The sequence below is a fragment of the Labrus mixtus genome, chromosome 20 (assembly GCF_963584025.1).
Source record: "Labrus mixtus chromosome 20, fLabMix1.1, whole genome shotgun sequence".
Classification (NCBI taxonomy): Eukaryota; Metazoa; Chordata; class Actinopteri; order Labriformes; family Labridae; genus Labrus; species Labrus mixtus.
This window is the reverse complement of record NC_083631.1, coordinates 3,015,384-3,139,598: the sequence shown is the minus strand read 5'-3', so window position 1 is coordinate 3,139,598 and position 124,215 is coordinate 3,015,384. Positions and strand designations below refer to the sequence as shown.

At 41.3% G+C, this 124,215-nt stretch overlaps 5 protein-coding genes across 13 annotated transcripts; 2 read left to right on the top strand and 3 right to left on the bottom strand.

Moving 5' to 3' along the window:
- Positions 1-26,141: 26,141 nt before the first annotated feature.
- Positions 26,142-41,215, bottom strand: hs3st3b1a (heparan sulfate (glucosamine) 3-O-sulfotransferase 3B1a). Its single transcript, XM_061026211.1, has 2 exons — positions 40,385-41,215; positions 26,142-28,038 (listed from the first exon to the last, which is right to left on the bottom strand). Exons 1-2 carry the CDS (start codon positions 40,876-40,878, stop codon positions 27,420-27,422), a joined length of 1,113 nt encoding a protein of 370 aa, XP_060882194.1. The 5' UTR covers positions 40,879-41,215; the 3' UTR covers positions 26,142-27,419.
- Positions 41,216-59,789: 18,574 nt separating this feature from the next.
- On the top strand, positions 59,790-91,670 carry arhgap44a (Rho GTPase activating protein 44a). 5 transcript variants are annotated; one of them, XM_061026284.1, is made up of 23 exons: positions 59,790-60,105; positions 72,407-72,446; positions 73,943-74,062; positions 74,186-74,262; positions 74,398-74,509; positions 74,678-74,754; positions 74,862-74,976; positions 75,161-75,229; positions 75,439-75,520; positions 76,001-76,128; positions 77,238-77,349; positions 77,812-77,893; positions 78,066-78,146; positions 78,830-78,943; positions 79,064-79,155; positions 80,522-80,705; positions 82,089-82,106; positions 82,212-82,400; positions 83,515-84,027; positions 85,939-86,084; positions 86,183-86,584; positions 87,221-87,272; positions 88,326-88,464. In XM_061026284.1, exons 1-22 carry the CDS (start codon positions 60,053-60,055, stop codon positions 87,226-87,228), a joined length of 2,814 nt encoding a protein of 937 aa, XP_060882267.1. In that variant the 5' UTR covers positions 59,790-60,052; the 3' UTR covers positions 87,229-87,272; positions 88,326-88,464. The 5 variants fall into 5 exon arrangements, with proteins under 5 accessions (XP_060882267.1, XP_060882268.1, XP_060882265.1 ...); XM_061026285.1 differs by lacking the exon at positions 87,221-87,272 and having other exon boundaries at positions 86,183-86,257; positions 88,326-91,670; XM_061026282.1 differs by lacking the exon at positions 87,221-87,272 and having other exon boundaries at positions 88,326-91,670.
- A 3,006-nt stretch (positions 91,671-94,676) lies between these two features.
- LOC132954572 (RING finger protein 222) lies at positions 94,677-95,777 on the bottom strand. Its single transcript, XM_061027164.1, has one exon. The coding sequence runs from the start codon at positions 95,609-95,611 to the stop codon at positions 94,985-94,987; it is 627 nt and encodes a 208-aa protein (XP_060883147.1). The 5' UTR covers positions 95,612-95,777; the 3' UTR covers positions 94,677-94,984.
- Positions 95,778-96,550: 773 nt separating this feature from the next.
- ndel1b (nudE neurodevelopment protein 1-like 1b) lies at positions 96,551-106,314 on the top strand. The gene is made up of 9 exons (XM_061027162.1): positions 96,551-96,709; positions 99,810-99,906; positions 102,179-102,332; positions 103,082-103,230; positions 103,419-103,555; positions 103,665-103,832; positions 103,939-104,030; positions 104,234-104,379; positions 104,496-106,314. The coding sequence occupies exons 2-9, from the start codon at positions 99,821-99,823 to the stop codon at positions 104,584-104,586; spliced, it is 1,023 nt and encodes a 340-aa protein (XP_060883145.1). The 5' UTR covers positions 96,551-96,709; positions 99,810-99,820; the 3' UTR covers positions 104,587-106,314.
- A 178-nt stretch (positions 106,315-106,492) lies between these two features.
- Positions 106,493-121,491, bottom strand: LOC132954569 (medium-chain acyl-CoA ligase ACSF2, mitochondrial-like). Of its 5 annotated transcripts, none has more exons than XM_061027158.1 (16): positions 121,239-121,479; positions 111,391-111,586; positions 111,118-111,246; positions 110,761-110,814; positions 110,491-110,609; positions 109,771-109,933; positions 109,581-109,676; positions 109,346-109,497; positions 109,163-109,254; positions 109,002-109,078; positions 108,784-108,891; positions 108,552-108,703; positions 107,240-107,381; positions 106,964-107,074; positions 106,805-106,873; positions 106,493-106,753 (listed from the first exon to the last, which is right to left on the bottom strand). In XM_061027158.1, the coding sequence occupies exons 1-16, from the start codon at positions 121,454-121,456 to the stop codon at positions 106,637-106,639; spliced, it is 1,995 nt and encodes a 664-aa protein (XP_060883141.1). In that variant the 5' UTR covers positions 121,457-121,479; the 3' UTR covers positions 106,493-106,636. The 5 variants fall into 5 exon arrangements, 4 of the variants coding, with proteins under 4 accessions (XP_060883141.1, XP_060883142.1, XP_060883144.1 ...); XM_061027159.1 differs by having other exon boundaries at positions 106,493-106,731; positions 121,239-121,478; XM_061027161.1 differs by lacking the exon at positions 121,239-121,479 and adding an exon at positions 114,393-114,627.
- Positions 121,492-124,215: the final 2,724 nt, after the last annotated feature.

Genomic DNA, 124,215 nt, shown 5'->3' with positions numbered 1-124,215 from the left:
TAGAAAAAAATGCAATTTATTTTAACAGTGAATCTAAGGGTTATCTTCCTTTGGGTATCTATTTTATTTATGTAAGATACTCTGAGTTGCCTTATAAATATTGTTTTATTTAAACTAGAAAATCATTGAGAGCATAGCCCTCATTTACAATGAGGTTGACTCCCCTGCCTTGTCTTGTATGTCAAGGATCTTGGTATCACGTGGTCATATTTTAAAGATAAATGCATTCAACAGTGAATAGAAGTCAAACAAAGCTTATGACAAGGTTAAATTATTGTGTTTTTCTACAGTATGTATTTCACTGTGTTAAAATGTGCACTTGTGACTTTTATTATAGTGATGACTATCAGAGACCTGTTAATGTTTCATGTTGACTCAGCACTTTTTTCTGTCTGTAATAGAAGCTGATCAGTGCTTCAGTCAGTGATCACTGTTGGTTCTCCAAAGCTGATATATTCATATATATATAATATATGCATATTCTTACATTTTCCCTCATTAGCTTTTTCCATGTATCAATGGATTTTTTATTTGGTCTTTTTCTGTCCTTTTTAATGCCTTGCTGCGAAACAAATCACCCTTCAGGGACAAATAAAGTTCAAGTTGGAAAAGGACTGCAGTATTTTGCACAGTGACTCTAACTTAAATTATTCCTCATTTAAACTTCTGATCTAACAGCCTTTTGTAATTTCTACAACTCATTCCCAAAATCCAGCCTGTAAATATACAAACTTTGAATATAGCAATAGCACCACCTGGCTGCATGTCGAGGACATGCATATAAATTGCTGGAAACTTGGCCCCATTGCATGGACAGTATTTGAGCAAAACAACATAAATCAAAGTAAACATTTGAAAGTGGTTCAGGAAAGAGAAATGTCTCATCAGCATCTCTGAAAGGAAAAATCAGAGATATTTGGATCACTGGTTTGTGCAAAGTAATCTGAAGCTTCATACAAAAGACTCTAATCTTTCTTTGACCGAACAGATTCTCCTGTCCATTTATCAAATGTGACACTTCACATTACACTGTTCACTATGTAGATTCAACACCAGCACATTTATGATTTCTGTGGATTGTTGCAAAAAAATTGGAGACTGAATGTACCGAAGTCAAAGAATCACCACAAGAAATCATTTAATTATATAATACATGCAACCATTTACTTCACTGATGGACGACATGTTCATACCTTTGATTTAAAAGTAGTAAAAATTCACTCTTTAAAGTCTGTCACACGTAAGCCCCGGATTTCTTCATCTTTTATTTACAAAATGTGAAAAGTTGAAAAGTTACCAAAGGTCGAAGTACTCATTATGTAATATGGACAGTTTCAGAGAAATATCTGTCATAGAACTGCAGTTGAATTTGTTCTGCGTTCATGTTTAAACACGACCACAGTTTCAACTAATCGAGGGGAACTACTAACAAATATTATTGTTAATGTTGCTCAGATTATAACAAAACATCACAGTTTATTAGAGGATTTTTATTCTGCATTATGAATCTGTATCTACCAAAAAATGAAGCATAACCAATTGACTTTTTCTTCATGAGATAACACAACATAGAAACAATGAGATAAAAACTCTACAGGCATACAAATAGTTCATTATTAAAGTAAAGGATGGTAGTCCCAGCTGCAAATGCCTCTCCTTTCCTGAGGCCAGCAGCAGGTTTTTAAGCTCTGAGGCCAGGTGCGCCTCGTTGTGCAATTAGCTTCACCTGTGCTGGAGACAACAGAAAGAGAGAAGGGACAAACAGCACAGGGAAACATACAGCCGTAATTACTTTCACACACTCGTACACATGGCCATACACACATACAGTACGTTCACATGCACACACACACACACACACACACACACACACACACACACAAAATGACATCTATGTTGTAGGTATCATATTTTAGGGTAGGCTACATGTTAGAAGAAAATAAGTCAAATGTAATGTAAATGTAATAATCATAAGCTAACTCAGGCATATACATGATTATATAGCTAAGGTATAGCCAGAGTAACGACTTACTCAAGCTTTCAAAGTATAATATTTACCTCCATAATGTAGTGGAATGTTACATAAAATACATCAGGGATTGAGGTGATGTCTTCAGTTATGTGTCACTGCTGGATTTATTCTACAGGTTGAAGTGACAAGCAGTTTGTCTGACTTTTTATCTCAACCCTTTAACTATGTTTTAACCCACAGAGAGCAGCTGAGCATCATCCAGTGAGTGATGATGAGAGGATGAATACCACTGAGGAGACCATTGCTTATAAATCCACTAGGTGGGGACTAAATCACATGTTTGTCATCATTCATTTTCTCTATAACCCTTTAGTTTGCTGTTTTAATCACATTATATAACATATATTTCTGTTCCTCACATATGGAAGAGGGTGCATGTTCCCCACTCTGTGTACGTTGCGAGAAGCTCACAATGGTTGGGGTAACTTGACACTAATCTTCTCTCGTGTTTCCTCTCAGAAGTTGGCACCACAGTGGATTATTGAAATAGGATTCTGCCTTTGATCAAAAGACGTTTATAGATGTCTTATACTTCACCATCAGAAACAAAGTTTGTAGCTGCCAGCTCTTAAATCTACAGAAACACAGTGTGAGCACATGATGTTTAACTCCGTAACAATGGCTGAATTTTCTGACGACTTTTTCCACACTAATTAAATATGCTCAATCCATCCCTTTGAACAAACACACTTTGCCAAATTCACTCATTTTGGCCTTTTTAGTCCATGAAAACATAATCTGCCTATCCTCTGTGGTAATTAGATCTCAAACCACTTAAATATTCCAACGTTTTTCATTTTATTCTGAATTTAAAGCATGAAATATTTCTGTATCTAACTTGGTTTTCTACCTTGCTTGGACACATGGGGTTGATTGTTTCACTGTAAAATCCTACAAGTGCATAACAATTTCATGCTAAGTAGGCTGCACGTTTAGTCGACACAACATGAGAGCATCTTCAGACTCCCGACATTTTCACAGATTACACCAGCAGCCATGACAAAACAAACAGCAACTCTTTTTTTAGCTGCCTACCAGACGCCAAGGTGCAACCACCATTAGCTCACATGCTACCATCTGTGCCCACACTCACATGTGCATGTGTTTGCCTGCTGAGAGTTATGCAGGAAGAAACAGAATGCCCATGCGTCACAGCAGACAAAACCTGGGTGTATATTTTTTTTTTCTAACACAATATTTCCTCAAGGCTGCTGAGCATGCAGGCCAGATTAGCTCCTTCTAACTTCATCAGTGCTGACACAAAAGAGAGGCCAGATGATGCTGCTCTGGTTGAAGTCCCTGGGCACACAGATAACATATTGGGGATGTCAGGAGAACTCCGGAGGCCTATAATGGCCTCACAGCTCCATTTCAAACGTGGTTAACCTTAAGGGTTATTTATCACTGGGAGGGTCATCGGGGGGCACTTAGTATTTACTGCAGGACATGCAGGAATGGGGTGGGGGGAGAGAGAGAGAAGAGAGAGAGGAAGCCACCCTCATCAACATCCACTGGGTGCTTTAGAGGCTGTATACATGCATCCAAAGTATTTAACTTCCTGATGAAGATATTCACTGACATGTCTGGCTCTCTTAAGCGTTAATCTGTTGCAGAACAAGAGACGAATATGTATACATGTCCGCAGCTGAGTGCTTTCTCTGTATCCCAGTAACACATCAGAAACATTTCCATAAGACTAAGGTTGGGAATGTCTCTGGTGAGGCAGTAATGGTCGTGAAGGAGCACATACAATGGGCCGCAGCCAGCTGATGGCTCCCTGAATGGGACATGTGAGGACTTCAGAGGAAGCTGCAGCCCTCCTCTCTTCTTTCTCCTTTAGATTTGTTGCCTTTTTATCCAGGGTGTCTGTCTCCCAGAACAAACCCCGGAGCCTTCAGATGTAGCTAAACGATAGAGAAAATGGCCAAGCCCAGTTCATTCAAAGCTGATTTCATCACGCCCATAAATCTCAGAGAAATCAAAGCCCATCTTACCCCCTCCCCCCCTCCTCCCCTTTTGTCTTGCTAATACACATTAGAGTGCGGCTGGCTGCCCACTTTGACGGCAGCCCGGACAGGATCTGGGCAAAGTTGCAAATCTGGAACCCAGGGGGCACCTTTGACCTATGACCCCCGGCGTTAAATCTTGCCACTAGTGTCCGCCTTAGACCCCCGCCATGCAGAGGAATCCCCCTGCTCCATTTCCTGCCTGAAACTGCCTAAGACTCAGAGGGAGACATGAAGACATAGGATGCAGATGACAGGGAGATTAGAGACGAGAGCCGTTTTCACATGTGAACTGAAAATGTCTAGAAAATTTCAGGCAGCCTGCCTGTACTCCTTCTATGTTTGCTTGTTCACACATGCACCTCCCACCAGGAGACTATCCCTTTCAGATTGTTGGAGGGGGGGTTGCAGAGATCCAAGACATGACATAAAAAGAATGTCATAGAAGTTTCCGATGCAACTAAGTCTGAAACTGACAACTGAAAAACTTACTAAAGCCGTTTTCACATGCACTCCGGATAATATCTCGATATTTACAGGAGGACTTCTCCAGAGATTCTCCCGAACTAGCCGTTCACATATGCTCCTCACAGCGGGGGACTTTCTCTGTCAGAGGGGAGGGGCCGCGGGGGATTTCCCGACGTAAGATGTGACGTAAATAAACAACGCAGAAGTAGCGGCGGAAGCAACAGAGTCCGCTACACAATGTTATAATGAGAATATTTGCCTTTATATCAATGCTATGTGTAATCCAATGGAATGACAACATCCACAAAAGAGTGGAGAACAACATACTGACGAACAGAAAACATAATGCAGACGTTTAATTACGTGCACAGAGATCGTAGTGGTCGCGTGCAGACACTTTAGGCAGTCACTGTCTATAAACGTCATTCTCTTTTCATTGGCTCAAATTGAAAATCTCCGGAGTGTATGCTGCCGCGTTCAGACATCAGCTCACTCGAATATTCTGCGGATAAAATACTAGGGGTCTGGCCGGAGAAACTCCGGGTAAAGTCCGAGCGAAAAACGTATAGCACACACATAGCCTAAAGAACCTCCTGGTAGCCAAATCTCTGGAGTTTTTCAGGAGATTTCCGTATGTGTGAAAAGGGTTTAAGGGTCCGACAGGATTATTCCAGGGTGAAGTCGGAGTAAAAAAATCAGGTGTTTGCTTTCACACATGCAGCTCATCCTGACGAGTTTCAGGAAGTTTTTACAGGAGTTTTGTAAAAGTGTGAAAGCACCATAGAATATGTGTTCTTCCTCCTGACAGCTCCTGTGAGGAACTTGTGGTTTATGTTGATTTTTGGCACCTGTGTGGATAAAACAGTTCCTCTTTTTGCTTTGCTGATTTTATCCTGTACATGTGTACAAGTATTGTTTTTCCCCAAAAAAATGTTGTCCTGCTTTCTTTTAACAGTTAAATGTATCACTCATCCAGAATTTTGTTTAGGCAGTGTACTGTTATTCACTGCAGTTGACACCTAGTTTCTGGCATTAAAAATAACCAAATACAAATAGTCAATCTATAGTCAATTGTTCTCATTTGCTTTGTAGGTCATACAAAGATCATCAGTGTTTTATTTTAGCATCTTTTATAATCACCTTAAAAAAATACTCACGGGAGCTTTAAAGATACAATATGTAGATTCGGCCACCAGGGGGCTCACAATCAATACTACAATAACAAAATATGTTGCCAGGCTAGCAGGGAATCATGGGAGTTCTCTCTGCTAGACTCCCCCCCAAGGAAAGACCTGAGGAAGAGACCGCAGCACATACAGTACGGCAGCTTTCAGTAGCAATTCCAGCTTCCTTATGTAGCGGTCTTTGAGGTAACATCCGATGTTTCCACGGCAACTATAAACAACGGCGGCCTCGACAAGACACGTCCTGTTACAACTATAAAATTATGGATGTCTCTGGTTTTGATAACTGTTTGAAATTTTTGAGGCAATGTGAGTACTCAACATAAAAATATAACATATGTTTAGTCATTTTTTTTTATATTTAAATGTAAACACTGTCATAAAATTTTACATATTGTATGTTTAAATGCAACGGTTTCTGATTGTTACACATGCTCTAGCCTCAAATTTTAACACACAAAAGTAACACTAAAATTACAAGTGTGAAATAAAATCTCACAAACATCAAGTAGTTATTCCTTTATGCTCTTCATAGTGCTTCACACTAAAGAGAGGAGCAGATGTGAAACTTTGCCGTCAGATGTCAGGGACAGAGGAACAAGAAGTAAATGTAAAACTTCAACACCGCAAAAAAAAAGAAAAAGTTGTTTCTCTTCCTACTTCATGACCCTGAATAATATTTGATTGGAAACATTACTTCTGAAACTTGAGACTTAATTAAAACAGTTTGATGTTAATAATTTAGTGCCAGCAGCGACAGTCAATCGTCATAATCACTGAGTAAGAAGGAGGATGGTTGCATGAAAAAAAAAGTAGGGGGAAAATAAATTATTCACCGCTATTTTTACGCATATTAAATCAACTTCCATAAATATCAGGAAGGGGTTTGGGAAGCAGTGATAACATTTGGTGCTCCAATATGGTGTTTCCCTCCATACTTCGTTCTGCCCGTCCTGCTGTCACAAACACACACACACAAACACACACACAAACACACACACACACACATCTCATATTCATACTTGAGACACACTCTGTGTAGCTGTGTGGCTACCAGCCAGCAACGAGGACCTTCTAATCCAGCTCTGGTGGCTAACAAGGGTTACTATACTGGTGTGACGAGGCTACTGAGGCTAACATTTCTCCTTTAATTATCCAACAGTGAGTGTCTTGCAGCTCTCTGGTGTTTCAGGCCTGAACAGAGCTCCTCCAAATTAGAGAGCAGTGTGTGACAGTGCCGAGATGCATCACTGTGTGGGGAAACATGGAGCAGCGGTTACACGGCTGCCGATCCGTTTATGGGCTTCCCACATTTGAGTTTTGCGATGAAAATATGCAGATAATTTGAGAGAGCTTGCACACACAGGCACGTGAAGATAATTACACATGAAGTGGCATAAAAAAAATGATTTGAAAACATGATGCAGTCAAGCGCAAACACATTCTCTTCCTTTCACAAATACATGAAGGGGCAATCACCCTGAAATGAATTTTGTCATTTCAAATATGTTTTATAACAAAAGTGTTATGTCAAGTCATGAGACCGGATGCTGAGTCAGCCTGTAAGGAAATCACTCTTAACCATTTTCTTTCTTTATATGATAATGCTGCACAAATCAATTTGAACTAACTCAGAACACTATTTTGGAATAAATAAAGGGAGGAAGTAAGACAAGACAAGAAACACTGGGGACAAGAACTACAAACTAAACACTAAAAACACAGAGAACTCAAGAATCTTAAAGTAACAATAGACACAAGGACATAGAGAAACACAAGGATAAGAAATTACAAAATAAAACAGGAAACACTAAAGACTAAACTAGGAAACATTTAAACAAAGAAACACACCAGGGAAACAAGCAACACCAGGGAAAAAAAAAAAACTAAAACAAGAAAGGAACTCTAAACTCTGAAATAAACTAAATAGATAACTAAACAAGAAACTCATGAAATATATGTTAGTAATTAGGAAGTAATGAGGTTTTTCACCACCCCTTACTTGTTAGCTTGGCTCATTAAATATCCAATTAGCCAGTTTATAATAAATGGTGTACTTATATGGTGCTTTTTCTAGTCTTCAAAACACTGAAAGTTATTTTACACTATTCATGCATTCATACACTCATTCATACGCTAATGGAAGAGGTTTTTTTAATGAATAAGAATTGAGTATAACTGAGAAAACTTGTAAAACTTAGCTTAGTTAAATCACAGTCCTCACAAGATCCACCCTAATATCCAAATATAGTCACTTCCTGCTCTACAACCAAAATGGTGGATAAGATGCCAAAGTCAAGGCATCAGTGGTAGTCCACAATGAATGGGTATCACAATTACATTTTCATCATAACACTTTTTTTTTAAAACCAGTTAATGGTTTACATACACAGATCCATGAACAGCCACTCATCTGTCAGTGTGCTAAATAATCCCAAGAAGCGGATGTGATATCTCTTGGCAGATCAAATGAAGGATGGCGGTCGTGGCCTAATTGAGGGGTCAAACTGAAGTGGCTGTGTTTTTTCAACCTCACTGACCCCGGTCACTGGCCCCAGTCTCCCCGGTGGATTTCAGAGTGGATGGGGAGCAGAGACAGAGCTGAGCTGTATAGGTGTTTGGAGTGGGTGTCTTTGTTTGTCTTCCCAGCCATCAAACCCCTTCTCTGGTGACTGATGAATCAGAGTCCTGAAGTCTGGCACAAGGAAAGCTAGAATTACACCTTAAGCAAACACGCCATGCCCAAAGTTCAGAGAAAAAAGGGGCTTGAGATCTTAGCCTATATTTTATCTACAAGCTTGACATACCCAACAAGTTTCTAGGCCCTTTATGCTCTCATAGATAGCCAGAGTTCTACCAGGAAATATTTCTTATCCGACTCTGTGGCTATTGTGATGGGTCAGTTTATCAGCAGTAAAATCCCATTGAATCACCTGCATCCTGATTGGATGTAACAGCCTGTTTCCCCCGTTGATTAACACCAACACCAGTTTTGTCATCCAAAACTTGATAAAGACACAAAATATCTTATTATTTCAAGAGTCTATTTCTTCTGCAGCTGCACATGTTTGAGAGTCCACGTCCCCTTATGGCATCAGGACCACCCCATGAGCTCCAAACATTGTTACTGTGTGTTTAAATTGCTTTTGTGGGTTCTCCTAAAGTAGCTGATTCAGACATAACGCCTGACCCAGTGTAACACCTTAAAAGGCATTTTGACACATTTTAGATAACGAGATACTTATGTTATTCCCATTGAACCTAAATGTGCGTTTACTTTTACAACACTTAAAATAAAAAAGTGTGTCGTACATAGAGCAAACTCGAGTTCAAGAATGTATGAGTAACAATTCCCAATAATAGCTTTAAAAAGTGTTGATGTGATAGACACTGGACAATGTAAGCAGCATGAAGGCTAAGAAAAGCCTTTTTAAAAGCTGCTGGCATAAAGCTGTAAACACTAAGGAACCCCAGTTGTAAGCAGCCTGTTATCCCATAGTTAACTCTGTCAGTGAGAATCCTCAGACATCTAAACATTAAGGCAGAGCAGCAGGGACTCCTATAGGTTGCGATGGGGTTAATAGGTTCTCCTAAAAGTCTGCGTAGTGCAAATATTGACAGTGACTCCATCGTCTCATCTAATGACCTGTCCCATGTCTGATCTCTCCTCTTGACATGTTGCTTACAGACTGAAGAGCCCAACAGCTGCTTTGGAACGGCTCCATAAAAAAAAACGGACCAGGTCAGCAGCATCTAGACCTGCATCTCTTAAGATTACCCAGACTGCAACACCGGAAAATGTAGAAGATTCAGAGATTTGTAAAAGTAAAGCTGCATAAAAAGATGGATGCACATCGAATTAGTTCCTAAATGTTTCACTTGAGAACAATCTGACTTTAATGAGAAGTGTGTAACAATATCTTCCTATTAAGTCCCTGCGATAGATAATGATGCAATTATGTCTGGGGAGAGACTTTATTCAATTATCTCTATATTGTAATCTCCACTCAACCGTGATATTACAGGGTAACACGTCCAATTTTAAACATTCGAGCAAGTTAACATGAAATATAAGATTGCGGCGGTGTTTCTGTCACTGGAGCCGTGTGACATTCCACATTACAACGAGAATCTTCTGTTAAGTTGATTAAAAAAAGTTAAGTTAGTTTATGACTCACTTTTCTCCTGGTGAAAATGATTGGTTGGAAATGAACGCTCTGCCCTGGAGGAGTGTCATTCTGCTTCGATGAAAAGAAAAGAAAAAAAAAAAAAAAGAAATTCTATCACGCTGCCGCTCATGTCAAAAAAAGCATTTAGATGCAGTGCGACAGGTTAATTCAAACCTCTCCAAGAGCCTCTTAGTCAGCTTCTCATTCACGGTGTCAGGCAGAGAAACTGCCCCAGGCCCACACAAGGCTGTAAACTCTATAAATGTGTTTTGGAAAAGTCTGAACTGGTGAGTGAATTGTGGTTAGGCAAGAAAACACTTAAAATAAAAGGCCTCTTCCCAACAACAGGCGCACCCTCTGCACAGCTGGCGTGCACCTCATAGCTGCCTGATTGATCTTTTCTTACTGGAATGAGGCTTATACGACTATCTACATCTTTACATTTCCTTATTATTAAACGCATTAAGACATAGATTGAATGGACAATATAATTATATCCTGCAAGCAAACGTGTGCAAAGCCTGGTTGCCCACTCCTCAAAAAATGTGACTTCAGAAGGAATTTTGCATTCTTTGGATATCTTACGAAGCGTCAAGTGGCAAAGGCAAACAATGGTGATCATTAGCCGTATCATAAAGAGCATCGACTAATGAGCCAGTTAACCTTTCAACCTGCAGACGCAGGCCTCCCGATTGGCCGCTGAAGCCAAGCATGAAGCTTTGTGTCACCTCCATCAAAGAGGGAAAGCAGGGCTTTGTGGGAAATCATCCATCGTATTTTTTTGTAACAACGGAAAAAGCTAATTCTTTACGTCGCTGTTCCAAATGAAAACATTGAGTAGTGACAATTCTGAAACACTGAGCAGTACAACAAAAAGAATAGGTCGTTATTTTATTATGTGTTAGTTTGACTTTTTCTTTCTTTACGCTACAGGTCTCCATTCCCCGAACTTTCAAAACGCTTTCAACTTTAAAGCATTTCATTTCCAGACATAAACTGGAGAAACTTTGTAATTGTTTCCTCCTCAGCTAAGTGCTTAGACATTGATGGCTGTCAGAGCCTTGACCTTTGGGCAACCTACGTTTGAAAGAAGAATAACCAGCATACCTTCCATAGATTCATCCAAGTCAAATAAGTCTGCCTTTCTGGGTTTTTTCTTTTTTTTTTTTTGAGCTGCAGATTCTTTAAGATGCAAGGTCAATGGAAAAAGGCATTAACGTTTCCCATTAGCTATTGTTATTAAGAACTTTTGTACATTTATTTAAGGGCTGAATAAAAGAGCAGCACAAAGTACATTATGCCATTAGTAAAAGCTATAGTAGCTAAGCTTCTGTCTTTAACAGAAGTAACATGTTCTTTTTCCGCTCCACATCCAGTGTGCATAATGAACTACAGTATAATGAGACTCTTTTTTTCTCCATCTGCTGCTGTCAAGGTGTCAATAAACCTTTCAACAGCTCCAGATTTCCCTCCATGTATACTTTCTTCAAGTTCATCCCCCCTGTTCTGACACAAGACGAGCGGTGAAGCAGACCTCAACATCAAACTTCTGGGCCATAAAAAGCAGGATTCATGAGTGGAAGTTGTTGGTTAGCCAGAGGTAAGATGAGGGTTTGTGTGCTGTAAAGCCTGCAGCGGTCAAGTGCTGACTTGAACTGCGGCCTCAGAGCTGTTCATCATCCTGGTGAAGCTCAACAAGATGTTTATAAGTCATCATGGGTTCGGTTACACGCGGAGATCTTTTTAACAGATTTGTTAACAGTTAAAGTCATGATATTGGATCAATTGGAAAGGCAATTTGACATGATGAATAAAGCAATAACAGAGCAGCAATCAAAATGATGAGAGCAGACGTTTTCTTCTCCCACATCATTTGAGCCCCTTTCACACATGCACTACACACCCCTGACAATGTCTCGGCGCTTTATACAGAATGTTTTCTTGCCAGCTTACTGGTAAAAACTATGACGTTGGGTTTAGTCGATGTGTGATAATAGCAGGAAATAGTCTGGAACAATCACGGTGACTATGACGTTGTTCAAGACGAGTTTTCCCACCTGACTGCAACTTCCACTTCCGACTCTGCCGCGTGCCAGCAGCGCCGCTACCCTCTACTCCATATCAAATACCCTGCTAGTCCATTTTCAACAGAGCTCACTGCAAGAACACGTCAAACTGGACAGAATAGATCGAGCCGGACAGGAAGTGAGACAAGGAAACGCACAGAGCGTCCGGTCAATTCCAAAATAAAACAATACACAGACTAGCGATGACATTTTCCATCAGTTTATGAACGTTAAGTCAAAACAGGCACCGAATGAACACCAAATTGACCTCAGAAAGTGTTGCTCGCACGTTTTTTCTCTGTGTTCCCGCGTGATCTTGTAGTTCTCCTGTGATGTGTGTACAGCTGCTCATGGCTGCGGATTGCTGCACACGGACTATGTGGAAATTGGCAGTAAAACTATGAACTGCCTTCTGCAGTGGCCAGTGTCATTTTCTGTGTATTGTTTCCTTATATTGAAATTATAGTGTGGATAGGTCCTTAGATATGTTGTAGTGATATTAACCCAGAAACAGACTCAGTCTCTTAAGCCTCCTGGCTTTAGAGAGCTCCACCGATTCTAAAAGTGTGATAGAAGACAGGACTGTATGTCAAATGACTCACCTTTGCCCCCTATTTCCCACAGTCACAAGCAGCATCATAAATCTGATCAGACCATAAAACACAACATTTAAAGGTAAACACAGTCACTAACGCATTCAGCGCATAGACCAAACAGAGTGCATGTGTTCTTCTTGTCTCATAATCCTTCACGTCAACACAGATACATCATGCCAGATGCCTTTTTTAATGTCCAGTGTGTGTGGCTACTGCTCAGCCAGATGCGGGGACCACAGCAGCCTCATGCTAAGCCTCTGAAGGCTTCACAGGTCCCGTTGAACCGCTGCTAAAGAGGAGTGGTGAGAGGAGCTGACCAACCCTGACAGCTGTGGCTCACCAAGAGGCTGTTTGATGTTGCTGAAGTCTGCTGTGAGGCAGGATGTTGAAGGATGTCTGTTATGGGAAACATGGAGTTAATTGCAACGTTTTGCAACAAATAAATATCCAATGGGGACCTCCTTTGTAAGCACAACTGGAAAGAAGTGGATTCTTGTAAGGTTGTCCTTGTCAAGGATATGTGTTAATTCCTGCAGATTGATTTCAGTGACACCAAAAGTTGAGAAAATTTTAACTTACAGTAATCCTTACCTAATTCAATAACCATTTGCTTTTTTGGTGCAGAATTGTGTCATGTATGGTGCGCTGAATAGCTTAGCGGTTATGTTGTGTGCCCCATGTACAGAGGCTGTGGTCATCGTTGCGGCGGTCGTGGGTTCGAATCCGACCTTGGACCTTTGCTGCATTTCATCCCCCTATCACTCCTCTGATGTTTCCTTTGATTTTTCAGCTCTCCTATCTAAAAAAGCAAAAGGCCAAAAAAATATGTTAAGAAAAAAAAGTCATGCATAGTTTGACACAAAAAAGCAGTTTCATTTTTTGCATGGAGGTCGCACTTGTCGTGCGCCAGTTGAAGGTTGTTAACGTCTATCTCACCCCTCCCACTTGTTCGTAGGGAATGTTCATGTATGTTTTCCTTGGTCTGTTTGGGTTCACACCTTGAACTGTAAATATGAATGGATGAAGCCTGAGTGATCTGTTACTGCAGAGGGGCCTCTGAATGCTCATCTTTTCTGATTTCTGCTGTCAAAACGGCAATTTTAGAATGCGGTGTGTATGTGACTTTCCGGGGCTCTTCCACCCAGCCCACCCTGAAAATTTCAGTAAGTTTTCAAGAGTTTTGTGCACATGTGAAATCACCACAAGACATGCACTTATGAGTGTGGTGGAATTTCTGTACCTATTTATTAAGATGGAAGGATGTATAATGTATGTATGTATGTATAAACCTTCTTCAACTTAAGCCATCTGAGTCAACTGAATCATTGTGTGTGTGAAGTCAAGTTCTTAGTATTTTCCTCAACAATGAGAAGGACTTTGTAACGATACAAACAGTTGTTAGATTCACACTTCATCTTACACACAGGTGATGAGAAAACAGGAATCTTTTACGTGAAAATTATTATTCCAAAAGGAATGTTATCATTCAAAATTAGTTCAACATGTCGTTTTACAAGATTGAATCAAATTGTCAAAAAATATTTCCCAAATAAAAGTGGGCTATTGTACAGTTTTTTCAAATCAAGAAACTGATGCACAATATGTTGCATGAATTCCTTATTCAAGCGCCTTAAAGAAGCTCTCATGATATCCTTTGTGAACCCCAATCTGTTGCTGAAGTTTGACATGGAGTTTTGTTTGGGCACTTTAATATCCAGTGAGAAGCAAAGACGAGGATGAGGGCAGAGCAGCCGTGTCAGCTATTACGCTGCCTTCAATTTAAATTAAGAAATTGGTGGTGTGCGCTTGCTTCCTGTCTTAAGAAGCTTTTCCAAAAGATTAATTGCTCCGGACCTAGGCTCTTACAATGTAGGTCAGATATTGAGCTTTATTTCAGCCTGTTAATTATTTTGCAGAAAGAGGAGAAACAAGAAGAGAGAGAGAGAGAGCGACAGAGAGAGAGAAAGCCCTTTCAAAGGAACGAAGTGCCTCTGAACCTTCTGAGCTAAAGTCATTCTGTCTCCGGGTGGAAGCTGAGTTCTTGATGAGCTAAAAGCGATTTTTCAAAGTTCTTGTAGGGCATGAAGCCATCTTTTAAGCTGACAGGTCTTTGATCCTGTGGTTTGCCATGATTTGTTTCTGATTAATGTGGAATTTGGGCCTCTCATTCATGTGGATACGTTCCCTCCTTTAACACACACACACACACACACACACACACACACACACACACACACACACACACACACACACACACACAGACACACACACACCCCGTGTACTCATCCTTAGCCCTATAACTCTGCTTCTAAACAGTCACACAGCGCTGACAGACCAAATGTGAGAGACGCCAGCACACAGCTGACTCCAAAAAAAAAGAAAATCATCGCAGCTCTACGGGGATAACAGGCTGTTTTTCCTCTTGTTGGAGAGCAGGGAAAGAAAAATGTCACCCTGAAGGCAAAACGTTAGAGAATCAGAAAACATGGGGAAATAATTTGCAAGAATTTTACTACTGGAAAGCAGTGGGCAATGGGTAATAGTTCATTAAAGGTCCCAGTAAACCGAGGATGTTCCATAGAACATTACCTTCCATTGTCTTTTGCCTACAAAGCCAGTAGAAAATAAAAAATGTCAATACTGAGTGTAATCCTCGATGTCTCTCTAACCACAGCAGACAGTTTGGACTTCTTGACCTCTCTGTCTGGATTGTACGGAAACTTATTTTAACAGAGCATTCCTGATTCTTTGTCATCCATCATGGTATCTGTTTTCAAACTGCCTGACCTGGTCAGTGTTGTAGTGGGGGGAAAAAGAAGAAGCAAGCCAATAGGAACATGTTCTTCCACTTAGTTTTGGAGGATCCTGAAGTCCTTCCAGGCCATCTAAGACATCAAAGTTGAATTAATTTTTGACTGTGCACTTAAAGCGAATGTCAGTTAATGGACTTCATACTCTACTCCTAAACAAAATACACACATATTTAAATACATCCCTGTTACGACGTTAGACGTACATACTAAACCTTGGTAAAGATACACAGTTGTTGTGGTAATCCTTAGACGTGGTTTCCTGCTGCTCTGAACGAGACATAACGGGAGCTTTGTGAGATTTGGTCAGTACCTGACGTCAGATTCTGCCGACGTATTAGAGCAAAGCATGGAGTGAAGTTGTATGACATACCCACCCCGGCAGCTCTTCCAAGGACACGCTCACCTGGAATCTCACTCAAATTTACCTGCAACTGCAAACAGATCTGGCCAATCAGAGGAAAGTGAGCATGTGGGTAGGGGGGCCTTAAAGAGACAGCAGCTGAAATGAACCGTTTCAGGCAGAGGCTGAAATGAAGGATTTTACTGACAGCAGTATAAAATATTTAGGGAGCTTATTGAGCTATACATCTCGCAAAGCTACTCAATAGGTGTCCATACTGACTAAATTAATGGTTAAAGGGAGTAAAATATATCTCCTTTAAAAGCCTTAAGCATGGGTCACTCGTGGCCTTGTGGTTAGTTTATGCGACCTATGTAGGCAAAGGCTTAATGCATTTTAAAACCAGCCAAAATGTAAAAACACCTCGTCCTAGCAACTTTGTCCAATTATGGTAAACCCATCCAGAACTAGATCTCAAGACGCTGAAAACCTGCTCTCCCCTGGGATCCATAAGTCTTCGCTGCTGTGGTCCTCATGGTGACCACATTACACTGAACCACACCAATCAGAGGTCGTTGGCAGGTGTTCTCACTGGTGGTCTTATTTCCTTTTGTAGATTAGAGTCATCAGTATGGATTTAAGTCTAAGTTTAAGTAAGCATTCATGATAATTATGATTAATGACCACATGCAGCCTTTGCTTGAAATATAATACAGTCATTATAACAATGATATTGGTAACTGTATTATACTGCTGAAATAATTGAATTAGTCAGCCTTGTCTCCTCTAATAAAGAGCAGCTCGTCGTTCTCTGAGCCACGGGTCACTGGTTGGAGGAAAATGCTTTGCCAAGTGACCAGAGAGGAACACAAAGTGTTTAACTGTGTGGAGTTAATAAGTGGGTGTAGCAGGGATAATGTCCCTGTACTGTAGATGTGGGATGACATCCACTAGAAACCGTGCGTGTTTGTGTCTGCACAGTGTGTGTGTGTGTGTGTGTGTGTGTGTGTGTGTGTGTGTCTGTGTGTGTGTGTGTCTGTGTGTGTGTGTGTGTGTGTGTGTGTGTGTGTGTGTGTCTGTGTGTGTGTGTGTGTGTGTTTAAGCAATGAGGACATGAGTTAGAAAGCTGGACCACCGATCCACCCACATTATTATCCTCTCCAACTCGTTCCTTCATGTGTGCTATTAAAGGGTGCGGCAGTCAGCGGAGCCTGAGCCGGACAGGGAGCAGGATGGAGAGGGTTACTCTTTCATAATAAAGGTGATTCTGATTACCATCTTATCAATTCTTGACATCTGGTGGAAAACTTTAAAACCCCCAAAGCACCTGGTATGGTAAAAAAAAACAACATTTGATGCCACCTCTGTTCGGCCACTCATTCTATCCCGCTGCAGTTTGTCAATAAGGGTCACTGTATCAACTTTCTGAGAGCCTTAAGTTTGAAGAAAGAAAAAATGACAAAGGGAGTGCAAGGTCTTGGTTTTAGCGATTGTTTGTAAGTGTTTATTTTGCTGCTGATAACCAGCTGATAGTGTCAATTTCCTGAAATGTGCAGTATTGAGCCCTCAGCCAGTTTCTCTGTTTGATTTATTTATTTAGAAATATCAGAACTAAGATAAGAGACAGCTCATAAGTTGTAAATCTTGTATTTAACGTAACTGAGGATTCAGTCTTTGTTAACTTAAAAATGGCAGTGGATATAAAAAATGTTTTGCACCGAACATAATCAAAGGTTTTCAAGGAACTTTCAATAATTGCCATTCTCATCGGGCCATACGCTTTCAGCATCAGTACAAGTTGGAGGACAAGGACCTCTTGAATGGTTTATTGCTTCGCTTGATAGTAGTCAAAACATATCTGAAGTGGGGACCTCATTTATTTTCTTTTGTCCATCATTTTGTGGCCTTTTGTGACATTTTCCAGATATACTGTGTTGGTCTCTTAGATACTGAGGACTTGAACGAAAACTGAGTTAACAAAATTGAGGGATCAAAAATCATCCAGAAGAAGACTTTTGTCTCTTTTGTCTTCCCTGATGATGCAGCATTTATTTAAAATAATGCAAAATTTAGAGCAAATTCAAATGTCTAACTCAAAACTTTTTCCATTTATTGGGTTACTCTTCTTGTAACTGCTTCTGAGTCGCTATGCAGCCTCAGACAGGTAAGAAAATAATGTTTAGTGTGTGTTTAGAAGATCGCTGTTAAACTAGATTTGAGGTACTTGATGGAAACGAAGTTTGATGGGTCCGGAGCCTCACCTTTTCAAAGTAGCTCAGCTGCACTCGGCTGTTGACGTAAATATAACACTCACTCAATAAAAAGTGAAATGGAAGGTGACATGTGAAGAAGAAGAACAGAGCACAGACAGTTCCTGCCTTATAGATGGGATGGATGACCTAGATAAATACCTCTCATGTGGTAATGGCTGAAATTAATTCCAAGCTGCAACAAGCCTCTTGTCCCAGTCGTCAGGCGTTTGCTTGAATGTATAAGTAAAAAAAGATGGGAGCATATCGATTGGGCGACTCATCAATCAAAGAGTTAGCTGTGGCTCAGAGGCCACAGAGACTCGGTCACCCTCCAGTTAGAAGGACATCAATTCCATCTCCAGCTCCTCTGGTCTACCACTACATTGAGATTGCATTCCGGCATATTAACAAAGTTCAGCTGTCACTCTGTCATTGTACATTTACATTGAACCCCGCAAAGAAGTAATATTGGTGCCAAACTGTGGGATTTTACATTGCGTTATGGCAAGCGTGAATCACAGTGTGTGAACCAACAGTGGGACTTTAACATACACAAACACTCACACCGCTGTTCATTCCTGCTGGCTCTGACTATCACAGTGATGCTGTTGTGCCTCTGTTTCACCTCGGTTACGACCATAGACTGTTAAAAACATCAGGTGTTCCTTTCTTACTAAACAGTTTACTTTCTAGAGAGGAACTATCCACTAGGGAGTTACCTGAGAACTGCACACCATGGGGACTTTTCTATATCTGCATTCGCACCGCCATGGTGCTGGGAGACTCTGAAGCAGGAGCTAAAAAGTTTCCTCTAAACGAGGTTCTAGGAAACTAAAATAGCAATACAAAAGGAGGAGGGATCCAACAGTTCCTAAAAGTATGAAAAAGGTTCATGTGGTCCAAAAATGCCTATGGACATAGTCTCAGTGTCGTCCCCCATTGATTTCTGGAAAAAGCGTCGAACAATTCTGTTTGCCATTTTGTAAATGCTGACTCTGCTTAACATTCGGTCAATCTAGTAACAGGCAAAGAGGTGGAGTTGAGGCGTGCCTTTAGCCTCCTAAGCTACAAAGCACCCACCTATCAGGTAACCCAGCCTTTCCCATTATCAGGCACATTTTTGAAGATTTATTGGGCTAAAAAAAATCAAAACAGGTGAGTTATAAAATAAATTTAAAGTGTGAACCAAAAAGAAATGAGCTATTGGTAAAAAATTATTTTTTATCAGGCTATAAACATGTTTTTTTTCTGCTGATAAAGAAATAGATATTTCAGTACGGGACCTAAAAGAGATTCCTTGGCTTTTGCACTCAGCCTCTAGTGGACACTACAGGAACTGCAGCATTTTGCTCTTCAACATTGGCCTAATGTTTTCAGCACTGGAGGTTGCCGTTGGTAACTTCATCTGATGCACACTCCACATTCACTCATCGTTACTTATATATTGCTAGCGAATCCGTATCTAACAGGCAATGTAAAAAATACTTACATGTCCAAGGATCCTTGGAAAAAATATTGATTCCTTATGGCTCCCAAAGCCTGCATTGCATGAATGAGTGTGAGTGATTATTTTAACAATCGCCTTGCTTGGCACTAAATTAGCTCACGGATGTGCGTGTGAGGGGAAACACTACCATGTGGAGCACCGTGTTCAGAAGAAAGGCTGCAGTCCATTTACCATTTGTCATACAGAAAAAGCAGCTCTGCAGATACTGGGGAATTTAATGAGACTCGGGGAAGGCGCAGAGTATCTACATGTCATGTTTGGATACTAAAGCTACACCAGAGCAGCTCTATGTTGCTGCAGGGATGAAACACGAGATCAGAGGAGGTTCTGTAATAGTTCCTCTGCCTAACTTCCACCAGCTGGCATACACCCACAGAATGGAAAAAGTTGGCTTTGGGGTTCAGCCTGTTGTCTCACAATTTGACTTAATGAAAGTCATCAAAGAGGAAAAAGCAGGGGAGAGGAAGGTTTTGAATGAATTACAGGATAGTTGCTGAAGCTTTCAGCTTTCAAAGAGGAAGAAGAGTGGAAGGATTCTGGAGCAGAATATCTGGTAGTTTGGTGGATCCTTGTGTGTGCTTGACTAGAGATACATTCCTTGGCACATTCAATGTTTGGATAAATTAATGATTAGGGGTTCTTTGGTAGCCTGCAAATAAACCATCAGCATCTGTGTTCCTTCTCAATTCATCTGACATGTTTTGCTCTTCTGCCTGATTCGAGTTGGAGCAACAACTTCTCAGAGAAGAGGAAAATATAGTTGCGGAAAAAGAAATGAGAGCTTGTCATCTGGGTGACAATGAGTGACAGCACTCCCCTGATACCATGGCAACACAAGGAATTCTTCTCAATAGAGCCCATGACGAATCAGGACCTTGATGTTCACTGCTTTCCAATTGAGGACAGCGCAGGGAGGTAGATCAAGGACGGATATCATTCAGTTCAGGAGAGAGCTGCAGGCTAAGAAATAGGAATAGAGAGTAAAAGTGTTTTTTAGCCATTTGGGGAATAAATACGAGACTTATTTTTGTGAATCAGACCCACAGTTTAGAGGTGGATAGTGTGAAGAGTGTAAGAAAGGCAAAGACAAGTGGTTATTATATCATTTATCTTAATTCTGCAGCTTTTCTCATACTGTTTCAGTGTTTAAACTCCAAGAGAAGAGTGTTGGGGTTTGTGCTAAGAACAAAATATTTTGAAGCACTGCATTGCAAAGCAAATAAAATCCGGGAAGTGTTTTCAAGAATTTACATGAGGTAGTTTGAATAAATCAGGAAAATTGAAAATACAAAAGTAGATCAAGATTTCAGACTTGCATTTTTCACCCTACTTAACAGATGAATCAGGATCTTTTAAATGAGACTTATAATATCCGAACAGATATAGATACTGTTAAGCAGTTTAAAACCCTTTTCATGAAAGATTTTAAAACTCAAGACAGTGAAAAAAAGTAATTCTTCCTCTTAGTAATTAATATAAATGATAGATAAATCATTTTGCTACTTTGAGCCTCGAGGAATACGATTGTTGTCCTTTACACAGCAGCGACTGTCAGCTGCAGATAACACAGCCACTGTTGATTGATTGATTTGATCTCCTCTTGTGACAGTCACATCATGAGAAATATATTTGAAAAAAGTTTTTTTTTTTTCTGTACTCGATTTCTGCCTGTCCAAAACACGAGGCCTTATAGAAAACAAGCCCCAGAAATCCAAAATACTCGAGGAGAGATAAGTGATGTGTTTGTATGGATGGCAGATAAACAGACTGTGTTGAAGGGGCCGTCTTGGGAAATTTCCTGAGTCATTCCGGCATTGCTTTAATTTTGGTTTAATCCCAGGAGCAGAAGTTTAACGAACCAATTAATTGCAAAATCACATTAAATCCCTGAAAGCAATGATGTCAGGGTAAAGTGTTTCTCAGATACTCAAGGCACAGATGTAATTGTCCCTGGTTAATTTTCATTGTAAGATCTCTGTTAGAAGGCAACAAGTCCTTAAGTCATGCACTCTAGCTATCCACCCCTTTTTATCCTTGTCCACAGTCATAATAAAAGATGTTCCACTACATAACTATATTAGATATGATGTGAGCTTGTTTCTGCTATGTCCAGAAGAAAGTGTCCTATACTCAGAGGCTTGTATTTAAAAATATCCTTATCAATGACACACACATGTACAGATAAATGAAACTGTCTGGCCCTGAGGACAGCTCAGACGGTGCTCTGCCTTCCACTCCAGATTAGCACCAGCTAAAGGGCAAAGATCCTCCTGCTCGGCCCTTTTTGCTGTGTTGCAGACAGACGACAGACCACGCAGCAGACAGCCCAGTGTGTAATCCCACCGAGGGTCCTGCATATCCCACTCCCCCTTTAAAGCCCCAATCTTGGATTATGAAGGTGACATTGGGTGCATAGAGAGTATAGGGGGTTACGCACACCTCATTACAGAGAAAGCAGGATAAGACTGGAAAAAAAGCACTGCAATGTCTGAGCTGGGTGGGGTCACAGGTGGTCGAGCCTGAGTGACTAATGCTGATTACTGATTCAAATTTAGGGACATTTAATCAAAGCAAAGCAAGCTACGCGTGTATACAAGTGTTTTGACAATAGTGTTGTTCAGAGTTTGAGTTCTAAGACGAAATTTCCCCCCCAAAAAAATGGTTTGCATCAGGGACTCACTGAGTGGCTACACTGAGGTAAAGTGATAACGTCATGCCACTGGGATATGGAGGGGACTGGATGGGCCTAATGCAGGGTCTAAAGTGGTACCAGGCAGGCGGGCGGCTGCAACAAACAGTGCTGGGAGACCACAGAATGAACATTAACTACACTACTGCCTAGGTTGGTTAGAGGGCACTTCTTCCTTTATCCCTTTTCCCCTGGGAATCTCTGGTTACAACATGCGGATTTCACCGCCGGTGATGCAACTTCCAGTCTTTGCAATATCATGGTGACTGTTTGTCCTCTGGGTTCGAATGGAATGGCTTACGAAATCTGATTACATTGGGGGGAAAAATAAAGAAAACACTGATAAATCTGAGCATCTTCAAAGCTCAAATTGTCATGTTTGGTACCATATGTGAAGTCTAAAACAAAGACCCTCATCTCTAAGATGACTAGGGACCATTAAAACCAGCTTTTTGCATGAGGTGAATAGTTTTAAAATGGAAAAAAAAGGTTTCTTTCTCCTCCAAGCACTTAAAATCAAACAGAATCTTTAATAATTACAAAATAACAATCACCATCAAAAAGATCACGAGGAGACCAATTTTGAAGTTGTTTTATTATACCGACTGTGTGAAGGCTAATTAGAGTCAAAGCAATTACTTAATCAAAAAATGTGATTAAAAGGAGGTCTGATGTCTTGTTAGCCATCTGTTTCTGCCCATGTTGAGCTAAAAATAAGTCACAGATCAAGGAGACTGTGAACATGAGCAGAATGAAACCAGTTAGAGACACTGTCACATTCACAGATGTTATGTGAAAGTGTGTTAAAGGTCTTTTTTTTACTTTGAGTATCGCTTTTCTCTTATTATTTTGGTACAGAAGTGAAAAATTACAAGAAGCTAATATTTAGCTTTCAGCTTTTCTGATGAAGTGAACATGTCTTCAAAGTGAACTATAAATGGAGCACACGCATGCTAACCTCTGTGCATCGACACTGTCAACCCGCATGGTCACAGAGTGCAGCACTAAGTACTTACTGATGGCGTTATCACAGGGAGGATTACTCCTCCGTCCTACTGGTTCAAATTCTCAACTGTTGAATAAACACTTTAAGCTCTTATGACACATTATGAAAATTCTTCACTGTACAGAGTTGTTCTTTTAATACACCGAGCCAAGAAGCAATGATATCCATAAGAAAGGAACGACCATCCTCTTACGATGCCCTAAACAACGTTTGGATATGAAAAGCTCTGCTGCACTTGAACAGAATGCCTTGCCCTTATTATTACCAAGACAACATGTTGGGAAATGTTTAGTTACGCTATGTGTTTTGACAAGTTGTTTTCAGAGCATGTGTAGCTCTAAACCCTGCCAATGAAGTGCTGATGTACCGTGGAAGCACATCAGCACTTAAATCTGACCTGACAAGTCTAAAGTGTGGGTGTGTTTGTGTACAAATTAGTCATTTAGACAAACATCTGCCTGTTTTCAAATTGTTGTATTTGAAGTCATGTTAATCAAGTTGGTCCCACACGATGCGATGCAGCCCTTCTAGAAGAGGGATTAGATTGGGATTAGCTATGTCAGCACATATATGTCAACTCTAAGACTACTGTCTCAGATTAATGCTTGCCCTTCCTACCGGATTAGGATTAGGGTTTGGACAATGCAAAGGAAAAGATTAAGGGACAGAAAAGGAAGGCAATTGTCTTATTAACCTCTAAAACAAAGTGAACCTCATAATGATTATCTCCCTGTTGTTTTCCTCCATGACTCTGGCACTCTGAACTTTTCTAAAATGCAAGTTCCGTCCTGAAGATTTACTTTTACTTTGCGTGAAGATGGATCCATCATGTATTTCAAGAGGCTTCAGCAGCTTCAGGACATTTCCACTTGTCGATGACTCAGCAGAATTGTGCAATCCTTTAAAGCTCCTGTGAGGACATTTTGGCTTATAATGAAACAGATTGAAATGAATACTGATCTGTCTTTATGAGCTATAAGAGCAAAAGTGGCCATCAGAGAAAAGACTGATTCTTCTTTCTAAATGATTATTTTATACGTCTGTCATTCCTGAAATAAAGGCAGAAATATTCCAAAAACATGACTTAAAAAAAGGTTGCTGAGAGCAGATGTTTGATAGTATGAGAGTATAAGTGCCCTTGGTTTCCTGTTTGTTTCGCTATTTTCCGTACAGCCTGAGGCAAACACTATGTTACAAGATAGATTTGGTTTTGGCTTGGCTCTTCTCTTTCTCCAAGTTGTTGCATCTAATGTCACACAGAGACAAAACTTTTGACCCCACAAGCTGATTTTGGAGCACGACACTTGACAGGTGCGACTCAGCCCCACAATCAAATTGAAATTAAATGCAGTGAATGATTGGATGACTGAGAGTGAATGACAATCATTTCTGCAGGCACAGGCGAAACCTTTGCATGACTGACACCTTGGCAAAATATGACAGTTTTTCACATTGATATATAATGAGGCTGCAGTTTATCCTGCTTCCAGCACCCAAACTCCAGAGATGGTGGATGTGTTCCCGAAACCAAACAGTCGGCTGATGTATGATGTTTTGTTTTGTTTCACTTTTATGCAGCAGCTCTGATTTTATTCTCCTGAGGTAGCTGCCAAGTGGATGTGTGAAGTCGCTTGAAGTTTTGGGCTGCCAGGTGTCTATTTTCCCTGTCTTCTTAACCTTCAAACAACAGCAGCCGTCTTTACAACAGCCTGCAGGGATGTGTGCTAACAGCAATTCCCCAGTTGGGAGCCTAGCAATTACAGCACCCCTCCTCTATCCCTGTAATTGCAAAGGGAGCTGCTTCCTGAGTGCTCAGACTGCTAGCCTGCCACCAGGGAGACTGGCTTCATCACCTCTAGCAGCCCAGGTAAATGAGGGTGTTTGTCTGCAGAGTTAAATAAAGGTTGTTCGTTAATAGAGCTGGATGATTCATATATGGCTTGAACCATAACCTTCTTCCGTGGGGTTAGCTGAGCTGCATGATGGATGGGACAGGTTGCTTGAGGCAAGTGCATACACAACCTGTAGTGCCTCACTAAAATATGACAGGAAGATAGAGTGCTGCAAGGATGACATACGATGACATTTTTTGGCCACTCGGAAGTTAGCATCACCCTGGTTTCCTCAGGGAATTTTCCACCAGATTATAGATTTGTTAGCAATTAAACAATTATGTTATTTATTATATCTACATCTTTGTTCAACAACTGGGCTCTTTAGAAACAAACACCACTTTTTGAATTGTGAATGCAATTGCCAAAAGCAAAAAGCTAACATTAGCTTCACATTAGCAACTGACTTTCCAAGAAACGTACAAGCTTCAAAATTAGCAAGTGGTGTATTGACTTACATTTTCTTTTGCAGCACAAAATACCAAAATCTATCAAGTTCATGTTGATCACTGTCTTTTTCAGGAATTTTACCAAAAAACCCTTCCAATCCCCCTTTTCTTTTAGGATCAGAGAACCAGTTGCAAAAATACTGACTTGTGCTTGGGTGAAATAAGTCATGGCTTCACCACTCTATAGACAGATTGATGTAAACAAATGAGTAGGCTACGTTACAATATTGTATCATCAGCATAAAATATGACCTTATCTTCAATTCATGCCTCAAAAACACAAACATTAAGAGGTGCCTCGTGTTTACAACCACTTACACCCATTTAAAAAGAGGCTGTTGTGCCAGCGTTTTCATATGTAATTTCTCTCCAGATGGGGAACCTGAGACTATGTTATGTGTTTGTGGCAGTCATGGCAACAAAACTCTCTCGTAGGTCTCATGTGTGGCACCAAGGGGTGGGGAGGCTACGACAGCTAAAAGTAGTTAATTAGCCGGTTAGCACAATGAGGAGCAATATGGTTAATTAGGCACAGCAGTACACCTACTTACTTCTGCAGGGATCAAGAACTCAACACAGGTGAGGTGGGGGTGTAAAACACGTTACGTTATTGTATACATAGAAAATGCATTAAAAACATTTCTTGAACAGTCATAGATGAGAGACCATCAATGATTTTGGTAAAACATATTTATTTATTTTCTTCATAAAAACGACATGACTGCATTTTATTCAACTTCTCAGTCAAACCTGCTTCATTTTCATATTTGTAAAGCAATGCATACAGCAAAAATAGTGCCTCTACAACAGCGGGGTCGCACAACATCATTGTAGAATGACGTCTGTTAAAATGATGACGATAGGTGTTTGTTAAGGTTGAATAAAACTCAACCATTCATGAAACTAAAAGGAGGATTTTTTGGCCCAAGGTACGTTTATTTCTATTCCCTTCAGCTACTACTTAAAGTACGCTCCAAAGATATAGAGAATTGCTTTTCTCATCAGGTGATGTGTCCGGGTTGAGGGTAGGATTAAAACATTTACTACGACCTGTCAAAAAAAATCTGTAAAGTATTATCCATGAGAGCCAAATGTATGAACATCATTAAGCGAGAATGAGACATAAATTATTAGGTGCTCTGAAGCCAAAACAGCAGGTTTTTGGAAAATAAAACTGCCTAAAGTATCTTGACTTGACTCTCTCTCTCTCTGATTGGATCCTAAACAACATTCCTCTGTAGCAACGGTATAAATAGTGGTTAACTCTAAATATTGCAGTGGAAATTTGTATCATTATATTAACCTGAAGTTGGCTCAAGGGTTAACCATAAAGTTACTACCATTAATGCATCCATGTTTTATTGCAATTCTCGAGAGATCAAGGCAGTGCCATCACTCAGGTCTAATTGACATGATGAGGAGCTATTACTGTATTGATCCACCTGGCAAGTGGCACTGGATCAGCTGAGGCCTTTATCGACCTCCCTAAGTGGGTCCACAGACCTCTGAGGGTCAAGCAAATGTTAAGGGGATATTACCAGTTGCTTGTAAAGTTGGATCCCATTCAGATTTTAAGGTAGAGGCTTTTGGAAAAGCAAAAGGAGGAGACGTGGTTATCCAAAATGAAGACATAAAAATATTCCGCTGGGAAAAAAAAGAGATACTGACCCTGCTCAAAATACCCGTAAAAACATTGTGCTTTTAGAAAAATGTTCATATACCTGATGAGAATTAAATCTGGAGCAGAAAGTCTGGATCATGGGTAAACCTGGTTAGGCAGCTTAGTGAGTTAATATCATAACAATAAATTATCATAAAATAGACTTCTGAATTTTTACACATCCACCAAATACTGTACATACACTGTATAACAATATCTCCAGAGTGATAGAATTATAAAAAAAAACACGGACAAGGGAGCGGCATCAGTCCGTCATCATTGGTTTTCTCTTAATCCCAGCCAAAGTCATGACCCGTCATGTGGTAAAACTTGCTGTTAAAGGGTTTATAAAAGTCCCTTAGCTTCTGCACCACCTCTGGGTCAATATTAGGATGGGTCCTGCCTTTGGTTTTTCCTAGGCAGTGTGGCTTGCTGTTCCCCTCGGGTCTCTTAAGGCATGGGAAGCCTTTTGCTGGATTAAAGTGGAAATGCTTCTCCGTGACTACCCTCCTGAGCCCAAGAAAGTCCTGGACGCGTGCCATCTCACCTGCAGGGTCGCTTATCAGATGCTCTCCGCTAACAAACAGTAGTTGCTCCATGGGGAAGTACTGAAGCCAGCGCTCGAGGTGCTTTGCGTACATGCCGATTTGAACGGCGCTCCATGTGGTGTCGATCAAACCCGCTGAGATGTTCTTGAAGGTCAGGCTCTCGAAAGAAGGGATGTCCGGCTTCTTGGAGCGTGTTTGGGTGTAGTCAGAGATGGCCCGAGTGACGGGATCCCTGACGACTACAATCAGCTTTGTGTCTTTGGACATGGTGTAGATTCGAGCTGGGACCTCCTTGGTGACGTAGTAGCTGGGGGTTTTCTCCATGGTCAACTGGCCATCTGAAGACTTGGGCATCAGTTCCCTGCAAAAGATACAAACACACAATTAACATTTGTGTTTCTGCATGCAAAACAAAAAAACAATAAGTGCCATTGTATATTGTATTCATCCCTGCAATGCCAGACTATGGCTGCATCTCTGATTTGGAGTACTGTCAGGTACTACCAAGTCAATCATCATTAAGGAGACAATCATGGACAACATTTACAGAGTGCACCCAAAGAGACAGGAAATGGTAGGTAGCACAGGAGTCCATTTAATCATTTGCGATTGCATGCCTACACAATACACAGTTCATGACATGTTCTAAATGCAAACCAAAGGAAGACATTCATCTCCTGCTGCTGCATTTAATCTACCTTAAGACCTCAATCCTCTTTCAAACCCCACAGTCCTCGCGTTGAAATATTCCACACCTTCATTACATTATACAAATGCCGGTTTAACTGTGAATAGGTGGTATTGTGTCTCTTAGTGTCAGACCAAGGCAGATGACTATGACTTCACCTCTCATGTTTTTCAGTAATTTGGTGGAAAATGTGAAGAACTGGAGAGGCCTAGCATACCTCATACGAAAAATGAAAAGCTTTGGAGCTGTCAATTCCCATAACTGCATATTCTTTTTGACCCTGGATGGCTCTGGTTGATCATAATATAGCCTGTTAACTGCAGCCCTGCCTGGATAATGGCTAAAGTGAGCCAAGGGGGATTAGGACTAAGCCAAACACGCTAGAGCATTAGAGGCTGGTTGACTGCCTTGTTGGCTGGCTGGGTGGCTGGCTTGTCTCTGGAGAGAGACAGAATGGAGATATGTGGCCACGATGATCAGACTCAATGGTAAGTAGTTAATCCGTGAAGACATTCAAGTGATGTACGCAATACCACAAACTCCTGTGCAGTTCAATGCGTCTGAATATGCTCGCATGAGAGTGTATTTGAGGTTTTCTGCATTTATTTTTCATTCTGTTAGAAAATATTCAACATAAAGATAAGGTCACTGTTAGCAAGGGATGTGATCCATTGTGGTCCGTTGTTGATATCAATAATACATTTAATCATACAGGATGATAGACAGGTGCAAAAATGAATATTGCATCAACTTTTTTGTCTTCATCAAGGACAACCTTTCAGCACCAACCTATTCAAAAGCATCTCAGTGCACATGTTTGATCAGCTCCCTTGAGATGGATATCCACCAACTGTGCGTAGTTGTAATTGCCATTATTGTGCTTCTCTTATTCAAACAACAGCTTGCAAAAAAACATTTTTCCAGCAACACAAGGTCCTGCATGGACAGCATGCAAACAAAAACTCCAGCCAGGAAAATAAATTGTTTTCTTTTGAGATTTTCTTTTGAAGAGTTTATGACAAGGTTAAAGCTTCCCTTCTGCAATCAATTAAAATTGGTTCAATATCTTTAGGTCTTTGCTTACTGATATTTCTAGGTGTTAAGATGAGAGTGAATTACAAAAAAGATTATAATTGGAATATATGGCTCCAGGTAAATGTGCTTGAGTCAAAGTGGTGCTAACTAAACTCAGTGCTTAAATGTAATGTGAAGTAGTTTCAAGGTTAGGTAACAAAAAACTCAATTTAATAAAGAAAAAAATATATGTCATCCAATTCATCATAACCACAGACGGCCGACATATTATTCATATGAGGTGAAGCAACACTTCTCTTTCCATGCCACCAAAATGTACCACTTTTGGAGGTCACATTTGCAGCATGTTTTAAGGTGCCATTGTATCTGCATTGTTTTGTCTATTAACTTATTTAAAACAAAAAGCTGGCTGTATAGAATTTTGAACTCTCCACCAGCTATTAATTCCTCCACACTTTGAATAATATATGTGTATCTGGCAGTACAGTATGTGCACATGTCAAATCTCTTATGGAGGTGTAGTGGAGACAGGCTCAATATTTTCTTGGGAACACCACATCAATCCATGTTTCCTTGCCTCACTTGGTGGCAGGAAAGGAGATTCTCATTCTCTGCTTTTGCATTCAACAGATTTATTTATTAACTACATCAAATATGCATTGTGGTTAGTGCAGTCCCTCACAAGGGAAATATTTCTCATACTGGATCAACAAATATTAAGAATGCGAGGAGCGTGAGCATATATCTCTTTCTGCTGAACATAAGGAAGGAAATACATTCAAGTATTGATGTGTATCAATTCCCGATGTACCGTATGCTGTCAGTCAAAATGTAAATTGTACAATTATTACAGTGTTTGGATATATTCTTGAGTGGTTATTGAGTGCTGTTGATCTTAATCGAACGACAGGAAAGCAGAGGAGCCATGTCATTAAAGTGATTACAATAATCTCCAACCATCTGCCACAATACCCCACTCCAAAACCCAGCAGCTTTCATCTTGCAAATTTCCGTGGTGAAAACGAGCAGGAAAATGCTCTGCAAGATGTCGCTGTGCAGAGCACTGGGAAAAGGATTCCCTGATTATGAGAAACATAGGCATCACCCATACCTCATTAGCGCCATGCAAACACACAAGGGGTTCTATTTCTTATGCAGTTTCATCACCTGTCACCTGCTTCTATTTGCCTTTCAATCGAGGCCTTATAGGTCTTTCACATTTATTCCACTTTCCTCTCCCTTAGACACCCATTGTACATGTTGGAAAAACCTCCAACCTAATCAAGGTAATAGGTACGAGAGACACAAACAACTCTATCAGAACCCTTGCAATTATCCGCAGCATCTCTTGGCTACACACAAGCGCAGCACTGTAGGCCTCTCCTGGGGGCCCCAAGGGACACAAAAACTTACTACCAATCAAACTTTCCACTTAGTCCCCGAGCAAAACAATCTGTGTGAGAAGAACATGCATTATTCATTCTTAGCAGAGAGACAGAGCTGGGGAGAACATCTCAGACTGAGCGAGGAGTGAGAGAGTTGCCTAAGGGGGGCAGATGTAGCAAGCTTTCACAATTTGTTCTGCTTAATAAACAATGTCGCCTGGAACCAATAGGTTTCAGTGCATCCCCCTCTATCAATCAGCCATGCAAAGGCACCATCATTGAGCTACAAGACAATCAAAAGTAGTCCTCTGTCTATAAATGAGCCACAGCGGGCTGACTTTTGCCCCTTCATGAATATTGCATGTTTCATTTGAACTGAAAGCTAAAAACACGGCTTTACTCTAAAGGTGTAACATCTAAGTGGGCTGGTAATGCACTTTCAACATTGGAAAGCAAGCAGCCGAAGCTTGAAAGAGTTTTCTAACTTAATTGGTGAACTAAAAATAGTGTAGTGGTGGGTTGCGCTAACACATAAACATCCTCTGCCCTCTAACCTGTCCTTTTAAACTCACAGGAGAGCAGCAGGACTGAGGAGATAACGGAGAGGAAGACTGCTTGTGAACGAGATAAAGCAAGAGAGGCAGGAGAGGATTAGATGGAATCAGGTGCACTGCTGGAGGTTTGGGGGACAGCATGGGTCGACCCCACTGACACAGAAGCCTACGTTTTAAGTCACTGGCAACTTGTGCAATGCTGTGTTTGCAGTTTTTTTTTGTGCAGCAGTAGCACAAGATACATGACCACCACTACTACAACCTACAGACAGATATTAATCCAGGAGTGTTGTGTAATGCTCCCTGTGTGTTTTGTCTGCTGGTCAGTCAGGTGTGTCCATTAAACTGGCTGCCTGCGAGATAGCGTTTAAAATTTGGTGCCGTGTTTACATTCACTGTTATCAGGTAGCAGGTTCAAAGGTAGGAATTTACAACACTGCTGCATGCATGGCTTTTTGCTCGACTGCCTGATGATTCCCCCCAGTAACAAGTTCAGGAAAGACAGGAACAAGAATGCTGGAGAAAAGGTTTTTTTTTTTGTATTCCGCAGAATTATGCCTGACTGAATTTGTATCTATATTTCAGTTTTTCAGGCCACAGTGACAAAAGACGGTTGCAGAAGGAAAGTGTTGCATTATCTGATGTCAAGATGGGTTCTTATCTTACTCTGCAGCCCTAAGAGGGGTGAGCTACTGTGGGAATTGTTCAAGCTCTCACAGACGGGATGAGAGGTGGTGGTATGCAGCCACTTATAACAATCAGACAGATACACTGCGAGATGAGTTCCAGACAGAAATCAAAAAGGGAAAGTATCTTCAGCGAGGGCGCTCTTTGGTTGTTGCAGCTCTTCTTATCAAGATCAGAAAAGTCATCGTCATCCCTCTGTGCACTCAGGACCTTCCATTATGACATTGAACAGGATTCAGTATCTCAGCAGCATTCCTCAACAGCAATGATAGTGCAGAGAATGCCTCTGCCCCCCCTCCCCATCCTCTGTTATTACTGTCAGTATGCAGAACTCAAGGCCACCTGGCTGTCTGATGGAGACAGGCCCAGTTTGAAGAGAGAAGGAGGAGGAGAAGTAAGAGGAGGAAGAAGAAGAGGGGGAACAGTGTGTGAGCCATTCTGGCTTCCCCCTCACACAACTGTCAGCCTTGCATTAGCACATAACAAATCTGACACTCGGGTTGTTTATAGAACCAGTAAGCACTTTCTATCAGGAAGTTGCCACTTGAAAAATGTATATTGAAAGGCTTAACCAATGGCACAGGATTTGAGTGACTTAATCGTCATCAGAACAGGGGACGGTGATACTTGATGCCAATATTCTGATCCAACAAAATCAGATGAGTCTCAGTGCAATGTGTTTTACTGTGAACAGGTTGTTTTCTTTTCTGATTCTAATTCTTGATTTCAGCTCAAGGGGGCACAATCAACAGGTGGGACATGGAAAAGATATGAAAAACAGAAATCACTTTTTTTTTAGTCGAGCCAGAATATTTTACAATATCCAGGAGCTAACAAGGAAATACTGTATCAGCAAGTGGCAAGCATGCCAGCAGTGAACCAATAAGAGAACAGGAATAAGAGAAGGGTGGGTCCACAGATTTTGCACAGCATCAGTTGCAGGAGTGTATACACGCAGGTGTCCTGTGGTGGCTTAAGCCCCCCCTGTAAACTGAAGCCCATTTACAGATTACACTTCTGCAACAACACTGTAAGAAGTTCTGCCGTCATTATGCTCCACTACCTACACATTGCTGTCATATTCACATTGCATTATGCCGTGCAGAACTGCGAGAGGAGCGAGGCGTGGCATGTGAGCAAACAGCGGGAATTCTCCACACACATTCAGACATGCACACACAAAGCACTGTTACACATTGCCTGCTCCTTTTACCTATTACTCCTCTGTTACTACCACCAGTGGTGAATAAGGTTGGAACAACACCTATTTGCAAAAATGCAAAGTCTGCGGAAACGCGGCTTCTCCTACCTCCTCCTGTTAGCTGCAGGTTCTAGCCCCCCTCGATAAAAATGTGTCAGTGCAACATCTTGTCAGTGTGATATCACTGATCTAAGTCCATTGGCTCGTTGTGGCAAGCCCAGCAGCTCATTTTGAAATTTCCGAGACGCGTGCTGAGCAACTGACCAATAACGACAGAGCGGATCGGCGGACCAATCAGAGCAGACTTGGCCCGCGTGGGGTCTAACAGTGTGGGCTCAGCAGAGTGTAGCTGACGGACTCAGAGTGTAGAGGGAGCAAGGAGGAGCAGTACATGAAAACAGACACTTTTTTCAGACTTTAGCTATTGTGAACGTACAAAAGTAGATACATAGATTAAATATACGACCCCCAAAAAGGGCATAATATGGGCTCTTTAACACCTTCTGATTGACTGCACTGCCATTTAGAGGCGGGACTTATGATCAGGATGTGTTTCAGCAGGCTCTGAGGTGACATTTTAAAGTGGCACATTTTCTTTTCTTGATACTTAATAAAGTTTCTTCTGGTTAACCAGTTTCTCTTTTCAGCCCTTAAAGATTTGAGCATTGATTATTAATATGGTGCCACTCGGTAATAACTGTATGATACTAGTAGTTACAGTATAGAATTAGTGGTAATTATACATTATTCTGACTTGTTTGTGTGTGCACATATATACCACACCTGCAGAATGAAAGGTGCCAGTTGGGCCTAAAAATGTTTGGACACGACTCCGGTTAGCTGAGGTTGAAGACTAAAAAGCTTAAATAAGAAAATCAATCTGTTGGTGTGGAGTAGGAAAAAACGTCCCTGACCTTTGAATCATGCTGCTCCTCCGTGTTTGATGCTTGGGAGGTAGCACACACCTGAAATTTCTTACCCAACTGTCAGAATGGGAGGTTAATTTACGGGTTATTTGGGTGCAAAGTCAGACAAGGACTTGTCAAATTTGGGTCCATCTCCTGCTCTCCAGAAAAATAACCAAAAAAAGGGTACCCCAGTCACTTTTTAGTACTTTTGTTAAATGTTTACTTGAATAACATCTGCATCCTTTATCCTGTCATTACACACACTATTATGATGTCACATTTTATGTTTGAAGCAATATGAAACCCTATTCTTTGCATGCAATTCATGTCTCCAATGTATGTAGTGGTTGCTACAATACGATAATTCCTCGCAGACGCATGCTGGTCTAAGAGGATCTGCGAAAGCAAACAAGACTTCAAAGAAGGAAAAACAAAGATGGCTGGGCCAGATTGGTTGCTCTGACTTGCTGTCAGTAAGTCTCCGCTGAGGAGAGAAAGACAGCAGCATGAAACAACACATTCTCTCTGAAGATACAGCAAAAGACAGAGATGAGGAAGTCAACAACTCGAGGGGATATAATGGAGTGAACTTGTTTTGTTTCGGTGTTTCCAAAGTGCTGTAGTAAGTGCTGTGGTTTGACAAATTGCCTCAAGCTAAAGCCCAGGGGGTTGTTGCAGCAAATTAAATCTTCAATCTCCAGAGAAAAAGGGAGGAGGGGTGAGCACATTATCAGTATTGACAATCAAGTGGACTAATTCTTGGAAAGCTTGCATCATTTCAGTCAATCAGTGGAAGAAATTTGGCGAAGACTGGCTTTCTTTTTGCAGCACACAAACTTTTAAAGTGCAAGGTATTGTGGTTTCTGGGAAATATTTTAGGAATGTTTGAAGCAACAGGTAGCATGTGGGATTTTTTTCTCTCTTTGAAGCATCTCATTATGAACCCAGTTTTCCTTCCTTTTCCTGTCAGAGTGCTGACACATTAGTTTAAGCTGGGGCATACCTATATTGAGAGCTTCTCTCACTTTCACCAATCCCCCTGTGTCCTTGCAAAGCGCTAAAAAGCGTTGAGTAAGCGAAATGCCACCGGTGGACTCGACTGAACCTACCCCTGGGAAACACAACTTTCCACACAGAGATCTCTGAAAGTCAACTTTCAGGCTAAAAAGCTTAAGTGTAGTGTTTGAGTCCTTTCTTGGGCAGGTTCCAATGAATGCTCTTTCTGATGAACCCCCTGCTGGGCTTCGTCAAAGGGCACTTTCACCCTTCTGAGCACATTTGCATACAAAGTGAAGGCAGAGAAAACATGTTTCACACTAATTGTCTACTCCTTTATTGTCAGGGTTAATGCAGACCTCAGGGGTTCTCCAGCATCCCCTTTCATTGAGCTCTATAATTCTGTTGCGCTTTCTAAAGACTCACTTTAAATTTACTGCCCTCTATCTGCCACTGGCCTGCAGTAAGCCTCCCTGGGGCTCTGAGGAGGATTAGACCGTCTTCTCTGACACCCTCAGTGAGTTATAAGACAGCCGCTTATTGTTCTATATAAGGAACCTCAAGAGGAAAACAGCAATGAATTCACATCTACTGTATGGAACACAGAAGGCCTCAATTTGAAGCAGGAGATGAGGAGTTAACCTGCCAAAATAAGACATACGAGAGGAAGTTTGGATGCTCTTATTAAAAAAGGAGGGGCCTATTGCATATGTGTAAGCATGCACATCATCCGCCTCCTTCTCTTTTCCTGCCCTAAATGTGCTGTATTGTGGTCGGGGTCCTGCTGTGCAAGGGGGCCTCTCCTCAATGTGGGGCTCCAGCAGGATGGACACAGCAGACCTCCAGCAGTATGGACACACCAATCACAGCAGATAAATGCTGTGGGCACAACTCAATACCACCACAGGAGCAGATAAGCCCACCCACTGGACCGCTCCTCTCCACAAGCTCCCACAAACCATTATAGTCTGGGGGCAATGAAGTGAAACATATGGGGAAACAAATCAACACAAAACATTGTCTGACTTCTTTTTCTTAGCTTATCTTAAAGACTTCAGACAGGACAGCAGACTGTAGGATAAAAATGTTTTAACAGGAGACACAGTACAAAAAAATGCTAATTTTGTGAGTCCCTCCCAGCGCATTTTCATCTGCCTTGCAATTTTGACCTCACTGCAATTTCTTGCAAATTTACCAATGAACATATTTCCCCCACAGGTGTAGACATGCTTGTTAATTAACTAACTTCTTTACTACTGAATTATTACGTCTGCATTACCTCTTGTAAGCTGCATGCTACAGACCTACTTTATTTTCACTGAGTTACAGACATATTTGCTGTTTCTATTTTGAAAACTGTTCCACATTCTTTAAATCCCTTCCTAACGTCTTGTTTGAGTCAAATGACTGATACTAGGGTGTTTCACACATGCACAAAACTCAAGAAAAATGTTCCCAAAATTTGAGCTGCTAGCGTGAATACAAGTGGCCAAATTTTCCCTGTGGATTTTTTTCCTGACAGCCCTCTTAAAATTCCCAAATGAAGTTATGGTGAGCCATTGAGGAAACACAGCAGGAAATATTCAAGAAAATGCACTACGACTAAGCAGGCTGCTGATTGTTCAATTTCCGTGCACGTATGTGAGGCTGCATCATATCCCTAATATGAAGGTAACACATTTTTATTATAGTGTCGGACTCTGTTGCTTTGTCTGCTCGGGAAGATTTCAGGGGCAGGATGTTCTGAAATGTTGTCTGAATTTTGTGTGCATGTGTGAAAAAGGCTACAGACTGTGCTCTGAACTTGCTCTGAACAACCAGCTGTTCTGTTACAAATAAGAAAAAGTGTTGACCTCAAAAGCCGTTTTCACATATGCAATGCTGAAAATTTCCTGAGAATTTCAGGGGGACTGCATCTGAAGTCCTCCTGATCTGGTTGTTCACAGATGCACCTCACAGCAAGAGACTATTTTTGGTCTCCTGAGGCAAGATATGAGGTTTGAAAAAAAAAAATGCAGAAGTAGTCGACGAGTCTGCTATACAATGCTATAAAGAGAATATTTGCATTGTGTATCATTGCTTTGTGTAGTTCCACAGAATCACAATATCAACAAAGGAGTGGAGAAGAACATACTGGCAAACAGAAAACATAATAGAGCTGTTATATTTCATTCAAGGAGATGGTACCAGTAGCATACAATCTATGGTTGTGTACTGATCACAGGGAAAATTCTCCTGATAATGTCCTGCTGAGTTCTCACATAAGATCACTCAGACTTTCTGTGGAAAAAATACTTAGGGGGCTGGCTGGAGAAACTCTAAATAAAGTTAGAGTAAAAAATGTGGCTGTTTGTGTTCACACATGCAGGTCATCCCAGAAAGTGTTGTGCAAGTGTGAAAGCACTATGAGAGTATATGAAAGTATATGTAAACCCCCCTGTCTTGAAAGCGTAAATGTGGTAAATAAATGTAATGATAAATAAAGATTATCCTATATGAATAGGGATTTCATAGCATAGCCAATGCACAATGAGAAACTGTTTTTGCAATGGCAATGTACTTCTTTATATTCATTGCAGTTTTTGCACTTTTTTGGGAGGTGGGGTTGGGGATAGAGGGCATCAGCAGTCAAAAGTGATGTCAGTCAGTAGAATGCTTTGGAGCATTTGTCCCAGTGTTGATGTGTAATGTGTTACACAGATTTAAAAAAGCCTCGTAACATTGCAGCTTGCATTGACACCTTTAAAAAAAAAGCTGCAGCAAAGGCTGGCATTTGAGGCCTCAACCATTACAATCTTGAATGAACTGAAGTATTAAGTCGAAAAAGCACAGTGTTGTAAAAACAACAACACACAGGCTAGAGATTTTCTCCGAGCTCGTCTAAATGATCATTAAGCGCTGATTCCATGTCGTATTGGCTTGCTTGTATAAGTGGTCGACCTGTGGCGCGATGCTCTCACTGTGACAACTCAAGCCAAGATGTTTTAATTAACCAGTTCACCTATCTGGGAAAAAGCAGCATTCATTATAATGTCAGTTTCCCACGTCAGATATCTGTGTGTTTGCTTCTCTATCACCACTCGGAGCAGGCAGCTGAACGGCCTTATTTATATCCAGCTGCTGTAGTTCTGTAACATGCATTTGTATCCATCATTAATGAGAGCTTCTCCTTCTTTTTAGACAATACTCATTCGAACATGCATTGGTCAGTCATGCATCACCTGTGCATGGAATAAAAACAGGAGTAAATCTCTTTTAAAAGAGGTAAAGAATCTCCATATGTATATTATGATTTCAGTTTGCTCTTATTGCTCAGTGTGCAGAGATGGACAAAAGACCACTCACTTCACAGACTGATCATCCAAAAATGCCCCAAACCTGTCCGGAAATTCTTAAAGGAGCTTAAGCGAGAAGTCCTTTGAACAATGCTTGGCTTCCTCTATTGTATCTTCATGGAGCCAGCTTTGAAACAGTGTCTAGATCCTTTGACATTGCCCGTTAATCCCTGAGCTCAGTCAGATGGACACTTGAAACAGCAGCATCTCTTATTATCTTCCTATTAACAATGTGGTCGCTCTGATGTGAAGCACTCAACGACAAAGCGTTTCCGGTCATGTTTTGGGAACATTAGAGATCAATAATTACAATATAAGAATATAGTGGGTTTGTTGTGTATTTCCGCTGAAAGAAACAATTTGAGTAATATCGCAGCTGAGTCAATGATGAAGAGTTTGCATAGTGAGATGCAGTGCACGGTACAAGGACAACAGTTGCCATGGCAGAGAACACAATACAAATGTTACGTTGCAGTGTTAAAGGTGTAAGCAGCCTCAGAATAATGATCTCTGCCTTTGACATTGAAGTCGATTTGGAGTGAAGATCAAAACAAATTGCCCCCCTTGAATCAATACCCTGAAACTCATAATGTAGGATCACGATCCTGGCTGCTCAAGGATGACAGCGTGATGTAACTTGCTGACTCCAAAACCATAAACCAAAGGGCTTGTTTTTCTTTGAACTGAATCAAGAATTTACTTCACCTTTTTTTTTTCTATACCTGCTGCCCCCTCCCTGTCAGAAAAAACAAAAACCCACAGCGAGTCTGCATCCAAGGACAGGTGGAGAAAAAAATCCACAAACTCAGATTGAAGGTCGGGCAAACAAGGAGCAAATCAATCGTGCTTTTGTAAACGATCATGGAGAAGTTGTGCCTGTGAAGTCCAACTTTGAAATGTGGGAAAGTAGTGTCTTTGAGTTCTGTAAGCTGCAGTACACTGAGGGTTGCACCTGCTGTTGTTGTGAGGCGCACAATGTATTCTACATAATTTGATCAATAGCAATATACAGAACATAAATTGTACACTGCAAATTCTTTGTTATTCAGCAATCGATACAAAAAAATATAACAGATAATTCACTCGTGCTTTGTGGTTGCTGTGGCCTCAGGCCTTAAGCATAGATTAAACTTGTGAGGGGGAAAAAAAATCAATAATCAAGGTAATCAACATCAAGCTGCGGCCAAATTTGGTCTCTGGTTTAATAAAGAGCTGATATTAAGGGATTGAACGTAGAGCTTTAGTTTTCTTTCCAAGAATAATTGAAGAAAAAAAAATCTCTGCACAATTCAAACTTCACTTTAAAAAGGACTAATCTACTATTCAACAATAATCTACCAACATGGTCATATGATGCACTGCACAGGCTCTCTGTTATATTTTCCCACTTTCTATGTTTTACATTTTTCAGCTTAGACACATGATAACCTCCCAGGAAACTTGGTGAAATATCAGTTGATTATTATCACACATCCTGTATATCTGCTGGAGAAGATGTGATAGGACTAAACCACTTCTCACAGTATTTATGTCATGTCAGTTCATGGTGACAGGAGGGTCAACCTTTAAGGAGCAAAGTCTGTATCTGACATGTAAACAAAGTTGTTGGCTTAGCCAGTCACGACCAGATGTTTGATAGTGAATTGACTTTTATGACTCCTATTAAAGATAGATTAATATGGTTATAGCATTTGATAACAGGTGTTTATGGTTCTCAGAGCTACAAAGTAGGCCTAAGTGTTTTATTCTACCAGGAGGAGTTATGATGCCAAAGTGCGTAAATGACTGAGGAATCAGATGCTTTATTGGCAGCCCATGTTACATCAGTATAAAATGAGACATAGCAGAGCACAGCTGACTTTTTTCTTCTTCTTTTGAGTCGTGTTTTAATGATAGAAAGATGAGGAGGTTGATGTACCTGTACCACTCCAGCCCCTTGTCGTAGTTGCGGTCGAAGAAGTGCGGCTCCGCTCCCACCGCTCTGATGTCCGGATGCAGGCGCAGAAACTCCAGCAGCGCCCGGGTCCCTCCTTTCTTCACCCCGATGATAATCGCCTGGGGCAACTTCTTACTTTCCGACTCATTGAAGAAACCTGACATGGCATTATCATCCAACGCCTTCGCCTCGCCTTTAATTTCATCCCAGTCCTCTCCTCTGCTGTCCAAATCGTTCTCGTTATTCAGTAAGTCCCTGGACGCCCCGAGAGAGGACTCCTGATTGTCAACTTCTGCGTCGTTTTCGTGTCTGTTCAGCGAGCCCAGCGCCACGTTCGGCATCGTGGAGCAGTAGCCAACACAACAATAAATCATATACACCCAAAGGGTCAGCATTATGCAGAACACAAAGAGTTTGTTTTTCACGTGGGGTGATGGCACAACATGTAGACTGTGTAAAATCGGACTATATTCCATAGGAACGCCGTGAAAAAGTTATATTCCAGCTAACAGGCATTTTGGCAAATGCGCCTCACTCCTCTGCCATGACGGAAATCCTTGACAGATTATAGCCAATATTGACACTGATATTGAAGTGTACATCGGACGTTCACCTCCTTCTGCCAATCCAATTCTGCTCCAAACAAGATAGTAATAATTTTCTCTAAAGGTGAATCAAAAATCTGAAATAAAAATGAAAACCAGACAACAACAAAAAAAAATGTTATGAAAATATCGCCAGGTGAGCGACACGCGCTTCAGGGACGCAGTTTGTCTCCCATCACTTGCTCTCAGTGTGTGAGCGCTCCCACAGCTCCACCACCAATTTATCTATGCCCGGCAACAGCGTCAAGCCTGTCAGAAGACGGAGGAGAACACTTCCGGTAGAGCCCTTCAAAGTAAACAAAACAACTCTCATAATAAAATTGTTTTTTTGAATTCTGGCAAATTAATATTGATCATCCGCTTAACCCCACCCTTTTTTTTTTTTTACATTTACTGTTTGTCATATCCTAATCTTTTCCCCACACACAATTTGTTGCTTATTGTTGGCTAATATTATTTCCTTTTTTTTTGGTCAAGTGTATTTCAGTGTCAGGCACCAGCATGCAAACAAGTGACATGACATAAAAGTATTCTGTCATAGATCAGCTGTGTCTTTAACAGTATCACACTTTAACCGGCTGTTGATTTCCATCTATTGTATTGTATTGGTTTCCTTGCCATGTGTATTTTATTGACCTACTGTCTTTGTATTTTATTGTTTTTCTCTCAGTATGTTTATGGTTGTCAGCCAACATCTGAAAATGATTTGTACATGGAAAGTTACCTTAAAAAATAAACCTGATCCTGATTCTGTTTCTGAGGTGTATAGAGTGGATACCATAGCATGGCTACTGCAATGCCCCTCATTGATAGTAATGTAGTTTATTAATAATATGTTGCCAAATCCATCAGTTAATCAGGGCTACAATTGTGTACACCTGTTGTTAGCTTTGGTCTATTGATTGTATAAACCTAGTCTTTTGCAAAATATGCTTTAAAAATGTGCTTGTTTGTAATGAGTTTTATTTTGAAAGCTCTAAAGGTTCCGGTCTTGATTTGCCTGTTTCCACTTTGACGCAGATGTCAGGTGCTGTTCTCTGACACCTACCTCACGGCAGAGGTTTCAGGCTTTAAAACAATACAATAAATAAGTCATCAGTGTTCTTCCTGCTGCTATTGTTTACTTTTTTGGTCATAAAGAGGTATTTTTATTTTTTTTCTGTTTCATTACCGGTTAAAAAGTCCTCACAGGGGCCTTGATTACCCACGTTTTTATGAGTCAAGCAATCTTTGCTTCAACACATTATTGAATTATTTTAGTTGTTGTAAGATTAAGAATCATTCTGCAGAGATTTAACAGACATATAACAAATAAATTAGGGCTGTCAGCATGAACTAGTTAATTGTTATTAATTAAGATCTTAAATGAGTGCATTCCTTTTTTAATTGGGGTTAATCACATGCTATCTTGTCCCTTTAGGTGCACTGTGGATACGCCTCCGCTGTGTCTCCCTGTAGTCACAGTGATGTAAAAGAATGAAACTACTGCATCTTTAAATGTCTCATTTACTTAAAAAAAACTCTCCCACATCAAACATTTCACCTTTTTAAGGCAAAATAATGGAATTTCAACCATGCAATATAAATGTGATTAATTATGATTACAAATTTTAGTCCTAAATTAAATACATGAATAGATTCTTGAAAACAGAATGTAAAAGTCATGCTAGTCATGAATTGTACGTAGCAGAGTTTGCTTGATAACTTTGAAATACTTTGGCCTATCTGTTTGCATTTTTACAACCCAACACGTACACTTGTCATGTGATCTGTACTCAAAAGTCAGCTACCAGCAGGTAAACAGGTGACGTGACATACTTGTGTCACGGACCAGCTGTGTCTTTAATCAGCTACGTCACACTTTTCCCGGTACTGTGGGGAAAATGATCCAGTTAGTCGGGAGTTAATTGGCCTCATAATCTTTCCTAATTACTGCTGTAATCATTCCAAACAAGGTGAACACACTGTCCTACATAAACAAATGTTATCGGAGTAAGTTCAGGGATCCATAAACGTTAATCATTCACTGCGATGACGGGGAGTGGTGGTGAAGCCACTGGAAAGTTTCTGTCCTGATGAAGATATGTTACTGTGAATTCTCAAATGACTTTAAACATTTGGTGTGTGTGCATGTGTGTGCGGTGGCACCTTCTCTTGATGTGGGGTCAAAGGCCCCCCCAGTCTCACCGCACCCCTGAGCTAGCAGAGGATTAGCAGGATTACCCCAGAGCAGCCATGTCAGTCAGAGTTTCACCAGAGACAACCCTGCCCCCTCCATGTATAAGCCCCTTATCTCATCTCTCAGACACCTCTCTATATGATACACATACCTGTGTGTGTGTATGTGTGTGTGTTTTTTCTAATCCCAATGGTTGAATTTCCACACTTCATGAGCAGAAGATAACCTGTTTGGGAAACTGTGTGCGTCACAGGGTTTGGTCCAAGCGACACAGTCACATGGTTTGCCCTCTCTGTTCTGTGTACACTTCATGTTTGTCTTTGCACTGTGGACTTGTAACTCTCTTAGTGGGAGTTGAATGGCTGAGTTCAAGTATTGTTCAAGTATTCACTTTATATTTACTCTTTAAGTCCATAAAAACGTCTTGGAACTTGTGCAATTACATAGCAATTTACAAGAGGTCATACCTACTGATGGCTCGTCTTCCAAAAAACTTGATTCCACACGCAGAGATCCCAGAGTGAAGAAAACTATCAGTTAATAAAACTATCAGGAAACCATGTGTGTTTGGAAAGAGTTACAATGTGTTTGTCTAACCTGGCGTCTCTTCTGACAAAGTATTAGTCACAACCAGAGTTTTTCCTGCTAATTCAGTCAGTTCTTGCCAAATGTAAACACACTGGAACACTGTGACGGAGGGCAGCCAGATGAACAGAGTAATACATATAGAAGCTGTATGGTCTTCTTAAAGGAACACATAATATTGTTTCTGGAGATGTCGGACTCATGGAAGAACCTTAAATTCAAGTCTGACTTCAATGATTTGCATTAGGTTGCATTAGGTAGGACACTGAAGGCATACACCCCAGCCATAACCAGCTAACAGCCAGCTGATTGAATTGTTGCTTCTAATCTCACACACACACACACACACACACACACACACACACACACACACACACACACACACACACACACACACACACACACACACACACACACACACTCACACTCATTCTAACATCAAAGCTGTCCATTTAAACACAACCTCCGTCTCATTGCTACACCAAACTCAGTTTTGCGTCCCAGCCGCGTCCTTTCCACCTCAAGCCTTTGGATCACCATTGAAGGTGTTCAGCACTGTGCTCCCTCAAAAGCAATGGCATGCTGCTCAGCTAACCCAGGGAGCAACCTTACGAGCAGAGCCTTCAACGCCAAGCAAAACTGTATTTCCATTTTTGCGATAAAATGGTAAAATTTATGACGAGAGTGTTCCTGACTGAAATGTGTAATGTGAAATTTTTCCACACTAAAATGGCTTAAAACCTAAAGTATGTTATAAATTCTGTTCGGGGGTGGTGTACTTTATGTATACTTTATTATGGTATGGACATAAATATTACCTTCAATGTCTCCAGACCCACAGAAATATTTTATTCTTTTCATGTTAATGGAGGAAGAAAGTAGGCAAACTGTTTTGCCAGCTAATATACCTGCAGCTATTTCCATCAATCATTTAGTCCATTCATTATTTTATTTTTTTAGCACCATTTATTAAAGTATGTTCCCTTGGGACATCTAACATAAAGTGCAGGTCTAGATCATACTCTTTTTATATACAGATATCCACCATGAGCATAGTGCTAAGCAACATTTAGCAAGTAACAGTGGTAAGGAAAGACTTCCTTTTAACAGGCAGAAACCTCGAGCAGGACCAGACTCATGTTGAACAGCCGTCTGCAGAAACTGTGTTAAGCTTGGAAAGTGGGACAGAGGGAGATGCAGGGAGAAAGAGATTGGCAGAGACAAACAAACAGCAACAACAATAACACCCGCTAATACAAGCTTATTGCTACTAGCTGTATGTCAACCTGGTTGTAATCTACAGGTCTAAAACTAGCATTTACAATTATGTGGATGATAATAGGGGGACCGAGCAGCAGGGGCGATTCTAGAGTCTGTTGGGGCCCTAAGCAAAATTTGCTGGGGGGCCCCTCCAACTAGCATTCATCGCCATTATGTTCAAAAGTAATCTGACACCAATGGCAACTTTAAGTGACACTTTTAAGTTTTCACAGGAAAGCCGTGCAACAACAGTGAGTCCTGTCAGATGAGACCACCTTAGGGAGTTTTTCTACTGCAGATCCACGAGTGTCCACTTTAGGCTGGCTCAAGAAGTGCACATACACACCCGACATCAGAAATGACATAATAACAGCGTGGTACAAAAACACATTTGGTCTGAAAAGTTTACGTCTTTATCAGCACAAACAGATTTTGTATAACTTATCGGTTTTCTTTTTTTTTTTTTAAAGATAAGTATTATGCATAAATAGTGGTGTGACTGATGTGACAGCAAGCGGGCGAGTTGTAGGCTTAAAGAATAACTCAGGTATCCACATTTAGAAAAGAAAATTCAAGGACCATATCTTTCCCCTTGTCTGAGGTTTCAGGTTCATCTGCATGGAGGGGATTGACGGACTTCAAAGTAAAGCACGGTGAAGGTAGGACATAGGACAAAGAGTGAGAACAAAAAGACATCTGAGGGAGCATACAAACACAAACATACATTACACACACACAATCTCACAAGCACCTAGACACCATTTTTTCAGAGCTCCGTAAAATAGTATGTGCTGATTCGTTCCATCTGTGATGCTTCACGATGCACCTCACACACACATAGGCACACACACACTCTTACACACACACAACCGTCTGCCCTCTGTGTCATCTCACGAGGACTCTGGAGAAGTGCACCGGACACTCTAAAGGGAGTGTTTGACTTGTTTTTCACATCCTCAATACGATTACATTTACTGAACCATGTTAACACTCTTCTTCTGCAGCCTAAACAGATGACATAAACAGCACTCAGCTCATACATGAAAGCCAGACTGATGAAACCCTGCAAAAGGACACACACACACACTTGTGCTGTATTCGGACAGTATCAACAAATTCAACCTGATCTACCTAACCTTTGTATATTTGGGTTTTCATTCTGTCATTTTGGCTCCATTTTCTAATTTCATTTCACACCACATGGGACCATTGTTGCTTCGCTGCCAGGAGAAGAAAGCCTGAAACTGTGTCTTTCTAACCTAACAAGGACATGTGGCGTCCCACACATCTGCCCGCATAATATAGCCTCAATGGTGCTGCTAACAACCTGTGCTTGTATATTGCCATGTCCTTTCAGCATGCCTGCAAAATGTACCTTTCAGCACTCTCCCGCACATGTGTGAATAAAATGTGAATCAGGTGGAAATTAGAGCTCTTTGTTTGAATGTGTGTGTACTGTGCTCATGCTATGTGAAGAACTACAATATGTGTTAGTGTCTTTGTGTGCACAAATATAATAACAAAGACAAACAAACATCACATTGCACTAACGTCACAGTTGGAGCAACCTCCAGATGTCAGAGATCTGAGCCCATTAGTGCGTAAAGTGGACTGATGGATGATCTCATCTGCCCGCTACATCCCCAGAAAGAACAAACAAGAGCTAACAACAGTAGGTCTTACACACGCAAAGCCTTCAATCTAATGACAGGGTTACTAGGTGAGTTAAGGGGCAGATCAAGACGCTGCTGTTGCTCCTTCAGTCCTCCTTTCAAGGCCTCCAACTCTGGCTAAGGCCGTTTAAAACGTCTATAAATTCTCTGGAGCCGTACACGGAGACCTTCTTTATCTTCCGTTAAGGAAAAGCCATAGCCTGAGCGGATTTCCTCGCTTGATCCTGTAGAAAAAAGGCCTTATCCCCTCGCTGCTGTCCTCCTGGGCATGAAGGCAGGCCGTTTGGCAGGTTGGAGAGCTCAGGCAGGCTTAGATGTTCTGGTCCTGCCAAGTCCTGCACAAGCTGAGAAATCCTGTAATGCTGTTAGCTCTTTTGTTGTAGCCGCTTTGTTACATTGACACAAATACAGAGGCTTGGAGTTTCACAATAAAAGTGGCAATGTTTCAGGGAAATGATGCAGGGTCTATTTCTTTCTTCAAAGTATAGATTGCAATCCAGAGGTATAGAACATCAATTGACTTGAAAAGTTAGACATGTGAAATGACCTCAGTCTGACATTTGTTTGGCCTTCTTTTACCCTATAAGGACATGTATCATGCACAAACCATACTCTGTTAGAGGAATTATCTTATCCTCAATGAACCACAAAAAAAAAAAAAAAAGAACTCAAAATAAGCATTTACAATTAAGGTACTGTCAGTACTCATTTTTTTTAAGTAAAGTTATCTTAAAACTATCCAAACTGGTTGCATAGTTCTTTAATCATGTGAGCTGTCTTGCTCTTTTTTCTCCTCACCCAGATGGTTCACAAGTTGCAATGTTGCAGTGTCAGCTCAGGTATATCTTTATCACCTAATTATCAGGTCTATTTTCAGGTTAGTTCATTTAAAGTACATCCTCATTATGTACAGCAATCTGTCTGAAGGAAATGTTCATACTACTTTAGATAAACTGTTATTGAAAGAGTTCTCGGAGTTTAGAGTTAAAATAACTTTTACTCAAAGGGATGACATTCAGTCACATATGTTGTGTCCTGCCATTTACAACTATTCTGTGTCGTACAAACATTTGAGTTTGTTGTCACCATTTCATCAGTGCTCTACAGCCATGGTTCTCAACTGGTGGGTCGGGACCCAAAACAGGGTCACAATGTGGTTTTTAGTGGGTTGTGTGTGTGTGTCAGGGGAAAAAAAGTTGTGGCATAAAGACAATGCTACGCTTTAATTTAAAAAAACATGTGTTGTAAGGTGGTTTATTTATATTCATATTGACTGTAGGTGGTGGTAATACACCTTAACACTTCTCTGCCATTAAATGAGAAGAGAAGAAGAAGAGGAGGTATGAAGTCATGTTGCGTTCCATTTGATCTCGAAGGTCGAAAAATTCCGATTTGCCGGTCTGATGCGTCATCAGGAACAACCCCCTGAAGTCGGAATCCGACTCGGAAACTCTGAGAACATTCAGTAGCCCAATCTAAAATCCAACATGGCTGCTACGTGTATCAACCATAACATACAGTATAGGCGACAGAGGAGAAGAGTCGAGATCAAGACTTAGACTTAGGGCCTTGTTGTGAAGGTTGGCTCAGAACCCTTTCATTGGCAGAGTGTAGTGGGCGGGAGGGAGTTTAGCGCTTTATTCTCAAGTATAACAGGTATTCAACCCATAAACGTGTTTTATTCATTGTTGTTGTTGTTACTGTTACTCCTCTCTTTTAAGTCAAACACAGCTGCAGCAGGCGGCTGTTCAACATGAGTCTGGTCCTTCTCGAGGTTTCTGCCTGTTAAAAGCAAGTTTGCCCTTGCCACTGTTGCTTTGCTAAACGTTGCTTAGCGCTGTGCTCGTGGTTGATTAATGTTGTACCTTTGTAAATAACATAACATAGAGTACTGTAATGTTTTTTGAGATAAAATTTGTTATGAATTGGTGGACCTGGGCACGCACAACTGGGATGAGACCCCGGGGTAGACCAAGGAGCTGGAGGGATTATATATCGCGTCTGGCCTGGGAACGCCTTGGAATCCCCTAGGAGGAGCTTCAAAATGTTGCTCGGGAGAAGAAAGTCTGGGTTGACTGACTGCGCCGCGATCCGACCTCAGATATGCAGAAGAAGATGAATGGATGGATTGATGGATGGATGGGTGTATGGTGCTAAACTAATACAGATTGATTCATTGATCGAACGATGGATTAATTGATCAACTTTGCACTACTCTTTCCAGAAAAGGTGACATTTAAATGAACTTAAAAATTAATATCAGTAAAAAGACAGGTGAATTATCTGGTACTTTTAATATGCACATTAATATTCTTCTACTTTTGGTATCCCTTCTTCATCTTTTTTACTTATTTAGAAAATATCATTATCCATCAGAGTGTTAGTACACTTACTGCAAAATACTGCTTTATCATTAATACAGATAATAACTTCAAATGCAACTCAGCCTTTCCTTTAAACCACTTAAAACAACAAACAGATCCTACCAGTGAAAGAACACATGTACACTAGTGTTCAAAAGACTCCAGTGAACATTCACTGGCAACTAGATACCCTCGAGTTGAAGGCTGTGAGGCTGGGCGTCCCTCAGGGAGTATATCCTGGATGAAAATGTGGCCCATTATTCGAGCCGAGAACAGGTGCTTTCAACAAAGAAACATGCATTGTTATGGCCCTGTGGGAAATAAGGGGGAAATATCAAGGTCCAGGAATTTACGATGTGGCCTTTTTGAAAGCAAAGCAGATCATAAACTCCATGTTGTGAGTCAAACTAGTGATGCCATTAATAGAATAAAGACAGAAAAACAAGAAAACATTGGGATGGAGGAGAGTTTTTTTAACCAGGAAAAAGCAGGTAAATTACACAAATTCTGAGTTAGACAAAAACAGCTGTTCTAAGTCTGGTATGTATGATTGATGGCATTCATTAAAGTAAAACATTTTAAATTATTTTCAAAGTTTGCCATTTTGTTTAATCAAATAAATGAATTCAACCTTTGATACTAGTTTGTTTCTTTCCAAGCTTTCTTAAAACGATATTCAGTGTTTTTATTCTGCTTGGAATCCTAAAAAAAGCTATAGCTGAAACACTTTTTTTCTGTTTTTTGTCCGTCTTAATTACTTGATCTTTGCTCTCAGCCTGTATTTATTGTTCAGTGGAGAGACCGCGCATGTCAGCAGAACTCTGGGGTCACAAGAAAGCAACGCTAAGGCCAAAACAAATCTCTCACTGAAGCTCCGTCTGGGTGGAGGTCCTCCAAAGACGCATTACGCTCCATAATTTCCATCACTTTTCCTATCCCAGTGCTTTTGTTTTAACATTCTTGACATGCTTTTTCTCTAACTTCGCTTTCACTTCACTCATCTCTGAAGATTACAAGCGCTTATGGATAGCCTATATCAGATATCTCAAGCATCTCATGAGCAGAATTAAAGAAACCCTACAGAACATTGTTCCTAAAGCTTCCCCACCCATTGAAACCTGTACAGTACAGACATAATCTCCCTCTGCCACCCATCCATTCTCCCTCTATGCTCACTATAGCCTTCATCCAGGGCCTTGGCTCCTGTCAGACCCGAGCAGGGCCCCTTTGATCTGGACTGAGATGACAAGGCTGTGTGGTCCCAGCGCCCCAGGCCTCCTCTGTCACCACAGACACAGTATGACAAGGTAATACACAAATGATCTCCAGTCTACCTGTGTTAGTGGGTACAAGATGTGTTGGGGGTAACTGGATTTGCAAGGACTTTAAATGTGTTTGCATTTACATACTCTTTAAGGTCATTATAATTTTTACAGTAACCTATGAATATTTAAACCAGCAACAATATTTCATCTGGATACAAAAAAGGTTTATTCCTCATGATGCATGGGGCAAATTCTTCCTTATTTAAAAGCAACGATTGTCTGATAGAATGTGGTATGAACCAAAAGGATCATTTTCTTATGCGTTGATAAAAAAAAATGTTAAAGGTTAAACAAAAGTGAAAGATTTCTGTGGTGTGTTCAAGTACATTCATATCATTATCTAAATAAACAGGCCGGATAAATTATCTCCTTGAAGAATTTACTTTTTTTTGAGAGTGGTTAAAAGGAAGAATGTGTGACTTTTTGATCCAGTAGATGTCGCCCTTGAGCACCAGCATGAAACCAAAACAAACTGCTGTTTGGCGACACCTCCTCCATACTGAAGCCTCCGCTTTCCTCCAGCGACATGCGTCCAACCCCCTTTCCTTTAGCGTTTGCAGGAAGAAGTTAGGCGCAAGTTGCGGACAAAATAATCTCGAGCTGCAATTACCTGTGGCCTGCACTGTTGTGTTAGCAGGCTAATGTTAGCGCTCTTTAGTTAGCTCGTAGCTTCACATTGCATACAGATTTACACGGAATGACATTTAGCTAAAAACGCTTATGTGACATTCAAATAAGCAGTGAGTATGTCATTCTTCTTTCCTCTAGTCCTTCACTAAAACAGCTTATATTTGTAGCCTGCAGAAATGGTTTATCACTGCAACACTGTCTTTTGGTGTTCATGTGGTGCTTCTATGTGCATGACATTAAACAGCATACCTAATCATCACACTGCATGTAGTGGAGTAATTCCTTGTTAAATAAATGATGCATGGAGCCTTAGTTTTGCAAAACTCAATGGTTTAATAAGAATACAATCACTGCGCTGATTGCAAAGTAACTCCAGACATGTCCAGTCAGAAATAGCTCCGACACATGCTGTTTGTCCCGAGCTCCTCTCATTAGACGTGTATAAAGTCATTTTTCAGTCCTCTGGTTGTATTTTCCATCCCATCAGTCACACAGTTGTCATGTCCGGTGTTCTGTGTGGAAAGTGTGCTGAAATGAAGTAAAGCTGGTCTGTGGGCAAGCAGGCAGCCCCCCTGAGGAAGAGACAAGACAAACATGATAAGAGGCTGTCGGTTAAATTACAGACTGCAGGCAGCCCTTAATGGAGTTCAGCTCAGGGTTGAGGGAAGTAAGGTCGGTCAGACATCAGAGCTGTACGCTGATGCTTCCTACATTCCGCAACACTGTTGTCAACAGGAGAAGAGGCGTATTATTACATTAAGTTCAGCCCTTTGAACACAAATCCAGGGACGGAAAACACACAAAGTTACATTTATTGTATTTCCTATCCACAGAGAAGCCTCATTTCTATAATAATATACTGATTCATCCTATAAAAAGTCATATGAAGCCAATGCAAACAGTGTTTCGGCCATTATGAACTCTCTCAGAGGGGCCAAGCACGCTCATTAGCATTAGATAAACACACTGCCGCACTCAAACCATGTTTAGTGAATGCATATTTCATAAAGGTTTTGACAGTCTGGTGAAAAAGTACCCTTTTACAGATTTACAGTCTAATCTACAGCAGGGTGGGCCTGTACAAAAAAAAAAAACCCACATAAAACCTCTTTATTATACATACTTCTCCGAGGTCAGGATCAAGATTTTTGCCAAACACTGCACGCATCTTTAATCGAGGAGTCGGAGCTCTCTGAACATTTGATTTATGTACCCTTCAATGTTCAGCTTGGCAGGGTAAGTCTTGACCTGAGTCTCTAAAGCGTTAGGTAAAAAACAAGTGCTGAGGGATCCAGCACCAATTTAGCTTTCAAGCCTCCAGCGAGGATACGGTTATTCGTGTGTCCATTTTACATTTCCCATGCTCTACGAGCAATCAGCTGAAATATCCTGCCTGTAAATCTCTCCGTCACTGGTGGCTGGCAGCCCAGGGAGGAGCTGGCTTGTCCCTCAGGTTGCTCGCCTCACATCATAAATCCTGATCCATCTGAGCTCAATCCGTCTTTCAGACCCATGAAATGCCAAGGCTACCTCCAGGCCTTGGTTTCCACAAGCGTTGGTCTCATATCAAACCCTAGTGTATGTGTGCGTGTGGGGGCCAGTAGTTTGTGTGCGTGCATGTGCAAATGTTCAACTTGCAATAACATCTTGATGTGGAGACGTGGAGAAGAGCTGCTTGTAGCAATTTAAATTCATCTCAAAAACACATGCACAAAAACGTGAATGTGTTACTAACATAACTACAGAAGCACTAAGCGCTACATGCATCCATACATCCATTTAATTTTTCTTGAAAACAAGCAATTTCCATGTTGTTTTCTCAAGATCTCAATTTTCTTTTTCACGCTACCTGGACATAACAGCACTGGTTTTCCTGTGATGAAGAGTTAATTTCAGTCGCCTTGACGTCTTTCGAGAGCTTGACATATTCATCTTCTTTGAATTGGTTTATTTTCTCCTATAGAGACTGTCCTTGCCATCCAGAAAACTACGCAACAGGATGGTCACTGTGATAAGCCAGACCACCATAGACAACATGCCATGCAGACATTCACAACACTTATGATGTAAGTTAAGCCTGTAGCTATGATTGTTTTGAGCTTTTGCAACTCTGGGGATACAGGAACAAAGGAAAATGAAAAGCATTTAGTTTAAACACTAAAATTACAATTTGCTCATTGTAATGACCCATCTACGACTTTGAAATTTATCTTGAAAGTTATGTCTGTTTAGCTCTGCTGAGAAGAAGTTTGACACATTGATCCTAACAAAAGAGAGAACTCTCCTCTCACAGAAATCTGCTGTCTTTCTATCATTACCCTACCTTTTTTATGTTCGTATGCTTGCAGGTATAAACATGTTGTTTCTCCGCACACAAATGCATTGACAATACAATGCAGCTGGAGCTCACCACACCCTGCTAACAGTTATTGAAATTATATTGACAAAACGGTAGCAGAGAATAGCATGCCCAGAACATGGTATTATCGTTAGATCGCGTCAATGAGTTTGCCCCCGGGCGAAAACCTGTCACTCCTGTGAACTTACTGTTTATGAGCTTATAAAAGTAATGATGGCCTTTTGTGTGATTTAGAGCAGTTATAACTGGCTCTCAGGTCATTAAACTACTTAATGAGGAGTTCAGTGAGTCACTGTAGGGTGGAAGGTCATAGTAATATCTGCCTGACATAGTTGATGCATGGATAAACTGCTTTAGAGGATCTTAAAAATAGTTTTACCTCATAACATTTGGTGTTTTCACACATGCACAAAAGCCCTGAAAATGTCCTGAAATTTTCCAGGGTGAGCTGCATGTGTGAACTTCAGTCGCTGAATTTTCCACCCTGACCTTATCCAGACTTTTTCCTGCCTGTCCATCAAATGCCCATGAGTACTTGAGGTGAGCATGTGTGAACGCAGCATGAAATATTCAGGAAATGTCACATCTTCCACCACACAACTAGTTTGAGTCTTCATTCACATAATTCAACTGCTTCAGTATATTTCCTGTTGCCAGTGTGTTATTTTTTTCACTCATTCTGAGACTTTGAATACATCAAATTGCACAAAGCATAATTGAAGTGTTCAAGTTTTCATTTTTTTCGTAATGTTTCTCCTCCTGAGACATGAGGCTTTGTTGTGTCACATAATGTGCTGTTGGTATATCTTTAAACTGCTGTTGGTTTTCTGCTCATTTCATTTTTTTTTTGTTCAGTACTTTTGTATTAGCTTTAGCTGTGCACATCATAGCACAGGATGGACCACAACCAGCAAATTAATTATCTGGTAAGCGAAAAAATGGAAAATGGAAAAACAGAACTTTCTTCAACCGAATGTTTTTTTTTTAGATTGTTCGGGGAAATAAGACAGAAGTGATGAAAAGTTAAATATGACACTGTGGGAATTCAATTCAATTTTATGGTGCACTTAGCATTAATATGAGGTCAGAAGACACTACTGTCATCAGTTTTTACATGACAATCCATTCCCACTTCCTGTATTGTCTGTGTCTCAGTTGGTAGAGTTGGTCATCTCTGAAACTGGACGGTCGGGGTTTGATCCCACAGCTCCTGCATCCACATGTCTGATGTGTCCTTGGGCAAGACAATTAACTCAAAGTTGCGTATTTTGGTATGAGTAGTTGGGGTGGTGGGTAAGAATGCGATAAGCTAATACTGATGGCCACTTTGCATAGCAGCCTCATCATCAGTGTGTGAATGGGTAAGTATGACCTGCGGTGTAAAAAGGCTTTGAGTAGGCCACAAAAGTGCTACACAAGCTCAAGTCCATTTATCATTTATTATAAAGCTTTAGATAACATTACTGTACATGTGTACACCTTTGTTTATGAAAGTGTTCACTATGATTTCAGTCCAGGTGATTTTTGATGCTGTTTGCCTTGTAGTGAACTAGTCACTCAGATTATACTGCAACAGGTTTGTGACAAAGATTTAGGGAAATTTTCAATCGACTTTTACATTCAGTCACCAGATATGTTTTAAGGTATACCTTTACTGGTCTTTCTGCCTGATTATGTTCATCTAGCTCTCAGGTTATTGTTATTTTCTATGACCGTATGTTTTCTGGGAGATCTCTGTGATGAAAGACCGGCTGTGAAATGTGACACCTTCCAAAGCAGAATCTTCTCAGTTTTACGTCACACACACATAAATATAACTTATGAGTAATCCTGGTAAAGTGTCGAAGTCGCCCTCACCTTTTTGTACTTTCATGTTGCCAGCTCTGGTTTGTTTTATTTTCGAGATGCCAAGCTTCTAACGTGCCATCTGTGTTTAGTGCTGAGCTCGTGTCTCTCAACTCCAGGCTCCCCCCCCCCCCCCCCCCCCCCCCCAGCAGCAGACCTGCATTTAGTGTCTGAAAGGTGTTTGTGATAACCATCATTTTCTGTCATTTGATGCATGTTAAAACAGCCCACCGTCGTTTAGACCTGTAATATCTCTCCCCCTCAGATGTCACTGCGTTTTCATTAGGCCTGGCGCTGGGCTTGCTGGGGCTCATTATGGCCCAGGATAACCCTTTTAAAGACACAGCACAAAGTCTGGCCTCGGTGCTCTGGTTTACCTGAAAGGCTGATGTCAATGGTTCAGGTTTGTTTCTCCATAGCTGCAGGTCAAAGCAAATAACATGATCCACCACTACTTAGCATACGTCTTTTTGAAGTTGACGTTAATAGCAGTGATTGGTCCCTTTTAATGTTGCTCTCTCGTCTTTGTCTGAGCTACAAGTTCACCTTACACTTAACTTTTTTATTAACAGTGTGGAATTAGTGTTGAAGTTTTCAAAAAGCAGATCAAGGATTATTTGATCAGTGAATACACATGCTGCTGAATCATTGTTTGATGTAGTTTCTTTTTTCTTTAAGTCTGTAGATATGTCTATTATGTGACATTTTTATGCTGCTGTCCAAGCCAGGTAGCTAGAAAAAACTCTTTGGTATACTCCACTACTAAAGGTAACATTTAAAGAAATATTTGGCAAAGAATGAACAGAAAATTGATTAAAACTGAGGCTAAAATTGAGTTTTAGCCACGGGCTGTACGACTCACTAACCTGTTGACTTCAGCACATCTTCATGATGAATATGTCACACTTTTCTTTAATGACAGACCAAAGGCTTGTAGTCACCCGCCTTCTCACACCCAGACTGATTGATCTGGGTAATTTGATGCTGCATGTCTGAAGATAAAACACAAGCATGATGAACGTGGCGATCCCTGCACTCTCCTCCTCTTTTTGAGCGGGCAGCTTTCAACCTGAATGTGCCATTAGGACCCTCCAGGGGCTCCACCCTTGTTTGTTTGTTTTTTTTTTAGCAAAGCTAACACTTGTTGACGCAGCAAACATTGTTTTCTGTCCTAATGACTGCATGCGAGGGTCTTGTAAGTGCTGCTTTGCGGGAGTGACTCCTGTAATACCACGCTTCAGCAGTGAAACAACAGGGCGTCTGTCTGACCAGGTCACTGTCAAAGTGCAGCCCGCATATCAGTAGCGGCAGCGGGTCATCGGGTGGAGAGGCTACGACCTAGCAGAAGGCTTCATTAGGTGAACCGGGAGACAATTAGTCCCCAGCTGCCCAGCAGAGGAGGGAGCAACACTCAGTAACCCCACACACTGACAGGAACAGCAGGAGACCAAATGAAGAAGTGACAATCAAATGTTGTTCTTGTTTTCCTCTCAAGAAACTGAAACTATAAGTCTTAAAAAGAAATGTGGGCGTTGAAATCAATCTCACATTCCCCTTTTTTCTAGACTTTATGTTCACCCCTCCTGTTACTCTTCACGAGGACATGCTGCATTGTGGGGGGATTACCGGTGAGAGAGTCTCTGGAACAGGCCAGCGGATGTGAAGCATCATCCAAGCTGATTTAGAAGCGTCCTGAGACTCTTTCTCTCTCTCTCTGCAGCAGCAGCAGCAGCAAGTTTTGGGGGTTGGGGTTATGAGTCAAGAAGACCCCTGGAGATGCTTTCAGAATTGGTCCCAGCACCATAGGGGGGGGGGGGGGGGGCAGAGTGGGTGTCTGGACTGGGACTGGCCAGTTTGTCTGAGCGGGGACTAATGAAAACAAATGATCTGACAAGGTCAAAAGGTTGAGATGAAGGCTTCGCCCCTTCTCAATTTCCAACTCGGGAGATTAATGAGGGTGGGGAACAACCGTCTCTCTGTATCTTTTACTCCCTGAGGCCTCTGGGCCCTGTGGCAGCGATGTGTAGCCCACCTGTTGGCCGGTTAAGGCCTTGTGACACTGAGCTGGAGGGCATCACTCCTGACTCTCTGCTCTTTCCTGTTCGTATCAGACACAGGAACATGTTGTTTAGTCATGGCTCAGCTCAAACTCCTCTAACGCCTTGTTTAATCATTGATATTAGGGACATGAAACAGATATCACAACTCATACAAGTTTACAGTATACCACCTCACCTGTGCTAATATGTGTATACCTTAATTGAACATTTAATTAAATACTTTTCTCAGTACAATTGTGTTTAAAATCTTCCAAATCCTCAAATGTGGCAGTAGCCTTGATTGACTTGATGAACATCAAAGTTGTTGAGTACTTGGATGGATGGAGCTCAGCAGATATTACACACCAGGTTTAGGGGTGCTGGTGTAGCTCAGTCAGTAGAGCGGGTGCCCTATCTACTAAGTCTGTGCGTCTTCACTGGTCTTAATCGATGCAGGATGAGACTAGTGCATGTACTGTATGATCATTTCAAGTTCTGCAGTTGACACTAAAGTTCTGCAGTTTACTGATGATTCTTCAGTGGTAAAAGCAGGATCTGGTTAGCTGCTAAACGTGGCCTTCAACTGAAGAATCAAAAGCCTCATAAAGTCACCGTAGCCGTCAGCTTTCTGACGCTCAACCTTCTGTCTGATGGGCTGAAGGTGTTTGTAAGACAAGACTGCTCCCTTCTGGACACCAAACCTAAAAGCAACACAAAGTCAAAAGACAATCAGAAGTTATGGCAGCACTGTCATCTGCAAAAAAAATAATTCTGTCCCTCATCATTTTTTCAGCATTGTCCATATTATGAACCATTTAAAAATAAGTAGGCTACACTCAAGTAAATTGCCTCTAAGATATATATTTTTTAACCATATTAATAACAATTATATTATTCTCACCATTGTAAACAATATGCATATTTCAATTTGTTGTTTGTGGGACGACTAAGCCTGAGTTCATGTATCTCTTTTTAAACAACATTCAGGTGAACATGATTAGTGTTAAATCCAAGCAGTGCTATCATGCTAATGACATCACATGACTTTGGTGGAAGGACAGGAAATACCCCTTGTGAAATCCACTCAAATGCCAGTGACATATTGATTTGCACAAATATTAATGTTAAGAACATACATCCGTGATAAATGAAATAACTTTCCTTATTGTTGTTAAATTATCTTGGTGATGTATCTGTGTATCAAATTATGCAAAAAAAGTATTTTTTTTATTTGGAGCAATCTGAAGTTGTACTAGGCCTACTTTAAGAAAGGTTACTGTTAAAGTGGGACAGAATGCCGTATTATGTGAGACTGGTAAATAAAATGTTATTCGTATAACAAACGATGTATTTTGGAAATGATCTGCATTTTTGGAAAGTGTTGCGAGCAGCAACTGTTTTTGGTTTAGATTAGGACTCTAAATGGCGTCATGATTTGCAATGAGGCTAGCATATTGTTTAGCTAATAGCTACTGAAATGGCTAAGTCAAATATTGCAAATGAGATTTCAGAATGGACTAGGCAACATGGGAAAAAAAACTTAATTATCCACCGAGTTATATTTGTGACTTCATGTTTATTGTAAGTGTTTATCATTGTTGCTGTCTAAAATGAAAAATATTCCATCTGATAAAGACAGAAACGAAATCGTAGACCTACATTTAACCATGAAAATGATTCTGCTTTGCATAAATCAAAGTATTTTTTAATCCTAAAAACTATTGTCCCAAATTTCAGCCAGTGCTGTCCCACTTTAGACAAATGCTTGGCAGAAGGAACAAAGACATATAGGCACAATATCGGCAAACTTTCTTCTGAGTTAATAAGAAGACCATTTTGGGATTTCATTATGGTGTTATTGTGTTGATACTCTGTATTTGCTTCACTGGAAAATATGTAACAGAAATCCAAATGTCACAAAATGCCTCACTTCTCGGCACCACTTTGTGCATTTCAGCTGCACTGGCACATATAAAACACCAGATGGCGATGTTACCCAGGCTGGTTCAGAGAAAGGACTCCTGTTAGCACTAAATACAAGCCTTGTGTGTACAGAGTGACGCGCCCACTATTTTAGAGCTGCGAAATATTATAGTAAATTATTCAATTTATGCAATAATATTAAAAATGAAAGTATGACAAAGAAACGTGCCCATTGATTAAAAATAGGCTACATGGTTTATATTTTTTATGTTGGTACTTTTTATTACCATTTGACCACAAAAAGGTAAACAACAGCTATTAAGTAGAAATATTGTGAATATTATTATGATGAGGCATATCTCCTCATTCTAACATAGGCTATTTGTTTCTTTACATTTTTGTTTAAATTATTTTTATCCGCGCTTTCAGGGTTATATCATAATCCAGAGTCGTGTTAAATAGCTCAAATATAGACTAATGAAATGTTTTAACCTTATAACACGTTTGTTTGATCACGCCTAATAGCCCTTTAAGAACCGGCACGTCCAGCCTTGATTTACTACATTTCCCAGACTGCATTAGTGCGCAGCCGCTACTTGTCACTGCTGTCGCTCTGCCTGCGAGTGCCCGCGGTGAATTGGTCCAGCATCCCTGCGCAGGCGGTGTGGCAAATGTAGCTCCAGAAATATCATTTGAAAATATGTAATCGTAGGAATAAGTTTTCGGCGTCGGCAGCTTGCGATGAGGGAAGGACACTATGGAAGACTGGAATTTGTGTTGCGCCTCTGTGGAGCAAGGACCGTTATATTGCGAGAAATAATGCGGAATATTTCCCCCTGTAGGTGTTAACGCAGAAAATACAAGATGAAGAAGCAATTCAATCGGATGCGACAGCTCGCCAACCAAACGGTGGGAAGGTAAGCAAAACCACTACCATGCGCTGCACTCGCCGGGCGAAGTGAAAGGGAAGAGAAACCCCCTAAATGGCCCCATTAGGATGCGATTTATATCCATGCAATATGATGAATGATACATGTTATTAGCCTTAATGCAATGAATAGGCAATGATCAGTGCAATTGTTCTAATTCAATGGGAAAGGAATACTCTATGTTGAAAACGCCTTTGGTGCTCCTACGCGTAATGTCCATTGGAACAGTGTACCGCATAGGCAGCGTGTAGGCGCATTGCCCCAGTCCAACCTGCCCACGGAAATCCATTAAATAGAGACGATCGCAGTGTCACAGACACACACCACAGACACGACCCCCTTTTGTTACAAGAGGGTGCCACCCATGGAGTATGAAAGACATGCATTAGTAAAGATGCGGTGTGATTAAATGTGGCTCCTGTCACAGAACCTGTCAAAAGGTAAACGTGATGCAGACAGATGCGGTGTGGGCTGCGACGTGAGGGAAAATGGAAAAAAAAGGCGCAATGTTTTCATTACGCAGTAATATCAGCTGTGAGCAGGGGAGTACCTCCTAGGCGTGGGTTATCAAGTGCATGCATTCCTGAAGGTCGCGTTGTGCACCTGACATTTACCTAACATACTTTTGTTTCGTTGAATGTTATTTTATACTGCGCCTTGACATGTTTCTCTACCCAGCATTAGTTCCATAAACAATATGCTTAATACCTTAATGAGAGGTTAATGAAGGGTTTCCCAGCCTCCCCTCTATGTCATGTGATTCCCCCTGCATTTGATGGTCCAAAAATCCCCTCCCACCTGCAGAAATAGATGCTTTGTGACCTTTTACACAGGTCCTACAGGGGTTATCACTGTACCCCCCCCCTGTTCATTTCTCTCTCAGGGAGGCGGAGCAGCTTGTCAAGCAGTGCAAGCCAGGAGGTGTTCTCTGCTCTGTAAGAGGGGAGGATTAGGACCTGGAGGTGTGTGGGTCATTAATATTACAATACTGCATGCATGTCATGCACTATAAGGGAGGGGACACACCTTGCAGGGCCAAGTTTGTAATATCAGTGTGTATCAGGCTGCTTATTCTATCTCCTGTCATTTCTCTGTGACTCATTAGCTCGTGTGTGGGTGTGATTCTGGATGTGTGTGTGGGCAGGCGGGCTGTCGGTACAGCCTTATTTGAACGCACTTCCCACATGTAGTGCACGCTGGTGCTGTGGTGAGTATAATATTCGCCTCACACTTGGCTGTTTTCTCGAGCTGTCTGTCTTAAGAGCAGGAGGAGCAACCTGCTGAGGTGGTCTGCACGTACCACAGAGCCATACTGATAATAACAATTTTCCCTCTGAACAGTACCCCCCCCCCCCCCAAGCCCAAACGAACCCTCAAATCAAAGCAGAATTGGAAAGTAACAGCAATCGAATACTTCTATTCATTCACACTTAATGGGGAGCCCAAGTCATGTTGGTTTGGTTTTGGTTCAGGGTGAGGAGTAAAAGGTTTGACCCTCTGGTGACCTTCAGTGGTGTGAAACATTAGGGTTGTACTGGGAGAATGGAAGGAAAAGATGATCTGATGTCGAGGAGTATAATAAATCTGGGCGAGTTCAATATCAAAGAGGGGAGCAAAATCACAAAAAGCTTTCTTCTTGATAGAAACAGGAACAGTACAAACTGTGTCTGAAAGTTTGTCTGCTTGAAATTTCTCATAATAAAGGTACCATAAGGTGCTCTGGATAAAATGGCCCATCAAAGGTGTTTTTATGTTGCCAAGAAAATTAAAGTCTGCAGGAGTATGTGTTCCCTTAAGGTCAGCATGCTGTTCGTGGTTATTACATCCCATTTTTTTTCCTTTATCACTTTCTCCTTTACTGATAACTTGGAGGTGTTGTTGTGCTGATTTAAAGTGCTCTCTCCTCTGTTTGCATCCTAAACAAAAAGGGTGACAGTGTCCCTTTGAATCACCACCACCCATAAAGTAGAAATATATTAAGTGTATGAATCCTTCACATACATGTTTTGATTCATGTGTCCTTGCACACATGCCTTGCAGGAGCATGTTTTACACATTAAGAATGAGGCATCTTCATGTAAACACAACCTCGATATGTCAGAACTCTTCTTTACCACTTGTTTCAAAACTATGCAGTCGTATATGAATGATCAACAGTATCAAAAAAGTACAGAAGCTTGCCGGACTTTAGTCATATTTTAACCAAAAGCTGCTTTATAATAATAATAATACTAATAATAACTTTATTTATATAGCACCTTTTAAAAACACAGGTTTACAAAGTGCTTTGACAAACTAAACCAAACACAGAAGACCATAAACAACAGCAAGAATATAACAAATGCAAAATACTCCAAATAATTAAAGACAATTCAACAGAAAAGAACCCATATAGCAAGGTACCCAACAGACATATATAACCCGCCAATCATAAGAACCATTATAAGAACCATCATAAGAACCATTATAAGAACCCAGGCAAAACTCTCTCTTGCTTTAAGCATGAGCAAGTTTGTTGGCAATGTTTTGGTATCAATATGTGGCTAACAGATTTGTGCAATTTAGACTGTGCAACTTGTGTTAATGAAGCACACAAAATCACCCAATAATGGGTGCCTAGGACTTGGAGAGACAGGACAGTGTATTGAACTGGAAGTCAGGGAGAGAGAGGAGTGGGGAATGACATGTGGGAAAGGCGCCACATGTTGGATTTGAACCCAAGTGGCTCGCTTCAGCCTCTGTACATGGGGCGTGTAACCTAACCCCTCGGCCACCATCGCCCCAGGACCTCTATTTTTGTTGCCGTGGTATCAAAAAAGGTAGAGAGATCACTTTACCAGTATCATTTTGAAATCCTGGTATTGTGAAACCCTACTCCTAACATTCCCATCATGCATCACTTCTAACACTCCCCCTGTCTTTACTCCACACATCACTTGAGTTCCTTTTTTGAGGAGTGAGGAGAATGGCATAGCAATTTTTTAACAGTTGATGAACACAGCCCGTGGGGAGTAACCGTGCTGTGCTGACTGAAATGGAGATTGTTCAGGGAAAAGAGAAGGTCTTTTCTTTTTTTCTGTCAAGTGAGATAAAACACCAGCTAGCAGAATATACGCCGCCCTGCAGAGACGAGCAAATTCAGGGAGATTTCACAGATCCCAGTTTCGTCTTGTTGTCACTGAGGCTTCAGATATACAGTATACGCTTCTGCTGACTCAAACTTCACCCATCTTAAGAGTGGGTTACTCTGCTGGTTTGAGCATTTGACCTTCCATGACCTCTGCAGTCCCAGTGGAGCCGTTAATACCACAGACCAGTTCTCCGCGTCTTCAAACCGGCTCACCAAAATCCACAAGAAGCACTCTGCCATCCATGTTGGAAACGACATGCCTTTGATATTCAGAATCTGTGTGTGTAGAGGGAGTCTTTTTTTCTGCATTGACAGCATTAACATGTGTCTTCTGCGTGATGTGAGATTGAAGGTCTTTTTCAGTGGGGGGGGGGGTTGGCAATCAGGTGTGCTGTGTCAGCATCCCTCTGCCTCTCCAAGGCTGCTGCTGCCTCTGCTGCCGCTCGCCTGGGTGGGATCCCTGTCATGTGATCGTCCGCTTGACCAATCACCTCTTTGGAACAAGACTTCATACTGGAGGATGTGCGGCCATGCATACCGTAGAGCTAAAAGAAACGTGTTGTGGTAGAGCGGGAGAGACAGGAGGGTGGTGAAAGCGCTGTAAAGAGTGAGAGAAATGATGTCTGAAATTGTTTTTCGCGTTTGTTAATTGCTGTACGTTTTTTGATGATGTGTTTTTGTAGTTCTGCCTTCGTAAAGGCCTCACTCTTTAAATGGCATGGTACTTTTTATGCCCTCCACGCCAAACAAGCCAGAGAACGATTTTTTTTTTTTGCTTCAGCAAGCTCCCACTCTCCATTTCTTTTGACCTAATTCTCTATTCCCAACTCACTGCCCTATCTAGGTCTAGGACAGCCTGCTAAAAGAGTCCATGATATGAGTCTAAGGCTTGAAGTGAATGTAATACTTAAAGAGAGGTAAATACAAAAAAAAAAAAAGCACCACTGTCTCCAGCCCCCAAAAACTCCTGACAAATTGCCTCCTCCTCCGCCACCATCTATCTTCACACTCTGCATCACTCACCTGTACCGCGCTCTCTATTGTGGTAATAGCGTTCTTCCTGCTCATGCCTTTAGGACACAGGCTTTAACTCACCACTCCACGATGCAATTATCAGAAAATGGCAGCCATATGTGGGCTGGAAGATGAGTTGTGGATGCTTTCTCTCTGCCACATTGTCTCACTCGGTTTCTGCTGCCCGACATTGTGAAGCAAGAGAGTGAATGCAATGAGCATCATGGACTTGCCTTGCAGTGACAAAAGATCCAGAGAAAGCGTTTGTTGTAAGAGTGGGACATATAGAAAAAAATCAAACCTGAGATCATGACACATGTTTGTGCATGTTTTTCGCATGCTGAAGTGGAATTTTTGTTTGCTAACGTTTACTTGTCGGACTGCTTTTGTAAGGGGCCGTAAAATCAAAGTGAATCACTTATGTCTCTCTGAACATATGAATCTGCTTCGCCTGGTTTTACATCCAGCGTGGCGTTAGCCCATGTGCACCTCTTGGCAGGAGTGTGTGCAGGACAATAAAAGAGCATATGGTAGCTGACAGGTAACATGAGATGTAGGAGGCGACCCTGTTGAATGCCAATGCAGCTATACTCTTCTCCTCCTCTCTCTCTCTCTCTCTCTCGCTCTCCGTCCTCCACCTCCTCGATGCCACTATTTGCTGGCTTGGCAGATGAGGACAAAGCTGTGGAGATCTGCAGAACCGTGGCCTTCACAGGGCAGGTGAATCACCGCTCCTCTGGGTTCACTCTTATAGTTGTCACATTGTTGAATCTTCTACACTTTCAGAATGTTTTTCTAACAATCCGAGGCCCTTTCATGGTGAGACTTCTGAGACGTTTTAAGGCGGTATAGTCTTCAGCTATCAGAAATGAGTCACTACTTCTGTTCAACATCTTCATTTAAAAAAATAAAAAAAAGGTTTAGTGCCATTCGGTGCTGGAATCCGAGGTCCATGATGATGACCCTCCCATAATCCTGTCAGTGCCTCTCAGAGACGTCATTCTGCAGGGTAGAGTTAGTGATAAAGAGCCTTTGTAGAGGGGCCATTTTGGCCATCAAAAGAGAGATGATGTAATATCTGACAGACGCGCGGCCTCTCTCTTTTTCTGTGTCGCTGATTCCCTCAAAAGACTAACCTCTTAAAGAGCCCCTGTCCTGGTGGTTTTCTACTAATTCAGCAAGCTCACATGTAAGAAATGATACAGGAGTGTTTGGAATGGCTGCTTGCTCACATCATTTGTTGTACTACTTGATCTTCTGCTTATTAAAGTGGGTTTGATCACAGCTGTGATCTGCCACTGGTGTCCGTGTTGACCCAGTCTGTTCTTCATGAGCTCATCGCCAACAGGAAGTGACCTCATCGCCTGACTGAAATACACCAAAAAAATCCGATGCAATCAAAGCTGTGAGGCTTCAGGAATAAGACGAGTTAAAGACGACTTTTGATACTACACATGAATACATTAAGCATTTCTTTTGACAAGAACTTTGACTTTTTCACTAAAGTAACATCATACTAGTGTTGTTACATTACCAGAATTTTAAACTAAGGTATGATACTAGTAAGATCTAACGATATGGATACCTATTTTGGTACCATGGCAACAAATATAGAAGCCCTAGGAATCCAATATTGGGTAATCTCAGCATTTTTTTTAACTAAAAAATAACAAAATATGCAGTGTAAAAGAAGCGGTATTCAAAGATTGTGCTTTAAAACAGAAATGCCTGACAGCTTGTTTCCGAGGCCTTGACTGTACAAGCATTTAGAGAATGCATTATTCTGTGAAACTTTGACTGTAAGTGAGAGTGGCTATACTGTAGTAGAGGGGTATTGTTGTAAGAAATAACTAAGCAGCCAGGCGACTCCCTTTCAATTTGCCCACTTCCTTCCATTCAGGAATGCAAATAGGGCAAAACAGGAAGAATCAATCCACCAATAATCATTTCATGTTTTCTTCATCCATCATGGCTTTTAATCCAGGATCTTATTTTGTAGGAATTTTTTGCAGATGACTCCTTACCTCTGTTTTCCATACAGCAGATACATCAGTGATATTCAAAATGTTTGCCTAAAATGTTCATTTAGTAACCCATGTTTCACATAAGTAGGAGGAAAGTGTATTGGAATTAAGAAAGAATAAAGGACATCATTGATCTCATCTTTGCCTTTTGTCATTTGTGTTCTCTACTGGACATGTGACATCATTCAGGTGCAGTACGTTTATGCTTGGTAGTGTAAAAAGTGGGTTAAGTCACAGAGAGCAGAGTGCTTCTTGTGCAGATTATTCACCATGAATAAAGTTATTAGAGATAACTCACTGCTTGTGTTTCAAGTAAAACATTGCCGAATGCTGCAGGCTCTCTCTCCCTCTCTCTCTCTCGCTCTCTCTCTCTCTCTCTCCATCTCTTCCTCTAAGGTTCACTCCCTCTCTGGACATGTGTGTGTCTCGTGTGTGTGTGTGTGTGCGCGGACACTTCCGTGCATGTGTGTGTACACTCCTCTCACAGTTATTCTTGCATACTTAACAGAACTGTGACCTAGTTTTGCTGGACAACTACAGTAAGTGGGTTTCTCTGTTTTAGTAACCTTGTATCCCATCAGCCCTCCGCCTTGTCATTTGGGAGGAAACTGAGTGGGCCCCTTGATGCGTCTGCACGGCAAAGGTCTGGGGAAAAAAAGCATTAAACGGAGAAATATTCAGAGAGCATTTCTAGCATGAACACTGCTGTGTGTGTGTGTGTGTGTGTGTGTGTGTGTGTGTGTGTGTGTGTGTGTGTGTGTGTGTGTGTGTGTGTGTGTGTGTGTGTGTGTGTGTGTGTGTGACAGTGTGTATTGCTCACTAGATCTCATGCCAGCGCTCCAGGCTGTGTGGTGCCCTGCTGAGGCCCAGGGCCACCATTCTGCTCCACTACCCTCCCCTCGCAGCACAGGACCTAGCATCTAGCACAGCTCTTCCAGGTCTAGCGCTTTATTAGCCATGTTAGCAGCGTGAGCAACCCAGAGCTGATTTCTGTTCAGGCTTTCTCAGGTGGACCTGTAGACTCAGAGTGTTACAGCCAACAATTGGCTCCCCATTATTGAAATATGTTCAAGACTATGAATGTTATTTTATCACATTTTGATTCTGTCCACATGGATTATTCATGCTTTCACAAACCATGCACAGTGCTGGGGGGCTGAGCATGATGGTTTCCAGCATTAACATATCTTAAGATAGAATTATTTTTCTGCCTAATACATATTTGTACAGACTGGCAAAATGGTCAGAAGGATATCTGGTACACATATTTGACTTCCAGCTTTATGGAATTACAGTGACTTGTAATGTCAAAGGTCCCTGCAAATATGCACATTAAAATGACTTGTCTCTATTGCCAGCTGTGAATACACAAGCCCAGATGTCCAGACCCTCCCTATTATTAGCACTCAACATGTTGCTACCAGAGGGTGAGAGGGATTTATACAAAGTCTGGCAGTCTCTGTCTTTGTGTGAATATTGTTTAAACTAATTAATCCCCCTCCAGGTTCTGCAGTCGTTCTTGTTTGTGTTGCACAGATTTGAAGTTCTCTTTTCACTGTTGAATCAAATAAACAAGCAGGATAGCTTTTGAAATGGTGTCTCATGTGTCAGTGTGAGAGCTAATGGTAAGTTGCGCAATAAACCCTCAATATTTTTAGATGTGTGAATGCGCATGTGTGTCTGTGTGAGAGTGTGCGTGTTTGTATTAAGTCATCATCAGGTAAAGGGATGCCTGCAAAGTGGCAGATGGTTGGCATCAACTTGGCAACGCACCCCACCTCCCCCTCCCCTCCATGAACACACCGCCCACATGGCTGCTGACTCTCCCACGTGTTTACTTTCCTCCCAGGACTCATTCCGCACACTATTTGCTGAGACGAAATTTCTCCGCTCACCTTCAAAATCTCAGCTTTACATCAGGTTCTCCGTAGCCAAGCAACCTCACCTCACATCGTCCCTGTATTTCAGCAAGTGCAGTGTTATTTTGTCCTTGTGTCTTCGCAGGCCGATTATGTACGATACTGCTCTCCTAAGAGGAAATACCACTGTCTGAAAACAAACAAGCTCAGAGAACAAGGCGGTATGCTGTCTTTGAAGATAGGCTCAAATCTGTTTGAAGTCTGGGTCATAATGGCCACATCACTCGTGGTCAGTGAGAAAGCCAGATGTCTGGGCTTCAATTTTCATACCCTTGTTGTAAAACAGCAAATGCACTGCATAAAAAATGTCTTTTTATGCAGTCTTTTGGTAGCTACAGCCCCCAAGTCGTTTCAAGCCTTTAGTAAAACCATCACTGTTAAAAAAAAAAGTAGACAAAGCGATGAATCATTGATGATTATTATGTTGAATGCCCTTTTGAAAACTTAAAGGTCACATATGATCCTACTCTTCAGCAAGTTTAAATAAGTCTCAGAGCTCCTGAAAACATGTCGGTGAAGTTTCTTGTTCTAAATCCACTCTGATCCTGTATTTTATCATGCCTGTGAAACTTCTATTCCAGCCCTGCTCAGAACAGGCTGTTTCTGTGTCTATAGCTTTAAATGCAAATGAGCTGTGTTTGACCACGCCCCTCTGGAAGGGTTAGGGTGGCTCAGGCTTTGTTGCATCCTGCCCTACTGTTTATTGTGAAAAGGCAGACTCAGAGAGCAGAATAAACACCTAGCTGTGGGAGTGTCACCCACCTGGGGGAGGGGTTACTGCCCGTTGTGATGTCAGGAAGGGAACATCTCCAAACGAACTGTTTGAGCACACATTTTATGAAAAGTGGAGCAGGCAAAAGGCAGAGAGGATGGACTTTTCTCATAATTTAGGGGTTTGTAGATGGGATAAGGACACATGATATTGTTAGAAGCCAGCCTCAAGTGGCCATTTTTGGAACTACAGTTTTTCGCACTTCTATATCAACTTCCTTTTGGGCCTTTAGGTTGCTGCCTTGAAACAGGTCCCCTTTTACACTTTCTAATCTTTGCATCTATCACACTGTTGAGAAAGTTTGATGTTTTAGCCAATCAAAAGAGCTCATCACACAAACAGCCAGACCAGAGAGACTCACTGGTAGTCTATGGATTACTGCAAAACATTGCTAACAGACTAGAATTTCCACATCACTGTAGGAGGTCTTTTCCCATCTGTGCTTTTGTGCACCCATAAGGGCCCTCCAGATACCATATCCTCACAAGGGACACCTGGACAAGCCAATGTGAGGCCAGATGGACTGTGACAGAATTACAGCTGCATTGCAAACCTACAGGGTACACTATCAGTGTATAATACATGTCTCAGTCTCACCCCCCAGGTCTTTTACAAAAAATTGAGATAATTTTTCGAGGCTGTTGGGGTGTTGCAGCTAAAATGAGCCAAACCGTTGTGCCCTGCTTGGGTTATTTTTATCCCCCTTTGTCATGTAATCAGCAATCTGCGATCACACTTATCCTCTCAAATCAAGCCAGAAATCTCCCACCCCGCTGTCATTCTCTCTCTTCGGGGCGAGCATGAACTCACTCACTTCCTGTATTTTTCCTCCTACTTCAGTGAGCAAAGCAGTCTTCCTAGAGACTGGCTGTGATTAGATCCATTGGAACATGCTTTGACCCAGTTCCCATGGCTTCATGCTCGCAGCTTGGCACTGATTCCAGGGATGCTAACGGACATTGTTAGCTTTATGACCCTGGCAACAATGTATGCAACATAGCTACATGTCAACATTTTTTGCTGTGATTTCTGGTCAATGAATCAGCGATGGACAACACAGAGTCACAGCTTGCTCTGTGTTTGACCGCCTTGGTGACAAAACATCATGCATAAAAAAAAGCATTTGAGCTGTGTGCTGCTGATGTATTTCTGTCTGGCTGATAAATAATAGAGTACAAGGCAAGGTCTTTTCCATTCTCTTTGTCAACAGTAAGATACATTTAGAATTTTTCTATCAAGAAATTATACAAAGAAAGCTATTATTCCAAATTGGCGTTGGCATGATTTGGGCACAATAGCAGGAAGTGGTTGTGCAGACAGGAAGGGGAAATGCGGAGTGAGTGTTTGCACTATGGTGGGGGTTGCTGGGGGTCTGCATGTCAAGTTTTGACTCAGTTTAAGGGGCTACACTGTCTTTAATATGTCCCTTGTCAGTTTACTACCCTACCCTAGCAGAAAAAACCTCTTAGATATGCTCTGTGTTGTAAGGTTGCCAGAATTATCAATTCTTTGATACTTTTCGATACTTTTCGATACATTTAGATACTCTACACGTCTTCTCCACGCTTGACCCTCCGATCCATCTGCTGTAGGCAGAATCTAGACTCATCGCTGAACATAACGTTCCTCCACATGTTCAGGTTCCACCTGATTGTCAGCACCTGGGGTATCAGAATCTCAAAACAAGAGTCATTAGCAACAGCAGAATAAGCTGTTCGGCATTGGCAGAGAAGATTTGGCAAGTTTTTCAAGGGCACAACCCACATACTCAGCTCTGCTGCTCATCCCCCAAATGCATGTTCCTTACAACGGTGTGCAGGAGTTGCTTGCCATTTTTGGTGCAGTAGTATCTTGTCTCAGGTAAAGGTATCAATAGGATATTGTTTTTCTAAAATCGTATCAAAGTTTAAAATTCTGCTATCATGACAACCCTAGGGTGTTGTATCCAAGTTTGTTCAAATGATCCCTGAGAGAAAACTCCAATTAATATGTAAAAATGGACTCCTAAGAGACAGTCTATCTATTTTCTTATATAAAAGGCATATTAAGCTCCATAGGGAAATCTCCTCACTGGAAAAACCCAATGTCTGAAAATATAAGCTGACTGAACTGAGCTGACACCATACATTCATGATATCCTGTGGTTTGCTTTTTTTTCTGGGCTTATGGCTCATTCAGTACTCCGGATGAGTAGTTTTATCTGCTTCAGCGGCACTGAAGCTCTGCCCTTTCCTTCATTCTTTGGCTAAGTCCCCAGTCAGCTGGATTCACAGAGGGGTGTGATGCTCCTCAGTATGAACTGGCAAATTTGAATTTGTTAGCCTTTGCTGAGCCTGTGAGATTCATTTTTCACATGCTCTCTGTTTTGTTTATGTAGTTTTTTTATGTAGTTTTTGTCACATGCGTGTCAGAAGAAAGGGGCTTACAACAATAATAGTATAAAGATGCCTCAGAAGTTTTTTTATGCATATTAGGATGGACATATTTTCTATATCTCCTGTCAGATTAGGACACCAATCTATAATATTCTCCTTCACCTGCTGTGTAGCCTGAAAGACGATGTATGAGCAAGTTCTACTCTTGTTAAAGCAACTGTGATCAACTTTCAGTTTTATTGATTTTGGCGCCCCCTGTGGACAAAGCGGCAGTTCTTACCCCTTTCCAACCTTGCACTGTATATTGGTGTGTTTCATTTGATCTCGGAAGTCTGAAATTCTGAGTTTGCTGGTCTGATACTACATCAGAGGAATGCCCCCCTGAAGTCGGACTTCGGACTTGGAAACTCAGGGCAGCTTCAGTTGACCGAGCTAAAATCCAACATGGCTGCTAGGTGCAGCAACAGTAACGTTAAAGCTGTAACTATAGTGTTTATTAGCAAATCGTTTAATTAAGTCAGTCACATCGATAGTATTGGGAAAGTTCTATCTGCGGAAATATTGTCTAGTTTGCACACAAACGATCATGTAGTGTGTTTTAATCGCTATTTATTAGCTAACAAATCAAAGTTACACCTGGAGGCGTTCATGTAGCTCGTCATGCCCAACATGTTGCCAACTCAAAACTGAAACGCGCTTAACTCAGGTGTGACGTCATTCCAAGCTCTGAGTTTCGTATAAATGGAATGCACCATATATGTATGCAGTGGTTTCTCAAGAAAAAAAATCCTGCTTTCTTTTAATAGTCAAAGTTATCACTCATTGTAAATTTGATGCGAAAATGTCCACCAAAAAAAGTAGTTTCTTCAGCGTGCTGCTAATCATGTTGTCTGACACCTATCCTGCCTGGCTGTTTCAGGCATTATATTTTACAATACAGAAAATAATCAATCTTATCTCTCAGGGTCTTGTTTGCGTTTGCTATCACCAGTGAATGATCATGTCATATCTCTTGAATTTGCCCTAACAGTTTCACACTTTTTTTTTCTTTACAGGGCAGAAAAAACAGAGGTGTTAAGCGATGACCTTCTTCAGGTGAGCTATAGTAAAAGCTTATACCATCTATCCATGTGTGTTTGTTTTAGCAGGAGAAATAATCTAACACCTGTGAATCAGCTGCTTGATTAAATGAAGGTCTCGAAGCAGTTAGTGCTGTCATTATTCATGCTGTGTTACATTAAGAGGTGTTAAGAATGTGATTATGATGACTGTTTTTAGTCATGATCAATGGTTCAGACAGTTTTGTCTTGCAATGTGAGGCAATGTTTCATTACAGGATACATACTGAGTGTCTGTCTCTAAATCCCCCACTACTCACTACTACTACTACTCATGTAGACCCTTATAGTTAACACTGTCAATAACCAAGGTCTTACCATCTTAGATTGTACTGAAAGAAAGAAACAGAAATGACATTATTAAGTGCCCAGAAAAAAACCCAAAGCAGTTTCCAAAAGTGGATTTCTCATTAACAAAATGTAAAGTCCTCTGCATTGAATATCCTGTACAGGTAAAGTAGGATGAGTAAGGTGTAGTGAAAACTGTGTAACTTTGGAAACCAACAAGCATCTGCTGACTCGTCCTTTTCCACCTGTTTAATTTGTGTAAAATGTGTAAATGCGACAGGTATGCCTGCAAGATTGTATTTCTCCTTCCTTCTCCCTTAGGTGCACTCATCAATCTAATTTTGTGATTCATAGTTATTCTAATTATGCCATAGTTCATAGATTGCAAATGTTCATCACAACTCAGAAACAAATTCAAAACATTGGAGAGAGCTTTGTCCCCCTGCGCCCACCTCCCTAGAGTCGATGCGCAAGAGGGTTTCCAATTCGGGGAAACGGAAGCTTCAGTGTTTAGCCAGCTCTGCATCGATCTTAAAAATGTTCTGAGATCTAACTCTACATTTTTTTAAAAGCATCGCCAATATTTATTCTAGTTTTACCATATTTCTGGTCGTGGACATTTTTTAGTTTAGTTTTTTAGTTTGGAAATTAGAATAAGTTATATCTGAACCAGTTTGCTTGCCCCCTTCTATTGCTGTAACAACTGCTGTCGTTTGAACTGAGGGGCATCCAAAACGTCTGTGTGCCTTAAAACTGCCTACCTACTCTGGTCAGCACAAATACAGACCATTATAGACCAGAATTGAAACTTTGGAGGACATACTAGCTGCCTCATTTTTATCAGAGATGCCAGCACTTTAGCGAATCATCTTTTCTTAATGTCTGATGATATAGTAAGGTCATTTTATTATTGAATTCAGTAGTGCTCCTTTAAAGCTGAATATTTAGTCTAGTGATTTTTTATAATTTACTGCATGAAATCACAGCATGGCCTGATATACCTGCTTAAAGAAGTACAACCCCAATGTTTGTTGTCAATAAATCTGTACCATTGGGACAGTGTCAGATGCTGATTTATGAAGCTGCAGGTTGCAGGAGATGATAGTTGTTTTTTTGTCAGGATGTGGGAGTGGACATTCCACAAGGTTTCTCACGCGTGTGTGTTTCGTTTGTGTGTTCGTCCAGGTTGAGAAGCGTCTTGATCTGGTCAAGCAGGTGACACACAGCACTCACAAGAAGCTGACTGCCTGCCTGCAGGGTCAGCAGGGCACTGATATGGAGAAGAGATCCGTCAAGTCACCGTCTGTGAGTACCCGCCGCATCCATCATTCTCTCGGACAACCACAACTGATATGATGAGTGATGATGCGACGAACAGTATGCATAATCCTGCATGAGTCTAGTGACGGTGTTTCTCTCCTCTGTTAGAAAAAACTTCCACTCACGATGCTTGCACAGTGTATGGTGGAGGGGGCTGTAGTGTTGGGGGATGACTCTCTCCTGGGGTAGGTCACGGAAGTTTACTCACACATCATCATCTTTATTGATTGAGCCATTGATTTCCTCTCTGTCCTACTTACCCGTATTTGTCTTTCATCTGCTTATGACTGCCTCCATGTGACTTTGTACTCACCTAACAGGAAGATGCTGAAGATGTGTGGGGAGACGGAGGAGAAGTTGGCCCAGGAGCTCATCCAGTTTGAGTTCCAGATAGAGCGAGATGTGGTGGAGCCTCTTTACGTGCTCGCTGAGGTGAGCTTTTAATGAACCAATTAAGACGTAACACCTCTCTGAAATGATTAGAGCATTTTTTACCATAAAACTCAAAGCTGAACATGTTCTCCATTTGCATAAAAATGCTTTACTTTTGTTCTCTAGGCTGACTTTAATCCTTCTTCTATTTCTTTTTTTTTTTTTTAGGTGGATATTCCCAACATCCAGAAACAACGAAAGCACTTAGCAAAACTTGTCTTGGACATGGACTCTGCACGGACAAGGTGCACATTTAAAATCTGCTCTAAATGAAATAAAAACTCTGTTAATAGATACGTGTAATGGAAGGATGACATATCCTTCTTTCTTTTTTTTTATCTTGTGCCCAAAGATTTCATCAGTCGTCCAAATCTTCGAGTCACCCGAGCACGCTGCAGCCAGGTGCCAAATCCGAGTCCCTCAGAGAGGAGATGGAGGAGGCAGCCAATAGGATGGAGATTTGTCGGGTGAGTTGCCAGTCAGTGCCCCTTGCATGTTATTTTCTCTTCCAGCTCCTTTGCTCTCAGTGTGATTTATTACCCTCCTGCATGTATCAGACACAAATGGACCACAATGCCAGGATGATATTCCAGCTTTCTGCAGATGAGACAGTTTCTGAAGGGATGATTTCTCTCGTACTTTCTGTTTCAGGATCAGCTATCAGCAGATATGTACAGTTTTGTGGCCAAAGAAATAGACTATGCAAACTACTTCCAGACTGTAAGTAAATTTATTATTAAAACTGTGTAAAAAAAAGTGTGAAATACAGGAAATATTGTATTTTTTTATCTTTTCTGGAACTGAAATGTTTTTTTCGTGCAGTAACACAGGTTATTATAAACATTTAAGATAGTATATTACACACACGTGGAGGACTGCTTGTTCTAATCTCTTCCCCTGATGCCCCCCCCCCCCCCCCCCCCCTTTAGCTGATAGAAACGCAGGCGGAATATCACAGGAAGTCATTAGAGATTCTTCACAGTATCCTGCCCCAGATTAAAGCTCACCAAGGTGAGTCACCCACTATTTGTGTGTGTAGGTGTGTGTGCATGAGCGTGCGTGTGGATGTGTGTGGAGAGAGAGAGTGACAGAGAGAGAGAGAGAGAGAGCGATCTGCTCCGATTCTGCACCTGAAGCAATTTCAAGAGAACAAGTAACGGAGATAATAGCCCTGACGTGTCACATAACAATCTTGTTAAGCTGTAATTATCCTCCTTCACATTTAAACAGTTGCTACTTTCCAGGTGTTAAACAAAACAAGAGTCTTTAAGCACAATATTTTCCACGCCAAAAATCAACAAATAGAAATAAAATATACTCAAACCTCTAAAGTCATAGGAAACTGCAGTCGGGTTTTAATATACTACGTTAAAAATAAAGACTCTTACACAAAGAATGCTTTGTAGTCACTGGTCTAAAGAGGTCCAGGAGGAGATCTGTGCAGGTTTGTTTGTGTCTGTGTGCGATTCAAGCTGCTGTTGTGTGTTGCAGAGGCGTGGGTTGAGAAACCGTCGTTCGGCAAGTCTCTGGAGGAACACCTGAATATTAGCGGGAGAGAGATTGCCTTCCCAATCGAAGCCTGTGTCACCATGCTGCTCGAGTGTGGCATGCAGGAGGAGGTATAGGGCATGCACACACACACACACACACACACACACACACACACACACACACACACACACACACACACACACACACACACACACACACACACACACACACACACACACACACACACACACACAAACACACACATATAGACATACATATATCAACCTTGCAACTTTTAAATGAACGGTAAACAATTGTAAATACTTTCATTATAATCTCTGTGTTTTTTTACCAGAGTTAACTTAAAGCTAATTTAACATCTGCAGTCCCTTGGCAGGTCACAATTGAAACAGCGGTGTAACAAAGTTCTGCAGACATTACGCCTCTGTACTTATACATTAAATTTGCAACAGCGTAATAATGCTGGTACCTTGAAATGCACGGCTGTAAACCCTCAACAGTAGCTTCACATACACACACTCAGGCATGCACACACACACACACACACCCTGCTCTGACGTTACTCATCACCACTGTCTCTCCTGTAACTTTTCCTTCACTATCTTCGATGGCAGATCAGGGGCAGAACAACTTTGCCCCAGCTTTCCGCCGCTGTGCGTTACACATCGCAGAGTAGGCGTAACAGGCGCGTAAATATCTCGCCTTGAAATGGCAACCTGTACGTGACATAATTCAATAAATAGTTTTCAACCTGGCTTTATCTTACCCTGTCAGACTGGAACACTGAAATTGGCTCTTATCTTCTTGACCTTTAAATAAAGATTTCATTAACGTGAGAAAAGGAGAGAGAGGACAAGTAGCAACATCTTTGCAACAGGATACAAGATAGTCTGCAGCATTGAACTTTAAGGAATATAAGCAGTATAAGAGCTGTGTGATGGGGCTCACTTATCAGATGATGGGTTTTTTGTTGTTCTTTGTAATAAAATTAAACTCTTATGTTATATTATGTTAAAAACAGCCTACATGTTTTGTAGTTTATGGATGAAAAAATGTCACAACACCACTTTGTTTTCATGTTGTGTATCATCAATCAATGTCAAGTACTCAACGATAAAGGCTATTTCTTTGGCTCAGCCTTGATTCACACTGCAGGGGTCATTGTTAGGTGTGATAATTACACATGATGATGTGTTTCCTGTGTGTGGGCTTGCAGGGCCTCTTCAGAGTGGCTCCGTCAGCCTCCAAGCTGAAGAAGCTGAAAGCGTCCCTGGACTGCGGAGTTCTGGATGTGCAGGAGTACTCCTCCGACCCGCACGCCATCGCAGGTGAACTACACCCACGCGGATGCCATGTTTCACAGCCCATTTCCATAACAACAGCCCCTACTATCTGTTATTGTAAGGCAGCGGGGAAAGAGTGGAATATATCTATGATAAAAACAGAGGGTTGTTTTTGGTGTTTTATGTGTTCTGTCCACAGGTTTTTTGTTTTTGTTGAATTAGGACCTCGTTGGCAGAAAATGTGGCTCTTTGGCCGAGCATGAGAGCCGTCATCAGTTCTACGCTCAGTGCTCCTGTCCTGAAGGCTTTATCCTGTTATCGCTGTCCATTTCACACATTAGGATGAAATCTGTGTTGAGCAATCTGAATCTGGCAGCTGTGCTAGCTGCAAGGGCCTGCTGGAGGGGGGAGTGGAGATACTGTATGGGGCATGGCCTCATCTGTACACTGAGGAGAGAAAACAACCCCCCCCCCCCGCTTTAAACAACCTGTTTTTCTCATCCAAAGGGGCTCTGAAGTCATACCTCCGTGAGCTCCCTGATCCACTGATGACCACTGAACTTTATGATGAGTGGATTCAGGCTTCCAAGTGAGTAGATTGTTTTCCTATCTCTTGAATGATGCCATTGGCTTTAAAAAAAGAAGAGAAAATAGTCTGCAGTCTTTATGCAGAAGGTTTCAACTGCCAGGATGAAAAATGGTGACATTTACTGAGAAGTAGAGCAACAATCAGCCATATTGTTTTTGTTTTATTCCTGCAGCGTTCAAGATATGGATAAAAGGCTACAAGCATTAATGACAGCGTGTGAAAAACTCCCTACAGACAACTTGAACAACTTCAGGTCAGTTGCTTTTAGTGATTATTTCAGCATTTTCCCATGTGGCTCTTTATCTTTAAAATGTAAGAACAAGGATTGTAAGATACCATAGCTAAAAAAAAGTACGGTTTTGTTTGCATATCGGAAACTCTTTGAAATGTTAAGTAGTCTGATGTAAACTATCCAAACAGACAAACACAGATCATTTCATGCAATTACAAAATCCTTTCAGCCCTCCGCAGTCTCAGTGCAACCTGCACCACCTGCAGCCAAGAAAAGTAACAGCAGCAGCTGCTTTGACAATCAGGGATTCAGAAATCAACACCTGCAGGCTGTTGACACTTACAGTCAATGACTTGTGTGTGTAGGTGTGTGTGTATGAGGTTTTTTTGTGTGTACATATGCAGTGATCATTATTCATTACCTGCAGTGCAAGTTTTACAATTTCACATATTTTACTTTTTTTTTTGTCTTTTAAAGCAAACACAAAGATGGCTGCTGATATCACATATTTTTGTATTTGGTAGAAATCATAGGTTGAATCTGTTCAGAATGATCTGCCTCTCTGCAACCTGCTTAAAGTGAAAGGCTACGTTTGTGAGTCAGGGACAATATGCAGGAAAGGGTTGATATTGATAATTGTGAGTATTTAAGAAAAAAAGATGTCTCATGAATGAGAAACTAATGAGTGTATCCAAATCCCACAGATATCTCGTCAAATTCTTATCAAAGCTAACGGAGTACCAAGACGCTAACAAGATGACTCCCGGTAACATGGCCATTGTTCTTGGTCCTAACTTGCTTTGGACACACACAGAACCGTATGTATCTTTACACTTCTATTATTCATGTGTGATTTTATTTTTTTCATTGTTTGATTATTAACCTTAACATATCCAATCAGGCTGACACTGTAGTTCTGTTTGTTCTCTTGTTTGCAGGAACATGACGGAGATGATGACCACCCTGTCGCTACAGATTGTTAGCATCATTGAGCCCATTATTCAGCATGCTGATTGGTTCTTCCCTGGAGGTGGGGATCACATTCTACATATGTATGTAATAATGTAGTCAGGCTGGGCCCCAAATGGGGTCTCGCTGATACTTAACTTGTAGTTTTATATTCTCTGGAGTATTGTAGTTTATGACTCAGAGTGTTTGGGCAATTGTGAGCAAATGAACACCAAAGAATTGTGAAGTCAGACTTTTACTTCTACTACTTATATTTCGACTTGTATCGTGATATATGTATAAGTCAGATGGTCATTGTTATTATTTGACCTTTTTTGCTTAGCCCCTCTTACGAAGGTACCGTATAATCCCATGAATGTCAATAACTTCAGTCCACATAGGTGTTAAAAGAAAAAGAACAAATACATTCTACATAAACAGCAAAAAACCTCTACCTCAGGTCAGCAGCACACGCTGTGTGAATATTTAAGGTTTATTTTGGCCTTTTCATGTATCTATTCAAGAGACATGACATGTGACAGAGTCAGAAATCAGGGAGAGAGAGAGAGTAGGGAATGACATGTTGGAAAGGAGCCACAGGAAAGGAGCCACAGGTCGGATCCCAACCCACACTTGGAGGACCACAGCCTCTGACACATGGGGCGAGGGCACCAACCACTAGGCTACCAACGCCCCTAGAATTCAGTTTTACAGCAGACATTGTTCTGGTCTGGATTGGATTGTGCTCCTGCACTGACAGCAGCTTTGCCAGAGGCATCATGTTGTAGGGTTGTCACCGTTTCTGTCGGCCCGTTGTACCATCTGTCCACATAAAGGCCTTCACTTTCCCTTTTTTCGGCCCTAATATCTCAGACATTCCAAGTGGGAATATTTAAGTATCTGATTTATTTTTATTCTTTATAACCTACTGCACCTCTAGCCCTACTGTCACAGGGGTCTGCTGATAGTCACATGCTCTGCAGAGAAATAGTGTTTTTGTTGTGTCTCTTATGGTAATGGTTGCGGTGTAGTGTTATGCCACTGGTTTGATTGATGTCCTTACAAATATTTTCAATACACAAATCTAGCCCTCACATCGGCCACAGTTATTCTATGGTAAAAGAAAAAAGTATGAGAACCGCAAATTCAATGTTTGATGGAAGGCATTAAAGGACTTTGCAGTAATACTAGTTTATTCATATTCGTCACTCAGTGGAGACATGCAATAACAAAAGTGTTTCTCTCTAATATAAACATTTATTAAGACCAGTGTAGTGCTGTATTAGATTAGCATACACAGTAATATCACTATTTATATATCTGTGGGCAGATACTGAAACTCCCTTCTTTGGTAAATTCTAAATTCTACTCAACACAGACCCACTCATATATTCATAAACCAGTAAAACCAGTATACTGTTAGCTGATGATGTCTTCTCCTCCCTCAGAGATTGAATTCAACTTGACGGGATGCTATGGCAGCCCAATCCACACCAACCACAACTCCAACTACAGCTCCATGCCCTCGCCGGACATGGACCAATCGGAACGCAAGCAGCCGCACGACCAGAGCCGACGCCCACTAAGCGTTGCCACGGACAACATGATGCTGGAGTTTTACAAGAAGGATGGGTATGATGCCAAGTGTGTCCTTCTGCTGCCTACATATCACTCTCCCACTCTCTTTCTCTGTCTTTCCACCCACGCCTCCTCTTTGGCATGTGATAATAAGTTCTTATTTCACATGCACTTTAATAATCCATTAGCTCGGGGGAGTATTTATGCCTCCTGTTTGCTCCTATGAGAGGTGAGGGATGTGCCTTTTATCTCACCTGTTAATAATTCCAGCACATACAAATACATTCCCTATGATCAGCATTCATCAGGAGAAGAGCAGGCTGAGTCATTTGAATACATGGGGCATGAATTACCTTGAGTGGCATTGTCTCTATGGCAACAGGTCTCTGATGGAGGGCTGTCGGTTACCTCTTTTTTTTCTTTTTTTTTTTGCTCAGGAAATATTTCTTCAGGGCTGTCTTCCCATCCTCCCACACCCGGCTCCTCCTTCACAGTCTGGCTAGCACGTCACCTAACCTGAGTCATTCATCCAGCCGGTGGAAAATCACTGGCAGAATTTGAACCAATGCCTTCACCAAAGTACCCCCATTTGATTAAGAATGAACTATAACTCTGCGCATCCTGAATTCAGGAACAAGCAGTGTGAGGTGAAAGAAAAAAAAAGCTTTTATCTGTTCAGAATAATTAGGAAATGTAGTGTTTGCTCTCAAACTGAGTTTTTAAAGAAAAGAAAGCCTTAAATTGGAAGATAAGTGCAGCTTGGTTATGCTGTATGACATCCTCTCACCTATGGTACATCACTTCTGCTCCCTCATGCTAATGTGGATCTTACCCCCCCCCCCCGTCCTCCTCCTCCTCCCCCATCATACACAGACTACTTGCCCAATTCCACTCTCCACACTCACAGACTTTTGTTCCCAGTAAGTGCACGAGTGCTTAGTGGCACAAATCACCAAGTGCATGAGGGCTCTAATGCTAACTTCAAAACTCCAAATGACGCACTTTATTCAAGTATCCATTTCTGCAGACCTTCCTGAGGACGTGATTATCCAGCAAACCACTAAAAGTTAGAAAAAAAAGTTTGTACAGTTTTGATAAAGTTCGGCGAAATAATCAAAATATAAACAAAACATGCATTGATGTGCTGAGAAAAACAACAACAACATGATCTATTTATTAGTTAATTACCTTCATGGGTAGGTTGAATATTCACAAACACTGAAAAAATACACATGAGAGCTGGGTTATTTTCTCATTGTTTGACACCGCAGCTTGTTTCCAGGCAACATGTGATGTCATGAAAGTCTGTGAGGGTTCAGTATTTAAGCTTGAGAGTGGAGATTGGGATTTGGCAACTGAGATGTACACCATGTGAACCATTTCTGCATCACTTCTGACCTCGTATCCCTTTTGCCTCTCTTCCCCCTACTAACGCAGCATTAGGAAGATCCAAAGGTACCGTATCATACCCTTTTCCCCCTCTTTTTTTCCTCACCAAACCAAACTAATCTCTTCCTTCATCATGACCGTATATGACTCTGTGTATGTATTTGTCTCCAGTATGGGCGTCCGGGTTATGGATACTTCCTGGGTGTCTCGGAAGGGTTCTTCCACACTGACACGCAAGACCTGCTCCACCCCTCCAGGCATGCAAGGCCCCGGCTCTCCTGCAGACACTCTCATCCCCGAGCAGCCCGGAGAGCTAGCAATCTCCCCGTCGGCGACACCGCCGCCCGGAGAGAGGGTTTGGTAAGTCACAGTGTCCTCCTTTTCCTCACGCATCCAGTCACCGCCACCATCATCACCATCATGAACCTTCTGAGCTATGAGTGATCCAGATCCTTGGCCGTGTTAATCATTCTCTCATATTTTTTGCAATTGTCTTCATAGTCTCTCTCTTATCAATCAGTTTGTTGTCATCATGATTTGTCACTCTCCACATTTTGTTTCACTTCACCCTGCTGTTTGTCAAGTTGATGTCACTGTTATGTAAAAAATTAAGAAGGATCAATTATTTTTTCCGACTAAAACTTCAAAAGGTTATACTCCAAACAACGATAGAGTTTTGTTTTTCTATACATGGCGCACAGCTTATTTCTGCAAGTCCTTTGCTAGCATGCTAATATTTCCAATATCCCATTGTTGTGGCTTGGCTTTTCTCAGCTTTGGTTGTGATTTTCTCCCTTTCTGTTGACACTGATTTCACCATTTTTTAAACATGATTATCATAGTTGAGCACATGAATAATCACCTCATGGTCGCTGGCTCTGCCTGTATGGCGGACAAGAGATAATATGGCTTCTGGCTTGGCTGGCTTTTCCCTCCTCCTCCTGTGGCTCTTTCAGCCGATGAAAGGGTTTTGTGTCTGTTTCACACTGCCCTGGGCTGACTGCAGGACATGCAATGCAAACAAATCATATGCTATACTGTAGGATACGGGCAGATAGGGTTTCCATATGCAGCAAAGAGGAGATATTTGGTTATTAGCTCAGCTTGATAATATTGTAAGCTGCAGACCAGCACTGCACTTTGACAACAGGTCCTCACAGCTCCATGCAGTGTGCAGACACAAGGTGATCAACACGCTAAACTCTTTTCCTTTGGCAATAAAACTTTATTTTCCTTTGCTGTTTCTTTGTGCTTGTCTTTGTATTTGCACTAAGCTGACTGTGTGCTGAGCTTGGTGCCCACCACCCACCCTAAAATGCATTTTTTTTTTCTTCTGTTTTTTGGCTCGGGATCAACTAACACACTAACACCCTAATCATCAAAACAGCTTATCCTTTATCGCTCCAATGCGTCTCCCTGTTCAATCACTAGAGCTGTTTTTTGTGTGTGCTGTCTATTCTCTTAATATCTACAGCTCAGACAACGTGTTGCCAAATCGGCCGGACACCTCTCATGCCCACCCACCCCCAGGGGAGGACCGGCCACCCCCCCCTTACCCAACCTCCTCGTGCCACGCTGCACCTCACCACTTCTATCCCAAACCCCCACCCTGCGCTCGCCCTGTGGCACCGGGTCCAGAGTCTCAGCCCCCCGCCTCACCCCCGCCCCCGCTGCGCTGGTCTGGCTTCACACCCCCTGCTCCGCCCCCTTCCTCCTCTTCTTCCTCCTCCTCCTCGTCACTTGACATCAATTCCAACCCCAAACCCAGCTGTCTGCACTTCCCCAAGCACAGCCCCCCAGGCGACATGTTGCATGCCCCCCCACCAGATACTAATGCTTCACCACTCTACATCAAAACTCCCTTGGTACTTACCCGCCATGACCAGTCCCTTGGCAACCCCCCTAGCCTCCCTTCGTCCGCGCCCCCACCCCCGCCGTGGGCTGCCTGTCCATGTGCCCGAGAGAGAGGACCCCCCAGGCTGACTAGGTAAATACAACACACCCTCGGCCGCTGTGGATGTCTCACAGAGTGGCAGCTGTATCTCTCCTCTCCTCTAGCTCGCTGGCTCATATTTTCTTTTTTGCTTTTTTTTCTCCCTCCCCCTTCGAATTACATATCTCAGATTCTGTAACATTCAGGTTGTCGGGGGATGCCTCTCATGGGGGTTGCCTAGCAACTAAGGATGTTACTGGCTTATATAGCGCTCAGTTTCATGCTGGTATTGAGTAGATGATAAATACATGGAAAATGCTGCATATGGCTACCAAATAGCATATGAATGTATTTATTCTACAGTTTGCAGCAGTTTTTTTTACTAACCAGTGGAGGGGAAACATCATGTTTGAAGATTTGCAAAAAAGAAATCACAATTACGTCCTGGTAATAATGTATGGTATAGATATATAACTCTATAATATGAGCATCGTTCAGCCAGAGCCAAAGTGCTGAGTTTGTTTTGAGTGGCAGTTGCAGTCCCCTGACTCATAGGTCTTTGGTGATACAACGGCCGCATGGGACAGCCTGTATCATTACAGCAAATCTTTGTCAGCAGTCAGACACACGCTCATTTGATAACACCCCTTCTCTTGATTTGATATCTCCATGATGTCCAATTCAAATGGCTCACAGGGATTTCAGGAGATTGCTGATAATTGGAAGTCCCATAATCCAAATCGTGACTTCTGCAGTATGGGTGCTCTCTTGTGGTCATTCATGACAGTTAAATCATGATTGGTATCTTTACTAGTTTGTATGAATGATTTATCCTTAATGCAGAGATGAATTAAAGATTTCCTTCAGTACCCAAGTGACTAAAGTTAATATACGCCAAATGTAGGACTGTTTGGAATCAGACATAAGGGGGAAAAAAATATTTTTAATGCTTACACTTGCTAATGCTAACACATTACTGCTGTCTCATCTTTATAATTGTAAAACCACTGCAGTGCCTTAGAACACAAGACTACGCAGATTTAAGAAATGTATGTATTTAGTCACCACAAGACCAGCCAATGTCTCAATATATAAATCGTATCAAATAATTTACTACAGTTTAGTTAGCACTACAGCAGCTATCAACCAAAAAACTTTCAGCACAAAGATTCATACTGGGGTCCTTGGTAGAGTGAACAAATTAACAGTACATAAAGCAGGTAACATGCAAAGACTATTTCAGGTGTGTACCTACAGTCTTTCCAGTACTATACAAGGTACACACAAACAAACTGAACAAAGTAAATATGTGAGTTTCTGCCACAAGAGACATTCTTGTACTTCCTTCTGTGTGTTTGTGGATATAAATGTGTACACCATCTGTTCACTGAGGCGGGAAAGAAATCTTTAAGCTCAGTGTTTTTTGGGGGGGTTTTTTGGATAGCATTTTGAGATTGAGTCTTGTAGATGAGTCAACATCATAACTATAAACCTGTACAGAGGTCATGAATTGAGTTTGATTTTGTCTTTTAACAATTCAAAATGCAACTGTTTGACATGCCAATGCCATCTTATGTCCTTTTTTTTATGGGAAATAAATCAGTGTCCATCATTTTTGATGTTGTTTGAATGTGCGGACGGATTCAATGTTTTTTTTTTTTTTTTATGTTAAACTATAAAATTAAGAGGTGTAATGTTAACAGATGTTACTCTGTTTGGATTGAAAACGATTTGCTTGCCTTCATTAAGCTTTGTTTGACATCATGTTGTGGGTTTCAGAAAATACTGTAATGTTAAAAACAGTGTACTGAATGCAGTGATACACTAACATGTGTTGGTGATGATGATGATGATGGTGGTGGTGGTGATAGTGGCATTGAGGTAATATACATACATGATATATACTGATATAGTGTACACTGTGTCTGATGCTTTCACACACTAATGTCTGTTTGTCTTTTTCAGTTCATTGAAGAGTAAAGAGCTCTCCCCTGTAATTGGACACAAAGCCATCCAGGTGGCAGGTCCAACAGTCCCTCCCAGCAGTAGTCCTCAGAGCAGCAGCCAGTCGCCCCACTCCACAGAGCACAGTCCACACACCCTGCGCAAAGGTGAGCCTCTTTCTCCCAGTATGAGCTTTCTGCCTTCGGTCTGAGAGGATTCTTCTTCACATCAGACAGTATAATATGACTGTGTTATTTGTTTACAGGTTCCAAGAAGTTGGCCCCTGTGCCCCCAAAGGTCCCTTACGGCCAGTCTGGTGGGATGTCCGACCAGTCGACAGGTCAGCCGTCACCGGTCAGCCTGTCACCCACACCACCTAGCACCCCTTCCCCTTATGGACTGGCCTGCCCTCCAGGGCAAGTGCCCCCATCCTCCCCCGGGCAGACCCCACTAGGGGCGCCCCACTCGCTTTCGTCCCCACCGTCCTTGACAGGAACGCTCACCAAGTCGCGGCCCGCCCCTAAGCCCAGGCAGAGACCCAGCCTGCCCCCTCCGCAGCCACCCACAGTCCCCGCAGGGTTCACTGGTCAGGCCATGGCCCCAATTCCCCAGCCCCTGGAGCAGGGTCTCCTGGATGGACTGTCTCCCGGGGAGAGCATGTCTACAGGTAAACATCAGCCATTGGCAACAACACCCCCGCCGCCACCACAGGTGGGGCTGCAGCGGCCCTCTCTCAGACTTGCTGTGGCTCTGTCCAATGGAGACGGTGGACGAGTGTAGGACTCTGTAGGACTTGTAGATGTAAAGACACCTTTCCCCTATAGTGACTGCTCCCAAATGAATGTCTGAATGAAAAGAAAAAGTTGCCTTTTAGACACAGATGCCTGAGAATGGAAAAGTGTAAACACTAGCATTTTTTTTGCTACTATAGTGAGCAAACCTCCTGACCTATGTATTCATTGCTTGTGTTATGTGATGATGTTTCTGGGTAATGTGTGGAAACATCAGACAAGCATAGCCCGTCCTGCTTGTATGGAAGTTGCCATTAGATTCATCATGTGCTCTCTGTATATCTGTGTTACCCAGACCCTCACTCGGCAGAGGTAGGTCAGAGGCTTACACACCAGTCCAGTATCTCTAAACGTCCAGCAGGCGTGGACACATAGCCAGACAAACCCCCAGACTCTGTCTGCAGTATGATGTTCTGATGATGAGGTGTTCTGTCATTTTATACCAAGCATTCTGTCACTTTGTTATATTTATCATTCTCTTGTTCCCCCTGCTACTATTGTGCACCTTGCAGCTGTGTGAGGCCAGGGATTCAGTGTGGGCTAAGTGTGAGGGGGACTTTTAGGGTAAGCCAGAACCGTCCCCGCCCATGCGCTCCATCTCACTGCCTGGCCTCGTGCTGTGGCTGCCTCTGGGGTCTCCTTCAGCCTGCCTCAAACCAACCAACCAGTAGCTCTCAATCAGAACAGTTTCCCTATTTCCTCCTCTTTGCATGATGTTGTAGTCCAAACAATAGTGCATGGCTTAAGGACTTCCCAGAGTGCACCACACTGCACTCACATTGCAGACGCCGTCGCTTACAAAGGTCCATCCTAAAGCCCCTCTCCCTTTTTTTCGTTGCCCATTCCCAGCCCTATGCCAGCAGACATCCCCCCCCCCCCCCCCCTACTCTAACACCCCTGCCACCGGTATCAGGGGGCCACAGGTAACCCCCACTCCTCCTTTTGGCAGGTTCATTGCTTTTTATAACCTCTGCTCCCTCTTACTACACTGCCACGCTCCATCCCATTCCTACACAGGAGTAGTCATCAGTCTCTGCTTGGACCTGCTGCTTTCAGTAAATGCAGCAGCGCATTAGAATACCTTTATTTCGAGGAAATACTGTATCCGGTCCTCATGAGATTTCCATTGTTACTTCAAGCCCACTTGGTGTCTTGGTGCCATTTTTTTTTCACAGAGTTCCACACACATCTTGTTGCCTCTGTGTTGGTTTATCTGGCCATTGTTGTAAACGTGTACAGTAATGTGTCATCGTGCAGTCATTTTGACTTGTTATTGTATTTTATCTGACAAAGTATCTGTTATTGCTGTCTCTAAAGACAAAAGAAGAAGCTGTGACTTATTACACTAGTTGCTACCAAGTTTGGTGTGACTATCATCACACTAAAAACATCCCTGTGTAGAATGTGAAGCACATGTAATTTACTGATTACTTCAATCAGGGAAGACATCATATGCCACTTACCATGAGTCCAGACTCAAAACGATTAATATTATTTCTGCTCTCTTCCGTTTTTACACCTCATTTCCATCATCATGTGCCCCCTTCTCCTCCTCCTCTTGCTCATCGTCACCATTCTGCTCATCACACTCACCTCTCCCGCCATGCTCACCATTAGATATCTTCAATTATGAAATCCCCTCCATCAATGTCAATCTGGACAGCCTCATCGATGAGTTCAGCGGTGCCCCTTGCAGGAGGTCCAGGGCAGTGACAGACTCTCCAGAGGGGGATGCTGTGCCTGAGGAGGAGCCCCAGAGCACCACTCTATGACGCTAAGGCATCACAGCTTACCAGCACCCCTATGGCTGCACATACTCTTAACTGTCGCCACCTGCTGGCCCTGATGGAAACACACACTGGCCTCACCAATGCCCACCTGAAACCAGAAGTCCAGCACATCTGCTGCAGGCCGCAAAGAATCTCATCTCTTACAAATGCTCGCTAGAACATAAATGTAATAGAACAAAAAAAAAACACCAAAATGCCATAGTGGAGGAACAGTTGCCTTTAGGAGGAAAGACTGGAATAATAGATGAGTATTACATTTAATGATTTTTTTCCTGCTTTGCTTTGTTCATTTTTGTTGTTTGATGCAGTGGTCTGTATTTCTGTGGGGTTTTTTTAAACTTTATTTTGCCTTATTAGAACATGCAATCAAATTGCAATATGATACTCACAAGTTGTACAACTTTTGGTTAGGGAAACTCAGAGTCCGACGTGGTTAGGAGCAAAGCCCATCCTCAGGGTGAAACGGAGAGGCAGAGTGAGAGAGCAGTCTGGTTGTTTTGCTCACAGGGTATTCAAGCTTTGTGCACATTAGGAAAAAAAAATGCTGAGCCCTATAGAGACAGGTTTGGCCTGCAGGATGAAACATTTGATGCAGTTTGAATCTTATTACACCCAGTCTTTACTTCTCCTATTCTTTCACATATTTCAACCGTAGTTCTTTATCTGATGTTTACCTTCGTGCAGGTAAACACACTTTAACTCACTTTATACCAGCACAGTATAAGAAGAATGTTACTGTAAATGACCTTTTTTCTTTTTTGGGACATGCATCTCTTAGTCAGTTTTTAAAGATAGCACCATGTCGTGTTTGCATGACGAGCCAATAGGAACTAACCCGCTTCGGATCAAGGGCCTCAGAGTGGCAGCGTTTTGATTTTTGTGTGAGTGTTTTCTGCTGTCGTTGTCCTTGGAGAGTAAATTTAGACCACCCCATGTGCTGTTACAGTTTGATGACGATGGATGGATGACTACACTGCCTTTAGGTTTGTATGATTCTCTCTTAACCTTGTTTTCAAGTGCTTCAGGTTCAGCAACCTTTTGATCCCTTGTGTAAATACAAAGACTGTACATAAATTGATGTATATAAATCTGAGAGGAAATCTATATGTAAAGTGCATATCTGGAGAATATATAATAATAATAATATATGTGCTGATATTTATCATGTGTAGAAAAATGTAATGATTCAAAATTTGATGTTATTTTTGGTCCCCGCACACAGTGAACAAGTTTACTGTAGACTCATAATGTTTCACATGAACACCAGGTAACAACGATGCTGCAACACAAATGCAGAATGTTTCCTTCTGCTAGACATCAATTGTAGTCTTTAATAATTCTGTCTCCTGAGCTTTGACTTCAAACATGCTAGGGCGCTAACGGGTTGCAAACCAACCAGCCTATATTTCCTTTGTTTCCTTATAGTCCTTAATTTGAACGATCCTGTATAAATGATGAGATCACTTTGAGCACTGTTGGACCTTTTGAATTATTCATATTGAGGATAAATGCAGTCCTATATTATTCTAGGAGAGACTACAGCGAGTCGAATAAATATGTGCTCACACAATTAGAGAGGCAAAGTGCAAAAAATAATAATAAATCTGACACTTCTAAAGTGGATAACTGTGGTGTCATTTCTGGTGTTGTTATTCTCACCACAGACGATGAATCGAATTAATCAGAGCTTGACAAATTCAGTCGAATAACAGATGCTGCAGTGTCACTTTTTTTAAGTTCCATACAAAAAATGTCTCGGGACAATAAAATGTGTCAATTAAAGTGCAATTACAGTGTTTACTGATCCACCTCAATCCAAAAAAAAAAAGTGGTCAAAGTCACCCCTCCCCAAAAAACCTACAGAAAAACAAGCCATCCATTTTTATCGCAAATAACTTTTCTTTAAGTTTATTTAACCTGTGAGTTTACAAGTGACAAAATAAACTCTGGGTTCTCTCCAAAAGTGGTCTACAGTACAGTATGCATCAGTGTGTGTTCTTAATGGACTCTGTTTATGAAGATTTTGGTGATGTTGATTCTTATATTGATAGTTGTGGTGATTATGCTGTATGAAAACAATTGCAAGTGCCCTCACACTGGTTGTCATTTTGGAACTATAGACATGATTAATGTGTACTAGAGGTTTTATTTTCCTTGCTGGATCCATACATTTATACGAGGGGGTTCGGGGTCTCTCTCTCTCTCTCTCTCTCTCTCTCTCTCTCTCTACAGTATGTGTGCAGACTGAATGTGACTCACTCCGATTTCAACTGTAGGCTACCTGATTTTTTAATAATGTGCAGGGCAAATGAGCACTTGTGTTTGGATGAAGGTTAATTAGGGCCTGTTGGCATGTGTTGTTATCAGTGCAGGGCAGTGTTACTGTAATGCTTTTGTGCATCATATCTGGAACTTACAGTAAGCATGCATTCATATTCATTATAGATGTGATAATTCTGCTGCTGAAAGGAACAAAAAAAGCATCTGTAACCTCCCCTGAAACACAAATCATGATTTTAATCTCATACCTAATTTCAGCCTGTTAATGAACTCACGTTGATTTTAAAGAGCATATTCATGGGAGCCACCTTTTTGCACCAAATGGTACATTGTTACATAGTTTGATCAAGCTTTTTATGTACCGCATAGACCTACTTTTCCTATGTCACCTCACCGCCAATATTAGGGTCTGACGTAAAGCTCAATTTGTTTACATTTTGAGGGGTTGGGGGTTCTAACCGAGAGAAATAAAAAAAGGTAAATCTGAAAATGTGTCATGCATGCGCTTAGATAGTCTTTTTGATAATCCACGTTTTGTGTCAATCACTGTCTTTTTAGGGATTGTATGAGGGGTGAAACGCAAAGACGGACTAAAGAGAATGTGGATCAGGATGAATGGTGCCCGGTGTGGTTTTGAGCAATACGGTAGAGGAGTAGATGTTGCCTGTGGATGTACTGCCTCCTTCTGCTTTCACTACTAGTGTACAAAACGAAACCTGCCGCTTGTCGAGCCCACCATGCCCACCATGCCCACCCCCCCTCCCCCCCTCCCTCCCTCCTCTGCTTAGCATATCAAGTGGAACACAGTGTGTACTGTGAAGCCTACCTGCAATCCTTATCAGAATGTCAGAAATAAATATATATATTAAACTCTACATTTGTAATAATCTCACCTGGTTCATGTGGATTATTGTGTGTAACTTTTTTCTGGGAAAGATATTTGAAATCAAAGGAATACTTGAGGTTTTTTTACTTTCTACTTTTCTACATTTTAAAAAAAACTTTATTTGAATATCTGCTCCACATCTACGCCATTACATTATTATATTAAAGTTTAAGATTGGCTACTTTTTCAAACTATTATTGTGCATTTTGTAAAAACATTAGAAGAAGAAAACATACTGTACTTGATTAATCCCAGAAGGGACTCTTTTTTTTTTTCACTTTGTGATTGAACAAGCTCCACACACAGGCCAGGAATAAAAATACATGCACATATAAGATCCTGTGGACATGCACTGAGGAGAGATGTCAGAGTGAGGATGCTGCTGACCTTGCTCAGGGGCAATACCAGGAAGTGTACTGGCACCTTCCCATAAACCAGTTTGGTCTCTACCTGGACTTGAACTGACCAGTCCCAAACCCACAGATAGAGCTCCTGCCTCTCCATTTAGGCTTGTGACCTCTTAGAACATTTATTTCTGGACTTGTTTAGGATGTCTTCACTTTGATTATTAGCAGTTCTACTAAAACAGACATTTCCCCCTCTAAACTTGTTCTTGCAGGGAATCATTTCAAACAGGTTTTAAATCCAAACTTGTAAAAGTACTGTATCTGGAAAAAAAGATTAATAGGAAAACAAATGTGTGTATTTGTTTTTTTTCTGTACCTTTTCCATTTATCCCATCAAAACTTTTGAGTGGACATCTTGATATGAAAAAGTAGTTGAATCTACTTCACATCAACAACTACAACAGTGAAAATGCAGCTCATATGTGGATTCATCAGTACTGTAAACCAACAATATACATTATATCAGTTTATAATGTTAAATCATTCTACAGCAGAACCACCAGTACTTTAACTTTGATACTAAGTCAATTTTAAGATAAAACTTTTTAACTTTGAGGACTTACAAAATAGTTGTATAAATAGAGGAGACATGAGTGTCTGTATTTGAAAGTGAACAATCAGAGTTTCTCTTCTACTTCTCCCAGTGGATGAATCCTGCCACGGCTATCAGGATCTTACCGGTGGAAAAACACAACAAATTGCTTGTGTTTTTTGTTTTTTAGTTATGACGTTTTGCCTTGAAATTAGTGACTTTTACTAATTTTACAGTTACATAGTCCCTTTTGATCAACCTACTGACAATTAAGCCTCCATCCAGAATATGATTTAAAACATCTGATTCATCAAATAATACATGAATGAAAATTACAGTCATCCTCCTCCCACACTCAGGGAAACCAGGTATGACTTTAGAAAGCAGAAGCCTCTTAAAGTGAGTAACCTGTAGGACAGGCCGAGCAGGATGGATGAAGGCTTGACACAGGAGGAAACTGTAGGAGTGAACCCGTTTGTCCAGATGGTGGTGATACTGAGAATGCTCTGTCTGAAAACCAGCCTGGGTTGCATAATGCTGGTCCCCTCTTTTCTGTCTCAATCTGGACTCTTGAAGAGCCCCGTGGTAACTTGATGCTACAGTCTGTCAGTGTATCTCTTTACAGCCAACAGCCAGACACAGCTCATCTCTACCTGCTCCTTCAGAACGGCTGCATCAATTATTTCTCACTGAGAGTTTTAAAGGTGGCTCTGTTTACACCGTCTTTACATCACACAGTCACGCGTTGTATAGGATGATACTGAGGCTCTAATACAATTATCTGATCTTTGTTTAACTGTGTTTGGAAAGTTGTGTTTGTGAAGTTTTTAAATGGAAATTATGATAATTTCTATTTTAAAGCTCCAGTTAGGAAACAGACTAAACTTAGTTTAGATGCCTCTCTATGAGCCACAAAAGCTCATTTAATTATCGACATAAATATTTCTGTATTGTTATTCCTAGAAACTGGGTAGGTGTCAGACAAAGTTATCTACATCACTCTGCAGAGACAGATTTTTTTTTACATTTTCGACAGTTAAAACACTTTTGTTAAAAAGTACAACTTACCGTAAAACTTCAAATAAAAGCCCAACCCAATTTAAGGCTGAGTCTCTTTTACTAGCCTGGTGTTGTTGTAAGTTTTGACATATAAAGGCAGGTCTCAGTTCGAGGCCCCTGTACATGTAGTGTTGATTAGTTTGAGGATCAAAAATATATGCAGCAGGTTTGTTTTGGGTGGCTTACAGGGAGAGATCAAATCAGTGATTTGAAAGTTCATTTTGTTAATCGATATCCTCATTTTGTATACATTTAAATATTATTTCTGGAGTAAATTTACAATTTTAGTCTTTCAATTTTTACCCTGCAAAAGTTTTGTTTGGAAATAATTATTGACGTCTGCCCCCAAATACAGGCAGGGTCATTTTATACAAGCATGTAAAAAGCCCGGGCTATAGAGTTTTAGGGTATATACTGTATGAACAGGACAAAACCAGCAAAGAGATAAGAGGTGCTTTGTCCACAGGGGATACCAAAATTGACAAAACCCTAAGGTTCCTCACTGGAGCTTTGAATATAAATCTGATATTGTGATGTGAGAAGGAGAGTCTGTCAACATGCCATCCCAACAGCTTGAACTGGATCTTTATTATCACACTTAGCTCACTGAAACTGAGCTCACGACCTGCTGCCAAAACAGTATAGCCTATGGGCAATAACAGACAGAGAGACCACTCAAGCTGTTTGTTCTTTAGTTGGACAGTTTTTGTCTTTAAAAGTTGCTTGGAAACTGGTCTCCAACAACAGGGTAACACAACAATACATGAGATACTTTTACAGCAGTGGGATTGAGCTGAGTGGATTTATTGCATTTTTTCTCATTGACTTAAATTACAACTTAAAGAAAAAGTCTGCCCTTTTAATGTTTAAAATCCTTCAGAGACATTTTTGAAATTGTTCACAATTTTGGACATGTTTTCATCTGATAAAACAGGTCAAACATGTCACTGACAGGAATGCAAAACAAAAGAGTATGTCAGGCTTTCCTCACCTTTAGTCTATTTTATTTTCCACTGTTGCCTGGTGATGCACATAAATGTCACAGGCATGTCTATTCACTTCCTGACTTTACCTTTAAATCAGATAAGGAAATACCAATGTAATCATACAGCCTGCCAGACAAGCGAGCCCAAATGTACATTTTCATTTACCATTCTTTAAACTCCACCAAACATGTTTTGTACGTCAGGACAAAAAAACTGCTTCAAATATTTATTGCAAAAGTGCTTGATGAAGTTTTTCCTTGGATCACAAGATGTTTTCCATAAATGTCAGTCATTCCATTTTTAACACTTCATAATCCAAACATCCATATCACTGGGCTATGCCAACAAAATCCAGGGTAAGGTTGCTGCTACAAGTGCGAGTATAGTAAAGGCTGACAATAAAACAAACAGGCACCGTGCAGTTGTGCAAATCCTGCGTCTTCTCCTGCGCTGCTGCTGAACCACAGTCATCACAACGCTGTGCGCATCTTCCTCAACCATGGGTCGCCCTTGAGCGCTGATGATAAAGATCTGAGACGCTTTATGGCTGGGTCTGATCAGCCTTTGTCGACGGACTCGCTCAGACACCCACCTGAGGCAGGGTGCCACCCAGGTAAACCCCCTGGGCAAAGTGTTCTCGGAGGCGCGCCGTGCGCTCTGGAGCTGTCCAAGCGGCAGAGGGAGAGGTACCTCCAACGTCTGCCCTTCATCTGGATCCTTGTCCGGCGCGAGGGACAGCAGCGCTTCCTTCTGTTTCTTGATGAATGTGAGATGTCGGCATATAGGACAAGCAATTGTGTCTCTGATTTTTCCATCACTGTTGATGCTGACCAACGTTTTGACCAGACAGTCGTGGCAGAAAACATGCCCGCAGCTCAGAGTCCTCTCAGCACCCGACAGGCCCTCATAACACACTGGACACTCTTGTGCGTCTTCCTGGCTATCGTCCTGGTAAAATGCCATGGAAGGAAAAACAACCACTGTGGCACGAGAGTTGAGTAGATTCCGTGGTAAACGTATGTGCGAATTCCTTTCAAGGTCTTGTCCTCTCAGCTCATGACTCTCTCTTTACTTTACGCTTTGGGTGGAGGCGAGAGCTGCGCCTTGTAAAACAGGGCCTGCCACCTGGAGCTGCAGTGACTTGACTGATTGGGTCCCCTGGAGGTGTTATTGGCAGTTCAAGTTGCCCAACTGGTTCACGTTATTTTTCCTTAAATTGTGCTGTATGTCCTTATAAGTTAATTCCATAACAATTATCCTACATTCTTTTAATTGATGATATTATTTAAAACCTTTGTTTATCTACTGTAGTCATGGAATTTCTAGATTCAGGCTAGCATGTCTATTTGACTTTAAGGGTTGTACTGTATGGCCTTTTTGTGAAATAACTTAAGAAAAATGATTCTGTGACTTAATTATATTTTATCTTAAAATGATTAAATGTACAGCATAGGCCTTTCTTTTCTTTTTTTTTTTAGGTTAGGCCTATTTATTTGATTTTGGTACAACTTCAAATAAGCCCCTAGGCAAAAGCCCTCCTTGTTTTGGTCGGTTTCCAGACTTACAAAGACATAGTGGCTCAATAACATTAGAAAATAAATTATAACTAATCATAGACTTTAAATATAATTCAATATAATAAACTATTTATTGTGGCTATTACGGTCGTATTGTGTTGGTGTTCAGTGACCCACTGTAGTGGTTTATTGTGTAGCAATAATATGCCATCTTGTGGTCATTGTAGGGAAAGCTGTATAGCCCAATAACTATAGAATGACCGACCAAATAAAGAAGGTGCGGCTCATTCTACTACATCTGTTTCTGTAGCAGCCCTGCCCTTTTCTGACGCAAGCGTGCATGACGTCAGCGCGTACGTCTGAGTCAGGATTTACGTCTGTTCCGGGAGACGCGTTGGCAATTTCCTAAACACAGGTCTGTCACTTCAGTATCATCCGAGGCCGGGGCAGGGTAGAGGTGTGTGCGTGTTTGTTGGATGTAATACCGACTGGGAGAGGATTTGCTGATACAGAAGACACTGGGACACCGATTTGACATGAGCAGGTACCGAAATTAACTGTAAAAAATGCTTTGTGGTGGGTTTAGTGTTTGGTGTGTTAGCAACCGTGTTCAGCCTCGGTTTCTTTATATCACTGCTCGAGAGGTGTTTCGCTTCTATGTCTACTTTAAATGCCATTTACTCTCTCCTACCTCTCATACTCGGTATTCTCTGTTGTCGCTGTAGGCTATCACAAAACGGGTACAGCTAAGCTTCTCATTTACTGTCTGTCAAAGCCATAGACTGTAAATATTAAGGTCAAACCTCGCAGTATCATATATCCAGGCGTTTACAATAGTATACAGGGGAGCCCTCATTTAGATGACAGCATGCCACTTCCTATGAATATGACATACAGTAAATGTGAGCCTGCTCACTTGTAGGCCTCTTTAAAAATAATTTGCGTGAATTGGATAATGTTGTCTGTAAATGACCGATGATTGGCCGGACAATAATTGTAATAGCCTTTAAATTTAGACTAAATCGTGATGATAACTGTTTAACAATGTCATTGCTTTTTGACTTATAGGATTTGGCTTTATTCCTGCTTTTTATTCACAACCTATCATGGTTCAGGAGACCATATACCACCACACCTGATAAAGCTTTAGGTCTTAATGTTGTTAACATGACAGCAAATCCATGCGGCTACAAAAAAAGATAAGCATTTGGGAAACCCTCCTCATCCCTTCCAGAGGCCTCCGTTTACAAATGTGACTAGGCTACATCAATGTCTACGCTTTAACTCTTAGTAAGCACCCGGTCATCTGCAAGAAAAGAGGATGTAGAGAGGAGAGTGTGTGAACGGACTCTCTCTTTATTCCCCTCCCATGTCTACTATTAAGAGAAAGATGAGTGCAGTGATATGACCACCTTAGGTCCTGTCAGTCTGGGTATTGTTACAACAGACAAATAGATCCAGGGGTCAAACTGACACTGCCCCAAAGGATGCTGAAATTAGAGATAACAGGAACTGTCATAACCTGACCTGTTACGTGATTCAGGGGATTTGCATGTAGGGGTAGACTATGTCTATTTTGCCAGTTTGCTTAAACATAGCTATGGCTTTTATTGAGGAGGTGATTATATGTGTAAGATCTTTGATCTGAATCACCATGGAAACAGTTTCCTGTCACCCATGCCTTTTGTAGACCCACATAGATCAATAAACATTCACAGGATCCCATTCAAGCCATTCAGCATCATACTGTTGAGTTTTTCTATAGTTTGTCTCCTTTAAAAATCAGATGAATTTCTTAGAGGAATTTAGAGTCTCTCCTTTGTCATTCAATACGGCAAACATGTTATGTCACCAGCAGCTCAGGAACATTTTCCTTTCTCCACCCATTCTGTATTTGGGTCTCCAGTTTCCTTCGTGATTTTCAGAGTAGCACACTGACATGTGGTGGGTAAATTGTTGATGACGCCACCTCAAAGGAATGTTTGAAGGGAAGAGCAGGCGGTCCAGCTTCTGAGTCCGAACCAGCTTCTTCTTGGGAAATACTATTTGCCCATAAGGCCAAACTACTTTGTCTGTTCAAAACATTATGAAGGCTTTATTGACATATGCTAAGCTAATACTCCTTGACCCAATTCCCTCAAGCTGAGGGGTATCCTCCTTTGCTACATATTCTGATTGTCTGACCTGTCTGCAGGAAATCCTGATAATCTGTGTGGGGATTATGAATATTCCTGGAGCCACAGCAAAGGGGAGTGTCGGTCGCAGTGGCTGTATCCCCTCCACCCACACAGAACACACACAGCTTGGCTCTTTCCAGATGTGTTTAATCATCTTCTGAAACCTATCATGCTGGTCCCCATAGATCACAGAGTGACGCAGAGTTTATTAGGTGACCAGAAAAGAGGAACAAGCGTCTTGTAAAGTGTTAATACAGCAAACAGGAAGGAAGATGAAACACTTGCTCAAACACATGTTTACAATTGAGAACTATAGGCAAAAACCGACAGCTTTGATGGGTTTGATGGTTTGCCAAATGTATTAACACAGGGAGCTGTTAATGAAGTAGTTATGTGGATATCCCATCATTGAGCTGGAGGGATACAAATTGATTGTACAGGAAGCACTGGACACATAAAAAGATGTCATGATGACCACTCAGTCTTCTGACACATTGGTTCTTTCGTCAGTGTTTAATGAGTAACTACAGATGACATGACCTCAGCAGAATGACACAGTCGGACCATTCTGGCATTGTTTGGACTTAAAAAAAAAAAAGAGATCTGTTCGATTATCTTCTTGGTAAAGAATGAGGGGAATGTGACATTGTGCATTCCCTGGTTGTTTAGCTTTAAGATAACAAGGGAATGCACTGAACCTGATTGTACATGCCAGAGGATGCAAATAGTTTGTACCAAGTCATGTGCAGGTTTGTCCTACTTTTAACTATTTTAATTTTTGTATTGCAGGTATCTTATATAAAATGATTTGCATTAAAATGTCTTCAAATGGGTCGCTGATTAACCTTGCAGTTAGGTTGCGCACCCAATATACAGAGGCTTTAGTTCTCCAAGTAGGGGATGGACTCGGACCCCCAGCCTCTTTCTTGCATGTCATTCCCCATCCCCGCTCTTGTACCCAGGTTTTCCACTCTATCCAGGACCTATCTGTGAGAATATAAGCAGACAAACTCCAAAGCCCCTAAATAAAGAAATACAAAAAATGGTATAATATCTAGAACTACTACATTCTTGAGTGTTGTCAATCTGTAATTTCATTCAAGGTCACAACTGTTACTTTGGTCACCTGGTTCTGGAAAAAATGTACAAAACGCTAGCTGACAAGTCTCAGAGTGGCAAAGGATGTCAGCGACCAGTTTGAGTGATCTGAATCTATGTTAAGCTTTATCATTATAGTTACATTACAAAATGAAGGAGTTTATTTCAGGAAAACATATAAAGCATGAGCTTTTCTTTGAACAGTATTTCTGTCTGGGTTTTCGTTTGCAATGGTGGTTGTTTATGTTGATTAGACGCATGGGATCATGGGAGTTGTTGTGTTCATTATTGAATCATTTATTTATTTTTTGATTGAGAGCAACCTTTTCAGCTAACGGGCTAATAAATATGTCCCTCTGTAATCCTCAGGTTGCCCTGATATGGACAAAGAGATGATTCCCAAATTTTCAACAAAGGACGAGGAGGTTGACTACTGGAAGTCCCAAGCCCTCAAATATAAGAAAAGGTAAACCGTGTGATTTCTCTCTACTGTGTTTAACATCTTGTCGTGATCAGTTATGACATACTGGATACATTTCCCTGAACAAAACATGTTCTGCTGTTTGCTCAGCTTTCCAAACATGGAGAGACTACAACCGTTTGTTTACTAAACTTAGATTATGTAACAATATGTCAATTTGTATTTTGTGAACTGTCTTTCAAAAGATGTTGAACCAAATATGAGATGGCAGCACTCCTCATGATCAAAAAAAATAAGAAAATGCTTCAAACTTGAATCAAGTGTAGGCAGACTTTGTTTGAAAAGCTGCACTCTCTCACTCTTATGTAAAAGGCAAATGCTAATTTGCTGAATGTGTGGTTATATCTGTAGTCAGGACAAATTTAAATACACAATCATTTCCCTCCAGACTTTTTTTGTATTGGTCTCAGTCGTACGTTTCAGCACAGAAGGCCCGTGTTTAAGGAAGCCTTATAGGGTTAATGACCAGACAAGCTTTTTTAATCAGTGCCCACAAAGGTTTTGGTTTTTGCTCCAGAGGAAATGATTCAATCTTTGGCTCCTTCAGCAGAGACCGTGGCCTACTGTATGTTGTAATAGAAAGCAGTTGAGCATGTGTGTCTTTCTTTATATTTGTGGATTTGGGGGAACGTTACACTCTGTACAGAGAGGGTTAAAGTCCTGGTGGTTTTCTGAGAAATTCCTGCTGTGGGTACTAGGGGGAAAAACTTCCACCCATGGAAAAAACAACACCAAGTATTTAGTTCACCATGGCCTGTCTCACACATGTTTTTAAGATCTGTTTTCACAGGATCACTTCTACAGAGGCAGCATGCACCGTTGATTAGTTACCTTTTGAAAAGTTCTCTCCATGATGTAATATGTTCAAACTTTAGGTTGTGTTGACACTGGGCTACTTGGACATCACAGTTTATGATTCTCAAAAAAAAGAACACACATATTCACAAGAGGTGCACCAATTGTGAAAATCAGGGCTGATACTGATGTGTCGATTAACATTGTAGCCAATTACCGATTCTGATATTTTTTTCATGTCTGTCATGTTTGACCATTTAAAAAATTAGAGTTTGTGTAACGGGTGATTTCTTCTGCCAAATAAAAATAAATAAATTCTGTATCAGGAGTTTGGTATAGTAACTAGATTGATACAAGCTTAAATCGATGCGACACAGCAGATTCACATCAGCTACACACATTGCTGCATCCCACATCATATGTTGATGTTTGCCAACGGGGCAGATATCAGCCTGAAGCAAAGTTCAAACAATACATCGATGCATCCATAAAATCCATGTGCATTCACACATTTGCTGTAAATTTTCACACATTGGGTGTTATTCATTGTAGTTCTACATCCCACATACAGAATACTGTTGGTTGTTTAAACCATGAAAAAGTATGAACGAGGACTGGCTGGACTGTCAAACAGGGAAATTATAGGGCCTAGCAGTGTGCTGATGAAGCAGCCGCTGTGGTGTTGGTATGTATGGAACGACCCCGAGACAACAACTGATTCATGGATTCCACAGTCACTGTGAGGCCATTATCCCAGCGCGAGTCAGCTGATCTCAGAACAGGGTTCACCACAGTGTCATCGTGAGTGTGAAAACTCTTGACAGGCAAGAAAAAGATTAACTTGAGTTTGGTTTAAACAGATTACCTCCAAGTATTTCCTCTTCCACATTTAAATGTTAACCTGTACTTCATTAGGAGTTATTGTGTGTGTTTTTAGATTTCATTCATGGGGATGGCCCTGACCAGCTCACAAACACACATCCTGTTTTCTGCCCAGTGTCCTCATCCTGTTTCTGAACCCTCTCCTTGAACCTTTGACCTTTAGCCTCTCCCACAGCTGAGGAAGCCACTATGGCAGCAGGGCTGTTTTTACTACTGAGCTACTTCTTAACCCCCTACTGTCACAGTACAGCTGTCTCTTTAGAGCTGTATATTTAGAGTGTTTAACTCGACAATGCTGAGCCGTGCACTGTTTCCTGTTTGGAAGAGGCAGGAATGAAGGTTAAAAATGTACAAATATCTGACAGACTTTTTATGCAGGTTTATTTCTGGCCATTGGAGATAGAGCTGCTGGAACATACCACCTGAACCCGGCTCATCTTACAGGACAAAAGCCAGTGGGTTTTCTAGAGCTCATGCCCATGAGGGGTCATTCAGCCAGGCAGCTTTACACAATTGAATGGCCGACAGTGAACAGGCTGGCTGGTAAATGTTAATGTGTCTTTTTTTGTGTACCATGCAGTTGCCATGATGCCCAAGAGGAGCTGCAGGAGTTTCAGGAGGGGAGCCGAGAACTGGAGGCAGAGTTGGAAGCACAGCTTGGCCAGACTGAACACCGCCTTCGAGACCTTCAAAGTGAAAACGAGAGACTGAAGATCGAGGTGTCAAACCTCAAGGTACCTGATGACCTGTGTAGCTTGTTTTTGATTGAGCTCACTTTTATGGTCACAACAATAAACTAATTTGCAGTTACTTAAGAGGTTATCTGATTTATGTTGGATCCTGAGTACAAGGTACAATGTGTTACTTTCATGTCGGTCTCAATAAAGTACGCTTTTATGTAATCCTGCATCACTCCTTAAATGGCTGTCAGGATTAAGAGAAAGACAAAAGAAAACTACTAGGACAGGTCTGGTCTTTAATCCCTACAAGCATGGGTGGTACTCAGGTGATCAAATTCCTATGTTTACATGCAGCATAATTACTTCAGCCTCTCTACACAAAGCACAAAAGTATTGTGAATGAACTCCTGGGCAAACATGTTAGAGTGCTAAATATGATCTGTGTGTGTAACGAACCGGAGAAATCATGAATCATGCATTGTGCCTCTGCGGCCACAGCACAGACACGCAGGCCTGCCACAGATTGCACTGTGAGTGAGTGAACAGAGTGGCTATTTGAAAGTGAAATAATGTGATCGAACATCTTTATGTCCTGTCTTATGATTCACCAGGTAATAAAATCAACAATAGGGAAACTCAAGACTATTGTAAAGTGTATGAAATGGTACTTTAAAACAACATGACTCAGCAAAAAGATCTTCAACGTGGAAGGTCTGTTTGATGTCCTTGTTTTTCTTTTTCTACACACATGCACTCACTCTAATGCTCTTTATTCTTCTTCCCTTGTTTTCCCTCTCTATCAGGAGAAGCTGGAGCACCAGTATTCCCAGAGTTATAAGCAGATTTCTATGCTAGAGGATGACCTAGGCCAGACGCGCAGCATCAAGGAGCAGCTCCACAAATATGTCCGAGAGCTTGAGCAGGCCAATGACGACCTGGAGAGAGCCAAAAGGTCAGACTGTCCGGACTGTCTCATTACTCTGCATTTTCACTTTACTTGTTAAGAGATTTTTTTAAATTGAGGAAGTGAAGTAAACAAGCCACATCAAGGCTTTATGAGGGGAGGTGTTTTCTTTAACTTTTTCTACTGTAACATCCATAAAATGTTTGACAGTCATGTTCGTCACCCTCTATATACAGGGCGACAATAGTGTCTCTCGAGGACTTTGAGGGACGTTTAAACCAGGCCATTGAGAGAAATGCCTTCCTGGAGAGTGAGCTGGATGAGAAGGAGTCTCTCCTGGTGTCCGTGCAGCGGCTGAAAGACGAAGCAAGAGGTAAAGGCGATGCACAGAAGAATGAATTCTGCCCTTTTGGAGTCAATATGCCACCTGTTTAAGGATTAATGGAGGATCACTCAGTGAATTTAACTCTTTTCTTCTGCAGACCTGCGACAGGAACTGGCAGTAAGGGAGCGGACTACAGACAGGATGTCAGCACCCAGCTCACCTACTTTAGACATCGACAAGATTGATTCTGCAGTACAGGCTTCTTTATCTCTCCCAGCTACACCTGTAGGAAAGAACATAGAGCACCCTTTTATCACCTCAAAAGGTCAGGACTAACTAGTCTTACTCCTTGTTTTTTTTTGTACGTGTGAAATGGAAATATAATATATATATAAATATAAACTGTATATTGTTTTGTGTGCTTTGTGCAGCGTTGACCAATGGCTGTGGCAACTCATCCCTCACTCCGTCTGCTCGAATCTCAGCTCTTAATATTGTTGGGGATCTCCTGAGGAAAGTTGGGGTAGGTATCATTCCCATCATATATGGTGTTGTGTAAGTTCTCTGTTTGCATGATCGGGCTGAGATAGAAATCTGTGCTCTATACTTATAAATAGGTTGCAGAGCACAGAAGAACAGTGTGTCCTCAGCCACAGGACAAACACAGAGATGTTTCTGATGAGTCGAAATACAAGTTGTGTTTTTTTTTGTTGTTGTTTTTTCTAGGCGTTGGAGTCGAAGCTCGCTGCCTGTAGAAACTTTGCCAAAGACCAGGCTGCGAGGAAAAATTACTCGAAAGACAACAGCACACTCATCAACAGCAACGCCACCAAGTTCTCTCACTCTCTACATACGACCTACTTCGACAAGACGTGAGCGTTTTGACTCCTTCACTTAGTACTCGTCTCAATTACACGATAATTATTGCATTAAAGCTGTTTTTTCTTCATATTTGCTAATATTGTACACCTCCTTCTGGCAACTGCAGGACTGTTAACGGATTGGACCCCAGCTCTTTGACCTCCATGGCAGCAACCAGAGCCGTGCCCCCGCCAGGCATGCTGCCTCTGAGCGTGTGAGGCTATCCCCTAACCACATTAACCTCCACCAAATACAACGTGGGAACAGAGAGGACACTTGAAAGACCATTACATTGTGTGTGTATGTGAGTGTGTGAGAGAGAAAGTAAGAAAGTGTTTGAAAGGAAGACTGATGTGTATGTGTGTGTATGTGTGTGTGTGTGTGTGTGTGTGTGTGTGTGTGTGTGTGTGTGTGTGTGTGTGTGTGTGTGTGTTTGCCTGGTTGGGATTGTGCATTTTTCTGAACGTGATGTGTGAAAGAGAGGTTTGACTTTACCATGACCTTGCCTCCAGGTTGCAGCTCTAAATGCATCTGTGAGTAGGTGCACAGACGTGTGTGTGCGCATATGTTCCTACCACATGCTTGCATGTGCCTAAAGCTGTACTGTACTGTGCTTGTATGAATGTCACTGCAAATGCGATGCTCTCTAGATGTCAACTCTGAATTGGCTCCTTTATATTCTTAGTTCCACTGTTCATCTGAAAAACTTCTCTCCTGACAAAAGGTCTGTTACTGACCACAGCTTCCGTATCAACCTTCCTTTCCTCCTCTGTTTTCTCTTAAATTGCACAGCTAAGCTTAATTCAATTCAGAATGTATTATATTTAAAAAGGGATGTGTGTTAACTAATTTATCTTTCACAGTTTGCTTTAAAATGCAATATTTCTATTTGCTCTTTTTCTTGCATGTTTGCATATGTAATGTGGGGTTGGGGAGGTCGAGTGGGACCCCATATTCTTGACTGAAGTGAATGTTGATCGTTCAAAGCCATGTAGCCATAGTGCAGTTGCTCCTTTTGTTACTGGCTACTTGCTTACATTAATTTTTTTTGAAGTAGCCTCTTTGTTTAAGCTTAGAAATATCAGCTGGTTCTGTCCTCTGGGTTAAACCTGCACTTAAACTAACTGATCCCACAGGTTTTGCTGCAGGCGGGGATTTTCCATCTGTGGACATCTGTTGACTTTTTGAGGGAACGGTTTTGCCTTTTTTTTATTGTTTAATGTATACTTTTTTTTATCTTGTGGCTGGCTCATTTACCTCATTCTGATGTTGTTAAAATTAGCTGTAGTGAACTTTTATTTTATTTAACCTTTATTTAACCAGGTTGGTCCCATTGAGATCAATAACCTCTTTTTCCAAGGGAGACCTTTTAATATTAGCAGGTCAATTTGGATACTCAAGCAAAAGCAAACTGACTCCAGGTTCCTTTTTATAGGAAGATCTTTCCATTTTGGCAATTGTACACAAGTAAATGGTCAACTGTGGCCTCTATATCAAACAGCACATTGGCTTACCATCTGTGGTGTGTGGTTTCACTTGACTATTTGTTTAAACAGGTTGGATATAGAAAATGCATTCACTCAACATCAGATAATTTGATTGTCAATTGAAGTCAATATTACCCTCCAAAATGCCCCTTCTCATAGATCTGTGTGTCACTATCTTGAAGCATAAATTGAATCATTTTAGTTTTCCTGTTAATCTGATAATATAAGATGTCATTTTTGGGCACTTGATAAGCCTGTTACTAAAGCTTGTTTTACAACAAGTGTAAATAGCTTGTAAGGATGGTCATTTGTACATAGTGAAATTTGGAATTGAGGTCCTATTTATTTCAGATTCTGTATGGCATGTTCAGACAATTACATGGTTTAAGCCATTGTATTATAGTATTCAAATGTTTGTCAAAGTTGTTTAAGTAAATAAAGATTGAGATTACAAATGTGTTGAGGAGTTTGGGTCATACATTTTAATGAGAACATTATAGTTTTTCAGTCACTTGTGGCCTCATTGGGGAATGGAGTTGCTCTTTATTGTCCAATGCCAAGGCCTGTAAAATTTAAGTTAATTGGAAAACTAAGATTGTTGACTTTGTTTAGATTGTGTCAGTAATAAACAACCAACCATGATGTAAAATATGCTTTAATATAAACATTAAAAGATTCAAAATTATAAGGTCAGAGTGTAAGTTACAAACATGACAGTCCAACAGTTTTTTTTAAATATTTAATTTCATGGTCTAAAGGAAAGTATTCAGTCTGTATGGGTTCACATTTTCGACGAACTCTCCAAGTCCACCACGTTCAACCAAATTAAAGGCCTAGTTTCTTCTCCATTTCCTCCTTCAATACATTCTTCTTGATCTGGAATAACAGAAAGTCGCAGCTGTTTTATTTTGTTTTAAACATCCATAATACCATCACAATAGTATTGTACCTTTCCAGAGGCTGTCAGAGGGTAGCTGTCCACAAAGAAAACGTAGTGTGGGATCTTGAAGTGAGCGATCTAGGGGGAGAAAACAAACGCACAGGGTTAAAAAAACAACAACTGTACAGCCTTGATTTGAGTGTTGGGCTTTTGTTCATCATCTCTCACCTGGCCTTTGCAGAATGCTCTTATCTCTTCTGCAGTGGAAGTCTGGCCCTCCTTCAGTCTGATGCAGGCACACACCTGCTCGCCTAGCCTTTCATCTTTCACTCCAACCACCTGCAAAACAGACAGACAAGCAGAACAACCGCACACAACTCAGCTTTACTGCCCTGGAAAGAACACCTACAATTTTGAGAGACAAAAAAAAGGATGACTTTGCTGAAAATATAAAGTCTGCAATGGCTTAGATTTTTGCTGCCCTCCAGTGGTTTTCAGTCTCACCTGCACCTCCATTACTTTTGGATGAGTGAAAAGAAATTGTTCTATTTCAGCTGGGTAGATGTTTTCCCCTCCTCGGATGATCAGATCCTTCATACGGCCTTCGATGCGGCAGTACCCAAGACTGTTCAGACTGGCTGTGTCACTGTGTGGTAGAAAATCACACATAATATGCATACCCCACTTTTACATCTGTTCACGTGCATTTTCTGATAAAAACAGTAAACTGTGTTATGCAGAACATTTCTCAATTCTGTTGCTTTTTTGTGTCCGATAAATGACCCCCTCTTCTTCTGCATCCCTTGTGGCCCAACATATGTCAACATTCATTGCACGCCAATTCAGACCAAATGGTGGGCTTGTATATGTAAGTAATTGGTTTCAAGTCATTCAAAAAGCTAGCGATACACATGAAAAAACGTTGACTGTAATGACTTACAATCATATTGAAAAAATTGATTTAGATATGTGACATTATTAGCTAGAAACGTTGTAGTTGTGGAGGTTACTAAGCAACAGAAATGTTGCTTAGTAATGATTGGGTAAGGGCGGGAACAGTTGGTGATGCAAACAGGAAATTCTCAGTAGATTGGATGGGATTTCAGTTCAGCCTGCGGTCTATGCAGGCTACAAAGGCTGGGTCCTTGGTAGGATGCATCCTTTGAAGGATCCTATCTTAAATTGACCCAGTTTAAATGTTTAAGTTGTTAAATTCAGAATCAAAGAAGGAAGCCCTGCCATCTCAATATTACTTACTGCAACTGGTTTCTGGATGGTATCTTAAAAGATTTTTTGCTATCCATATGATTGTTAGCGGTTAGCATACACTCTAATTCGAGATGCAGCTATCCGTCTCAAAACTATCACTACAATGCTAAATGACGGCTATGTAGTGTTAGCTAGTGCTGGATTTACAGAACACAACTTCCTCTGCCAGTGATTTGGTAGGCCTACCAAAGATGATCAATGGCCCACAATAAACTAGACAACCGTGTTAGATTCTCAAAATCTACGCTAGATATAAATAGCCAATATGTGGCTATTCAGGCTAATTGGTTCCTTAAGTTACCAGCATAATTTCAAAATAAATATCCACCAATACAAACCTCATCAGATACATCAAAAATCAGAAAAATAAAATACAAAAAACACTCAATGAACTTGTACCTAAAGTAATTTCTGATACTTTTACTGCACTCAGGTGTAGCTTACTAGTTTAGATTTGACCCTTATTTACAAAGCCACTAGTCTAAAGGGGATTTCAGTTCCAGTGGCTTCACATGAAACATTCAGAGTTTGTAATATAGTTTCTTACCCAGTCCTGTACCAGCGAGCTTGGCAGATGGCTTCACTGGTTTTCTGGGGATCATTCCAGTATCCTAGCATCACACAGCTGCCTCTGACCAGCAGCTCTCCTGAGGCCCCCACAGGGACTATTTCCCCGGTATTAGGGTCCACCACTTTAGCCTACAGCAAAGACATTTAGGCAAAAGTATCAGTGTCGTTAAAGTGATGTGTTGATTAAGGATTGTGCAAATTAGACAAACCTCTGTGTGGCTCATGATGCATCCAACAGTATCTGTCTTCAGCTCCTCATTGTCATGTGGGAATCCCAGAAATGTAATCGGGCTATTCTCAGTGGTTCCATATCCTATCTATTAAAAAATGATGTACAAAAGGTCCTTAGAAGCTGATGAGTCTCTATTATTGTAAGAATTGTACAGTTTTATTTGAAAAGGTATTGGAAACATAGCTACCTGCTTACCGTTATCTCTTTCATGTTCATGTCTGCTCTCAGTTTTCTCACAACCTCAGAAGGGCATGGAGAACCTGCCATAATACCTACAACACAAGAACATGTAGATAATCATATCTTAAAATCACACCGAGAGTAGTTCAAAACGTTCTCTTCTTCAAATCTCTTACCAGCTTCAACTGAAGACATATCATACTTATGTATAACTTGTTGGCTAAGCATGTCAGTGAACATTGTAGGAGTACCATAGACGAAATTGCACCTTGGGTGGAAAAAAAATGGAACTGAAATAGATTCGAGAGTGTAAAATGATGTCTTTGAAAATCTTTTGTCTAAAGAGATGAGTCTCATACTTTTCACTCTGTATGGCAGCCAGGTTGGCTTGACTGTTGTACCCAGCTGAAGGAAAGACCAGAGTGACACCATGCACCGCCATACACATCCCTCCCAACACAGAGCCGAAGCAGTGGTACATGGGTACAGGCACACATACTCGTACCTGAGGCTGATGGACAGATGGAAAATAATAAGATTACTACCTTTCAATGTTCGTGTAGGTGTAAAATCAAATGATAAAAATGGACTTACTCTCCATCCATAACCCACTCTGAGGCCGATAAAGTAGGCATTGTTGACAATATTGTGGTGGGAAAGAGCTGCTCCTTTTGGACTGCCAGTAGTCCCCTGGAAATAAACATCATTTCAGAATTATTGTTACATTATACTGACACAATCCAAGTGAGAAAACAAGTGTGTCAGTGCAAAAGGTGAAGCTTACTGATGTGAACTGAATGTTGATGGGGTCATCAAAGGACAGCTTGCTCTGCAGATCCATAAGCTCGCTGTGGTGCCGACTTTCCCCCGCTTGCATGACGTCCTCTACATGGAGCATCCCTGGCTGTCTGCTGTCTGTCACAATCACCATACGCAAGTCTGGAACCCTGGCAGACCCCAGACAAATATCTTTGTATTACAACCAAATAAATTACCACCCTCCTAATGTTTGGGGTGCCTCATGTTTATTTGGAGGGTTCCAAAAATATGCATGGACCGATTCTCATGAAGCTTGGTGGAAGGGTTAACAATGGACCAAAGAACCAGTCAAATCTGGACAAAGCAAATGTTTAAATGACGGCAGCTCTGACTCATGAACCAACAGTTAATAGCAGATCTAAACAAATATAGACTTTTAAGTATTGCATTGAAATTCCATTTTCTTTAAACTTGATAGAAGGATTGTACTGGACATTTCTGGACTGGATGTGGATCTGACTCACAAACAAGCAATTAATAATGGATCTGACTAATATATCCACACATTGTGTTTGCAGGCTACAGATTTACATCTATTAGGAGATTGGACTATTGGCCTTAGCCAAGAATCACACTCTCTGCGTGCCTTTCCGATAATGGATTGTGTAATGTACACAGTCTTTTTCTACCAATGAATCAAGAAAGCATACTTTAAATCTGATATTTGATATTAAATCTATCATACCTGGAGCTTTTGATCATGCTTGCTGGCATATTGTCGATTTCGGGGCAGAGCTCCCTCAGCATCTCACAGAAGTTTTGTGTTTTAAAGTGAGAAGGGCAGACCACAGCTTTACACTGGACCTGTGAAGAACATTCACTTCTGTCAAAATTATGCGCTCACACAAATGTGTGTAAGGATTGTTTTGTGATAAAAACTATTTTCAGTTGTGTGTAGATAAAGGTATAGGTAAATAGAGTTGTATAAATGGCTGATTTCCTGCAAAAGTCATACCTTCTTTAGTGTGAACTCCACTTCCTTCACCTGATAGGCTGGATTTAGGGAAACCTGCACATATAACAACAGTTTAAAGACAACAGTTAATCCATTAAAGGTTATATTCAGTATCTTCTGTATACCATATCACATTGTACAGTATACCTTAACACAGATGACCTAGTTAGCATACATCAACATATACATCATATCTCCACAGGGCCCCTGAAAGGGTTCAATGTGCAGCTAACTGACCCTCGACAGCAGAGTATTTGGTAACACAGGACAGAGGCTTATGTCATCGACTGAAGTTCAGCTCAAGAACTGTCGGTCAAATCACAAGGCTACATTGTAAATGTAATAGTTTAAACTGACCAGTATAATTCCAGCTTTCGCTGTAGAAAACTGGAACACAATCCACTCATATGAGTTGGGTCCCCAAATTCCCAGTCGGTCACCTTTGGTCATGCCCAGAGCAAGCAGACCTGCAGCCATCGTGTCTGCCTGCAACAATAAATGTCACAATTGGCTCTCGCTAATTAAATCAGTGGGTTTATCATTCAAAAATGAAAATACATTGGAATCAAGTTAATAGTTGCATAGGGATTATTATGCAGTAAGGCTAAAAACACAAAGACTTGGGCTCACATCTTGCTGAAACTGATAGAAGGTTTTCCGTATGCCATCCTGCAGGAAGACCACAGCTTCACGATCGGGCCAGCGTTGGACCGCCCAATCCAGGCTCTGGCTTACAGTTAGGGAGAGTAGTGAGGCAGAGGAGGTACCGTGGACATAGCTGGTGGTCATAGAGGGTATGTGAGGAGGACTGTCCACATGGAGAGACCTGGGATAGAGAACAAGATTCAGGAAAAAGTCCATTGGTCAAGCAAATTAATGGACTAGACTTTGATTTAGGTAACTCATTATATTACGATTATAATGGGAATGTGCCCTTACAATGAACTATTCCACTGTTTTACAGAATACATAAGGTATTTTTAACAGACAACCTTGTTTTAGGATAGGATAGGATAGTACTTTATTGATCCCCAGAGGGGAAATTTGGGCGTTGCAGCAGAAAAGACAATTAAACTCAAAATACAAAATACACATTAAACAGAATAGATTAGATAGCTTAATGAATAAGAGATAGAAAACCTACACTATGGCATAAATTAAGACTCAGTGTTGGTCTTAACATCCGCTAAAAATCCAAGCATGAGGTGACTAATGCCAACCTAAAATGCCAGTGCACTGTTAAACCAAACAGTCAAATGGCAAACTTCGAGCTCAGGCCACTGACTAACAATATAAAATGGGGAATGTGGGTTATCTCCAAGTATGTACCTAACTTGAGTGGGCAATGTCAGTGGACATATAAAACCAGTGAATATCCCTTTTGGTGGTCATACAATACTGACGTGACGACCAAAAATGACGAGGGGTCAGGTCAACTTGTGTACATTTACTGATGAATTAAGTAAGTCAAGATACTTAAATAGGCCATTACTTGACTTCCAACAGAATCAGTTGGTAAATGACACAGAGAGAACCTCTGGACTTCCACTGAGAAACAACGTAATAGGAGAATGTTTGTCTTACTGGCCATGAACTGGTCCAATGACAACGAAAAGGACAAGATTGTTAAAGTTGTTGACAAAATATGTTTCCCCATGGCAAACTCTGGAAACGTATTGATGAATAGGGTTAGTTGAGAATAGAGGTTCCGACAGGCTGTTATGAGGCATCAAGTGAAGACCAGGATCAAATGTTCTCCCACTGGCTCCACCTTCTCTGTCCCCCTTTGAACAACACTCTTCTCTCTTACAAATATGAAGAAGTAGGGGAAGGGAGACCTTATAGCAGGGTGCAGGTTCTAGCCAAAACAGGCTTCTCTGTTTGGGTTGTGGTGGTCATGTATGTAACTTATTAGCAGGGCATAAGCATTGGAATGGGGGTGAAATGTATGGGGTGTCCTCTCAGAGCGCTTAGCTTTTCATTAGTGGGAAAGGATCTTCCGTTTGTTTTATATTGAATGCCTAATGATGAACAGAATTAATCCTAAATAAATGTTCAGATATGTTATGAACTGGGTGTCCACAGTGGCATCAGAATCAGTTAGTTAATGACATGGACATTGGATGTTTGGCCAGTCCTCCCTCAGTTATCTTTTGCAGGATTAGACAAGAAAAGACGTTCAGCAGGCTTCCATCTGGACACCTTGTTTCGGCAAGGAGTCGATAAATAACATTGTGAAAATATTCTACAAGGCCATCTTCTGCACCTCTACTTACCACAAGAATTAGTACATAACTTACATTCAAACCCAATTGACAGCAACTAAGCAACTATCTTGGGGTCCGACCTGCTCTTAATATTGACATTTGGCTCCACTTTGACTTGATTTGGCTTCACAAACTTTGCAATTGACACTGAATGGAACAAGTCAATAATTAACGTTTAATTGATTCAGTCATCTGCTTCATTAATCAATTTGAATAAAAGTCAACCATAAGACTGTTATAAATCTTTGTTAGGTGGGGGTTGTTTCTGTAGTAAATGTTCAATGATGAAATCGTGACAGAGACTGTGGATCGTCTTAGGATTTATTCAGCCGTGGTCTGACAGAACACACATGGCTGACAAAGTGCGGACCATCGCTGACCCATGCTGACAATCATCTGACAATCACTGGCAAAGTATTTATTCACACAGTATTGCTAATATTCTGCTAGAAGGTTCAGCCTACCAATTCCTTTCCATCTGACTTCCCGTTTGACTTCCAATAGGCTAGAAAGAAGACATTAGCTTGACTCGTAAATGTCAGACATATACATTCCTTCAGTCTCAGAGTCACATTTCCTTTTCAGCTCACAACATACACATTGGCTCCAATCCAAATATAACTCTGCTGCTATGAGGCCTCTTACACATACAGTATGTATTACAGCTTCACAAACCTAAAAGAAGAATTACTCTGAGATGTTTGACACAATTCAAAGATATATCCACAAAATTATCACGATGAATAAATTCATGAAAATATGTAGCCTACTAACAATCATCAAAGGTAAAGTGAAGTCTGGTCTAAGGTCAAGGCAGGTCCCAAGTCATGTGACTCCCTAAACTGGAAGCTGTTGTTCACCATTCTTGTAAACCAACGTATGAATAGGATACAATATCAGAATAATCCAGCTCACACCAGGTTGATTTAAAGTTGAATGCATGATTTAACATTGGAGTAAATGAGTTTCACATTCTGGCTTCCTCAGGTTTGCTCTGCGCTCGATTACTCTGCTCTTGAAGGCTATTTGTTACTTCTCTAGCTGCACCCTCCTGGATGAGTAGCACAGCTGTGCACAGGGCACCGATCGATCTTCAAAGTATGTAGCCTACATGAAGAACAGGGAATACAGTGGTAGATGTTCTTTTGTTTTTTTCAGGTAATTTAACATAACTGTAGGATAACTTTTTTCTCAATCACTGACCACATGGACATTAGACATCCCACAGAGATCTGTTTCACCAACTTAAAAAAACTAGTTATTTTACCTATTACATCCACTGCAGACTTTAAAGAAAAATCATACACTCTGTCTGGTACACTATGTTCCTATTTCAAACCCTAAAAAAGAACCACATGTACTAACCTGCACCAGCGGAGTAAACTTGAGCTGCATAGTTTCAAAGTCTTGCTTTGTTTAAATGCGTCCACAGATCCGAGGCTGAGAGTGAAGGACCTTAGCAGTGAGGAAGATTTCAAGGCTGTCATTTTCCTCAAGTCTTACAGAGTCAGTCTGTTCCAGAAATACAGAGATTGGTGTGTATTTTTCTGACTGGTTGAAAGTGGCCCTTGGTCCCGCCTGCCTACACATTCCTTCACTTCAGCTGGAGTTTATCACTGGAGGGGTAATGTTTAACCACAGCTCTTCCTTATTGGCTAAGAGGTCAGAGTATCTTTGCCATTTGGCCTTTTCAAGCACATGTCAAGAAAATATTAACTAGAAATAACCATTAATATTTAACCAAGACTGACAAGGACAAATTGTAGGATTGTATATAATTAAAACACATTTGAAGTGGCAGTGTTAAAAAAAACAAAAACGAATGCATTGCATCAGGTCTTCATCAGGGTCAGCAGTGGCTAGCACACCTATGTTGTATTATACTTGCAGGAAAGGATCATTCTCCTTGCATGTGCAAGCTTGAAAAACAAAGAAGTGATTTTTAAAGCATGTACTGTCAGTGCATGTAGTTCCTAAAGATGTGTCTTTTTTTAAGGACCAGTGTGCTGGATTTAGTGACATCTAGCTGTGAGGTTCCAGATTGTAGATAGCCAATAACGTCTCCTCTGATCTTTTCTCCAAAGCATGTAGGAAAACCTGCAGGGGCGTATATTCCATTGCGAATAGATCCACTCAACCTTGCAGACAGTTTCTTTGTAAAATGTTTATTTCAGATCTGGACAGTTTAAAATACATAACCATAACAAAATGCCTGTCTTTTCACAAATGCAATCCTCTAGAAAGTTTCTCAGAAAATCTCCCTGAGTTGTTAACATGTGACTCACAGCTGGAGACATCCCCTGTTGGATGGGAGTTTGGGGGGTGTTGCAGGAAGGAAACTGTGAAATAAAAGCAGACTACTAGAGAATTGGAGTTAGCTTGTCACTGTGTTATTATATGAACATGTTCAGTATCACAGTCCATACTCAGGTAATTTATAGAATCATGATAAAGAAAGCATTTCATCCCTGTGTTAGGTTTCTGTGTTTCAAAACATGTGCTCTTGAATCCATGATGGTCCTTGAAGTTAGAGGCCTAATTTCTTCTCCATTTCCTCCTTTAATATGTTCTTCTTGATCTAGAAAAAAAGACAGTATTGTATCAGGTTAAAGCTGTTTACATTATTTGCAGAATTTCAGAAAACTTAAGCAAATAAAAAATATGAAACTGTCAAAGGATATCTCTGAAACTCTCCATAAAATAAAAATTGACAATACGGCAAATTACAACGATCCAAACCAACTCATTGTGTGATCCTAATAGATTTCAAATAATGATTATTTATCAAAAGTCAAGAAAAACAGTTTTTCAGGTAGGAAGAGCAGGAATTCATTCAGGGAAAATATATGTTTTGGAAAATCAGTTAGGCCAAATGCGGAGACAAATATGTGAATCAGAGGGGATAAAAGTAAGTTGTTTTAATGGACTGACTGTAAGTCAGTGTAAGAACAGAAGAATTATACCTTTCCAGACGCTGTCAGAGGGTAGCTGTCCACAAAGAAAACATAGTGTGGGATCTTGAAGTGAGCGATCTAGTTGGGGGAGTGGGAAACAAATATCAGTACAACAACTGTACAGCTGTCTCTGCTTTAAGTGTCAAATTTTGGATCTCTTATTCATCACGTCTCACCTGGTCTTTGCAGAAAGCTCTTATCTCCTCTGCAGTGGAAGTCTGGCCCTCCTTCAGTCTGATGCAGGCACACACCTGCTCGCCCAGCCTCTCATCTTTCACTCCGACCACCTGCAAAATAGAGAAATTAAACAAACAATGAAATTAAAGAGCTCAGCTTTTATTATCAATCAAATTAAGGAAGGTCTCCATAAAGAGAAAAAATATATATTTGAGAAAGATTTTGCTGCCCTCTAGTGGTTTTTAGTCTCACCTGCACCTCTGTTACTTTAGGATGTGTAAACAGAAACTGCTCTATCTCAGCGGGATAGATGTTCTCCCCTCCTCGGATGATCAGATCCTTCATACGACCTTCGATGCGGCAGTACCCAAGACTGTTCAGACTGGCTGTGTCACTGTGTGGTAGAAAATCACACATGTAAGACAGATTTATTATTTCCCCATGTGCACATCAAAACATTTGAATATGTTTTCTAACACATGCAGAATACATTGTGCATACAGTCTCTTACCCAGTCCTGTACCAGCGAGCTTGGCAGATGGCTTCACTGGTTTTCTGGGGATCGTCCCAGTATCCCAGCATCACACAGCTGCCTCTGACCAGCAGCTCTCCTGAGGCCCCCAGAGGGACTATTTCCCCCGTGTTAGGGTCCACCACTTTAGCCTATAGTTAGGACACGCAGGCATAAGTTGCAGTGATGCCATGGTGATATATTGAAGGTTTGTGCAATCAATAATGAGTACCTCTGTGTGGCTCATGATGCATCCAACAGTATCTGTCTTCAGCTCCTCATTGTCATGTGGGAATCCCAGAAATGTAAGCGGGCTATTCTCTGTAGTTCCATATCCTAGCTAATAAAACATAATGTACATGTGTTTTTTACATGCTGGACAAGCTATACTCTTATATTTGCAAGGATACATGACAAGTAACTGCTCACCACTATCTCTTTCATGTTCATGTCTGTTCTCAGTTTTCTCACAATCTCAGAAGCACATGGAGAACCTCCCATCAGACCTAAAACACAGCAGCAGCTCATTAAAGCATCACACCAAGTTTAACACATCATCTATGTTAAAGTCCTCAAATCTCCTACCAGCTTCAGCTGTTGACAAATCGTACTTGTGTAAATCGTGTTGGCTCAGCATGTCAGTGAACATTGTGGGAGTGCCATAGACGAAATTGCACCTTGAGTGGAAAAACATGAACGGCAATTATTAACAGTCTGTAATGTTGTGTATTTAAAAGTCATCGTGTTGATGAGCTGCTTGACGTACTTTTCGCTCTGTATGGCAGCCAGGTTGGCTTGACTGTTGTACCCAGCTGAAGGAAAGACCAGAGTGACACCATGCACCGCCATACACATCCCCCCCGCCACAGAGCCGAAGCAGTGGTACATGGGTACAGGCACACATACTCGTACCTGAGGCTGATGGACAGATGGATTGTTGAGATTATTATACCTTTCAATGTTTGTGAAGTCAAAAAAATCAAGTGACAATTATGGACTTACTCTCCATCCATAACCCACTCTGAGGCCAAAAAAGTAGGCATTGTTGACAATATTGTGGTGGGAAAGAGCTGCTGCCTTTGGACTGCCAGTAGTCCCCTGGAAATAAACATCACTTCAGAATCATTGTTAGACCGTTGATGCATTATACTGTCAATTCAAAATGAAACATGTGCACAGCTTACCGATGTGAACTGAATGTTGATGGGGTCATCAAAGGACAGCTTGCTCTGCAGATCCATAAGCTCGCTGTGGTGCCGACTTTCCCCCGCTTGCATGACGTCCTCTACATGGAGCATCCCTGGCTGTCTGCTGTCTGTCACGATCACCATACGCAAGTCTGGAACCCTGGCAGACCCCAGACAAATATCTTTGTATTACAACCACAAAACCTGAGTCCTGTAAAGTACTTACAATCATAATTTAGTGACATGATCTGTTGAGACTTGGTTTGAGAATTAATGTCTGAAAGTTTAATGTTTAGCCTGGAGAACTGGACTGAACTGGTCAATTGGTTTCTGAGTAATGTAAAACGTTTTACCAGCAGCTATGCATGCCAACTCAACAGTCATTACTGTGCAGTGTAATTGTTGCTAAAATGTATCTCCAACTGGAATGCATTGATATCAAAATTCACAATATAACAGCTAGTTTATTCTGCAAAATTCAAGGTAATCTCTACACTAGACCTACTGATTTGCTGACGGCAAAGTGAAGCGCTGATATTGTATTAAAAAATAGCTTACACTTACATCGTCAGTGATTTTAGTTTTTTTTATATTAGCTGAATTATGTGGTACAAATTGCTCTGTCTGCAGTGATGTATAGCCTAGCTTACATGCCAACACTCGAGCCTGTTTCTAAATAAAGTTCCCAATTGACCGCCATCTCCTGGTAAATACATTTACTATTGACATAACCCCTCTTCAAAAAGCAAACTATTCCCCCATCATACACCTGATTCATCCAATCCTTCCAAACTCCTGTAAACCCATTGCATTAACTACATCTCCCACTGTACAACAGCTTTGTCTTGTTAATGAAATGACAATAGAGGAACAACGTGTATTAAACATTCAACATTTTGTCTGTCAAACCTGGAGCTTTTGAGCATGCCTACTGGTGTCGTGTCGATCTCGGGGCAGATCTCCCTCAGCAGCTCACAGAAATGTTGTGCCCTAAAGCGGGTAGGGCAGACCACAGCTTTACACTGGACCTGCATTGAACAAATCAATTCTGTGTATGAAGATGATTTTTATCAGAAAAAGGGTTGACCATTGTATATAAGTGGTGCTACCCTGTTAAAGAACATTTACCTTCTTTAAGGTATACTCCACCTCCTTCACCTGATAAGCTGGGTTCAATGACACCTGAAAATATAGAAACAGAAATATTTTCATACAGCATGCCTCTGCTTATTTTCATCTGGGGTTATTTAGAAGCTACCTAAAAGAGTCCCAAGATTCAGGCGATTTGATTTAATTTGGATTGTCCAAGTAGTTTTGGGCTAAAAACTTTGCTGTATGCTATGTGTCACACAACATTATATTTGTTGTCTCCCTTTGGCATCTAATTGGGATGCCAAATGCAAGTGATATATTGTCGATATTGGATAAACTGGAATGTTACAGGGTACATTTTTGAAGATAAGAAATCTGTCTGTAGGGCCTGTCTGATGACGGGGGCATTTTTGTTTTCATTCATCCAGATTTTAAGGACTGTCAGTGTTACCACAAGAAAGTGCTGTAAATGTAATTTATAAGGTATGAACAACTCCCTGACATACCAGTATGATTCCAGCCTTAGCTGAAGCAAACTGGAAAAGGATCCATTCGTATGAGTTGGGTCCCCAAACTCCCAGTCGGTCCCCTTTTTTCAGTCCCAGAGCAAGCAGACCTGCAGCTGCCTTGTCAACCTGAATCAATGAAAGTCACAAAAAAAGATTAGATAAAGACTCTTCAACAGCACTGTCACTTGTAATTTTAAGGCTATAATTCAGAGCTTGTATTCCTGCAATTGTGGTTGATTTTTTTTAAAGCATGAAATGTAATACTTGTGTGTAGGATTACATGAAGCTGACAAAAACATAAAATACAAAAGGGCCTTAGTACAGCCAGTACTTTGTTTGTCCTTTCAGGGCTAATTTTGTCTTCGCACCTGAGCTGGCCAATCAGATTTCAAGCTGGAAATCCCCAGAGTTTGAGAAGCACTACACTGATCTCAACATATAGAAGAAGATTATATTTCAATTCAGCTATTAAATTTCCCCAAAGCTTTCCTTCAAGTTATTCCTGGAATTTAGAGAGCTTGATTCTATTTTTCCCAAATTAGAGCTGATGGGTGCTGCTCAGCAAATATTTTTGTAGGTGTCAGGAGGTCATAAATATATCATATGAACCTTGAAAAAAAAATCCCTGGAAGATACATGAAGATTGGTGAGAGCAGAAGCTGAAAGCACAAAATATGTGACTCACATCTTGCTGAAACTGATAAAAGGTTTTCCGGATGCCGTCCTGCAGGAAGACCACAGCTTCACGGTCAGGCCAGCGTTGGACCGTACAGTCCAGACTCTGGCTTACTGTCAGGGAGAGCAGCGAGGCAGAGGAGGTGCCATGGACATAACTGGTGGTTAAAGAGGGTATGTGAGGAGGACTGTCCACGTGGAGAGACCTGGGATAGTGAGTAAAAGATTCAGATTGTTTTAAAAAAACAAAAACTACATTTGTATAAAAAGAATCATCATAGAGATAAAAAGCACTGCTTTTTCCGCAGGGAGCCCAAAACTGACACAAACTGTGAGTTCGTCCCAGGGGCTAACCCTATGCTGTGATTTTCAGTACAAATGATCTTCAGATTTCTGCACTTTAGCACATTGGGATGTTGTTAAATAACTATAAACACTGTAAAGGTATAACTTATATATTATTATATATAGATATATATATATTAATATTCACTAACTGTAGTAAAACTGACAATGAAATGTACTTTGGTCTCTCACCTTTTTCAGCACATTCATAAAAGAAACATGGCTGGACAATAAGAAGAGTCTATCTGTTTGTCAGAAGTTATAACTTATGTACCCATACATTCAAAGAGCTGAGCTCAGGTAATCATTCCTCTTTACCACACTGACTGTGAGGAATTCTCATCCTGATTTGATTCATGACACAGATTTTTTACCTGAATCTTGATGTGTTATGTCATGTTCCAGTGGTTATGTGCAGCTGTTTTGTGGTGTGACTGCTCTGTCTACTTGTCTTTGTTTAGACACAGGGATTAATTAGATTGACTGAATGCCTGTGGGGATGTAAATGTTGACTAAATGTTTAAAGGATAAAAAATGTATTCAATGACCAAAAGCAAAAAAAAAGGTATATCTAGCCCAGGAATTTAACTCATTGACTGAATACAAAGATTACATGCTGATATCATGAATACCTGTCTCCCTCTTTAAAAAAAAACATTTTTCTTAATTATCAGTAATCCACTGTAGACCTTCAACACAAGCACCTTTTAAAAAATGTCAGGGACACTATGTTCCTCTGAACATGAAGAATACAAACTCACCTGCACCACTGGAGCAAACTTATGCTGCATAACTTCCAAGTGTTGCTGTGTTTGAGTGCATCCACAGATCTGAGTCTGAGAGCACAGGACCTCAGCAGGGAGGAAGATATCAGTGCCGACATTGATCTCAAGTGTTGCACAGTCAATCTGTGTCTGGTGGATCTGAAGACTCTCTGAATATGACTGGTTTGTAGAACCTGGGTCGCCATTCCTCCCATTAGCTTATACCGGCAGCCTAAACCTAAGTTGGACTTTGTCACTGAATTAATGATGTTTAAACTCCTCCCTCTCTTCTCCGAGGGAGCAGAGTGTCTGCCGTTTAGCTATGTTAAATAATTTTTAACATACAAGAACATTAACTCCAGCATCACAATGAACTCTTAACAAAGAGTATGAACTACATCTAGTAACCGAGTCCCACCGAGTGACACAACTATTGTTATGACTTGATTCAATATAAATCAAAATTGATGATGGATTGAACACCAATCATTTTTCCCGCCTCATCATTAGTTCACAAAGTTTTATAACAGACTCACAATGCATGCCCAATCACAGAACACCATTTTATTTAAAACAGAAACACAAATTTAGCTCTGATCTGAAAACTAGGAAGGTCTTGTCAGCTAGGTGGGTGGATCGAAACTTACTTTGAGTAGATATTGATAGTGGGTTGTTGTCAGGCTTTGTTTGGACTGAGCACTTAAGTTTCATTCTCTGAGCATCAACAGGAGAGGCAGTTGACGCGTGTCACACCCTCTGTTGATTGCAAGCTGAAAATCTGGGGCAGGATTTTCACGAAAATCCAGTTTAAAAGAGTCTGAATCCAAAACTGCAGCAGAACAAACTCTGATCTGAAAACTAGGAAGCTGACGTTTGACACTTCAGCGTGGCTACAGAGCCCGGGCATCCATGACTACGGCTTTGCCTATTTCCTCTGGTCATCTGCTAAACGCAACATGTGCTACAAAGAAATCTCTGTCATTCATGGGAACAGGAAAAGACACATCTGTCATAGACAATGAAATCTTGACAACTTGTCTCTGCTTAAGAAAGCCTCTTCTACCCACCCTTCATTTACTTTTGGCCTATATAACTGTCAATCTGCTGTGAATAAAACTGAATTCATCCAAGCACTTGCAAAAATGTCAGACATTCAGGCACTTGCCCTTACTGAAACCTGGATCCGCCCAGAAAACACAGTCACACCAGCTGCTCTTTCTGTTGACACAGTGTTCTCACACACCCCCCGCTCTGTTGGACGTGGAGGTGGTACAGGTATCCTCCTTTCTAAAACCTGGAAATTCAATAAACTCTTCCCACTGAGCAACAACTCCTCATTTGAATATCACACAAACTTGGTTACTGCTCCTATTAAAATGTACATTGCTATCATTTACCGCCCACCAGGGTGTAATCTGAATGATTTTGTTGTGGAACTGGACATGAACATACACACTGATAAAGCCCAGGCAACAGACTTCCTTGCTCTCCTATCCTCATTTGACCTCACGCAGGTCCCAACTCCTCCTACCCACAAAGCTGGCAACACTCTTGGTTTAATTCTGACTCGGAACTGCTCGACAGCAAACCTGACTGTCACCCCTCTACATCTATCAGACCACTTCTTTATTCAATTCACAATCTCCTTGCCGGAACTCCCTCAGGCACAGCCACAAATGGTGTCATACCACCAAAAAATGCGATCGCTCAAGCCAGCTCAGCTGTCTAACAAGGTAATAGCTGCCATGCCTGCCCAAAAGGTCTTTACCGCACTCTCTACAGACGAGGCTACAGACACACTGCTCCACACTAGCCTCATTTCTGAACAAGCTCTGCCCTCTGGTGTCCAAACCCGCTCGCAAAACCCACCCTAGCCCATGGCTCACGGAAGTCATAAGAGCAGGGCTGAGGTCAGCAGAGAGAAAATGGCAAAAATCCAAACAGTCCGCTGACCTCAATGACTATAAGCAAAGACTTGTCTCATTCTCCTCCAGCCTGAAAACGGCCAAGACAACATATTATCAGAACAAGATATGCAATGCCACAGATACAAGAAAAATGTTTTCTGCTTTTAACTCACTGCTTCAACCACCTCCTCCTCCACCCTCCGATCTGTTCACACCAGACATGTTTGCCTCGTATTTTACTGAAAAGGTTGCAACCATCAGTAACCAGTTTTCTGAGCCTGACAAACTCAGCCCAAAGGCACCAACCAAAAGCGCCTCACTCGACTCATTCTCCTGTCTGACAGAGGATGAAGTCTCTAAGCTTGACTCTCGGCCTCTGGACCCAATACCATCAAGCCTCCTGCAGACCATTTCCTCTCCGCTTAATGCTGCACTTAAGCATATCATCAACTCCTCTCTGTCATCGGGTGTGTTCCCCACCGCATTCAAGCAAGCTCGGGTCACCCCTCTGCTCAAAAAACCCACACTAAACCCAGCCCAGGTTGAAAACTACAGACTGGTTTCTCTTCTGCCCTTTCTGTCAAAAATACTTGAGCGCATAGTCTTTAAGCAAGTCTCTGAGTTCCTGTCCAGAAACGATCTGTTTGATCCAAATCATCGGGGCCACTCTACTGAAACTGCACTACTGTCAGTAACAGAATCGCTACGAGCTGCCAGAGCTGCTCAGTCCTCAGTTCTATTACTGCTAGACCTGTCTGCTGCCTTTGACACAGTCAATCATCAAATCCTCCTATCCACGCTCTCTGAACATCTCAGGATCTGCCCTCTGCTGGTTCGTGTCCTACCTCTCTGGGCGATCCTTTAGAGTGTCGTGGAAGGGAGAAGTGTCCAAAGCGCACAGCTTATCCACAGGGGTACCTCAAGGGTCAGTGCTTGGTCCCCTTCTCTTCTCCATATACACAAGCTCACTTGGTTCAATAATCGGCTCTCATGGCTTCTCATAACACTGCTATGCTGACGATACCCAGCTCTGCCTGTCATTCCCGCCAGACGATGTTACAGTCTCA

Coding starts and splice junctions, on each gene's coding strand:
- hs3st3b1a (XM_061026211.1), bottom strand. CDS start 40,878: ATGGAATATAGTCCGATTTTACACAGTCTACATGTTGTGCCATCACCC. Junction 28,039..40,384: donor AAGGGGCTGGAGTGGTACAG/GTACATCAACCT, acceptor TATCTTTTGCAG/GGAACTGATGCCCAAGTCTT.
- arhgap44a (XM_061026282.1), top strand. CDS start 60,053: ATGAAGAAGCAATTCAATCGGATGCGACAGCTCGCCAACCAAACGGTG. Junction 76,129..77,237: donor AGTGTGGCATGCAGGAGGAG/GTATAGGGCATG, acceptor GTGGGCTTGCAG/GGCCTCTTCAGAGTGGCTCC. Junction 86,085..86,182: donor TCCACACACCCTGCGCAAAG/GTGAGCCTCTTT, acceptor ATTTGTTTACAG/GTTCCAAGAAGTTGGCCCCT.
- LOC132954572 (XM_061027164.1), bottom strand. CDS start 95,611: ATGGCATTTTACCAGGACGATAGCCAGGAAGACGCACAAGAGTGTCCA.
- ndel1b (XM_061027162.1), top strand. CDS start 99,821: ATGGACAAAGAGATGATTCCCAAATTTTCAACAAAGGACGAGGAGGTT. Junction 103,231..103,418: donor GACCTGGAGAGAGCCAAAAG/GTCAGACTGTCC, acceptor CTCTATATACAG/GGCGACAATAGTGTCTCTCG. Junction 104,031..104,233: donor ATCTCCTGAGGAAAGTTGGG/GTAGGTATCATT, acceptor TGTTTTTTCTAG/GCGTTGGAGTCGAAGCTCGC.
- LOC132954569 (XM_061027158.1), bottom strand. CDS start 121,456: ATGGGAGGAATGGCGACCCAGGTTCTACAAACCAGTCATATTCAGAGA. Junction 111,587..121,238: donor AGTTTGCTCCAGTGGTGCAG/GTGAGTTTGTAT, acceptor TCTCTATCCCAG/GTCTCTCCATGTGGACAGTC. Junction 107,075..107,239: donor CAAAAGTAATGGAGGTGCAG/GTGAGACTGAAA, acceptor TCTGTTTTGCAG/GTGGTTGGAGTGAAAGATGA.